We start from the raw sequence: 139,710 nt of genomic DNA, 5'->3' as shown, positions 1-139,710 counted from the left end.
TAAAAGCCATTACACTTAGGGGTCATTCACATAGTACTGCCATATGTGGCTATAGGCTCAGGGAACATTAATATATTTTGCAGTACCTGGTGATAACTGACATTCACATTAGCCATTAAGAAAATGTTAATAACATTTCCCTTAATTAACTTCAGGAAGGAGGCGAGGTTTAACCCAAAGCGGATTCAACATCTTGGTGCTCATACAGGATGGACCCACATAGCCAGTTCCCTTGTGCAGGTGGCTCATTCTTGGGGATTCCAGAGAGCCAGCACTCCTGCCGAGCAGCTTAGGTGAAAATACCCATATTCTCATGTAGCAGGTTGGTTCTCCTGTGCCCGTCCCTTGCGAGCCTGAGCCTTTGCTCACCTGGCTGATGGCGCCTCCTGCTCACCTGGGCTGATGGCGCTCCTGTTTCCCTGGGCTGGCCAGCAGGCAATAGCCGTTCCTGCCTGCCCTCTGCTCTTCACCTCCTCAGGCCTGCCACGGAGCACCTGGTGGAACCCAGGACAAACAGAAGCTTCTTTCTCCCTTCTGACCTTATGTTTTGATGGAAATAAAATACAAGTCAACTCTTTCAGACAGCCCTTCAAACCCCGGTGCCAGGGTAACAGGAGTGCAGAATAACATCCGCCCGAGGATGAGGATGTGGCTGGAGGAAGGCAGAAGAAAGTTCAGGGTTTAAAGTCACGCGCACACACATGCACGCACACAAGAAACAATGTGCCCCATTAATTCCAGTAGGAAGAAGTTTCATGTTCACAGATGATGGAAAACTTTGAGGTCAAAGAAGACAGTGAGTCAGAAGTTAGGCAATGAGATTCACATTACTTGATTCTGTCTGGATCATGTCATTGGGAGTATGCTGCCCGGAAGAGGGAAGGGAACTTGTCTCTACTAATGTGCCCTCATTAGCAGATGGCTCATCTATTCCAAAAGCCTATCTGACCTGCTCCCTGTATTAACTTAATTACTCCCCTCAACACCTGTCCTCCATATCAGCCCGCTGTCCAAGTTAGTGGCCTGTTCAGGCTCTTGCCTGAGTCAGAGTCATGAAGAAACCAGGGCAGACCCTCACACCAGCTGGGTGGGCAGTTGCAGTGGGGCTGTAGCCCGCAGGGACTGTGAGGATCAGCTGGGCCACAGAAGCATCAGGGCATCCCAGAGTGTTAAGCCCGGGGCAGCAAAGCCCCGAGCAACTGTCCTGTCTCCTCTGACTCCCAAGGCCCCTTGGTTCCTCTCTCTCTGTGCAGCCTTCCCCACGGCTGTGGCTCAGCGTATTCACGAGCTCTTTCCCTCCCTGGGCCCGGCCTCCCTGGGCATGTGCAGGCCCACCCAGTTTGCAGATTGGCAGGCTTCTGCTGCTGCGTGACCTGTGGGTGGTCGCCTATGGGTGCTGGTCTGTCTGCATTGCCTCCACCCTCTCCATTCCCAATGCAGAGTCCCAAGAAAAAATTCAGTTTGTGTTTTGCTGCCAATCTGGTGTCAAGGGTCCCTGGCTTGCCTAAGGATCACTGGTATCCTTATGCTCCTGGGCAGAGGGGGACTTGTAGGGTCTACTCGGTGGTCTCGAATTTCTGCAATGTGGCAAAGTTCTGTGAACCAGAGGCCAAATCATTTTTACCTCTTGTTTCCTCACTAACTAGCAGGGTGACAGTCACTTCTTTGTCCATAAAACAAGGGGTCTGAATAGATGATAATGCCACTTGCCACACACGGGACTCTGCTCTGGGACTATGCACAGACTCACAGTGGAATCCCCAGGAAGGAGGTACTAACATCATCTCCTTCTGAAGGTGGGAAACTGAGGCACAGAGTGGTAGGGAACTTGCTCCTAAGTGGCAGAGCTGGCTCCGAACGCTGCTGGTCTACTCAGAATCCTTGCTCTTGACCTTGCTTCCTTGGGGATTCCTTCAGCCCTTGAACTTTAGGGATCTAAGTTTTCAGCAGGGTCTTTGTAGCAATGACAAGCCCTAGTTAGATGGCAGCGGGGGGGCCCTTGGAGACACTCGGGAGCTCCCATGTTCCTTTCCATGCCCCTCGTGATGCACGCTGCCACTTTGCCTTCCCAGCATCCCTCAGACTCCTGGACAAGTGAGCCATGAGGTGAATGGGGGTGGGGGAAGGGACCACGCTCTGTTTGCCAGAGCACTGTGACCCTTTGTGTCTCGCCAGCGTGGCAAGGGCACTGCAGGAAGCCTGCCTGCCCTTTGCCTTTGCAGTCTCAGATGGGGCATGGGAAACGCTGGCCTGTCCGCAGGTGTGACTGCCAGCCTTCCTCCTTTCCCAGCCAAGTGCAGTGGGAGGATTGGGCAAGCCACCCATCCAGTTGATTGGTTTGGGTGTGTCCAAGCCTATTGCAGCTGCCAGAAGGGATCCATCCCTGAGAAATGCTCACCCTGCTGCAAGCGCCGGTGGCCCAAAGGCTGTGTGAGGCTAGCTCCTGAGCCAAGCCTCAGGGCCAGCTGCTGGTCTAAGGGGAGGTCAGTGCATCAGGCCTCTAGCTGGGGGCCTCCATTCTTTGCTCACATGTGGGGAGCCAGGTCACTTCCCCAGGAGCCTGTCTAAGGACAGTCATAGAAACCTGCAGTGGTGGCTCACGTCCATTCTGTGACAGCCAGGAAATACCAATTGGAATCGGGCCGCATGTTCAGGTCCCAGCCAGCCCCTTCAGAAGCCAGGAGAAAGGGCAGAGGAAGTGGCACGGCTTAGGAGAAGCCCCTGCTTCCTGCTGCTCAGTGCCATGGCCGTGGCCATCCTGGGGAGAGTTCCCTCCTCCACAATGGCCGCACTGTGTGCCCTTCCAGTGAATTTCCCAAGTCAGGACATTGAACAACCAAACATGGGCTGATTGGACATGGCAGTGCCTGGGGAGGGGATCAGGTGTGTGCACAAGGAACCTGGTCAGAAGGGCCTTTGTGGGGCGGGTGTTATTGTTTTCATGGGTGCAGCAAGGGGTGGATCAACCAGCTGCATGTGGTAAATTGTTATTTACAGCTTCTGAGCTTTAAAAGAAGAGCTTCCCCAGAATCTGTCCTGCTTCCAGACCTGCAGCGTCATGAGGGCTGTGGTGACTCTGGTGTCCCTGCTCCTCCTGGGTGCCCAGGCCCAACACGAGTGGTCCTATTCAGGTAAGCTGGCACCCCCGCGGGGTTTCCTAGGTTCGCCCCACACTGAGGAAGGGAGGATGGCAGCCACACCAGGCAATTCAGGGCTGGATGCAAGGGAGCCCACCCACCTCTGGGTGGTTCCTCTGGTGGGCTCCTCACTGTGGAGGAGATGCTGCCTTCTCCTGTCGCCCAGTGAATGGAGAACAAAGAGACCTTCAACTTCCTTGAAGACAAAGAGGAAATAACTTCCCCCGGCAGCAACCCCTGGCTCACTGTAGGCTCCGGGCTTTGAAACCTTTTCCACCCATGGACTTGGGGGGTCGGAGAGCCCACTCCCGTCTCTGATTGTGAAACCTTGTGCTTTATTGGTCTGTGTAAGTGGAAGAGGAAGCTCTCTGAAAGGGAACCCCCTGTCCTCACAGAGGGCGCTGCAGGTTACTGCGAGCTCCCACCTCTGGGAAATGTCCTGCCACGCATCGCAGTTCACTCAGAGCATCTTGACCGTAGGGGAAGGCCTCCAGGCTGCCAAACAAGATCAAAAATATGAAATTTAAAGTCTTGGATCTGGCATAGGTTCTGGCCCACGTGTGAGCCAAACAAAGGAAGCCCATGTCCTTGGGGTTGTGGACACTGGATCCCCTTCACGTGGCCTCCTGAGGCCTCCCGACTGCATCCCCGTTTTCTGTACTGAGCCAGGGAGTGGGGCCCGGGAGGCGGGCAGCTGCTGCTGGCACAAGAGGCGGAAGCGGCACGAGCCTGCTCTGCACAGGCCACCTGCCCCCGATGATGGGGTCAGACGGTCCAGGGATGTTGAGTCCTTTTGTTTGAGACAAGGACAACAGAATCAGGAACATTCTAGAGGAGCTCATAGAGTGGAGCTTCAGAGGGCCAGCTCCAACCCACCGCCCTGACCTCGAGAGGGGATCCCAAGTGCCTGCCTTGAGGACGCTGGGCTTCCTGATTCACCTGGTGGTGGCCCTAGGAATGGTTCAGAGGTGGAGGAAGAGGGAGGAGTCCATGATAGGGATCTGTCACCTCCACGCCCCCCCCAGCTCAGCCAGCTTCTGTGAGCATGGGAGTAGATTTTAAGGGCTGTGTAGGAATACTTGTGGCTGTCCCAGGACTGCCAGGAGCCCAGGGCCAAGCATTAGGATTCAAGAAGCCTGTGCTAGAGTTTTCTGCTTCCGTCTCAGCATCTTGCCTCTAGGAAAAAATTGTTTTGTGGGTGTTTTTTTTTTTTTTTTTTTTAATTTTATCTTTTCTTTTTTGGTGCTGGGGGTAGAACCCAGGGTTTCCTGCATGTGAGGCGAGTGCTTTACCACTGAGCTACATCCCAGCCCTAGGAAAGAATTGTTTAAAAATAGTTTTGAATTATTAAATAGTGAAGAACAGAGAAGTAAAGAACAGACTTTTCTATTGATTGCAAACCACGAAGACCCCAACACAAACAGCATTTTTAGAACAAGCTACACACAAAAAACCACACCACTCTTCCCTAAAGGGGGAAGGCGAGGTTGGATCCTCAATTGTAAATGAGTGAAACAAAGACCTTCTTCGGGGGCTAAATCATCTGAAATAACAACAGGTCTTCATTACTCTGGCCATGATGATGATGATGATTAGAGTGAGCCGGGGGGGTGCTCTAGCACTGAGCTATATCCCTATCCCTTTTTAGTTTTCATTTTCAGACAGGGTCTTGCTTAGTTGCAAACACGCAATCTTCCTGGCAGTCCCCCTGCCTCAGTCTCCCTCGTCTCTGGGATCACAGGTGTGCACCACTGCGCCTGGCTCCTCCCTGTGATTGTTAACCATCTCCAAAAAGACAACTTTCCTTACTGTGATTTTTTTTTTGTGTGTGTGTGAGGTTGTTGACCAGACTGGTCTCCTGGGCTCAGCCATTCTCCTGCCAAGCTCCTGAGTATCTGGGACAACAAGCACATGCCACCACACGGGGCTTTAGATGTTTTTAAGGGAGCCGTGCCAGGCCCTTGAACCAGATGCTTCCTTAGATGACCTGCATCCTTGGGTGTAGTCACTCAGGTGGTCCTGACCATCCTGGGGGCCCATAAAAGGATGTGGAACATGGAAAGTGGCAGAGTGGGGTTCTCATAGCGTGGGGAGAAGGGAGCTCCTGCCCGGGGCTTGGAAGGAACTGCGCCACCCAGAGGGAACCAGGAGACTCCCCTCCGGAAGTCAGGTAGTGATCCCAGCCGAGTTCCTCCAGTGCTTTTATCAGTTGCAAATAACACAAAGGAGCAGGAAAGTGGCTCTCGGAAAAGACTGTCAACGTTTTTAAAATACGTGTGTCCAGAGCTGGTGGTTGCAATAGGAGAGTTAGAGGTTAGCCTCAAAGTCCCCCCAAAACCAAGTCCTTGGAGGTGACAGACCCCTCCCCCTCGGGTCTCCTTGCGGAGGTCTGTTTCTGCTTTCTGGAAGGTGTTCCCTGTGGGGTCCCTCTCGGGAGGCCCAGGCAGCTGGCCTGGTAAGGTGCTGCTGGGGACTCCGTCCCTTGAACCCATTCTCTCCTGCCTCAGAGGGGGGACTGGAAGAGGACCTCTGGCCGCAGGAATACCCGGCCTGCGGGGGACACAGGCAGTCGCCCATTGACCTGCAGCAGAATAAGGTGCGCTTCAACCCGGCTCTGAAGGCGCTGAACCTGACAGGCTACCAGGAGGACCGTGGGGACGAGTTTACCATGATCAACAATGGCCACACAGGTAAGGGCGGGGAAGCCGCAGCCTGCTGCTGCCCTGGCAGGTGGAAGGCAGAAAGGGGCCTCCTGACACACCTGCCAGGAGTGACCCACGGAGGGACTGGGAAGGCAGCTCAGAGCTGGAGGTCTGGGACATGAGGTGGGGGTGCCAAGGGAAGTCGGAACCCGGTGACTCTTCTGGAACCCGGCAGCTACTGCCTTCAAGCCCGATTCCCTGATGGCCTCATCATTCCCCATTATTGTCACCAGAACACACTGTCACCCAACCAGAAGAGCCAGGGGGGGCCAACAGTGGTGCTGGAGTCACACTCCTGCCTGTGCTTCTGCCCCTCGGCCCTGCTCTCCCACATTTTCTATCTTGAGTCTGATGAGCACAAACCTCCGAGCCCCGTATCTCTCAGAGGTTTAGAAACAGACCTCTCATCTGGGTTCCTTGTTGGCAAGCGGGTGAAGAGCTGGGTCTCGGGGCGTCTGCTCCAGGGGTCCCTTCCAGGCAGCCGTCAGACCTCGCTGTGCTTGGCAGGGTGTCCTCCTGACTCTCCCGGGGCCCGTCTTCCCTGAGCCTCTTGGCATCCCCAGGAAGGGGCATATTTGGTGGGAAATCTGAGAAGCGGGAGGTCAGGTTCACTCACGGTCACAGTCTCTGAGGGCTGAGTGGCCCAGAGGCCCAGATGTCTGATTGCTGTCACGTCCTCCTCAGCATCCCCACCTGGGTTCGAGGTTGGGCCATTTCACCTACACACAGGTGTGTATTGCACAACTGAGAAAATAAAACCAGTTGTCCTTATGGGACTAGCAAGAGTAATAAATGGGGAATGAAGTCGTATCTGTACAGTGGCCTCAGGTACATGTGACTGGGGTTGCTGAGATCTATGGATGACTAATGGCAACTTTTGTGGGTGCGCTGGGGATTGAACCAAGGACCTTATGCACGCGAGGCAGGCGCTCTGCCACTGAGCTACAATTGCTTTCTTTCTTTTTTATTTTAAGAGACACTCTGACCTCACACTACTGGGCTCAAGACATCCTTCTGCCTTGGCCTCCTGAGTAGCTGGGACTACAGGGGGTACACAGCACACTTGGCACCCCTGTATTTTTGATGTGCAGTATTTTGAAGGTTTTTTAGAAATTTATCTTTTGAATCTATTTGGTTATATTCCAAATTACAATTGATCATAACTTTTCAGCAAGCTCCAGGCACATTCAGGAATTCTACTGAAGAAAAATCCTAACCTACAAATATCAAATCTAATGAACTTTTGATGAATGCTAAGTTTGGTGATATGTTAACATGATGAAACTGAACATTTGTTAGTTGTGACTTAAATTATCATTGTTTCACATTATTATCTATTTTTACTAAACTATTTTTTAGAATTGAGCAGAAAGTACAGAGAGTTCTTTCTTCTCTCTTTTTTTATTTTGGTATGGGGGATTGAACCCAGGGGTGCTCAGTAACGAGCTACACCCCCAGCCCTTTTTTATTTGAGACAGGGTTTCACTTAGTGGCTGAGGCTGGCCTTAGACTTGTCATCCTCCTGCCTCAGCTTTCCAGGTCACTGGGACTGCAGGCGTGCATCACCGCATCCAGCTCATCCCTCTTTCTCTTACTTAACCTCTGATCTTTTTACTGTCACATAGTTTTGCCTTTTGCAGAAGGTCGCATTGCAGTCGGAGTCATGTAGTATATGGCCTTGCAAATTGGCTTCTTGGACTTAGTTTCATGTATCGGGAGCTCATTTCCTTTAGCACCGAATAATATTCCCTTGTCTAGATGTACCATTTTTCCTGTATCCATTCACCTATCAGAGACATCTCACTTACTCCCAAGTCTAGTCAGTTATTAATAAAGCTGCTATAAAATCTAATGCTGGTTTCTGTGTGGGTGCAAGCTTCCAGCTCACATGGGCAAATACCAAGGCACATGGTTGTGGGATGACAAGGGCAGAGCTTGTTTAGCGTTGTCAGAAGCCCTCTCCGCCTCTGGTGGACATAATGGCATATCCTAGCTGGGCTCATTTACAGTTCCCCGAAGACAAGTGATCTTGAGCAGCTTTTTATGTGCACATTTACCATCTGCACCTCTTCTTTGATGAGGTGTCTGCTCAGGGATTTTGTCCATTATTAAATCAGGTTGTTCATTTTCTCCTCGTTGAGCTCTAGAAGTTCTGTGTACACATTTTGGATAATAACCCTTTACCAGATATGTTTGTAGAGACTTTCTCCTGGTCCGTGGCTTTTTGCTCTCTAGCCAGTGGCTTTTGCAGAGCAGAAGTTTTAAAATTTCATAGAATCTGGTTCATCAATAATTTATTTCATAGATGGTGCCTTTGGTAGTGTATTTAAAATGTCACCTCAGGTTTGGGGTACAGCTCAATGGTAGAGCACTTGCCTATCATGTGTGAGGCCCTGAGTTCCATCTCTAGCACTTAAAAATAAGTCATCACCATTCTCAATATCACCTGAATTTCTTCCTGAGCGTTTTGTAGTTTTGCATTTTACATTTAGGTGTATGGAACATTCTGAGTTGATTTTGGGGAAAGGTGTAAGGTCTGTGTGCAGTTTTCTTTTTTAAAGCAGATGTCTAGTTGCACAGTACAATTTGTTGAAAAGACTGTCTTTGCTGTGTTGTCTTGTAGTCCTTTTACTTCTTTGTTAAAGATAAATTGATTAAACTAAGTAGGATGTGCACAACTGCAGTTCCGGCTACCTGGGAGGCTGAGGTGGGAGAATGACTTGAGCCCAGGACAGAAAGGCTCCATTTCAAAAAAAAAAAAAAAAAAAAAAGAAAAAAGAAATCAGTTGTTGGGATTGTCTATTCTTCTAACAGGACACTGACCTTATTACTATAGCTTTCTAGTAAGTCCTAAAGTTAGATAGTCAATACTCCAATTGTTTTTCTCTTTTAATACTCTGTTGGCTCTCCTGGGTATTTTGCCTCACCATATAAACCTTAGAATCAGTTTTCCAATGTCCATAAAATAACTTTGCTAGGATTTTGATTTGCTTTGCTTTGAATCTATAGATCAAGTTGGGAAGAACTGAAACAATATTGATTCTTCCTGTCCATGAACATGGAATATCTATTGACTTCTTTGATTTCTTTCATCAGAGTTTTGTAGTTTTCCTCATATAGATCTTGATCCTATTTTGTTAGACTTTTTTTGTCTGATGAGATTTCAGTTAAATTTGTTCCCCATGAAGAGAGGGGAGTCTCCTCCTCTGGAAGCTGAGTCCTTCTGCAGAATCTAGAAGGGTTAGCAAGTTAGTTTTTGGGGATGGATATGTCTGCCCCGTCTTTTCATCGTCGCAGCCCCAAGCTGGCTCAGAATCACCGTTCCTCCCCGGGCCTGTGCAGGCCTGTCAGTGGAACTTCAGCCCTGAGGCAGTCTGTCTCCTGGGAACTGTGTTTTGGGGAAACATAATTTTCAGGATCTCTTATCATTTGTGTGGGGCCAACTGAGTGTCATCTAGAAGCTCGGCTCCCCGGACCCCTCTGCTCTCAACATTGCTGACTTCACTTCCTTTTAAAGATTTCCATTCTTCTCTTGTGAATATTGATTTTGAGTCTGGCTAAGTTTCGAGCTCTAAATATAAGGCACCTTGAGGTCAGTTCCTGTATCTCAGCGCATCGCACATGATGAATTTAACCAGTGCTCCCAGCTCCTTTAAATGAGAAGGAGCAAGGGGCATCTCATCCAGGCATCTCAAACCACTAATGTTTGCTTTTTAAGAAGATTTTCTCCTGGGCTTGAGTTGTGGCTCAGTGGTAGAGCGCTCGCCTAGCATGTGTGAGGGCCCTGGGTTCATTCCTCGGCACCACATATAAATAAATAAATAAAGGTATTGTGTCCAACTAAAAAATTAATATTAAAAAAAGGTGGGGGGGCTGTGGCTCAGAGGTAGAGTGCTCGCCTACCATGCGTGGGGCACTGGGTTTGATCCTCAGCACCACATAAAAATAAAATGAAGATACTGTGTCCATTTATAACTATAAAATTAAAAAAAAAAAAGACTCCTTTATAGCTACCTTCACTGATTTCAAATAGCAAGACCTGGCCGTCAGGATGGACGCCCCTGCCCCTTCCAAGTCCTGAATCACATCCTACCATATTTTCCTCAGTTTTCTCTCTGGCCTTTGCATTCCAAAAGATGAAATTTTCCCCAAGGTCCAAGCCCGTGAGATGAACCATTGTAGCTGTCGACGGGAGTGGCCTCCCCACAGGAAGTGTAGGAGGAGAGGCAAGAGGAAGCTGGAAGAACCATTTATTTTTTCCACTGGCCAGAGCCTAACATTTTAGTGCATCCATTGATAGTTACAGTCCAATTAAACCCCACAGGGACGCACAAGTTCCTGGCTTGCTGGGGAACTTGGTCTCCTATCTTCTGAAGACAAGCTGAGCCACATCTTGGCGACTGTGGCTGGGGATGGGGCTCTAGTTCTCCGCCCAGCTCTGCTCCTGCCTGTTGAACTGTGTGACCCTGAGCATGTTTCCCACTCCCTGGGCCAGCTTCCTTGTCCATGCAGCAGGGATGCCCCCTGACCCTGAGTCGAGCGGGCCCTTAGCTGGGCTAACTCGAGAAGGCTGTGTGAGGTGAGCATTTCAATATGTCATGAAGAAGAGCATCATCTCAACTTGGCCTTGCAAATAGCCCTCACCTGGTGGTAAAGTTACCCAAAACAGCCCTCAGAGGCCCCACTTCCTACTCCTACATCTGCAAATTTCAAAATTGTCTGGAGGCAGAGAATGGAATTCTGGTTTCCACACCCATCAGCCATATTTTTGGGGTGGCTTTCCCTTCTCCAGGACCAATGAGCTGGATCTGCCTCTGCCTGGTCCTGCCTGTGACCTGCTGGTTCTGGGTGGAAGGTGTCCTGGTCATCTGGACCTCACCCTCTGTCCTGTGTGCCACTGCCCCTCCTCTTTGGGGACCCCCTCTCCTAACAGTCTAAGCTGTGTGTGCCCCTGGCTGGTCCTGGGTGGGAAGAGCTGCTTAACCTGAAGGCTGAGCTGCCCACGCACACCTGCCCTGCTCCCTGCCCTGTGTTATGTCTTCCAGTGCAGATCAACCTGCCTCCTACCATGCGCATGATGGCCCCTGATGGCACCGAGTACATCGCCAAGCAGATGCACTACCACTGGGGTGGTGGGTCCTCAGAGGTCAGCGGCTCCGAGCACACCATTGACGGGATCAGACACGTGATCGAGGTGTGTGAAGACCCCGGGGTGGTCAGTCCTCTGGCCTTCAAGCTCCTTGGTCTTTTTTTTTTTTTTTTACTAAAATAGTCAAACAGACTGTGTGCAATGGTGACAGTAAGTCACTCTGTGGTCGAGTTTCTTTTGCATTCATTCAGCAACTCTTGATTGACTAGGGAGCTCCAGCAGGGTCCTTGCCCTCATTGTCTTGCAGCCTGGAGTTGGCGGCCCTCCCGGGGGGGGGGGGCAAGCTCTGTTTCAGCTGAATTTCCCCACATTAGGTACTCTCTTCTTGGCCTAGATTCATCCTCAGGATGATTGCAGTGGCCTCCTGGGGCAAGAGGGAGGGGTTAATTTGCCCCTTCTAACTTCTCCAGGGTCCTCACATGGTCCCTCTGGCTTGTGCCCACTTATTTCCCTGGAGGGAGGGGGCCAGGGAAATGCCCTCTGGCTGCCATCTTCCCAGAGCCCTCCTGTGCTTTTTCCGTTCCTGCGGAAATTTCTGGTCTTCCTAGACGGGGCTCATAGCCCAGATGGTAGGAGAGGAGGGCAGGCTCGTTTGTGCAGGACAGTGTGCGGTCTCAGACGGAGCATCTCTCTCTGTTCTCTTCCTGTGCTGGAAACCTGAAGTGTTTGAAGTCGGTATGAACTGCCCTTGACTGGCCTGTCTTACTCCCACAGATTCACGTTGTCCACTACAATGCGAAATACGACAGCTACGACATAGCCAAGGACGCGTCGGACGGTTTGGCCGTCCTGGCAGCCTTTGTGGAGGTAGGCAGGAGGACTGGGAAGATGGGTCTGTACGGCAGTCACCGGCCGTGGTCCAGGCAGGGGGGTGTCGGGTGAGGGGCGTCCTCACCACAGTCTTCATTCTCTCCTTCATCCTCTCTCTTCATTCTCTCAGTCCTGGAAGGACTGGCTCAATGCCAGATGGGCCGTTTTTCCAGCCCCCGCTTACTGCTTCTGTGTGTCAACCTCGGGGGCCTTAGAAAACTGGGACAAGACGCCTTAAAAGACCCAGAATCTACAGAAGGGTCGACTGGACACACACTGGTTGGAAGCCTCCAACTCAACCAGTCAGGGGCAGTACCTCTGTATTTCTAAGAAAGTCCAGAGGTGGGGTGTTAGGGCCAGGTGGCCAGAAGCGGTCAGGAATAGAATTCCCCCAAAGTAACTATTAAAATTGGACAAAGCTGTGAAAACCAAACCCAATGCTTTCCACAGCATCACAAAACAACAACAACAACAACAACAAACCCAGAAAACAAAAAAGTAGCAAGACACTCAGTCATCCCAGTCCTCTGGAAATGGGCCACGGACAGACAACAAATTAAGGCATCTATTCACGGAAATTGGTCGGCATTTTAAGGCAGGACAGTAAGGTCTGTGGGCTTCTCAGTGGGGGCTGTCCCATCCCCATGGCCAGCCAGGTGGCCTTATCAAGGCCGGTCAGGGAAACCAGCAGTTCCACTGCCTTGATTTGAGCAGAGAGTTGAAAGCCCACGCCCAGGAGCACCGTAGCAGTCCCAGGTGGAGCAGAACCAGACAGAAATGTGCAGGGGACACCTGTGAGTGAGAGAGACAGAGGCAACACAAGAACGCACCGGGGCCTGCTGGAAATTAGAAGCTGAAGCCCACGCAGGGGCTGACGAACTCTCTGTCGCCTCAGCCCGCTGTCGTGTAGCCAGTCAGGTGGAGTCTCAGGGCTCAGGGGCTGAGCATGACCTCTGCCTGGACCCTTTACTGGCCGTGAACGTCTGCTGCTCCTAGGTGGCTCCTAGAAATCCAGGCTGAGTGATAAAACTAATGTTTAAAAAATGAGCAGAGACACCAACTGCCATACACTGCTGGGGAGGCCATCCTGCAGATTCAGCTCAGGCAAGTTACTGAACACACACATAGACACACACACACATACACACACACACACACACACATACAGTCACACACACTCACACACATACACAGTCACACACACATACACACATTCACCCACATACTCACACACACACATTCACACACACACTCACACACACTCACACACATACACAGACACACACACATACACACATTCACCCCCCCACACACATTCACACACACTCACACACATACACAGTCACACACACACACACACACACACACACACGGAATAGCTTCAGGCAATTAACAACCACAAAACACCCATAATTCAGATAATTGCTGCCACATATTATCTAAAATGTTCAATTTTCAACAAAAACATTAAAGCTATACAAAGAAATAGGAAAATATAATGTTAGGAGAGAGGGGGAAAACAAAGTAATCAATAGAAATGGACTGAGTGGATTCAGAGTAGTTAGTACGTAGTACTGTAAAGTAAGTTTATTCAAATAATTAAAGAAAACCATGTTCAAAGAATTGAAGCGAGGGGAAGAGAGACAGCTATATTGGGGTGAACTTGCTGTTTCACTGGAATGAAGTTAGCAGTAGCCTGATGTGGACGGTCATCAATTTGTATACTTTGTCACTAAAGCAAGCAATGAGCAAATTACTAAAAATGGCAGAGTACCCTGGAAATGTTTAACAGCCACGTTGTCTGCCCCGACGCCACTGGGCAGGGCTGCCCCCACCTGCTCTCTCCTCTGCTGCCAGCTGGAGAACCAGACGGTTGGCTCTGAGATGGTGTGGTCCCCACCGTAGCTCATGGCTCTGTCCCTCCCCAGGTCAATGAGTATGCTGAGAATACTTACTACAGCACCTTTATCGCCCACTTGGCCGACATCAGGTACCCAGGTAAGGGACCCCAGGGGCAGCCTCTGGAGGGAAGAGGAAGGAGCGTGAGTGTGAGACAGGGGTGGGGAAGGGGAAGGGGACCCTCGGGGAGGCCCATGAGCCCAGCCAAGGAGCCCAGCCAAGGAGCCCAGCCAAGGAGCCCAGCCCCAGCCTCCGGAGCTCACTTGGCCCGTCTCTGCTCTTGTCTCTCAGTTGTCTCTGCTCTTGTCTCTCAGTTGTCTCTGCTCTTGGCTCAGGCAGGGAGCATCTCTGAGACACCTGTTCATAACCTCCACTTCCCATGGCTGGACGTTCTGGACGGCCGACTGGCCACATCCTAACTTCGGTGACTCTCACCTCCTGGCCCCATCTGGCAGGGACAATCTTGAACCCCAGCGGGAGATGCCCACCCTAGCCCCACGTTGAGATGAGTCTCCAGAGTGGAGCCCCGGCCTGGACACATAGGTCTTCCTACCCGCTACCTCCGGGAGGCAGCGCTCTTCTCAGTCACTGTCCCCTCTCAAGGCCAAACCCTGACCTTGAGCTACAACCAAGTCAGCTCTGAAGCCTTGACCTCATCTTCTCTGGCCACCCTCCCGGACTCCCAGCTCACTCTGCCTTCAGCCCTCACCCTCCAGCCATCCATCTGCCTGAGTCCTCCAGTCCGTGGGCCTCACGTTCACACAGCTAGTCCCCCCTCACGTCCTCTCTTCTCTCTGCCTAAGAGATTCCACGGCCATCCCACGCAGATGTCTTCCATAGCTCCCAACACTCCACGCAGACCCCTCCACTCCCACACCAACGCCTCCAGTGTCTGTGACCTCCATGCCATGGACACTCCCCTGGCAAGGCCCACTACACTCAGAACCTGCAGCTGCAGCTGGACGTGGCTCTGCAGAACCGCAGCCACCCACGTGGTAGCCACCGACATGAACCAGCCCTACCCAGACCCTGAAACGCAGCCCCCTGTCTCCTTCCTCGTCTCCAGAGTCACCCGGTGGCTTCCCCCCTTCTCCTCCGCTGCAGCCCCTGGGCTCCTCCAGCTCCTCCGCCAACTGGCGCCTTGGCTTCCTGTTTCCTAGAGAAGGTGGAGCCCTCCCCTCTTCTTAGCCCACCTGCCTCTGGACTGGGCTCCACGTCCCCTCTTCTGTCTCAGTGAATGAAAAGTGTCTGCTCTGGTCAAAGAGCCCCTCCCATGGGTGCCACCCGCCCCCCTCTCAGGGCCCTTTCTGCTGCTCTGTCTCCTGCACTGCTGACGTCTCACTCTCCTTCTGCCCAGCACACGAATCTGTAGGTACCTCCCACCTCGGAACTCAAACACAGTCAAGCATCTCTGTACGCCACCAGTCCCTCAGATTCCACCCCATTTTCAGCTCTCCTTGGAGCAGTGTCCAGTATGCACGTTCCCCTTCCCTACAACCACACCCTAAGATGGCTCCTCGCTCCACTGAGCCAGCTGAGGCCATCCCTGGCGTCTCAGCTACTGGCAATTTTCCTGCTCTTTTCTTACTGCCCCTGCTCCTTCCTCCTCCTCCTCCTCCTCCTCCTCCTCCTTCTCCCCCTCCTCCCCCTCCTCCTCCTCCCTTTCTCTTTTACTGGGAATTGAACGCAAAGGCACTATACCACTGAGCTGCATCCCAGGCCTTTGTTATTTATCTTGAGACACCATCTCTTCTATTGCCCAGGCTGACCTTGAACTTGTGATCCTCCTGCCTCAGCCTCCTGAGGGGCAGGGATTACAGGCATGTGCCACCGTGCCACTCTAGCTCTGCTTTCTTGTCCTTCCTCTGGCTCCTGCTCTTAACTACTGGAGACAGGCACAAGTCTGTCTTCTCTTGGTGACCTTGGTCCCAGGATTTCAGAGATCTCTGTCTTGTCCTCCATGCGGTGACAATATGGATGAATGCAAGAACATCCGGGCTAATTTCTTCCATGAACAATGCCAGCAGGAAAAAGCAGGAGCTTGTAGCAAGTCTGGCTTTCCCTTGAGGGTGCTGGCCTCAGATACTCTCCTTCTGCTATCCATGTGCATGTGTTTCCTCCTCCAGTTAAGGAATCCATTCTGATCAGTGTGCCCCACACGAGCTCTCTCTAACTCCAGAACACTTTCTTCAGCTGTCTGCTTGATGTTGCCAGGCAGACCTGACTTATGCTAGCCACAACTTAGCTTTGTATTCCCACCGCCTTCTGGGCCAGTCCCTGAACTGATTCTTTTTGCCGTTAAAAGGCATATAACTGCTCAGGGCGAGTGGGACAAGACCCCCCTCAAATTCCTGTTGCTTTGATGGTCTCATGCTGAGCTAAGGGGCTCCACATATTGCTTTGTTTTGGGGTGCTGAGGATGGAACCCAGGGCCTCGTGCATGCTAGGACTATGCTCAACTGCTGAGCTACATCTGCAGCCCCCAAAGTCCTTGACATAAACAGAACAGTGACTGTCTAGGTGCAGTGATGAGTATGGGCATTGTGGAGGCTTCAGACACCCTGGAGGAAGAGCTGGTCTCCTCACCGCACCCGTGGCTGAACCCAGATCCATGGGATGGGGCAGGAACAGTTCAGGACCAGATTCCAGCAGCCAGCACCCAGCCGGGCTCTGGCTCTGCTTTCCAGCCTCCACCCACTTTGGCACGACCCCATGCCAAGGGGTTTTGTTCTTTCCTTGAGGGCACTTACCCGGAAGACTCAGAGTGCTAATTCTTTTCTCTCATTTATTGTGACATGTATCCTCTAACAGTGATGACAAGGTGACAGCTACACCCTTGAGTGCTTCCCTGTGGGCTGGTCACTGCCAGCCACTTTGTAAAGACCATTATTTTCCACCCTCGCACAGTCCTCTTGTTATTCCCTGTTATTCTTTGTGGTGCTGGGGCTGGAGCCAGGCAAGTGCTCTATCACGGAGCTACACCCCCAGTCAAATCATGCCTTTTTACAGAGAGAAAACAACTCTTGAGTGAGCACCCAACGAAGGCCACCCAGCCAGGAGGAGGCGTCTGAGTGCACCTGTCCCCAAAGTCTGCTCTTAACCCCTTCCAAAAGCAGTCGCCTGGGAATGTGTCTCAATCACTGGGGCCCTTGCTTTTGTGCTCAAGTCACGACACTTGAACATGGCAGGGCCCGAGCCTGAGCTGTCCACCCAAGGTTCCTCATGTCCCTTTATTTCCTGTCTTAGGACAAAGAACAATTCTGAGAGGCCTTGACATTCAGGACATGCTGCCCGGGGACCTCTACCACTACTACACCTACGAGGGGTCGCTCACCACTCCCCCCTGCACGGAGAATGTCCACTGGTTTGTGCTGGCAGATTCCGTCAAGCTCTCCAGGTCTCAGGTAACTCCAGGCCTCCCGTGGCTAGTCCTCTGATGGTCTTGTTAACAAGAGTGCTCCCAGAACCTCAGCTCAGGCCCACTCCTGGGCTCCTATGACATTTGCCAGTACCAGACTGCTGTGTCACCTGTGTGACATGGGTGATTGCACAAGGGCTGTGGCAGAGACGGGGAAACAGAGGCATCAGGGAACCCAAGGAACTTATGGTTGATGTGGCGAAAGGACTGGCGCCTCTGATCCCAGTCCTGGGAGAGCTGCACATGGTGGCTGATGATTCTTGAGTGCCGCTGTCAGCCAGCACTGCCTGGGTCCCTCATGGAGCTTCCATGCTAACAGCAGGAATACCTTTACACAAGAAGGATTGCTCCAAATTTAGTTCTTCATCATGTTAAAATGGTTGCTTCATATTTAGACCTTGGAGAAGAATTGCCACCTCCTCAAGGACCACCCCCATCAAATGTCGCCAACCAGCCCGGAAGCTGCCCCCAGACACCCGATAAAAGCAAATGTGAACTATCTGTAAAAACTAAGTTTAAATCTAGATCTAAGAATTTCCACAATTCAGTAGAAATTAGCTCAATTAGAATAAATTACACTTGAGCTGGGAATGGAGCTCAGTGGTAGAGCCCTTACTTAGTGTGTGGAAGGGCTTAGGTTTGATCCCCAGCACTGAAAAAAAAAAAAAAGATCACAAAATACACAGAAAAAGACACTATCAGTGTAGGTCAGCAGAATCAGACCTACGAAGATACCAGTGAAATTATCAGATAATTTATGTTAACATATTTCACACATATGAAGAAATAAGAAGTTTACATGTGAAGAAGAGATAAAAAACATATAAAATGGCTTACCAGACTTAAAACAGTAGAAGTTGTGTTCTAAATAGAATGAAAAATAGTAACTGAAGTTAACAATCCAATGAATAAATTTAGCATCATGTTAGATATAGTTCAAGAAAGAGTTAGTAAATTGGAAGGCAAAGCTGAGAACATTATCTAGATTGCTACACAAAGGGAAAAAAGAGATGGGAACGTGAAAAAGAAGTTAAAAGACATGAAAATACAGTGGGAAAGTCTAACTGAAATTTCAGGAGAAGGGAGATAAAGTAGGAAGGGACAAAACACAACCCGAAGAAACACTGGCTGACAATTTTCCCAAAGAATTAGAGAGGCCAGCGGCAAGGCTCCGGGCCAGCCCCAGTCTTGGTCTGAAGGTGGCCGCAGCAGCGGTCTCAACCAAGACGAGGCTTCTGCTGCTTCTCCTGGTGGCGGCGTCCGTGGTAGTCTGGAGCAAGAACTTGGCCAGCCTGGACTGTGTGCCCAGCAAGAGGTTAAAGAGGCAGTACGCCACAGGGCCACTGCTCAAGCTGCAGATTTGTGTTTCCTGAGGCACAGGCAGGTGTTTGAGGGGTACATGCAGGTGATTAGTCAGGGGTACCCAGACATCGAATCGAAGTAGAGAATTACCTCCCTCAACCAATTTATAGACACATAGCATCTTTCCTGTCAGTCTTCAAACTAGTATTTTTAGGCTTATTAATTGCTGGCAAGGATCCTTTCGCTTTCTTTGGCATGCAAGTTCCTAACATCTGGCAGTGGGGCCAGGAGAACAAGGTCTATGCACGTAGGATGGTTTCCTTCCTGCATGATGAGAACCAGTGTATGTTAACAGGGGCATTTGACCATACGTGCTTATGGTCTAAGCTGGAATCTGGTCACCTTCCATCCATGCAACAACTTGTTCAAATTCTTGACAATGAAATGAAGCTCAGTGTGCGCGTGGATTCAATTCCACATTATCATCATAGCCTCACCTATCATTAAGGGATCTTTGTAAGAGCAGTGTGACAGACACTGTGGAGGCCTGTACTGAAGACAGCCAGCTGTTAGTACAGCCAGGTGCTTTTTTTGGCAGGCTTATTGTACCTTTTAGAAAACCTCAATACAAAACAGTTTCTCGGTGCTGGCATGTTCTGGAATTCTGCACATCTGTGGAGTGCAATAATACTGTATAGCTTTCCCCCAACCCAGATTCACCCAGTTAATAGTTTGTCTTTTTTTTAACTGTAGACATTACTACTTTGTTCTTAATCATATTTAAACAGTAGAAAATTGAGTTACAATTTGATTTTTTAAGGTATCTGTTAAATCTTGTGTTTTTATATGAGTCTTTTTTTTAATAATTAAAAAAAATCTTTTGGGGAATACAGCTGAAGTTCTCAAATATTTACGAGTTTATCAGTCATCTCCAATTTGGTCATGTCCAATTTATATCGTTTTCAAAAAACCCACAGATTGTGAACAGTGCATTATACAAGATTATGGGGGGGAATCTAATATCCAGAGTACTCTACCAATTTGTGTGAATGTGTGTGTGTGTGTGTAGTTACAAAAGTAACTGCTTTTTAAATTTAAATTTTTTTAAAAAACTAAGCAGATGTCAGTTAAAAAAAAAAGAACTAGAGAACACTGTTATACATTCAAGAATCAAGAGAAGTCAATTAAACACACACACACACACACACACACACACACACACCCCACATACACACACGTACAAGAAACCCTACACTGAACACATGGCAGTGAAACCATAGAACATCAAGGACAAATGAAGTATTTAAAATGCGGTGAGACAGGAAAAGCGGTCATCATAAACGGAGTCCCATTGGACCAAGGCTGGCTCAGCAGGCAGCGGGGAGGGCAGGAGGGGTGCCATCGCACTGCCCAACTTGGGAGGGGAATGAATAGTCTCACATGCACCAAAACGGCCTTCTGAGACGTGGACAAAGCTCATATTTTCAGAGAAACAAAGTTGGTCCTGCCACTCGATGTTTTTTCCAGTAGTTCCTTCCTTTCTAATATTTGCGGGAGACTCAGAGAAAGACTGAGAGCGTGTGCGGGGGTGACCGTGGGCGAGCGGGCGGTGGCCCTGGAGCCACGCCTGGCACCGAGCCGGGAAGCCAAGCCTTGGTCCAGGCGCTGACTGGGCCCCTCAGGATGGCGCAGGGCCGTCCCCCGTAACTCAGTGTCCCCCGCAGGTGTGGAAGCTGGAGAACTCCCTGCTGAACTTCCGGAACGAGACCCTGCACAACGACTACCGCAAGACCCAGCCCCTGCACCGCCGCGTGGTGGAGGCCAACTTCCAGTACTTCCCCAACCAGCGTGAGTGGGCGCTCCCTGCACGGGGGCCATTCCAAGATTCCGATGTCCTCACTCTGTTTCGGGTGGTGGTGGGTGACCCCTGGCAATCGTAAGGGAAGGAGGGTCATCTCCATGCGGGGGGCTGGGATGGGCCACCACGTACAGGGCTTAGGAAGAGGTAAGGCCGTGGGGCCATTGGAGAACAGAGGAGAAACAAGAGGGACACCTGCGCGACCTGTCACCTACCCGGTCTTGGCTGGAGAAGTGGTGGCCAGGAGCCCTGCACAAGCGCAGGCTCAAGTCCAGCTCATCAACCCGACTTGAAAGACCTGCAGGCCTCTCTCTTCATCTGTCTTACAAACCCACCCCGGCTCCCTCATCCCCCTCTCAAGGTCGTTAAGTGGACCATGGGCTTGGGACCAGGCACCAGGTCGCAGGGCACTGGAGCAGGCCTGAGCTGTCCCTGCTCTCCCCACGGCCCCTCCACCTCCCCTTCTTTGTCTCTTTCTCTGTAAAGCTGGGGGAAACTGCACACATTCTCTGATTGTGTTGTCTTTCTAATTTATTTCTATTAATCCTTCTGGATACCTTTATAATCTCTAATGTCTGTTACCTATCAATATTACTCCAGCTTTACAGGTAGCTTTAAAATTTCCACTCTTCTGCCCACATACTCACAAATTAAGTCCCATTAGTACTTTTCTTTCCGTTTTCCTTTCCTGATTTATTGCCTCTCCAATACAAGACTAACAGAGAGTGAAACGACAGCAGGTAATAATTATAATTTCTCCTGTATTATATCACATAAAACACTTTCTCTTCCCAAAGGACATCCTCTTCCATGGGTCAATCACTATCAGGCTGAGCAAAGGGAGTTTGGACCCACTGACCTCTCTCTTTGTTACAAATTTTGCCAGATCCCCTGCTTTTCCTGGTAAAATGTTCACTGTTCCTGCAATGGCACCCACAGACCATGTGGTGTCCCAGATGCCCCATCTCAGGTGCTCCTTCCACGGGGTCACCCATTCATCCCCACAAGGGGCCTCAGATGCCCTGCATGCCCATCCTAGATGCCCCCAAACTCCAGGTCCCATTTGCTGCATGGCCGCTGTGGTCCTCCCTTCTGAGGCTTGATGGTCAGGCTCATTGCTTCGATTCCCCACAGACAGTAGGTGGGCTTCTCCCCTTGCTGACAGCCATGGGGTCTGCATCATGGCTCCCTTCTGGTAATAGGACAGAGGACTGGGCACCTTCTTGCTCTGCCTTCCTTAGACTCAGGTTTTTCTGTAGCAGAGACTGGCTCCAGATATATGAGAGTTCTGTAGAATTCTGCCTCAGCAGGGCTAAGACGATCAACCCGTCCAGGAACTCTAGGAACTGGCCCCGGGAACTAGGCTCAGTTATAGAGGCGAAACAGCCATCTTGTCTGTCAGAAAACACCTGTGTGCCCTCAGGCAAGGGCTGCTGGGCATCACAGGAGAAACCAAGGTCCAAGGGTATGACCTGCTTCAACCTGTCACCCTTGGATTCTGGGGGTTTGCAAGCTTAACATCAGACACAGTAAAGATGCGTGAAGCCAGTAACGTGGGAATACGGAGAATGTTCTAGGCATCAAAAGTACTTCCCTTAAATACACAGTGGGTGGCCTGGGTGGAGCTCTGGTAGCATGTGGAGCATGCCAGAGGCCCTGGGTTTCATCCCTAGCACAGGGGAAGAGAGGGAGGGAGAGGGAGATAGAAACATGTGGGCAGTGGTGTCTGGATGCCCTGCATTCTGTTTTCTATGACAACTTTCCAAGTTTTGACCTTTCTAAACCAACTCTTCTTTTATTGAATATATTCTAGGCTCTGAGTTCAGGTTTTACCTAAACGAGATCAACGACAACCTCGAGTACTTGGTAAGAACTTTTGAACAGAGGGAAGCTAAGTCAAGAAACCGGCATTAACCAGCTGGAAGCAAGAGCTAGGGCAGGAATGGTGGACTTCCCCGTGGACTCACCCTGCCCTGTCTCTAAGAAACCCTGTGGGTCTGAAGCAAGTCTCTTGCTGAGGCACCCATTGAGTTCCTGATCTAAATGCCAGAAACCATCATCCATGAAAGGAAGTGAGTTGATTCAAGTGAACAAGGACATATTGGACTTAGAAAATTGTTCACTTTTATCTAAATTAGAAACTTCCTTTTAGCATTTATATATAATAAAATATAAAATTTGTAAATTTGTTATTTTATTTATTTTTAAAATTTTTTTTTTTGTTTTAGGTGGACACAATATCTTTATTTTACATTTAAGTGGTGCTGAGGATCAAACCCAGTGCCTCCTGAATGCTAGGCGAGCGCTCTACCACTGAGCCACAAATTTGTCATTTTAAAATGTCTCTCTTCTCTTTCTTTGTATCACTTCAAATATCCCTTATTTGTCCTATTCCAAGGGACACAGAGGAGGGGATAGAGATTAAAAGGTGAGAAAGATTGCCAGGACTAAGATTAGGGAAAAAATGAAATTTTTATATAATACTTTAGGCCAGAAACAAGAACCGATGGAAGACTATGGGAGCCATGTCAAAAGAGACTCCGGGGCTGGATGTGGGTGGTGCCTCTGATTCTAGGGACTCAGGAGGCTGGGGTAGCAGGATCGCAGGTTTGAGGCCAGCCTGAGCAATTTAGAGAGACCCTATCTCAAAATTACTAAAATAAATAAAGAGGGCTGGGGATATATCTTGATGGTAGAGTATCCTTGGGTGCAATCCCCAGTAAAATAATCAAACAAAAAAGCAAGGCACTGGGGCCACCTTGAAGGGACGGGGCTCCTGAGACAATGTATCCATGGAAAGCAACAATGTCAGAAAAAGAAACAGGACCGGAATGGGTGGATGAAAACACCAATGTATCAGTCTCACCAGGCACACATCAGAGCCCTCCAGTGTGGCCCTCAGGCACAAACAAGTGTTGAGATGGCAAAAGGTGCAACTTTCGCCGTCCAGGGGGAGAAATAAAGAATATCCACGTGTTTCTGCCCTAGTCAATGCTTTATTCACTCAAATCACTCAATATAATTTCACTCTATAGGTTCTTAATCAAGGAAATGACAATCCTTAATGCTAGTCACTGCAAGAGATAGTCAATTCACAGCAAATAATTCTAGATTAATTCTAAGCACTGCAAACACACTCATGACAGGCTCATGACAGACATTCCCTCCACATGCTCAGCTCAAGTGTCAGATCAAAAGTCTCAGCCTTAGGCTCCAAGTCCAGCAGATGCCCACTCACTCAGACCCCGGTGATCAGGTCAGGGACCAAGGCAGACTTCTCCTGGGGTGGAGCTGACGGCTGGTTGAGGGAGAGGGTCTTAGGGAGAAGTTGTGGCTCTCACCTGATAAACCCAGCCTAATTCCCTCTTAAGATCAGGAGCCATCTTGTCACAAGTTGTTTTCTGTAAACTATAGGATTTCTATATAGCCTGGCTGTATTTTGATGATTTAAACTTGCTTGGAATGCCTGCCCATGCCTTGAAGTCACCCATGCTTGGCTTTCCCTGACCAGATAACAACCCTCTCCAAAACTTTAGTGGTGCCTCATAAATTCTGACTTTCCCTGGCCAGATAATGACCCTCTCTGAGGCTCTAATGGCACCTCATAATTCTGATATTGGGGTCTAAATTTACTCCCTAAGTGCTGAACCAGATAGACCATTTAATCTGCTTTTGTATTATACTTGTCAAAATTCTGTTATCTGTAAGTTCTCAACACACCCCCCTTTTTGTAACTTTCTGTGCTATTAAGCTGTGCTCCTAGAGATCTGCAGGGCTGTCTTCTGTGTGGGAGACCAACCTTACACATGACTGAGTCACACTCCCCGGCTGGGTGCTGAGGCACTCAGACACAGAAATGTGGCAGAGCTTTCCCCACTCTTTTTGGGTGCGAGGGTTGGGGTCTCGTGCATGGGTGCTACAAACCCATGGGTGAAGCTACGCTCACCTGTTCCTTTGTAATATAACCCCTTGCCCTGTTTAGGATAGAATCTTCCATGGAAGGGCCTTGTGTGTGTCCCCTCCTCTTACTATGCCCTTGGGTGTGGCCTACCCAGGTGTCAGTCAACCTGCTGACAGTGGACATCATGAAGATAGACTCAGCCCCCTGAAATCTGACCCCTTGCCTCATTTGAACAGCTTCTCAATAAAAGGGGTCAGCGCGTGCTCTCGCTCTCTCTTCCTGCAGACCCTTAAGGTCAGAGGAGCCGTCACAGCGTCTCCAAAGGAAAAGTTATTTGTGTCTCTTATGTGGTTATTTTGCGCAGCCCAGTTAGCCCAGTTCAACTGGAGTGACCCCTGAGCCTTTTAGTCGCCAGAACAGAAACCCAGCACTTCTGTTCCCATGGTTTTCAGGAGAGACAGCCCCGGCCGGTCGGAATGACCAGCTTGCTTTAATTGGATTTCAGTTGGAGTCGGTGGTCTTTTCTTGGTCTAACACACCAGGGTTAAGATGTGGCTGTAGAGTTTGAGAGCGGGGAGGAAGACACAGAGGATCAGGCAACGATGAAAAGTGTTGGGGTGTCTGTCCAGGTCCTCATCAGGCTCTCAGCGTGGGGGCATCAGTGTCGGCTGGCTGTTCATTTCCTTTACTATTTATACCAAATTTGGGGGCTTTTGACCCCCACCCCCTTTCAATCTTTATCAGCTGCCACTGGGCCTCTCAGTGACATCATTTACCTGGGTTAAAACATCTGGTCTGGTGGTCCCCACCCTGATCTTTTCAGCTTTATCTCTTACCAGGTGAGCACGGCCTGCCTGAGACTTCACTCTGAGTTTATCAGGGTGGCGGGAAGTGACTTGTTTGTCTGAGGGCCACACTGGAGGGCTCCGTTAGGTTTCAAACTGGAGTTTTAAAATGGAGTTGCTTAGGCTCAGGCCTAAGGCCATCCTTACAAGTGGCAGCTGATGGGGGGTTGAAAGGGTGGTCAAAAGCCCCCAAATTTAGTATAAATAGTGAAGGAAATGAACAGACATTCAGCCAGCCGACACTGATGCCCACATGCCAGAGAGCCTGATGAGGACCTGGACTGACACCCCAACACTTTTCATCGTTGCCGGATCCTCTGCACCTTCCTCACTGCTCTCAAACTCTACAGCCACATCTTGACCCTGGTGAGAGCCGCAACTTCTCCCTAAGACCCTCTCTTCAACCAGCCGTCAGCTCCACCCCAGGAGAAGCCTGCCTTGGTTCCTGACCTGATCACCCGGGTCTGAGTGAGTGTGCGTCTGCTGGACTTAGAGCCTAAGGTTGAGACTTTTGATCTGACACTTGAGTTGAGCATGTGGAGGGAATGTCTGTCATGAGCCTGTCATGAGTAAGTGTGTTTGCAGTGCTGAGAATTAACCCAGAATTGTTTGCTATGAATTGATTCTATCTATTGCAGTGCTTAGCATTAAGGATTTTCATTTCCTTAAGAACCTATAGAGTGAAATTGTACTGAGTGATTTGGATAAATAAAGCATTGACTAGGGCAGAAGTGTGTGGACATTCTTTACCCCACCTCCCCACCAACTGCCTAAGTTGCACCTTTTGCCATTGTGACACCTTACCTTTTCAATCTGTATTTCCAAGCAGTTTCATAAGTGGCTGTATTAGTTTACTGTGTCTGCTGTAACAGAAAAACCACAAACTTAATTACATCTTCAAAGATCCTTTTTCAAAGAAGGCTGCATTCCCAGGTTCTGGGTGGCCCTACCAACTACTGTTGGTGAGTTAAGTTCTTCCTAGAGGAATTCCAGCTAGTCAATTCCAAAGATTTCATTTTGCAACTTCAGTGAAATAATGGTCCCAAGGCATGGCTGTTACTGGTTTCTAGCACCAACAGATGAAGACTGATGGGATAATAAGCTATATTACAATGAATGATCAAGCTGACATGCTAAAGAAATGTTGAACATTGTTAACATCATGGGTGACACCAGCTGATGTTATATGCTTCAAGGTTTAGAGGGAGGTGTAATTCACCATAAAGAAGTAAGCTGGAAGGAGAAAAGACATCTGACTTCTATTTTCACAGTGACTCTCAGTACCTAAGATGAATAAGCTGGCACTGAAGGTGCTCAATGGAAATGTGCTCTATGAATGGAACAGTGTCCAGATTACATAGAGGAATTTCAGCCTGGCACAGTGATGCACAACCTGAAATCCCAGTGGCTTGGGAGGCTGAGGCAAGAGGATCACAAGTTCAAGATCAGCTTTAGTAACTGAGCAAGACCCTAAGCAACTTGGTGAGACCCTGTCTCAAAATAAAAAAAAGGGCTGGGGCTCAGTGGTTAAGCACCCTGGTTCAATCCCTGATACAAAAAAAAAAAAAAAAAAAGGAATTCTAATAAGGACCAACCACCCACAACTTATTGGAGGAGAAACAGGAATGATCTGTAAGTTTATGAAAAGACTCCATCTCACCAGTAATCAAGGCAATGACAATTGCAACAAGATCCTATTGTACAACCCCAGGTGGGCAAAACAAAGTGTGAAGATACCACATGCTTTTGAGGCTCTGGGTCAACCCTCTCCCAGCACTAGCAAGGGTAGAAACAGGTCCAACCACCCAGGTCCAGCTGTTTGGTAATACCTTGTCAAGTCTAGCCGGTGTGGATCATAGGACCCAGACATTCCACTCCTCCGTATTTACCTGCAGGAGAAACTTGTATGTACACATAAGAAACAAAAATGTGCACAGCAGCAGCATTTACAGTTGAAAAATATAGGAATCAATGCTTGTCAACAGACGGGTATAAAATAGGGATGTCTTACACATCATATTAGGTGGTGGCCACGAACAAGCTAGAACTAGACATCTCAATAGGGTAGAAATTCACAAACGGGCCGATCAACCCAAACAAGGGGCAAGAAAAATATGTAGCCTGATATTACTTATAAAATGGTAAGCAACACAATGCGATACATATCATTTTAAGGTGGCAAAATGCACAGCCAAGGTACTAAGAAAAACACCCAGAGCAGAATAGTGGGTCCCAGGAGAGGGTGGATTTGTGGGTATTCATCATCCTTTATTACTATTTATTCCCTTTAGAAGACAATTCATGTCATTCCCTATTTAAAACCCTCCAGTGGTTTCCCATCACATGGAACAAATTGCAGAGCCCTACTGTGGCTACGTCATTTGACCCCTGGCTGTTTTCGGAGTATCAGCTCTTCCCTCTCCCCTCTTGCTCATTGACTTCTGGCTGCAGTGTTCCTCGGACATGCCACATATGTTCTCAGTAAATATACACATACGGAAACCCCACAAATACCAAATGTGTTCCTGCCCCAGGGCCTCGACCTGTGTGTGCTCTTCTCTGCACTGAGCGTAGGGCGTGTACCAGCTCCGCTCCTGGCTGCACCTCCCCCCCCACGTCACCACAAAGGCCACCAGACCATCTTCTGTTTTACCCCAGAGATGGAGATGACCCTGGCTTTCTCCAGGAGCAGTGTGGCCAGCAGCCCCTCTTATCACTGGAAGGAAGGGTCTGAGCCAGAGAGAGGGGTCTTTTTAGAGAGGTGGCTGGTAGCCACCCAGGCCACCATCCTGCCGCCCTGGGGGAGCAGGGCCTTGTGCCTGCCCTTGCCGTCCCTCTGGAGGCCCCTTGGGGTCAGTGGAATGAAACAAAGAGAGGCCCTCATCCCCATCACCCCTGGATACCAGGGGGCAGTCAGGAAGGAATGGATTGTCCAAACTACTACACTTGAGAGGAAAATTAGAATAAAACTGTTTTTATTAATTTTTTTGGTTGTCAATGGACCTTTATTTTTTTATTTTTATAATTTTTTTTTAAAGAGAGAGAGAGAGAATTTTAATATTTATTTTTTTAGTTTTCGGCGGACACAACATCTTTGTTTGTATGTGGTGCTGAGGATCGAACCCAGGCTGCATGCATGCCAGGCGAGTGCACCACCGCTTCAGCCACATCCCCAGCCCTATTTTATTTATTTTTATGTGGTACTAAGAATTGAACCCAGTGGCTCACATGTGCTAGGCAAGTGCTCTACTACTGAGCCACGACCCCAGACCCAAAATTCTGTTTCTAAAAATAAAATACAATAAAATAAAATCCAGTAAAATTTAATTTTAACCAATTAAACTTGCTCAGTTTTGATGTAGAAAAAGCTGGACATTGTCTAACCACAGGAAATTAGTTTGGAGATGAAGACAGGCATATGGTGTGTCTTCTAGACACACTTCTCTCTACGGACATCTAGAAGTTTCCACAGCAGGGGTTTAAATAGGGTGGGGCGGGTTGATCATGAAGCCCACCCTGATGATCTAGCATTAAATCCATAAAAACAACAAATATGACACAAATAATAACACGAAAGAAAAATATCTGGAAAATTTCAGGTTTAAAAGTTTTTGACATTTTTTTCATAGTAAGTTATATTAGTTCTTTTTTCATTTTATTGAAATGTTAAAGTGAAAAGTATCGAAAGGTGAAAACGAAACCTTCTAATGACAAGTTCACATTTTTGTAACTTCTTTTATGGAAACTGTAAATACCGTGGTTGAGCTGTGTTATTATTAGACTGTTAACTTATGATTTCAACTTTTCGCTCTTACCAAACAGCTCAGAGTAGGAATTTGGCTGAGTTTAGTTTCAAAACAAACAACCACCCCAGAAAAAATGAAGAGGCTTCCGTGACAATCGTCTGGAGGTCACGATCACATCTTAAACCAACTTGCTGAGGCCGACTTTGTTTTCCCAAAATGCCCCCCAGCGGCTGGTGAGCCTGTGCCAAGAACGTGCTTTCTAAGCAGCCAGGAGCCCAGCCTCACCCCTGACCACTGCCCCTCAAGGGCAAAGAGGGACTGTCCGGGGACAGCAGGACCTGCAGTTTCAACGGGAACTGGACGCCCCTTAGCACCCTGGCGGTGCTCTCGGGGGTGCTCCTGCGGGGCTTTCTGTGTTGCTGCGGTTTTATTAGCAGCTAGAACAAGGGTGGACAGGGTGGAGGGTGAGCAGAGCTGCCTGCCTCTGCGGGGAAGGTGCTGCCCCCCGGTGGCCACCGTGAGGACGGCAGGACCTTGAGGGCTCCTGGTCCAGGCCTGGGTCTATAGAAACCTAGAGGATATCAAGGAGCCAAGGGCGTGTCCTGGACTGTTCCAGGGGGATGCGGGTTGCCCAGGTTTTGTTCCCCGTTACCTCCAGGGGCTGCTTGACACGTGGATGACAGATGCCCAGTCTCTGCTCCCCCCAGGTGACAGGAGGAGAGACCAGCCACTGCTCAGACACACTCCCAGGCCTGAGTGGGGGACAGCTGAGTGCCACAGCTGCACAGGAGGCCTGGATGGGCACTTGGAGACCTCACACCTCACCCAAGTGAGGCTGGGGTGTGGAGGCCGAGCCCTGCAGGGAAGGCTGCTGTCCAGAGAGAGGGATGCAGGGGATGGAGAGGAGCAGAGGACCCCAGGGCCTCTGAGAGGGAGGTCAGTGAGGCTGAGGGTGCTGGCTGGTGACCACTGGACTGGGCTCAGCTTCTGCCTTCGACTTCCATGGGAACTCCCCGGGTCAGCAGGCACACTGAGGCCTGAGCAGGGGCCTCGAACCCACTGGGATGGTTTCTCCTGTCAACAGTCCCACCAGGAAAGTGCTAATATTACTGCTATTGCCCCATTTCTCCAGTTGGAGAATGAGGCCGAGAAGATAAGTAACTTGCTCCAAGCAGAACGAGCAGTGAGAGCCCGGCTGGCCGCCTCCCAGGCCTCTCGGAGGGGCTGTCTGGAGAGCTGATAACCCGCCCGTCCGTCCGTCCGTGGAGGCATTCAGGCAGAGGCTGGGTGGAGGCCCTGGGACTGTCGAATGAGGGATCCTGCGGAGACAGGGTAAGAGGGGGTGACGGGCTCATCCAATGTTGGCATCTATGGTCTCGTGAAGAGGTGGGGGAGGTATCTGAAAAACTGTTCCCACCAGGTAACAGGGGGCTCTAAGTCAGAAGACAGAGGTCCCCTAAGAGTACTGAGCGGGCTCTGAGGGCTCAGGGTGCGTCCCCTGGGCTGCACCAAAGATTCCGGCAGCAAGGTGACATAATGGACTGGTTTCTGAGTAGCCAGCAGTGGGTGCACCTGGCATTACACTCACCTCCAGGGGAGCCTATGTCCACCCTGGCTACCCCCAGAGCCCAAACCTCACTAACTGAGCAACCAGCCTGCCCAGAGGCCCCTGCCCCTCCCTTCCTGGCCACCAGGAGCCTGCTGGCCTCCGGGGACTCTGGGGGTCAGGACCCCACTCACAAGGCCAGCTCCACCCCACCTCCAGGCTCGGGCTCCTCATCTGCAAAATCTCCTCTGCAGAGGTGAGGTCCTCTCCAGTCTCCTCCACCGCCCAGGTGCCTCGGCTTGGGGGTCCAGACAAGGAAGTGGAGGGCAAGCCTGGGCTTCCAGAACAGTCCAGCCGCTCTTGGGGTAGCTGAGAACAGCCCAGTCTGAGTTGCAAGACCGCGTGGACTATGGCGCCCCTGGAATTCACTGAGTGCGCTCTTCACTGAAGGGCACAGGAAGGGCGAGTAATTGTTCATTGACTATTTGCAGGGGAGGCCCCTGGGTCCTGCCTTCAGAGACAGATATTTGCCAACCAACAATATTTTCTTTTATGTCTGAAACAGCACCGCCGTTCTCTCTTCTTTCTGGTTTTGTGTGTGTGTCGGTTTTCACTGGAGGTGTTCCTCCCCCTCCCCCACACCGCCTACTTGGCACATCAAGGCCAAGTGCAGCTGGGAGCTCCAAGGAGCAGGCCTGAGCACATGCAGTGCCTCCACCCCTCACCCCGACCCATGACCCGGCTCCTGCTCCTCCTTCCCGGGGACCTTGACCCGTGTGTCCCCTTATCTGTGCAGCGGGGTCTGTGTAGCACCTGGGCTTGGGCAGGCAGGGGAGTGAGTCTGAGCAAAGGGCAAAGACTGAGGCTCCATTTCCCAGTGAGAGTGAGACCCTGGCACGTGGGATGACCCAGCCTGACGCCAGGTGAAGGGACAGCACATGGCGAGGCCATGCAGGGAGAGCTGCGCCTCTTAGACCTGGGGCCACAGCACCCGAGTGCGGGGTGAGACCAGCCAAGTAGCACTTATCCGGCTCCTGCTGGAAGTGCTGACGAGGCCCAAGCTGAGTACCAAGGGGAACTTTGCTCTCAAAGGCGGCAGCGCCTCTGGGGCGAGTGACGGGGAAGGCTGTGCCCCTGCCAGGGCCTGGGGAAGAAATCCCAGAGAAGTCCAGGCACTGGCTGTGAGTCTGACGTCCATGGCAAAGGGGAGACGTGGTTTCTGACCTCTGGGTCTTCAGGGTCATATGGTGTCCCTCCCGTGCACAGTCACCAGGAGACAGTGGGGCCTGCTGACCTGGATTTAAAAAATATTTTTAGTTGGGCCAGGGGTGGAGCTTAGTGGTAGTGTCTTGCCTGTTGTTATCACCCCCAGCGCTGCAGGGGGACCGACAAAAAGCACATTAAAGTATTTTTTATTAATCATTTCTCATTCAAAATACACAACTTGACGTTTGGGCATACATATAGGTCCATGGAACTGTCACCGCACTCAACATAACGAGCGTTTCCATCACCCCAAAGGCTCCTCCGTTTCCTGACTCTGCAGATCAGTTTGCATTTTTTTTTTTTTTTGGAATTTCATATAATTGGAATAATATGATATGCAGGTTTTAAATTTTTTTGGTCTGACTTCTTGCACTCCACGTGATCACTGTGAGGTTCGTCCACACCGTAGCGTGAGCCACTGGTTCACGTCCGGTGAGGGCTGAGTGCAGTTCTGTGGTACATTTGTTGACCAGGCACCTTGGGGTGTTTTGCATTGTGTCCAGTGTTTTGGCTGTGACAGATGAGGCTGCCGGGGACACTGGTACAAGTCTCTGCATAGACACTGTTTTGTACCTATGTTCACGAGGGACGCGCATCTGTGGTTTTCTTACAACGTCTTTAGTCTGGTTTTGGTGTTGAGGAATGCTGGCTTCACAGAGCGACTGGGAAGTACTCCTTCCTCTGCGATTTTCTGGGGAAATTCGCATCCCATTTGTATCATTTTTTTTTTCCCTGAAAGTTTTGGTAGAATTCACCAGTGACATCATTTGGGCCTGCTGTTTTCTTTCACCTCATGGGAAGCTTATTTATAAACAATTCAATTTCTCTCATTGATTCAGGATGAGCCATTTTATCTACTTTTTATTGAGTTGATTCTGGCACCTTTTGCTTTTCAAAAAGGTTGTCCGTTTCATTTCATTTGTCAGATTTATTGGCATAAAATTGCTCCCAATGGGGCTGGGGGCGCGGCTCAGTGGGACAGCACTTACCTGTGCTGCCCCAGGCCCTGGTTCCAGTCCAGAACCCCACACAGTTGTCCATCACTCCCCCTAGTTATCCTGCCACGGTACTGATTCTACTTTGTACTGGATTCTCCTCCATCACATCCACCAGAGGCCACCAGACGTCTTCTGTATTTCTCCGGGGAGTGGCAAATTTATTTGGATGACCCTGGACTCACTCAGCCAGTAGTAGTGGTGTGTGGTTGTTTTGCTTCTGAACCATCCACAGGATCCAGTCCTAGGAGACTGGATTGCCCCTCTAGGGGAGGCCCCTCTACAGACCATGGGAGAGGCTGGTGGAGAAGACCTTGAGTGGGACATGGGATTTAGGAGGAGGAGTCCCCCTGGGGAAGGGCCACATGTGCTCCTGGAATCCCTGAATGAGATACTGGGGTATCTGGGGAATCTGAGATTTCCCCACTGCTCATTAGTAAAAGGCTTGGTCCCCAGCTGGACGCTACCGGGAAGTGGAGGAGCCTTTAAGAGGCGGGGCCTACTTGGAGGGAGTTAGGTCATTTGGGGTGTGCTCTTGAAGGACTTATGGAGACCCTGGCCCTCTTGTCTCTCTCTTTGATTTCTGGCCCCCGTGATGGCCCCCATGTGCTCCCCGTCACAATATGCTGCCTCCCACAGCCCCAAAGCAGCGAGCCAACTGACCATGGACGAAACCTTTGAAACCATGAGCCAAAACAAACCTTCCCTTCTCACAAGTTGTTTACCTCAGACATTTTGTCACAGCTGCGGGGGAAGCTGGTGGACACGCCAGAGCTACTTAGACCTTCTGTAGATTCAGTCCTGGGCCCCGCGCTGTGCGGATCCACAGGAGGAGAGGACCCAGGGAGGGCTCTGGAACGGGCAAGCACTGTAACAGGAATCATGAAAGCTCCCCCGATGTTGGCAGGAGCATTCGCACCTGGTATAGAGGACGCAGTTAGAGGCGTGGAAAATGGAGGTGAGGGAGGTGAGTGACTTACTGGCCACAGACTATGTCACGGTTTGAACCTTAAACACCCCAGAGGTTCACTGTGGAAGGCTTTGTCCCCCGCCCACGGTTCTCCTGGGAGATGGTGGGGCCTGGAGGAAGGAAGGTCATTGAGATGTGCCCTTGAAGGGGACATTGGGACCCTGGTCTCTTCTTTCTCTCCGTGCTTCCTGGTCACCAGGAGGTGAGCACATGTACCCTACAATGCTCCCCACAATGAGGGGCTGCCTTGCCACAGTCCCCAAAGCCCTGGAGCCAACACACTGTGGACCGAAGCTTCTGAAACCATGAGCCCAATAAACCTTCCTGACTTTTAAGTTGTTTGTCTTGGGTATTTAGTCACAGGGACAGAAAGTTGACTAACGCAGACTAGAATAGGTGAAAAAGTTGGGATCGAAAGAAAGATCTTCTGGCGGTTTTAAACTGTCAGGCGAATTCTTTGACACTTCTGTGTTCAAAGATGCAGCCTAATTCTCCCCCGTGCCAACGTGGGTGGGAGCTGGTGACCAGCTAGCTGGTGGAAATGATACTATGTGACTTTCAAAGACAGAGGTGTGGGGGTGGGGTGAGGGAGGTCTTTAGGTTACTGGGGGGTCTGGAAGGAGACTGTGGGACCCCAGACTCAGTCGTGTTCAGTCTCCTGGATCCTGTTGCTCTATTGCATGCTCCCACGGTGAGGTGCCATGTCACCCTTGTCAGAGGCCCAAAGTCATGGGAATGCTTCTCGGACTGGAACCTCCAGAGTTGTATGCCAAAATAAAGCTCCTCCCTCTCTTTTTGCAGGACTAGCAATTGAACCCAGGGTCTCCCGCATGCTCGGAAATCGCTCCATCATGGAGCTACACTCCAGCCCCAACCTATTCTCTTTACAAGCTAATTGCCTTGGGCATTCTGTTACAGTAGTATGAAGCTGACTACTACATTGAACTTGCAAAGTTTTACTTAAAAAATCCATTCTTATATCATTTATGCACCAATGTAGAACCAGAGAATTTAATCTTACCGATCAATCTTCACATTCCCGCCCATCGCCATACGTCCCTGCTCCCAGCATTAGCTTTGGAAGCTAACTATTTCTTAACTAAACGAAGACCGTGCTTTCCAAAGTCATCCAGTTGCACTGGGAGCACAAAGAGCCCCTCAGCCTCTCCAGGGGCCTGGGGCAGGGAGACCCCTTTCTCAGAGAAGGAAGCCTAGAATATGGGCACATGGGTGACATGCAGAGCCACTAAAGGGCGGTCTCCTTGGCAGGCACAGAGGGTATGTGAGGGCCAACCCCAGTCACTTCTTCTTTGATCTCTGGAATCTCCACTCCATTCCTCTTGGCAAAGATATGGTTTATCTCCACAAATGTTCTCCCCTTGGTCTCAGGAATAACCACATAGGTGTAAACCGCAGTGAGGAGGCAGAGGCCAGCAAAGACCAGGAAACTGTAGGCACCGATGGCCTCCTGGACCAAGAGACCAAGAAGACGGAGGGGGTGGAGCGGAAGCGGGGCAGGCCTGCTTAGGCCCTCTGAGTAAAAAGGCAGATTCCTCATGTTCATTTTGTTTGCTCTTAGAGGAGAGAAAGAGCTAGAAAACAGGGTCCCTCCCGACATCGGAGAGGAGCCCTTAGCCTGTGGACAACAGAGACTTCATGGTCTCTGGGCCCCTCCTGTGCTGGGATGTAGAGCTGGTGCACATCTTAGGAAGCAGAGGAAGGAGCCCACTGTCCATTGCCTCTGGACTTCACCCACCAGGGACCCTAAGCAATGGACCCTTCCCAGGCTGTGTATGGGTGCCCCCTCTGAAATCCTGGCTTGGGGACATGGGCATGTTTAGAGCCCGGCCACATGGGTGTCTCCCGTGAAGCTCTGAGAGCTGCCTCCGCCTTGTGGAATGGGCAGGTGTTCTTGGTAGAAGAGGAACCTCCGCCTACTCACTGGTGCCCCTGCTGACCCCTGGGGGGGACAGGGTGGCTTGGACATGGGGAGGAGGGGCCGCTCACCTGGACCGACGGAAATACCAAGCCCACGATGAAGTTGGTGAGCCAGTGCACAGCCCCGTCCACCGTGAGCGCAGCCGGCCGGGAGGACTGCAGGAAGATCTCCATCCTCACCACCGAGGGGACGGGGCCTGGAGGGGCGGGTGGGCGCAGGGGAGAAGGGCTCAGAGGCCCCGAGGGCCTGCGGGACATAGCCTGGCCTCGCCTCGACCTCAGGCCCCTGTGTGGGCAGCCCCTGCTGGGTTGGGGAGCAGAAAGGACCCCACCTTTGCCCAAAGACGAGAGCACAGAAGCCAACGGTGCCCAGCCAAGGCTGGCAACAGTGCAGTGGACAGAAAGCTTCTTGGGAGCAGAGACTGGTGAGTCCGTGCCTTCCCCTCCCAGGTGCCCCATTCTCTCAAACCCTTGCTCTGCATCGGGCTCCTCTGGACATCCCGGAGCAGGTGCGCTCCCGAGCGCCTGGGCTCCCTAGTGCTGCCCTCCTGTGGCGCGTATGGGAATGGCCGCGCCTGCTGGCCACCCTTTTCCTTGTCCAAGTCTTTTTCTCAGTCCTGCTCATCATAAAGCTTCCGGAGCTTTGTCCCGTATTTTCTCCTAATCGCCAAGTCCATGGAAAATTTAGTATCACAGACCTACTGCCTATCTGTTCATGTCCATATGGAAACCTGCGGCTCTGCACACACAGGGCGTAGGACTCTGTCCTCTTCCAACTAGTGTCCCGTTGGGGGAGCCGGGAGAAGGAATGGTCCCGCTGAAGATGCAGTCTCAGGGGACAGACCAGGAGAGAATTCAAAGCCCCAGAACAAAGCTGCTCTTGGGACTTAGGTACAGAACTCCTGCCAGGGGCCCTTCCTTGGGGCTCTGCTGCCCACCGTGGGTGCAGATGAGGGTGTTATCTGTCAGGACCTGGCTCAAATGTCCAGTCAGCCCTCAAGCTGGTCTCCCATGGCTGGCACCTATGGCTACCCGGGGGGGGGGCCACATCAGGCAGGGAGGGAACAGAAGGACCTGGAGCCAAGGTGGGCTACACACGCCAGCACCTCCCCCACTAGGCGCCAAGTCTCTACCTTTGAGGTGCACGGGGGTGGGGGGGTGGGGGCGGTTCCTGCCAAATGGCTCAATGACACACCCCCGTGTGGGCCGGCTGCTGTCTGCATCTCCAGGGCTCGGACAGCCTAGTTGGGGCCTTCCTGGATGTGTGTGTCCAGGTGATCCCTGGACACACAGCGCCCGCATTTTGGTTTATGGATGGTGCTTCCCAAATGAAGACCCCATGGGGCACGTCACTAGGGTCTTAGGAGGCAAATTTCCTCAGGCTCGATTCTCAGGAGGGCACACAGGGACGGAGCTTGGAGGCTCCATGGCTGCCCATGTGGGGGCCTGCAGCTCTTGCCCTGCAGATGTGGGGTTACAGCAGCTCAGTAGCTGGAGGTCAGCAGGGAGCAAAGAAAGGTGACTGTGGGTGGGCTCGGAGGCCAATGGCACATGGAGGGTTTGGACAAGTCAGGGTGCCCTGGGATCTGGCTGCTATGAGTCCCCTCTGCACGGGCTCCTCTCCTTGTTGGGTCTGGACCTGGGTCTGGGTACCTCCGGGAGCCGCATACTAGTGAGGCACTGGTCTGAGTGTGATACTCTTGACACTGGAAAATGTTTGCTGAATGAATAAACGTGAACTGGAATGGGGGTCTTTTGGAATGGGTGGACTGGACAGGAACGGAGGGGCGTGGTGGAGGGAACAGCAGAAACATTGTGAACCGAGGACGCTCTTCATTCAGCAAGTAATTAATGAGCACTGGCTCCATAGCCAGGCCGGGAGGGGGCGGGGGCGGAGGAGCTGCAGGTACTCACTGGGCCCGATGGAATGTCCCGCGATGTAGGCGAAGATGCAGATGACACTCAGGTAGGACAGCTCAGGGACTGTGCTCTGTGGGGAAAGGCGGGCCGCCTGGGCCTCAGGCCAAGAACCCTTGCTGCAAATGGGCACCTGCGTTCCCACCCTCCTGCCACAGGGAGTCATCCCGCCTGGAACCCTGGGCCCCACAGAGCCCTCAAGGGTTCTGAGGCAAGAACGAGGACAGGTGTGGGACATTCTGGCTCCAGAAGCTGCCCAAACCTCTCCTCGGTGATGGCACCGGAGGCACAACCTGCCTTTGATGAGCTTTTGTGCCGAGCACCACTCTTGGCACTTTACAAATATTTCTTCAAAACCCTAGAAGGAGGGCTGGGGTGGGGCTCAGTGGCAGCGGCTTGCCTGGCGGGTGTGAGGCCCTGGGTTCGATTCTCAGCACCACATATAAATAAATAAAATGAAGGTCCATTGACAACTAAACAATTTTTAAAAATAGATGGACATAATAACTTTATTTGTTTTTTATGTGGTGCTGAGGATCCAACCCAGAGCCTCACACGTGCTAGGTAAGTGCTGCACCATGAGCCCCTCCCCAGCCCACGTCACAAACATTAACACTCCTCTGAGTGAGGAAATTATTACAGAGAGGATGATGTGGAAAAGGAGGAAAAGAACAAAATCTTTGCCTCTGAATTACGGAATAATCTCCTTATTCCACACCTTCTCCTGGTCACAGAGGACAACAGTTCCAACTCTGTATTTTAATTTAAAAAGGGTTAGTGCAGTGGCAAGGTTACTGCAGAAACAACAGTGGCCAAGAGGCCAGTGAGATGTGACCATCTGATGGTTTTTAAATCATTTTGTATTGTGGTCATGCTATTTTTTTTTTTTTTTTTTTGGTACTGTGAATTGAACCCCGGGGTGCTTAACCACGGAGTTACATCCCCAGTCCTTTTTATTTTTTATGTTGAGACAGGATCTTGCTACGTTGCTTAGGGCCTCACTGAGGCTAACCTCCAATTGCAATCCTCCAGCCTCAGCCTCCTAAATTGCTGGGATTGCAGCGTGAGCCATCATACCAGCGATAACTGTTTTCTATGAGTTCTATAGAAAACAGATAAAAAATGTACTGAGAGAATCACAAACTGAAGGCTGTGTTTCACTCTTGCTGAGGTGTCATCCCCGAGTACTTTGGAGCCCTCCCTGTGACAGTTTCCTCTCAAGGATCAGCGAATCTGGTCCCCAGCTACTCTGAGCTCCAGAGAGGACACAGCGCTGGCAGGACTCCGGGACAGGCGCTCGGCCCTGGGTGCCCCGGGCGGCCTTCAGCGCAGGGAGCCTGGGACTGGCCCTCTGGTTTGTCCTGGATGCTGTCCCTGCTCTGGGGGTTCTTTTCTCTCCTGCCCGGTGTCCACGTGGAGCCCGCCCCGCGCTGCCCTCATCTCGCTTGCGTCCTGGTTGGCGGGTGTTTCCCGGGCCCTGCGCGGGCACTTGCTACAGAAACACACGCTGGACTCTAATTGTCCTCTGAGTGAGTCGGATGCGGGAGCCATAGTCCATGAACTTCATCTCAGGAGGGGGCTGTACACAGTCCTTGTCCCCGAGCAGTGGGAGCAGAGCAGTGGGAGGGGCCGAGCTGCCCGACCTCCCACCCGCGCCCTGGTCCCCCACCCGCCCGACACGGAAGGGGCCAGACCTGGAAGAGGAGCGCCAGGGTCAGCACCAGGCAGGCGGAGCCGCAGATGCCGTAGCCGGCCAGCAGGAGGGGCCGCCTCCCCAGCCGCTCCACGGTGACCGCCTGCAGGGGAAGCGGCAGTGAGGGACGCCCAGAGTCCCTGCGAGCTGGCCTCAGCCCCCACAGTGCAGCCCTCCTCTCCACCCCGCCGCCTGCGGGCGGAATGCTGGCTGACCCCTGTGTGTTCCCCTCCCGCCCTGGACCCCTCTGCAGACCCCGTGGAGTGGACCTCGGTTCCCTGCTTGATGCCTTGACCCCTGGGCCCTTGCTGCTCTGGAGGCGCTGCCCCTCCCACTTGGTTCCTGGAGGATCCCCCCCTCTCCTCTCCACCGAGAATTACAGGGGCAGGGGGAGGTGTGCCGACGGAAGCCCTTCCCTGTTCCCTCCCCTTTTCCTCTGGGGCAAGCTCTGTCCTGCATCCTCAAGATAAAGAGCCCTAACTAGGACCTTCTCCCCATCACCCTGCTGGAGAAACCCCAGCCAGAGAGCCCTGCGTGCCCCTGGAGGGCAGTGTTTGGGAACTAGGCACAGAATCTGAAGCTGACCTTTCTAACTTCTTCGGTTGGAGACTAGGACCGCCACTGTGCTCCTGTCTGGCCTCCCTGATTGGCAGTGGTGGCCCCTCTGCTGACCATGCAGGACCTGGCGCTGAACCAGGGCAGGGGACTGGGGGACTCGTCCTCCTGCCAGCCTCTCTTCCTGTGCTACCGAACTTCTCCCTCCTGCCAATCTACATCCCCCGAGATTGACTGGGACTTAAACTACCTGAGCGGAAAAACAGCTAGGTAATAACTAACTTTCTAAAAACAACTGAAGAAATAGGAATAAACCCATCAGGGACTGGTCTAGGTTAAGGACCGTCACCATCCTCTATTTGAGTGAGGGCACTTTGGTCCTTTCCCTTTTTGTTGTTTGTTTCGGGGCTGGAGAGCCAACCTAGGTCCTGTGTCTGTGGGCAAGCTCGCTACCATAGTGTAAAGGCAGCTGATCAGGCAGGAGGGATTCCGGTTTTCACTTACTCTCTGAAATGACAATGTTGCCGACAAATACCACATGACAATAGCAGGTGTGGCAACATTACAAAGAAGGACACCTGGGTTGCCTGGTCAAGGTCACACAGGTAGTTAATATGTGACTCGGGCCACCAGAACTTTTCTGGCCCTGGTGGGGCACCTGTCTGCTGGGGGGCACTGCTTGGACACCCTGTAGTGGGGAGGTCACTCCCCGTCACTCACCGAGATGATGGTCATCACCATATTGACAATGCCGGCGCCCACGGTTATGTACTGGGAGTGAGCAGGCTCCACGCCCGCAGATAAATAGATGGTGTCTGCGTAGTAGTTGATCTAAAACACAAACTCAGGGTTGAGGGGAGAGGCCTGGGACCCAGGCCCTGGGCTTCACCTTCTGGCCTCAAACAATAAACAGTCCTGAAAGCCTGGGTTGGGTCAGAAGGAGACAGCCGGTGGGGGTGAAGTTAGGACTCCTGGAATGGAGGCTGGCCGAACCCTTCTCTGAGCCCAGATTCTGCAACTATAAAATGGGAGTGGAACACAAGGACCTCTAAGCACTTCTCCCCATGTTCCTTTGCTATTCTATAAGCTCAGACCACCTACAGTGATTCATCTCTTATTTGGAGCCAAGCCAACTGTAAGTTCAGCTTGTCTGTGGCTGAGTGGGAGACACATGTCCATAAAGCCCCCAGGTTGTTGGCACAAAGGAAACTTCCAAAGACACTCATGTTGGTCCCCACTTGGTGGCTCCTGTTTGGGCTGTCTACTTCTCCCAAGATCACTTGCTGAACACCTCGAATCCCAAAACACCAGTGACGTTTCCCTTGAACATCAACTGGGTCTCCCACTCAACCTCTGACGGTGGTTCTAGAAGTGACCCTCTTCAGATCTCTGCCCTCTCCTCCTCCTCATCAATAAATACACCTACAGCAAAAGAAGCATGTCCCCATGATGCCACATGGTTACAGCCGAGTGGCTTCCAGGCTGCTCCTGAGCCAGACTGGATCCACCACCTACCCTCGGCTGGATGCTGAGAGTAGGGGCAGAGCTCTGGCTCTGTCTGGCTGATCTCTTCCACAGAAGGGAAAGAACTGGGCTGGGGTTGTGGCTCAGTGGTAGAGCGCTTGCCTAGCACACGTGAGGCTTTGGGTTCCGTCCCCAGCACCACATAAAAGTAAATAAAAGTATAAAAAATATTTTTAAAAAAGGAAGGGAAAGAATTACTGGTAGGAGAATTTTCTCTTAGGGACTGGGAAGCAAAGAAAAATGTTCTATAGAAAAGAGAAAAATAAAGTAGCAGCCCATGGGGAGAGGGCTCCAGGGCTGCTCCTGCGGCCCTGAGGCCTGGCTGGCCTTCTTTAGTGGCGCCACCTGCTGTGAATGAAGTCTGATTTTGCTTTATCTCTTTCCAGGGGGGTCTTGTTACTTGCAAAAGAAACAAGCCCTGGTGACCGAGTGTGGCTGTCCCTCCCAGTGCTGGACGTGTCTGCCCGGGTTTTGCTCGTTAAGTCCTCTGTCCATCCACCCGGGAGGCAGAGCTGAGTTTTGCACGTGGCAATAACAAAGCCACTCGTGCATGTGCCGTGACTCAAATGGCTTTCAAGGGCCGGAAGCCCCTAGAGCAGGCGGCAGACCCCTCCCCGCCGGACCGCCCCGCTTTCCACGTGCCCGCGCACCGCGTTGATCCCGGACAGCTGCTGGCCGGCCATGAGCACGAGGATGGTGATGAGCTGCCAGCGCAGGGCCCGGAAGGTGAACAGGTTGAGCACAGACAGGCGGCCCGCCGCGCGCTCCTCGCGCTCCTCCACTCGCATGTCCTCCATCTCGGCCTCCACGTCGGCGGCGCGACCTCTCAGCCTCCGCAGAGCTGCGGAGCAGAGCGGCCCCACCACGTGCGCGGCGCGCCAGGCTTCGGGAGCGCGGGAGGTCCCCACGCGGCCCACTCTGGGCTCGCCGCTTGGCACCCAATCAGGTCCCCAGCATGGTGGCCGCGCCCCAGTTGCCACCCTGCACGGGGCTCAAGCTCGGCACCTGTGATCCTGACTGTGACCCTGACGGTGTTCCCAGCCAGCCGTCGAGCTGAGCGCTTTGAGCTGACGGGGAGGGCATTTTGGGGGGCGTGGGGCAGGAAGGGAAAGGGGCGCGAGGGCTCGGGAGCAGCCTCTCGCCTCTGTACCTTGCCGCGCGGTCTCCTCGTCTCCTCTCTGCATCAGGGTGTAGCGGGGGCTCTCGGGGAAGAAGGGCAGGGAGAGGAGCTGGATCAGCGCGGGGACCCCCGTGAGAGCCAGGAGCACAGGCCAGCCTGAAAGGAAGTGACGCTCGGTCAGGCCACGGGGGCCACAGAGCCTCCAGCAGCCCCAGCCGGCCTCAGGCCACATCTGGACTCTGAGTGGCCTCTGCCCACTGAGAAGCAAGGACCGTGGGCAAGTCCTTGCCAAGAGGTGGCTGCCATGGGCCCACCCACAAAGGGGTTCCATATTAAGAACGGAGAAAACGATCGCAATTGAAAAAAAAAACATGAGTTTTATTCATTCCAACCATCCTAGACATCCTCTTAGTTCTAGAATATGATCTGAAAATGTGAGCCCTAGAGAAAATGGATCTGCATCATTTCCCTAACTTTAGGCTGGAAGCCGCATGATCTCTAGGTCCCTGGAGGCTGGGGCTGGGGAGTGGACAGACTCAGCGCTGTGCCTGCCCCTTGCCCAGGGTTTGGGTCCAGGCAGGGGTACTGAGATCTAAGATGTGGGTAGGGTCCCCGCTGCCTCCTGGGGGGCTGCCTCTGATGCGTGTGAGTTTTGTTTTCTTAACAGTAAGATAAAGATGGTGATAACACTACTGATAAAGTGAGGAGTGGTGAGGGGGTGAAAGAGCACCAGGGCCAGGACAAGTAGCCAGCATGGTGTCCATTTAAACCTGGGGATGAGGTTTAATTGATATTTTTCCCTGCAGTATTGGGGATTGAACCCAAGGGGCACTCCACCACTGGAGTTAAATCTCTAGCTCTTTTTAACATTAAAAAAAAAAAAAAAAAAAAGGGGGCTGGGATGTGGCTCAAGCTGTAGGGCGCGTGCCTTGCATGCGTGCAGCCCGGGTTCGATCCTCAGCACCACATACAAAGATGTTGTGTCCGCCGAAAACTAAAAAAATAAATATTTAAAAAAAAAAAAAAAGTTGCTAAGTTGCCCAGGCTGCCTTGAACTTGTGATCTTCCTGCCTCAGCCTCCAGAGCTGCTGAGATTGCAGGCCTGCGCCACCACTCTAATTAATGTTTAATTTTCAGCTGTGGGGCGGCGGTTTGGGAATCACTGCTAATGATCCTGTATGGGTCTCCCCGCTGACTTCTTAGTCGAATCCCTTCAAGAGATCATGGAAAATACAAAGCAGAGATTCATGGACTGAGGGTGCAGCTCAGTGGTAGAGCACTTGCTTAGCATGTGTGAGGCCCTGAGTTCAATCCCCAGTACTGGGGGAAAAAAAAGTGTGGCTCTTGTTTGATCTGGGTCATTCAAAAAGCTTTTAAAGAGACTCCACTGTGTTCTGGGGGCTGCTAACACTGGCTTGCCAAGTCTAACACTTCTAGCCAAGTTTATTGGTCTGTTCTCTGGTCTACCCTCCCCATGACTGTATCATAATTTATTCCTTCTCTCAGACTTTAGCCATGTTCCCCCAGGTCACACTCAGGCAATGACCTTGTTGAGAAAATAGAAGCCACCAGAAGAAAATATCTACAGGTGCCACCTTCATGCATGTCATGGTAATGGGGGCTGCACCCTGAGCACCCTGCACCCATGTCCCTCCCTGCTGCATTATTCCTATAGCAGCCAAATATGCTGATATTTTTCCCAGCTTGAAAACAAATCTCTTCTCTCCACCAAGCTTCCCCTCCCAGTTGCCTCTTAGGTTTTCTCCTTCCTTTAATAGCAAGACTCTGGCTGGTCTCTGCGTCTCTCCTCTCATTCCCAAGCACAGCCTGTCTCCATCGCCCACGGACACTGCCCAGGTGGTCATCTGGGTCCACTGGCTGTAATTGACCGACCCAAAGATCACCTCCCAGGCCTCCCCTGACTTGCTCCATTAGTCGGGCTCCGCATGCTTGAGGCCCCGGCTCTGACTTTTGCTGCGAATTACCTGTGGGGTTGCCCAGGACGGCCTGCAGGCTGAAGACCTGCGCCAGGAGGATTCCAGTGATGATGAACACCTCCGTCATCGTTCCCAGGGTGCCTCTCAGATTCTTGGGAGCCAGTTCTCCCAGATACATGGGAAGAGCGCTGTAGGAGATGCCTGGTTCAGGCAAAGTGAAAATCAAGGCAGGCCAAATCAGTGCCCACCCTCCAGAGACGCGGGAGCCCGAGACAGGTGGCAGCGCCTCTGTCTGGAAATAGGCCAGTTTTGGTGTTTCTCTCTCTCTCTCTCTCTCTCTCTCTCTCTCTCTCTCTCCTTTCTTCCCTCCCTCCCTCTCTTTTTTTCTCTCTAGCTGGGATTATAGGCCCGTACCACTGTGCCCAGGAAATAAGCCAACCTTGACTATTTGGTTTAGACTTATATCAAAATCCCCCCAGAATTCTTCACCCCTCTGGGGACATTGCTAGGATATAGCGGAATAGCTGCCCAGCTGGGCCTCCTGTTAGAGGGGAGAAGTCTAGGCCTCTGTGTGTTCCCAGGGCTACTAGGTAACTCTTACCTTTACCTAGGATTTATCTTCATGTGGAATTGAGATATAACTTTTGCTTTTATTTATTTTCTGATATTTCTAAAGCACAGATTACACACACACACACACACACACACACGTAACAGAATTACTGTAGTTAAGAAACTTTGTCATCTGGTGACTGAGATTCCACATTTTGCATTTATTTTGCTTGAAATCCCTGTCCTTGGTTTAAACTGTACATCTTCCTTGGGAGATGCCTTATAAACCCTTATTTGTATTTCACAGTAGATTGTGTTTCTAAAGATCCTCCCCTAGAGAAGATTTTGTTAAATAAACGAAAGGACCTAGAAAGCCTGATGTTTGCCCCAAAAGGGGAAAGAGGCAGATAGAGCCAGCAAGACCCAGACCCGCTGCACCCAGCCTTGGCCCATGGTGTGGTCTCAGAGCCCTTCCCCTGACAGGTGCACTGAACCCTGCTTGGGGCTGGGGCCACCATCCCAGGTACCTGCACAGACTCCCACCAGCACTCGAGAGAAGATGATCAGCTCAAAGGCCTGGGCCACTTTGCTGACTCCCATCAGGATGGCGGGGAGGATGGCGAAGATGTTGTTGATCAGCAGCGTTCCCTTTCTGCAAGACAGCAGGGCCCAGAGGGCAGGGACGGTCACGCCAGGAGCTCTGGACACCAGCTTCTACTTTCCGGACCATCACTACAGAGGCAGGGAATGCACCTGAGAACAGGCTGATGGGTGGGGGTCTCCAAATTCATGTTGCAGCCTTTCACTCCCAAAGTGGGGGTGATTAAGTCATGAGGGGAGCTCTGGCAATCGGTTTAGTGCCATCAGGGCTGGGAGAGTAGTGTATCTGGGGTCTGGGGGCCTGGTTCCATCTGTGGGGGTGGGGGAGGGGGCAAGAGACAGGCAGGCTCGCTCATTCCATTCTCTCTCCTCCCCCGCACCCTCCTGTGAGGACACAGAAGGAAGGCAGACTTGGGCCAGCCAGGAAGCAGGTTCTCAGCTGGCACCTTGAGCTTGGACTTCCAGCCTTTAGACCTTGGGAAATCAATGTCTGTTGTTTCAGTTTCCCTGTGTAATTTGTCACAACCGCTTCTACTAAGTTAGAGGGGAAGGAAAGTGAGGCAAGGACACCTGGGCCAAAGCCCCAGGAAAGAAGATGTGGGGTCAGTGGAGGTGGGGCGCACTCTAACCATCATAGCTCCTGGGAGGGAATAGGCTCCCCGAGGAGAGGGGAGCTTCCTGTCTCTGGTGGAATTCAAGTTGTTGCTGGTGGTTCCTAGACCAGAAGCAATGATTGACAGGAGTGTTGGATGGGAGAGTCCCACAGCAGGTGGGGTGCAGAGTAGGACTGGATGATCTCTAAAGCCCTTCTAAGGCTGAAAGCCACCAGCCTGTGACATGCAGGGAGACAGCATCTGAAAATGAGTGCTCAGCGGGATGTACCCTTGCAGGCCCCTGCCACCCATGCCATCTTCTTGACTCTGCTCCATGTCTCAGACAGACTTGCACCAAGGGCCTGGGGTCCTCTGTCCCTTGCCTGGGTTCGGGTTTTGCCAGTGCAAGGCAGTGACCAGAGGGAAGGACGCGCGCTCCCTGGTTGGCTGCTGGCCGGCTGGCCTGGCGCTGGGGGCTATCTTCCGTTTCCTTCTCTGTCTGCCTCCAGAGGTGTTAGCAGCTTCCTCCCCTCTCCTCTTTAGGGCTGGAGGGACTCTGCCTGGCCTTGGTCATTTCCCACACTCTGCTGCTGCCTTTTAGGGCCCTGATCTATACAGGCCCTTGAGTGAAGCAGCCAAGGGGGCGTGGCTCTGCCCTGGAGCAGGGCTGATGAGGTCCCTGCGACAGTCAACGCTGTCCATAGCAAAGGGGAGACGTGGACTCTTGGGGATCTGCAGTGTGCAGGCCGAATTCCTTAGCCACTTTTCACTCCTTAGGACTGTCCCAGCACCAAGAGAGCACCCCCTGGAGCTCCCAGAGGCTCAAGGAGAACCAATAGTCTACCCTGGCCCCACCTTCCTTCTACCCCCTCCCTTCCTGGCCACCAGGAGCCTGCTGGCCTCTGGGGACTCTGGGGGTCAGGACCCCACTCACAAGGCCAGCTCCACCCCACCTCCAGGCTCGGGCTCCTCATCTGCAAAATCTCCTCTGCAGAGGTGAGGTCCTCTCCAGTCTCCTCCACCGCCCAGGTGCCTCGGCTTGGGAGTCCAGACAAGGAAGTGGAGGGCAAGCCTGGGCTTCCAGAACAGTCCAGCTGTTCTTGGGGTAGCTGAGAACAGCTCAGTCTGAGTTGCAAGACCGCGTGGACTATGGTGCACCTGGAATTCACTGAGTGCGCTCTTCACTGAAGGGCACAGGAAGGGCAAGTAATTGTTCATTGACTATTTGCAGGGGAGGCCCCTGGGTCCTGCCTTCAGAGACAGATATTTGCCAACCAACAATATTTTCTTTTATGTCTGAAACAGCACCGCCGTTCTCTCTTCTTTCTGGTTTTGTGTGTGTGTCGGTTTTCACTGGAGGTGTTCCTCCCCCTCCCCCACACCGCCTACTTGGCACATCAAGGCCAAGTGCAGCTGGGAGCTCCAAGGAGCAGGCCTGAGCACATGCAGTGCCTCCACCCCTCCCATGACCCGACTCCTGCTCCTCCTTCCCGGGGACCTTGACCCGTGTGTCCCCTTATCTGTGCAGCGGGGTCTGTGCAGCACCTGGGCTTGGGCAGGCAGGGGAGTGAGTCTGAGCAAAGGGCAAAGACTGAGGCTCCATTTCCCAGTGAGAGTGAGACCCTGGCACGTGGGATGACCCAGCCTGACGCCAGGTGAAGGGACAGCACATGGCGAGGCCATGCAGAGAGCTGCGCCTGTTAGACCTGGGGCCACAGTCACCGAGTGCGGGGTGAGACCCAGCCAAGTAGCACTTATCCAGCTCCTGCTGGAAGTGCTGACGAGGCCCAAGCTGAGTACCAAGGGGAACTTTGCTCTCAAAGGCGGCAGCGCCTCTGGGGCGAGTGACGGGGAAGGCTGTGCCCCTGCCAGGGCCTGGGGAAGAAATCCCAGAGAAGTCCAGGCACTGGCTGTGAGTCTGACGTCCATGACAAAGGGGAGACGTGGTTTCTGACCTCTGGGTCTTCAGGGTCATATGGTGTCCCTCCCGTGCACAGTCACCAGGAGACAGTGGGGGCTGCTGACCTGGATTTCATGTAGGACAGCATACCCTCTATTTACCTGCCACACCTGTCAACCAGCAGGCCAACCACCAAAGACCCCAACAAGCCGCCCAGAGGAAACATGGACACAGTGCAGGACCACAGGAGCAGCAGGACCCTCTCATCCATGAATGTTCCATGTCGCTCAAAGTAGGTTTCATTATAAAACGACTTGAAGACCTGAAAAACACGACCCGCCCACAGCCCAATATGCAACTCAAGAGAAAGAACGCCCTGAGCATTCTCAGCTGCCCCTTGTCATCGCAAAGAGGGATGTGTCTGCCAAGTCTGCAGGACACTCAGTGATTCTCTGCTGGTGAGAAGAAAATGATCTTCTGTGCGATGGAGTGAAATGAGAAACCAGATTGCATGCAATATTGTTCAAATTCACTATAAACAACCCAGAGCCTTACTCTGCCCGAGACAACATAGAAAATATGCCAACTAATTATGTGGCTTTGGGCAAATGGGATAACCAGCTTAAGCCCTCATCTCTTCAGTGACAGGAAGAATTTGTGAGCATTAATTGCAATAAAGTGACTCAGAGAAAGGTGACCCAGGGCCAGAGGTGCAGTACTCGCTTAGCACGTGAAAGGCCCTGGGTTCAATCCGCAGGGCTGCAGAACAGAAAAAGAAAGGAAAAATGTTCCATCAATGGTAATATCCATAAATAAACCAATCTCTCTCTCTATATATGTAATATCTACATGTAAGTCATTCCTACACACACACACACACACACACACACACACACACATATATAGGTACCGCAGAACCACCTACAGAGCAGCAGCTATGTTTATGACCTTGATTTTTCAAAATTCATGCTGGGAATGGAACCCAGGGCCTCCCACGTGCTGGGTAAGCTCTCTACACTGAGCCTCACCCCCAGTCTGATTTTTTTTTTTTTTTTTCTTGTTGGTCCAGGGGATTGAACCCAGGGCTCTACCCTGGCCACAGCCCCCCCCCCCCCGTCACTTCTATGTTACTTTGAGACAGGGTCTTGCTAAGGTCCTCAGGTGGCCTCAAACTTGTGATCCTCCTACTTCAGACTCCCTAGGAGCTAAGACTACCAGTACACGCTGCTGTATCCAGCTTTTAATGACATCGATTAAAAAAAACAAAAAAAAACAAAAAAAACCCCCAAACCCTGTAGAACTCACGTACTGGGCGAACAGTAAGTCTACCTGCTCTCCCTCCTGAGGTGCTGGATTCTGTCCCCTCTACTCCTCCGGGGGTGTCTTTTCTGCAACAGTCCCCATCTGTCCTGCATGCCTGGTCTCCCCTCTCCACCATATGCCCCATCAGTATACAAATGTGACTCCTGCCCTGCAAAAACCCCGTTGTCACCTGCCACCCAGCTTCCTCTCTGCCTCTCCCTCCCGTCCAGCAAAACCCCGTCAAAAGTGCTGTTCTCTCCGCCTGCGCCTCACCCCATTGTTGCCTCCTGAGCCCACACCACCCAGGTTTTTGTGCCAGGCTCTCATCTCTGCGGCTCTCTGGCCACAGTGAATGCATCTGTGCCCTCCACAGGGTCCAAGTCCAGGGCCAGTTCTCGTCCTCATCAGAGCGACCCTCTGCCTTGCCCAGCTGTAGGGACACTGTGCCCTCAGGTTCTCGCCCACAGGACGAGGACCTTCTCTCCTTTTCTTTGCTTCTCCTGGCTCCAATCTCACTCTCTAAAGGCCGGAGTTCAGTTCTTGACTTTTGCCATCTACAGGTGGCCTCCCGGGGTGAGGGCAGTGGAGCTGAGACCCAAGGAGACTAGGGAGATAATCCAGGTCCCCCGGATCCTAGTGTGCCTAGAAGGATGACAGTCCTGGGAGGAACTGTCACACAGTCACAGATGGCCGCTGTCTTCCACCTCCCGCCCAGGGGCCTGCTCACCCCGCCACCCCCCTCCCGCCCGGTGCCCACCTGGTGCTCACCTGGTGGGGCGTGTTGACCACGGCGATGTTGTAGCCGTACTGGAAGGAGGAGCCGAAGGCTGCGCTCAGCGTGGCCAGCACCAGCGTGGGCTGCAGCCGCTGTGGGGGACGAGGCCCAAGGTCAGGGACTGTGGGTTGTTCCTTGGGACCACCAGGCCTCTGTGGGGTGGGCATGAGGAAGGTGTGGCCTCTACTTCCCTCCACCTCGGACCAGAGGTGGGGTTAGGGGATGCGGGCCACGCCCAGGAAGTGGGAGGAGGTGGCTGGTGGGGGAGGGGGTCCCAGCTGGGGCTCCTCAGAGATCTGAGGCCTCAACCCTTGCTCCTCCTGAAGACTCAGCTCAGCACCTCCTGGCTCGCCCCGGGCCAGCCCAGGGATGACGTATGGAGCCGGGTGTGCGGGGAGACCCTGCTCCAGGGACGCTCCCTTTCTAAGGAGGTGAGGAAAGAAGAACAGAAAAGAGAAGGTGACAATGCGTGAATTCCCAACAGTGACAGGCTGTGAGGATTACAGAGCAGGGGATGGGGTAGAGGCCATGGGCTGGGGCCCTGGTCAGCAGGTGGACAGGGACGACCTCTTTGAGAGGTGCCTGCTGAGCAGAGAGCTGGGTTGATCCTGGGGGTCAGCAGCAGGACTAGCCTTCCAGACAGAGGAGCAGAGGCGGGCTCAGTTTTGGCTCCAGAACAGGCCCTCAGGACATGGAGGCATCTCCCGGGCCTGTGGCACAGTTTCCAGGGCGGCTGTCACCTCCAGGGTAGCTGGGGGTGTGGGCGGGCGCATGGCCTGAGGGTCAAAGTCCAAGGAGTGGGCAGGGGAACTGAAGCCATGTCTGTGACTGTCTCTCAGAGCTCCAAGAAACCAGGGTCCTGGACCAACTGTCCACTCCACAGTGTGTGCACCTCCCGCTCTAGTGCCACCAGCTGCCTGACTGCCCACAGCCCCGAGTCCAGTACCAGGCAGAAGGAGAGGGGCCGGATCCGGGCATTCTTCAGAGGCCACCTCCCTGAGGGTGGGGAGCAGGACTTGCGTGTGAGGAGGGGGCATGTCCAGCACCGTCCAGTCTTCCTGAACCTCGGGAGCTGGACTGGTCCCACTGTGCTTGTGTCTGAGCAGGGGGCCTCGGGGTGGCCGCCTCCCTGCACTGTCTCCCCCTGCAACCCCTGACCCTCCCTGCTAGAAGTATTTCCAGGGTCTTCACCTCCCTCCAAGATCCCCACACTTTTTGGGAAAGGGACAAGGACAGTGCATGGACACTTACCCCCTCCCTGGGTGGGGTGGGCGGAGGGGTCCTCATCCCTGTCCCCGAGCTCTCCATGCTTGTTTAGGTTGGGGGACAGGTGTGCTGCCTCCCAGGTGACACCCAGCCCTGCTCTCCACTGGAGCCTGACAAGCTGCTGTGTCACCTGTCCTCTGGGTCGGCTGGCTTTATGACTCTTTTGTCCTCTGAACCCTGATGATTTTCCCCAGGAGACTTTTCTCCTTGGAGGGTTGATAAAATATGTGTTGATGTAGCCAGTGACACGCAGCAGCGGGAATTCAGTCTTTGCATCCGCTGAGCCCCAACCAGAAGCTCCCTAGTGGCCCAAAGGAGGACAATGTTATCTCTAGAAATGAGGAGTTTCAGAAACCAAGTCAGGCCGTGGCTGCTCCTCGGGGGCTCCTCCTGTGTGGTTTCTCTACAGAGGCTTCTTCCGATGCATTGGGGTGAATTCTGCGTTTTGTGTGTAAAACCAACCCCAAGGCAACTTTACCTGGGTGCAGAGTCACACACAGGAGGCTGAGCATGGAGGAGGATTCCAAGTTCAAGGCCAGTTTGGGCAACTTAGCAAGGACTTGTCTCAAAAAAAAGGGCAGGCCTACAATTCCACCTCCTAGAGAAGCTGAGCAGAATTGCAAATTTAAGGCTAATCTCAGAAATTTAGTAAGACACTGTCTCAAAAAAATGAAAGAAAGTTGGTGGGGGGCTAGGAGTGTAGCTTAGTGATAGAGTGCCCCGGAGTTCTATCTCTAGTACCAAAAAAAGGTGGGGAGTACAAGGGATGTAACTCAGTGGTAGAAAACACCGAGTTCAATCCCTAGAGCCACACACACACACACACACACATTATATTTGACTTATTTAATACTTGTGTTAGTTTTCCATTACTACAACAAAACACTTGAAATAATCATCTTTAAACAAGGAAAGGTTTATTTTGATTCGGAGCTTTGGAGATTTCAGTCCATGGTTGGTTGGCCCTGTTGCTTTTGAGCCTGTGTCAAGGCAGCACATCATGGTGGGATCTCATGATAGAGGAAGCCCATTCATCTTATACAGGAAACTTAAAAAAAGTAAGGTACCTTTGCAGTGTGGTGGCACATGCCTGTAATCCCAGCAACTTGGGAGGCTGAGGCAGGAGGACTGTGGGTTCAAAGCCAGCCTCAGCAACAGCAAGGTGCTAAGCAACTCTGTGAGACCCTGTCTCTGAATAAAATACAAAATAGGGTTGGGGGTGTGGCTCAGTGCCCCTGAGTTCAATCCCCAGCACCCCCCACCAAAAAAAGAAAAGAAATGTAAGATACCTGGGACCCACCATCCTTTGTGCCCCCAGCCACCCAAACCTCCTATGTGCAAAGAACAGGGCCGTCAGGCAGGTGTCTGGGTTTCCTGTTCAAGAACCCACTCAGCACACCTTGAAGCACCGCCGGCCTTCACGTACTGGCCGATGCATGGCCTTCGCATAGTGAGGCCGCATTTCTGGCCAGGCCGCGGGGGTCTCAGCTGACCCTGAAGAGCAGGACGCCTGGCTGGGTTTCCCTGGACGGTCTGGTTGAGCTTCGGGAGGCCGGTTGTGTTTATCTTGCTGGTCACGCTGTCAGTGACAGTGGGCATCCCTTGGTGTCCCAGGGCTGAGCAGAATGTGGGAGGACAGGCGCAGTCTCAACGGACGGCAGGGGGAGAAGAGGAGCTGTGTGTGGAGGAGAGAAACCACCTCCCGGCCTGTGCGCAGGAGGGAGCGGGACGTGCGTTTCACCGCCTCAATCCTGGGACAGACCTTGGTGCAGATGGCAGCGCAGCAGACGTGGAGACGGCTCCACTGTCTCACTAAAGCCGCATCCCACAGGCCCTTCCAGAACGGAAATAGCCACTGCCCACTGCTCCTGATGTCCCCTCCCTGCGGAAGCAGCACAGTGTACTCGGGCTGCACAAAGGAAAATCCGTCCAACGTAAAGGGCTGGCATTTAACCTGTGACTACATCCTTCCTAGGTAGCAAGATCCCTTTCTTTTAAAGTGTCCTTTTCTCATTTTGATTGTAGATGAGCCTTCAATCTTTTCTCTTTTTAGTGGCACTGGGAATTAAACCCAGGGGTGCACTACCCTTGAGATGTATGCCCAGTTCTTTTTATTTTTTTATTTTAAGACAGGGTCCCTCTGGCCTCCAACTGGCGATCCTCCTGCCTCAACCTCTGGAGTCCCTGGGGTTACAGGCATGCACCACTGCACCTACAACCTGGAACAGTGCCTGGCACACAGTAGGTGCTGACAAACGGCTGGGGAGTCCCCAGAATCGACTCTTGTGCTCCAGACCGCATGGCCAGCTTCCCTTTAGACACATTCTATGAGCTGTTTCTTCTCAGCATGTCCAAAAATTGTATCATCTTCTCCCAAAACCTGCCTCCACGACCCCAAACCATTCCCCATTGACCCCATTATAGACCTGTGGTGACACCAGATTCCTTGCTTCTGATGGCCAAGTGGTTCCCATATCTCACTGGTTGGCTCTCAAGTGCCCCTGCCTTCAGCCTGACCACGGCTGGCTCTGCTGGACCCCCACCTCTTCCCTGCCAGGCACCCTGGGATAATCTTGTGATTAAGTCCAGAGCCAGAGTGGCCCCGGGACTCATGGCTCGGCTGCCAGGCTCAGCTCCCCTCCACTGGAACACCCCGTCATGCGCTTCCTGCTTCGTCTTCCCCCACCGGTGACATCCTGTGTGTCCTTTCTGATTCCCCATCTCCCTTCTCTGCACCCAGATCTCTCTCCTGGTGCGTAATTCACTCACCCCTGCAGATACTCAGATCTCTAGATATTTCCATGCCTAGCTTCCTTGTCTACGTTGAGCTGCACAGGAGCTCACACCAAAGCCCCCAAGTCTGACCTGTTGCCGCGGGGATTGTTCCTGACTCCCTTGCATTCTTTTCTGCCCTCGCCCCCTCCAATGGTGAGACGGCTTCCAGTACCTGCCGCCTACCACGAAGCTGTTCCACTGAAGTAGGGGTGGATGGTGGTCACTCGTGGTATTTTACTAATGGGCTATTTGTCCTAAGATTCATCCTGCTGGGTGCAGTAGTGTGTGTGTTTATAATCCCAGCCACTCAGGAGGCTAAGACAGGAGGATCACGTTTGAGGCCAGCCTCAGCAACTTAGTGAGGCCCTGTCTCAAATAAAAACTGTGAAGGACTGGGGTGCCCAGTGGTAGAGCACTTGTCTAGCATGCTGCAGGGCCTGAGTTCAATCCCTAATATATTAAAAAAATATAATAATGCTCATTTCCAATTAGGTGCTTAAAAATACCTAAGAGTGATACACACCGTAGGTCTGAACACTGTGAACAGGTGGAGTCATTTAATTCTCACGACAGCCGCGTTGTGGAGGGAAACAGACCAGTCGAGAAGCAGCCCTCGGGGAAGTCTCCACTTTATTTACGCCGGTGGGCCCAGAGGAGAACAGACTCCAAATTCTGAGCCTGATCCACAGTTTCTCCCAACATTCGTAGGTTATCTGGCTTCATCTTAGGCCCATCCTATCTTTGGGGCTTTTTTCTTCTTTAAAAAAAAAAAAAAAAAAATCCGGGGCTGGGTTGTGACTCAGTGATAGGGCGCTTGCCTCGTGGGTGTGAGGCACTGGGTTTGATTCTCAGCACCACATATAAATAAGTGAATAAAATAAAGGTCCATCAACAACTAAAAACAAATATTTTAAAAAATCCTAAGCTAGTGGCTGAAGGCCTTGTGCAGGGTCTCCAACATAAAGCGTGCTTACAGAAGCAGATGAGGTGCCTCTTTTCACAGGCATCTGTTAAGTCTCTAGCCTTGGAAGCCTGGCCCAGGAGTGTTTACCCTTCAAGAGGGTCAGACTCCGAGGCCAGTAGTTTACAGTCTGAAAGGTAAGGGCCCGTGGTTAATCGGGGCTCCCGAAGAAAGGTTGACAGAGGGGAAGGCAACTGGCTCTTCCCAGGCATTGGTTTTCACCCTAATGTTTAGTGATTTCATTTTACAACCATCTGGTTTTGCCATCATAATGAGAGACATTGATCATCAGTTCGATTTTTAGCTGAGTACAGGATAGCTAAGTGACTGGCCTGCGTTGTTAGTAAGGGGCAGAGCCAAGGTCTGGGCCTGGGGAGTAGGTGTGCAGGATCAGGAACCTCCTGGGCTGCTCCAGGGTGAGTTCACAACAGTGCCACAGTCCCTCGAGCCCTGGCTTGGGCCCCACCACTCCTTGTGTGCAGGACCTCCATCTTTGCTGGTTCTGTGCTCTGCTGTGGAAGGCCAAGGATGGTTCAACCACGACTGAGTGCCTAGTACATCCCCTACGCCTCGCTGTGCTTCCCTGTTGGACTCATTGCTGGTGCAATCCCCATTCCACACCCACAAAAGTTTCTCTTGGCTCCCACTGTTGTCCCCGGCGGCCCTGGCCTCTGCCACCCTTATTCCAGGAGATGTCACATGGTGCCCTAGGCCATCCATGCCTTCCTTCCCACAAGGACAGTTTCCCTTTGTATTTTGTACCTACCCTCCTTACACACATGCACACACCAGCACACGCACTCGCACACGCCTCTTAAGAAAAGTCTCCAGTGCTGCCATGTTGGTGTGGGGGCACCTGCTTCTTCCTGGTTCCCCACTCCTGCAGCCCCGCCTTTAGGCCCCTTGGTATTCACCATGAACCTGGGGATCAGGTGCCTTTCCCAACCTTAAATTTAACATCTCATTTTGCTGTTCTTTCAGCAGAAGAGGTTTGCATGCCTTGTCCACTCCAGGCAGCCCCCCTTGAGGGCTGACACCCAGCACAGCCCAGGGAGCAGGGAGCAGCCCTCCGCCTCTGACCTGCTCACAGAGAATTGGGTGCATCTTGGTGAAAAGTCATCAGATCGGTTTTATTGACTATGCAGAAGCAATTCCATTTCCCCTAGCAATATAATTTAGGATCATCAATTTGAACTCAGGTAATAGGACCCTTCTCCAGCTTTCTCTAAGTCATTATTCTTGATACCACTCTTTGCAAGTCAGGAGAAGGGTGGGATCAGAGGATGAATTCGGCTTTCCACAGTGCTGGTGGCCCCAGGAGGTCCGTGGGGCCACAGAAGAGAGTTTCACTGACAAAATTGGATTCCTCCCATCTGTCCCTGTGGTACCTATTTTTGTTAGAAAAGCTGTATCACCAAGAGCCCCACAGCAGCTGGCCCAGCAGGTGAGGAATGACCGTGTGCTGACGCAGGGCTGGGCAGAGGTGACCCGCGGGGAGAACAGCATGGAGGCCCCTGGACTGTCCTGCTGGGCGGGGAGGTCAGCCTGAGACCTGCGTTCCACACCAGACTCGTTCCATTTCTGGATGTCACCGGCAAACAGAAGTCAGGGGAAAGTCCTGGGAGGAGGCTCCACGCAGACCTGCTCCACCGGCTCCTCTTCACTGCTGCCTTGAAGTGTCCGATGGAAAGGTTTTCAGCTCCTCCTTCTCTGGGTGGATTCCCGACACCTTGTTCAAATTGGCAAAGATCTGATTGATCTCGATGAAGGTCTTGGACTTGGTCTCGGGGATAATCAGGAAGGTGTAGACGGTGGTGAGGAGACAGATTATGGCAAAGATGATGAAGCTGTAAGCGCCAAGGCCCACCTGTGGGGAGAGGCAGATGAGGCTGTACCCAGTCCTCGCTCCACTGTTGGGGTGTGGGGGTGCTGGGGCCCCGGGTCCCACTCACTTGAATGAAGGGGAAGACCAAGCCCACGGTAAAGTTGGACAGCCAATGGACACTGCCCCCGACCATGAAGGCAGCTGGCCTGGAGGACTGCAGGAAGATCTCAGTGATGATCAGCGCAGGGATGGGACCTGGGGGGGGGAAGCAAGGGGAGTTGTCTCCCCCGAAGGCAGAGCAGCCACAAAGGGCCCTTGAGTCCTTGGATGTGCTGGTGACCTGGGCCCTGGCTCCAGGGACAATGGGGTATCTCCAGGACATGGGGGCTTCTGAAGTGGCAGTATGAGGAGGCAAATGGGAATTCACAAGGATGTCTGGCACAATGGGTGACATCCTGCGAGAGCAGCCAGCCAGTGGCCCATCTCAGGATCACGGGTTGGCCACCTGTATCACAGCCTTGATGTTTTTACTCAAATTGTGCCCCACCCAAGCCCTGCGCAAGAGGAAGAGGACAGGAGCTCTCCCTGGGCCTCCAGGGGAAGCACAAGCCAGAAGCTCAAGTCGGCAGGCGCGGACAGGGCACTGAAACCATGAGATCAGCTCTGGGGCACATACTGGGCCCGAGGGCATGTCCTATGACATAGATGATGATGCAGGCAATGCTGATATAGGGCATCCAGGAGACGGTGTCCTGTGGGGACAAAACAGAGCAGGTTAGCACCTGGCAAAGCAAAGACCAGTTGGGACAGGGACCTGGGGGACTTTAGCCACTCTGCCCAGGCGCAGGGATGGCACTTGTTCCAGAAGGCCACTTCAATGAGCTTTGAAGAGTGAGCATAGAGGGGGCTGTCGGTCGCTGGCGGGGGACATGAGGTCCCCAGATGTCTGATGGGCCAACAAATTCACTCTTGTGCCTTGTCCTTACCACCTGTCCTCTCAATATGAATCAGGGCCAGTACAGCTCAGTCCCCTTCCTTACCTGCAGTGCCAGAGCCACGGTCAGCACAGCGCAGGCCATGAAGCAGGTGGAGAAGCCCAGGAGCAACAGACGCCTCCTGCCCCAGAGCTCCACCACGAACACCTGGAGGGGGGTTGGAGGAGGGAGGAAGTGGGCTCTGGAGGGGCCACCAGGTGCCTTCCTGGCCTGGCCGCACCCCTGCTTGGAGCTGCCACTGTGGGAAAGCCTTGCCATCCGCATACCCTCTTCTGAGAGGCTGGGAGGGATGGATGCCCACCCACGTGCACACTTGATAATCACGTGCCCTTGTGTGGCCAGCGGGAGGTCTGCCTGTGTCCTTGGGCCCTGGCTGTCCGTCCTCTAAGGAGACATTACTTCAAGGGCCTCTTAACCCTGCAGCCCTAGCCTTTAGGACCCCCCCAACCACTGGGTGCCAGGAACCTCGATGCAATCAAGAGATTCTGCCTGCACAGAGGCCTGGCCCCCACCCAGAGATGGTGGAGAGCAGTGAGCTATGGACTTTTGCAGGGCCAACATGATGCCCAGTCAGGGGCTCTCTCTGTTCTTGCCATGTTGTGGCCCGGTACAGCTCCAAGTCCCCACTGTAAGACTTGGAGCAGAGCCACCCGACACACTGGGAGCTTCTGGAGTGGTGGGGTTTGGGCCTCCATCTTTGGGGGTCTCCAGTGGAGCTGGAGACCTCAGAGGCTGGGTGCAAGGACCCAAGGGGTGGGGTGGCCCCTCAGGTCCCGGCTCCCTCCTCCGTTGGGAGGGGTGCTCTCCAGATGTCCCTGGATCCTCGGTGGTCAGTGGGGCCTCAGCTCCCGGAGACACTCACAGTGCATAAGGTCATGAACACGTTGACGGCCCCGGTGCCGACCGTCACGTACTGGACGTCGTTGGCCTCCACGCCGGCGCTCAGGTAGATCTCGTCCGCGTAGTAGTAGATCTGGAAGGGGACAGCGGGCGGGCCTCAGGGACCTGTGGGCAGGGGGCTTGTGCCCGGCCCCTGCCGCCCGGGCCGGCCCGGGGGCACCCACCGCGTTCACGCCGGACAGCTGCTGGCCGGCCATGAGGGTGATGATGGAGATGAGCTGCCAGCGCAGGGACTTGAGGCGGAACAGCTTCCGCACCGAGATGAAGCCCGCCGCCCGCTCCGCCTCGTCCTCTCGCCGGATCTCCTCCACCTCCTCGTCCACGTCGTCCCAGCCGCGCACCCGCCGCAGGGCTGCGGGAGGGACAGCAGAGGCGTCGGGCCACCCAGGGCAGCGAGCGCGGGCCGTGGGCGCGGCCGCCACCTCCGCCGCCAGCCAGCGCGCCTTACCGTTCCGGGCCGCTTCTTCGTTTTTCTTCTGAATCAGCAGGTACCGGGGGCTCTCGGGGAAGAAGGGGAGCAGCAGGACCTGCAGCACGGCGGGGACCGCGGTCAGCGCCAGGAGGACGGGCCAGCCTAGGGGCGAGCGGCTTGTCAGAGGCCTGCACTGCCCCCGCCAGGCACCCTTGCGGGGACACAGGCCTTCCCAAGGCAGACTCTCAGCAGACGCTCAGGGAATACTTACAGAATGGCCAAGTGACGGTGGCCGCCGCACACCTACCAGATGGGCTAAAGGGAAAGGCCTGACCGTACCAAGCGCCCGGCAGAACACAGGGGAATGGGTGTTCTCCTGTGTCACCGTGCCCACAGGTGGCGTCCTTCAGAAGACACTTGTCAGGAGCCCGGGAAGCCGGGCACACTCGACTGACCTCGCCAGCCCTCGCCAGCCCAACCCAGGCATGTGCATGGAGAAGCTTGTGCCCAGGTCACAGGGACTGACCCCTGGAATGGGCAGAGCAGCATTGGTTATGGAAACGAAACCAGGAAACCCTGCAAGATCTGTCACAGGCCACCTCGCGGAGTGGATGCGGAGCCGTGGTGGGAATTTGATACCTCGACAAAACAAAGCCAGCCACAACGTGAACAGACACCAGGCCCAGCGACATCTCCGCCAAGGTAATGCCCTGACGTCAAGTTCAGAATCAGGTAAGGTTAACCCCATCGTTAGCAAAGGTGGGGAAACAGGAGGCGAGGACCAGGATATGACTATGGGGTGGGGAGACATGAGTGAGGGGCACAGCAGGCCTGGGGGGCTCCTGCCCTTCTCATGCAGGGGATTGGTTTCCATTTGATATTTGATTTGATTTCTATTTTCATTCATTTCTCCTTGATTTTTGTTTTTCCTCCTTATTGTTCATGCTGTTGCACAATAAAAATGTTCACATAAGGAACTGAGCAGCTCGAGGTCTTTCTCCAAGTGAGGTAAGCCCTGCTTTTCCCCTGGGCTCCAACAGGTGACCATATGGGCATTTATGTGTCAGGTGCTAGCCTAACTTCCTGTCCCGGGTTAACTCACTGCTTCTCTCAGTGTCCTTACCGGGGAGGTTCCAGGACCAGCCCCACTGTACCCATGGCAACACTGAGGCCTGCAGAGTGTGGGCCCCTCGCCCAGGTCACACGGTTATTTGAGAGTTAAGTTGGAGCAGGCTGATCTTAACCACGTGGCTGACAGATTTTTCATTCAATTTAAGGCTATAACCAGCTGACAATCAGTGGTTTACCACTGGTCTCTTACAGTAGAGTCTAGCAACTCCCACACTGAGACATGACCTTTCTCAAGTCACATTTCAACCTCAGAACCTTCTCTTTAGCCTATAACCCCGGGGTTCCTGGCCAGCAACCTGACCTCCTACTTTGTCCAGAAAACAAGTGCCATAAAATGTAGTTCAAGTTCTGCCCTGACCACCTCGCTCCCCCAGGCTGGACCATCATTCAGAATCCAGGGGCCTGGCTAGTCCTGGATGCTTTGACCATCCCCCACTGTCAGGTTTGTGGCAAAGGCTGACTTCTTACCTCCCAGGCAGGCCACTGCTACCTGGCCTCTGAGCCCCTCCCCGGGCTGGGCAAACTCCTAAGTTGCTGAAGCTCCCCCAAGTACAGATTCAGATTCTGTTTGTCTATCTTGCCCTCCCTTGACTTCTTCGCAGCCTTGGACACTGGGCCTGCCCTCTTCCTGTGCATCTTCTAGCGTCTTCTCTGACTCAATTATTGTCTCTTGGCCTTCCCTGTTTTTTGAGTACCTGTTATGTGCCAGGAACCATGCTGGAAATTCTAAGATGGGCAAGGCCAAGCACTGCCCTCTGTACACCCAGGCTGCAGGAAAGTTAAAGTAAGAACTGGGAGCACAACGTGCCCCTCAGTATTTGCAGTTCACCAAAGACACAAGAATTTTGTGCTCCTGTCTCTTCTGCCCAGGTCTGGAACACTGTCCTACTGACCCCTAGTCCAGGCTGTCTGAAGCCCCTCTTTCTGGGCAGAAGCAATCCCTCCTTCCTGCGCAGGACAGAGCTCTGCACATTGCTCCAAGTCCCGCTGGTTGGGAGCTCCTGGGGACAGGAACCTGGTGCATTCAAGTTGGGTCCCAGTTCCTAAGGAAGGTGTGGCACCTCAACACAGATGCCCTGACTGTAGGATGATGGAAAGGCAGGAGGGTGTGGCGGTTAACACAGACTCCTGGCTCTATATCCCCAGAGGCCTTGGGCAAGTTTTCCAGTCTCTCTGAGCCTCGGGTTCTACATCTGTAAGATGGGTATAACCACAGCACATGCTTGCATGGGGCTGTCTGGAGGAAGGTACGGGGTACTCTGGAAGACTTGGCTCCTGGCCCCCAGCACTCTGTTTTGACTGGTGTGATGATTAAAGCTGGTTTTCCTTTCAGAAGTTCAGACCCAAGACAAAGAAAGCGGGGTGATGTGAAAGCAATACCAACTATGGGCACACTGCTGGCTGCCACTGTGGGGCCACTGGCCACCATATGGATAGCCTCTGAGCAGGCCAAGAGCAGTTGGCCTTCCTGTTCCATCTTGCCCATCTCCTAAGGGGAAGCTGTCACCAGCACTTGTTCAGGGGCTGCAGAGGGACAAACAGCACACCAGCAATGTGGACTCAGGGTAGCGGAGGGTCGCAGGGACAGCCAGCCCACCAGAGAGAAAAGGCCAGCCTGCAGATGCTTCCGGGCCTGAGCAGGCACCTGCGGCAGGGGAGGCGTTGGGGAAGGGGCAGGGTTCTGCTCACCTTCTTCGTTGGCGAGGACATTCCGAAGACCAAGCAGCTGGGCTACAAGGATGCCGATGGTGATGAAGAGCTGGGGCACCACCCCGAGGGCCCCCCGCAGGTTTTTAGAGGCCAGCTCCCCTAAGTACATAGGGACCACGTTGGAAGACACACCTGGGAGGAGGGGTGGAGCAAAAACGCAGTCAGGAGCAGTTGTCCAGCCGGGTGGGCGGAGTCTGCAGAGCTGCTGTTACTCAGCTCAGATGCGCTGGGCCGGACCTTCCTCGGAATGGCCACAGAGAAAGCAAACACCTCTTTTCATGCTTAGCCTCTTACACTCTAAATCAGGCCAGAGAAGCTCCTGCCCAGGAGCACTTGCCGCTCAACAGGGGTCACCTAGGGGCACAGGTTGTCCAGACCTAGGGTCTCCCCTCCCAGCTGCCCTGGGTAGACCCCTGTCCTGGAGGGACCCCTGCTCTCCAGCTTCACTTCAGGGGAGAGTATAGATCACAGCAAAAGCCAGTGGTCAGCACAGGAGAGCACCAGTCACATTTACCAGCAAACACCAAAAATGTCAGTCTATTTGGGGAACATCTGCATTTCTGGGATTTCTGCAAGGCCTGGACTACTTCCGAATCCCCACTAGAGTCTTCCGTCATCCTGGAGCGTGACCTCCTTAAGAAAGGTCGAGGGGCTGGGGCTGGGGCTCAGCGGCAGAGCACTTGCCTAGCTGTAGGTTTGATCCTCAGCACCTCATAAAAAATAAATAAATAAAATAAAGGCATTCTGTCCATCTACAACTACCAAAAACAAACAAACAAAAAAAAAACAAAAACCACAGGTAGGTAGGACTGAATTCTGTGGAGTCTGAAGTACCCCACATACAGCATCTCATTGAATCCCCCAGAAGCACATCGAGAGCTGGGGGCCTCAGGAAGCCCAGAGGGGCTGTTACAAGTCCAGGTCCTGGGCCAAGCTGAGGCTCAGGATCATCCTGGGGTTACAGGGAGACTCTGTCACACAGGCAGACCCTGAGGGAACAGTTTGGGGTGAGGGGAGGGGAGAACTTCTGGTGACAGGAGTTTATTTGGTAAAACACTGAATAGGAAGGTACCAAAGTCGTCTTCCTTTGAAATTCTGCCCAAGGACATCTCTGCTTTATGTTTCAAAAGAGACAGTTCATGAAAACGCTTTCCTGTCATCAGAGCAAAGAGGGGCATCTTTAAAGCAGCCCTCAGCATGCCGTGGGTGGGGGCAGCACCCCCAGGCTCGGTGCCCACAGGCCTGCAAGGGAAGGCCCCAGATGCCAGCTCAGTTCTTGCCACTCAGCACCCAGTGGGCCCTCGAGGCTGCCTTTTAATGGCAAGCACTTCTCAGCTTCATTAAGATATAAAAATCCAAGAGCACACCTGTAATCCCAGTAATTTGGGAGGCCAAGGCAGGAGGATGGCAAGTTCAGGGTCGCCTCAGCAAACTGGCGAGGCCCTAAGTGACTCAGTGAGACACTGTCTCAAATAAATTTTTAAATAAATGGGGGGAGTGGGTGGGCTGGGGATGTGGCTTAGTGGGAAAGAAGCCCTGGGTTCAATCCCCAGTACAAGAAAGAAAGAAAGGAAGGACAGCCCAACCCCAGGAGACCTGTGAAGGGACGGTACTGGGCTCGCCCGGCCAGCAGCACCGATGGCTTTCAGAAGCCTTGTGGCTTTCTAGGAGTAAACCCCTCGCAGCCAGCCTTGGGCTCTCTTGCCAAGATGGGGACGAACAGCAACCAGTGAGCCCCTGCAGTCCCATCCTGGTGCCTTGGCGCCTCCTTGGACGGGACTGGGCACTTCATCTCTCAGTGGCTTCATTTTCCCGTCAGGGGGGTGTGGACGTGGCATGCAGCTGGACGGGCGTCTCACGGACTTTCCGGAGCCTGGTGAAAGGCCTCTTGCACCTGCTGGTGTCCTCCAAGTTGGACCGAGGACGGGGTTCCTGAGACCTCCGTGGGAGGCTGTGAGACTGGCTTCCCCTTTCACGCCCATTCCCCTGGGAGCATAGCGTGGAGTTTCCCAGAAGCTACCAACTCGACACAGGCAGGCTTGGAACCCAGGGGTCTTCTTAGTAAGCCACACATTAAGAGATTTGCAAAAATGTCCCACAAGCCACTTATTTTTGGTATTAAAACATAAAATTGTTTCTAACTAAAATATGTGAAGGGCCCATTATTTTTAAAAATGAATGATTACACTTCTTGGTTGCAGTCTGGGTGGGGGACGTGCTGGGGTTTGAACCTGGGACCTGAGGCATGATAGATAATTGAGTGCTTACATCCCCAACCCCTTTTCTTTCTTTCTTTCTTTTTTTTAAAGAGAGAGAGAGAGAGAGAGAGAGAGAGAGAGAGGAGAGAGGAGAGAGAGAGAGAATTTTTAAATATTTATTTATTTATTTATTTATTAGTTCTCGGTGGACGCAACATCTTTGTTTGTATGTGGTGCTGAGGATCAAACCCGGGCTGCACGCATGCCAGGCAAGCGTGCTACCGCTTGAGCCACATCCCCAGCCCCCCAACCCCTTTTCTTGAAAAAGAAAAAAATTATTCTAAGACAGGGTCTCCCAGGCTGACCTTGAATTTGTGATCCAACCGCCTTGGTCTCCCAGGTAGCTAGAGTTACAGACATGCACCACCACGTGGCTTGGTTGTGATGTTTAATGTGGAGTCCTTTATAATTTTAAGATGCAAAGAAATCCTGAGACCAATAGTTTGTGAAGTATTGACCTGAAGTAATACTTCAGAGTAAAGGTCGGGGGTTTTAACTGTGATTTACTTTCTATTGGAGCCTGTTGTGTATTTCTCTCAGAATTAATTCTGAATTGTCTGGGTTAGAGGAGTAGAAACTGGACCTGCTCACTCCTGACAACGTTTAGGAATCCTCTATTTTATTTTTTTAGTTATAGATGGACACAATATCTTTATTTTATTTTTATATGGTGCTGAGGATCGAACCCGGGGCCTCGCACGTGCTAGGTGAGCGCTCTACCGCTGAGCCTCAACCCCAGGAATCCTCTATTTTTTGAAAGCTGCACCCGGCAGGTAAAACCGCTGAGCCAGCGCGGCTCCATGGCAGGGAGCTCTCCCCGAAACGACTTCTCCATTCAGGAAACCTGTCCCCGTCCTCTTCTCCCCTGCCTGTGATTCTTGTCATTTCCCCCAACACCGGTCTTCGTGACGTCTCTGCTCTGTCACTGGGCTCCATCTGACAACCAGCCAAACCATTACTCTGTCCCTAATTCCACATGTGAAAGAAGAAAAGCCCAGTTCACTGGCCATGCTGGGACTATGACCAGAAGGAAGCGCTGAGATGCCCCAGGACAGATTTCAGGAGATGCCATCTGCACCTGTAGGAGTTTGTGCCCTGGGCCCTCCCCTGGTCTGGCCCTGGGAATCGCCGCCTATTGACAGTGCTGACCTGGGGAGGCCTCTTGGCGGCAGCCTCAGTGGACAGGTAGGAGGTGGGCTTTGCCAAGCAGCTCCACAGTTGTTAGGGGAGAGGCCTCGGGTCACTCAGCGGGTGCACGTGTGGGAAAAGGTGAGAGAGCACCCAGAAAAGGCCTCTGGCCGCTGCAGACTGCCCCATGAGAGTTGCAAGGCTCTTCTCCTTACCGTGTTTCTGGTAGAGGGATTTAGGCATCAGATGGCTTCTCAGGCTTCAAGAGTAACTCACAGCCAAACCAAACCACACCAAACCCCCAGAAATACACTGTACCCTGCAACCCCTTCTCCCATTAATATGCAAGTAAATAAGAGAAACAAACATTTCAAGAGATGATTGTATTCTCACCACATATGACAAAATCTGATAAAAAAAAAAATAAAAACCAACACCAAAAACCAAGGCTGCCCACTAAACAGATGTCACCACCCGCTAACTGGCCCCGACCTGCCCCCAGGAAATGCTGAGACACTGAGATAAAGGATCAATTGGAAGGACCTTCTAGAGATTCTGTATTTCAGGCTTGCAGAGCACAGCTTCCCGGGTGGGAGAGTGCCAGCCTAGCAGGTGTGAGGCCCTGGGTTCAAACCCCAGCACGGCCGAACAAAACCAGAGACGGCTTCCATCGCAGAGGTCCGCCCAGTGTCCACCCCGAGGGCAGTACAGAGGCTGCTCCAGGTCTGTTTCACAGAGCCCGTGCAGGGTCACTTGGTTCTATGTGCTCCAGAGACCCTGGGCTTGTTCAGGTCCCTGGGGACGGGTCCCTCCCTGCAGGACCCCTGCCGCCCCCATCCCTGACTGATGACCCTGAGTAACAGAAATGGCCGGTCAGTGTGGCATCCTTACCTGCACATATTCCCACTAAAAATCTGGCAATAATGATAAGCTCAAAGGCCTTGGCGATTCTACTGCAACCCATGAAGATGGCCGGCACAATGGAAAAGATGTTGTTGAACAGCAAGGTTCCTTTCCTGCAGAGGGTAAAACAGCAGCTAGGGCAGACCAGGCTTCGAATTTGTTCACAAGAGCTCCTGGTGTTTGCCCTCCGGGGGGCTCCGCCAGGTGCAGCAGTGAGCCTCCCTGCTGGGCGTCAGGCTCCTGGGACCTGAGACTGACAGAGGTCAAGTGCACAGCCTGATGTGGGAGCAAAGGGCAGAGGGCGTCAGTAGCGAGAATGGGGGGGGGGAAGGGGCCCCAAAATTAAAATACAGGACATGACTTTTGAAATCATAAGCTAATTTGTGGTTTTAATGTAACCTCCCAAACCAAACTGGGTAAGGACATTAGAAACAAATAAAAGCATAGGCCAACTTCACTTAAGTCCACGTATGTGCAAAAATCCTAAATGAAATATTCGCAGGTTCAACGGCATGGATAAAATCCTTCAATATATCCACCATATTAAAGATGGTACTGGGGAAAATGTAGGGTTATCTCCTAGAAGTGTCAAAAGAAATCAATAAAACGAAATGCCATTATGATTTTTCTAAAAATTCTGGTACTGGGGATGAACATGAGGATATCACCAGTAAGCTACACCCCCCAATACTTTTTTAAGAATTTGAAGCAAAGTTTCCCTAAATTGCTGAGCCTGACCTTGAACCTGTGATCCTCTTGCGTCCCACAGAGCCCACATAGCCCTTTATGATGAAAAACAAAGAACAGAAAACAAAACAACAACAGTGCAAAAAATAAACAAAAAAAGCCCAACAACCAAAAACCAAAAACAAAGACCAATCCAGCCTTAAGTAACTACAGAGAAACTTCTTTAGGCTGATAAAGGGCGTCAACAAAAACCCATAACAAGCATCACACTTAATAAAACCTCGAAAGCATGCCCATGTGAGCGAGGAAGAGGCTGAACCGCCGGTGGACTTGGGCCCTGAGGTCCTGCTGAAGCAAAGGCCCCTGTGGAGGGGCCTCGGGATGGCGCCAGGAGACAGGGACCTGTCCCTCAGGGGGCTGCCTGGTGGTCCCCGCCTCCTCCTTCCCTCCCTCCCTCACGCACACACTTCCCCATCCCCAGCCCTTAACAGATAATTGAAAAAAAGAAAAAGAAAGAAAGGCAAAAAGTCGCGTGTGGCAGACAGCGCAGGTCCAGACGACAGATTTCCCAGGGACGATAAACCACGTTAAATGACGGGGGTCACAACATGAGGAATCAAACCAGCCCTTCAGTGGAGGACACTCGCCAACCTCAGTCTCGGGTGGGTAGAGGGAGACTTCTAGAACGCCACTGAACAGCTGGACCTCTACAGGCAGCGTCAGCCCAGACGTGGATACACCCTCAGTGACATTAACCTGAAGTGGATCGAGGACCTGCCCTAGACCTCAGGGTTCCACGCAAAACCAGAACGTTCCTAGAAGAGGGTGTGTGTTGGGGGGGCACCTAGATGACCCTGGGTTTGGCAATGACTGTTTAGCACAGGTGCACCCAACACCAAAGGCACAGCCCAGGAAAGGAAGAACCGGTAACTTAACATGGAAAAATAAAGAGTTTGAAAATGCAAGGTTAGGAAAGTGATCAAAAGACCAATAGAGACAAAAAGGGAGAGCTGACAAAATATAATTTGATGTAAAAATATAAAGCACAAAGAGACTTGTAAGGTCGTAAAAGACAGAATGGCAGCTGGGCGCAGTGGTGCACGCTGTGATCCCGGCAGGAGGATCCCAAGTGGAGGCCAGCCTCAGCAACTTAGTGAGGCCCTCAGCGACGCAGCAAGACCCTGCCTCAAAATAAAAAAATAAAAGGGCTGGAGATGCCTCTCAGTGGTTAAGCACCCCTGGGTTCAATCGTTAGTGCCAACAACAAAAACAAAAAACCCAAAGAATGGCAAAGCTAGAACCAGCACATCTACAGAACCCTCCACGTAGCCTCAAGATACACGTGGCCCTGCACTGGGCTGCAGCTGGGTGGCACGTGCCTGCCTACCATGCCTGAGGCCCCTAGTCCTATCCCCAGCACTACAATAAACATTTATGGTTAGTATAGTCTACTCTGTGTATTTATATATATACAGCATCAACTGAAGTGACCTTAACTTCAGGGACAAATAGATAAGCCAACAAGTTCAATTTGAACATTTTTTTTTTTTTAAACACTTTTTTGTATTTTATTTTGAGACAGAGTGCTTCTGAGTCCTCCTGCCTCAGCCTCCCAAGCCACTGGGATTATAGGCATGTGCCACCAGGCCAACTCGGTGTTTTTAATACAACCTTTCAGAATAAGGGGAACATGCTGAAGACCTGAACCAGTGGCACATCAAGGAGGGAGACAGGCTGGGCAGGTGGCACACACCTGCAGTCCCAGCAATGGGAGGCCGAGGCAAGAAGATTGCTTGAGCCTTGGAGGTAGAGGCCAGCCTTGTCAACTTGCAAGATTGACACTCAAAAAAAAAAAAAAAAAAAGAGGGAATCGGGCCTTGCAATCAATAAGGGCGCAGGCTCCAGAGCGGGTGGTTTTTGGTAGCTGTAGATGGACAGTATGCCTGTTTACTTTTATGTGGTGCTGAGGAGTTTTATAACAACAATAAACCATAATAAAAGTCAGTTTTATTGAAAGAACTGATAAGATGGCATTCGTTAAAATCAAAAATTTCTGCTCTGCGAAAGACACGTCATAACAATGAAAAGACAAGTCACAGACCGGGAGAAAGTGTTTGCAAAAGACCTATTTGATAAAGGACTATTATGTAAAATATATGAAGAACCCTTAGAGCTCCAGCAGAGCGCCGGCCTCACATGCCCAACTGCACCGAAAACCAAACAGGAACAGCTCAACGAAGGAAAACCCCATTAGTAGGAGGAATTTCCTGGGTTGGAGTCCTGAGCACCTGCCCCCTGTATCATGGTGGGTAAGTCACAGCATCTCTCTGGGCCTCATTTTTCCCACCTGCAAAGTGGGGGCGTAAGAGTACAGCTGTGTGTCGCTCAGCTAACAGTACAGCTGTGTGTCAGTCCTCAGGTGACCCACCCTTCACAGCCCTGTAGGTGTGGTCAGTCCCTCCACGCCTCGGGCAGGAGGCCATGCTGTTTTACAGCTTTACAGCACATCTTTTCTTTGTAAGTAGAATACACTCCAAAATGATAATAATAAATGCAAACACTTAAGAAAACTTCAAACAACTGAGCAGCTTTGGTCACATTCCCAAGTAGACAGCTCCATCAGCAACTTCCAAGGCCACCCAAGGGCAAAGCCTTCACTTGAGAAGCGTCCTGCAGACCTGGCTCTGACCTGGAGGGCGCTGTGTCCCATGGGGATCCACAGGGAAAACTGGGGTCAGTACCATCCTTCCAGGAAGATCTTAGGATCTCAGATCCCAAAACAGAGCTTGGGTACTTTTATTCTCAGACCCTTTTGAAAACTGGAGAAGGAACCTTGGTCTGTGCTCTGGTCTTGACCTTTTTTGTCTTTTGTGATGCCAAAGATCAAGACCAGGGCCTCAGGCATGCTAGACAAGGGCTCCACCACTGAGCTGCCCCTCCAGCGCTGGTCTTGACTCTTGAGCTAACTAGATCTGCGACCTCCCCAGCCTCCCTGTGCTCCTTATCTGGGATGTGGCAGGTGAGACGTCTCCCTGTCAAGTTCTGTTTATAAACGGGTCACTCCCTAACATGCATGGATTTGAGGTGAGCGAGTGGATGTTTCTAAAGACTTTTTTTTTTTTTACAATGAAATATACAATTTTTTTTTAATATTTCTGGAAATAGGGCCAAGGATCCACCCTGACCCTGGTGGTCACTATGCTGTGTCACAGTGGGAGAGATGACCTCAGGCTGCGCTGTCCCACATTGAGGCTCCTGGCATGGATCTGAGCTATGCCAGAGATGCGCGGGGGTCAGTGTGGGCTGGACTTGGCACACTGCCTTGTCCCAAGGCAAAAGCAGCAGACAGGAAAGGCCTTGGTGTTAGTTTATGACCAGAGTTCAAGAACACTAGGTCAGGACCTCGCTGTGACCGACACCTTGGCCGCGCTATTTCTGGATCTTCTGTTGGCAAAAATGCCAAGAAGAGAATTAGTTTTGGTTTTTGGTGAGAAAATACCTCCAAGGCAAAAGAGCGGCAAGAGCCGAGTGAGTCCCGGACCTGTGAGGGCACGCGCTGCTCTTTCCATGTGCCCGGGAGTCCCCGCCACTGTGACCTTGCCGAGACCCCAAACACTTTGTCAATGTCTGGTCTTCTCCTTATGAGCAGATTAGAAAATGAAAATTATCATAGTGGTTATGCCCTCATCTCATGATAAAGGTTTTACTTTTAGGCCCATGTTTAAAAACTGATGATGGGTAGCTGGGTGGTGGCACACGCCTGTAATCCCAGTGATGCAGGAGGCTGAGGCAGGAGGATCACAAGTTTGAGGCCAGCCTTAGCAACTTAGCAAGATCCTATCTCAAAATAAAATAAAAAGGGCTGGGGATGTGGCTCTGTGGTAATGCGCCCCTGGGTGCACTTTCCAGTACCAAACAACAACAAAACCCTAATGGAGGGGTTTATGAATTTTGGGGAATTAAAAATCCTCCTTCTCTTACCTGCCCAAATTATTCACCAGGGGGCCAACCAGGAGGGACCCGATAAAGCCTCCGAAGGGGAACATGGACACGGTCACAGACCACAGCAAGGTTAAAGCAAAGGTGTCAATGAGCTCTCCAGTTCTGTCACTGTAGGTGTCGTTGTAAAACTGCTTCATGAACTGGAAACAAGAGCACAGAACAGCAGTGGTAACCCCGGCTGACTCCCCCCCTCCCCCCACGGGACCCCCGGGCAGCAGACTGCAGCATCACCAGGTGGGGCCAGGGGGCTGGGACAAAGCCCCAGGAGCAGCCAGGTCCCCTGGGGCCCTCCCGGGGAAAGCCTCCAGTGCGTGAACTGCCCAGGGCGGCTCCAGGCTTTCCCTGGGGGCAGCTGCTGCCCACGCCAGGCCCCTCCACTCACTGCCAGGCCACCCAAGATCAGAGCCCAGCGGGGCCCAGCCCACCGTGTCCCACAGCAAGCTGAGGTCTGGACACTGGTCAGCTCCCCGACCCGTGCCAGCCTGCTCCCCAAGGGCCCTCCCCTCTCCCTTCCTCAAGGACCCCCCTGTGTGTTCCCAGGAGGCCACAGGAGCTTCCAGAGCCCCTGCCTGTTCACTCAGACGTGGGTCTCCCTCGCCCCTGTGCCCTCACCTCTGATGGGGAGTTGACCACGGCCACGTTGTACCCATATTGGAAGGAGGAGCCGAAGGAGGCGATCAGGGTGGCCAGGGCAAGCAGGAGCGTGAGCCTCTGCGAGAGAGATGGGGGGTCAGGGAGCAGCAGGGGCCGCGGGACCTCCTGCCTCGCCCGGCCTCCAGAGACGTGCCGGGTGGCCTCTGGGCTACTCCATACCCTCAAACCTGCTCCCTGCGCTGCTGGCCGAGGGTGAGGACTGGCTTTCTCGATGGTGGCAACTGGGACCTGCAGGGTCCGATGGCTCTTTGTTACAGGGGACTGTCCTGGGCACCGTGGACGTCTCTAGCATCCCTGTTTTCTGCTCCTCAGATGCCAATTGCACCCCTTCTCTAGGTGTGAGGGCCCAGATGTCTGTAGGTTCTCTGCAGGCCCCTGGGCTGGGGGAGCGCCCCCTGAGAGCCCCCAGGTCGGAGAGAAACAAACCAGCACTCACCGACCCCTGGGATTGCTCCTGTGACACTCCTGACAGTGAACACGCTCAAGCCCTAAGGCGCAGGCTCCCGACCAGAGAGATAAACGTGAGCATTTTATCTGTACTGACCCCTGAGTCCCTGGGCTTCCGCTCTTAACAAGGGGGTGCCACAGTGAGACGCTGCTTATACATTTATGGGGACTCTTCAACACAGTGCTCTGTGAAAATAGCCCCCTTTGACCCAGGAAGAAACTCAAAGCTCCTTTCAGACCATCCAGAACGACAGGAGGGGACACTTTTTTTCTCACCGGGTGGCCATGGAACCCTGGGCCTCACGCATGCCAGGCCCCCTGAGGTGCATCCCGGCCTGGGAACACATTTCTAGAGGAATGAAACAGGGAGACAGACAGATGTGGGAAGAGCTTTGCTCTGGGAACCTACAGGAGTCATTTTCTAGCTTAATCCGCACGCTCCTCCTGTCTCCACTCTACAGCAAGGACCATGACGCTCCCCCATGGTGTCTCTGCCAAGGCTAAGAGCGGATCCTGTGGCTCGGTGAGCCCGGGCTGTCTGTCTGAATCTCCCGTAGATGTCCCCCGTCACAGGGGACTGTGTTCATGCTTGACCTCTGCAACTGCCCCTCTCCCGGGGCCAGCCCAGGTCTTTGCTGGGCAGTCCCCTGCTGTACCTGAAGGGGAGAGGGAAGTGGGGAGGCCGACACGAGAGAAGAGAGCCTGCATGGTGGTGCTCAGAGAGGAAGGGGTTAACCTGGGCTGCAAGGGCCCCTGGTCAAGAGCAAAACCACTCCGTGCCCACACGGGGAGCTGCGTGGAGGCCACGGACAGGCCATCAGCTGGCAGCAGTGATCGTACAGAATGCACCCGTGTGTCAAAACATCAGGCTGACCCCGCACACACTGACTATGCCAACGAAACCTCAAGAGAGCTGTTAAACAGAAGAGCCGCGAACTTAACCCTTCTCAGGTGGCCAACACACGCTTCTCCTTCCACCAAGTGAATTAACACATGGCCGATTGATTAACTATTCATTAACCCATCGATGAATTAGCAAATGGCTAACCCCAGGACGCTTCTGGTAAGGAAGATAAGAATTTCCCAAGAGGCAGCTGTCAAAGTGCACCCAGAGGCGGAGGGCAGGGGACAGGGCCCAGGCTTCAGGGCTCCCCACCGTCCACACATGCAGGGCTCGCAGACCGGCTCACTCCCAGCTGGCTGCTTCTGGGCTCGCTCCTTCTTCATTCACTCAACATGTTGAGCCGGGCATGTCCTAATGCTGGGATACCGTGGTGAAGAAGACAAACAAAGACTCCTGCCCACAGCTCTTCTATGTTGTTTGAAAGGGATGAGGGAGAAAAGGAAGAAAACATTGGCTTAACAGTTCTCTTCCCTCTTCCCAGTAAGAGGATTAACTATAAAAGCACCAGAGTCATTCGCACAGGCAGGTGGCACTCTCCACCGGAGGGCCTGAGGTTTGAAGTCTTCTGGGTCATGGATGGCAGTGTGGTTGGTACCGTGATGACCAAGCCCAGCTCAGCTGGGAGCCGGGGGCTCCCACCCCAGAATGGGGGATTCTGCCAGGCGCCATAGATGGCCAGCTCCCGGCTGCTTTGAAGGGATCCCAGCAAAGAAGACCAGAGACCTTAGGCTACAGCCTTTATGCGCAGAGCACATAAAGTCTTTGGCTTCCTCCTTGAGTTCAAGCCACAGGCACATTATACAGACCCTGCAGGAGTGGAGACTCACCCCGTGGAATGCCAGGCACTCTGGGAGTCTCACTGTGCTGGCCCAACCACCTTTCTTTGCCCTGGAAAGCAAAACAGTTGCCCTCAAGATTGCTGTTCACGCCTGGCTAGTGATACACGCCTGTAATCCCAGGGACCTGGGAGGCTGAGGCAGGAGGATTGCGAGTTCAGGCCAGCCTCAGCAACTTAGTAAGGCCCTAAGCAACTTAGAGAGATCCTATCAAAATAAAAAATAAAAAGGGCCAGGGATGTGGCTCAGCGGTAAAGTACCCTGGGTTCAATCTCCAATACCATCGCCCCACCTCCTCCCCCAAATTGTTCAATGGGAAAGACACACATCAAAACAAAACAAAACAAAACAAAACAAAAAAACCCAAAACAAAAACCCACAATGGTGTAATAATTAAACTATAAATGCAATAAGTATCAAGAGGAAAAATCACATAGTGATTAAAAAGAGGGGTCTAGAGAAGGGGAGCTTGGGGGCTGGGGATACAGCTCAGTGGATAGAGTGCTTGCCTCGCACGCACAGGGCCCTGGGTTCAATCCCCAGCACCACAAAAAAAGGAGAGCTGGGACCTTGCACCTGGAATAGGGCTCTTGAGCCTGGGGATGGGATGGGTGGGGGCCAGGGCCATGGCTTAGGCCTTCACTGCTCTGCACAGGAGGGGCACAAAGACACGGACTTCTAGCGGACACTTCAGCTGCTGGTGCAGAGCAGAAGTGGGAGGCAGACAGAGGGCTACCGCTGGAGACGTGCAGCTCGCTGCAGCTCTGAGGGCCGTGGGGAGTCAGATCAAAAGCCTGGGGATGCCATCAGGAAAAGGCAAAGGTGAGCGGGTCCTCCCACATTCAGTGACCACGTGACCCAGCAATTGCCCTCCTAGGAGTCAACTCAAGAGAAGCCACAGGGTCCACACCAACATTCCATAGCAGCACTGCCACTGCCCAGTGGAAACGAGCCAAGGGCCAGTGACGGATGGATGGACCAACATGGTGTGCACACTCCCCGGGATGTGACTCAGCCCTGCAGAAAGGAAGTACTGACGCTCGTACAAGGAGGGACGAGGAGCCAGTCACAACCATCACCTGATTCTGATTCTAAATCTGAGAGACAGAAAGTAGAAGAGTGGCTGCTGGGGGCCCAGCAAGCTGGGGGCCCCAGGGATCTCTCAGGGGTGATGGGAGTGTCCGAGAATCGATTGTGGCGACCGTCGCATAACTCTGAGTATACACTGAGTTCATATTGTATTCTTTTCCAGCTTTACTGAGCAAAGAATAACAAATAAAGGTGGTATATACAGACAGTCCTTGACCCGCAGCGTCAGCTTCAAGGGAAAACTACAGAAATTCACTAGGGACTTAGGATATTTTCAACTTATCAGCACATGAGCTCCTCTGGGGCCGAGTGGCATCTCCCACAAGCTGCGCTGCGTGGCGATCCGACACAGTGCACGTGGAGGGACTGCCACAATCAGGCTCCACACATGGCCTCACGTGGCCGTCTCCGGTATGTGCAAGGTGAGGACCGTCAAGGTCCACTCTTTTACCGAATCTCAAGTTTACAGGGAAGCATTATCAGCTCCAGCACCGCCCCCCCCCCCCCCCCCCCGCCCACCACATCCCTGGAGAACTCAATCTCTGTACCCGTGACAACTTCACCAGCTCCTGGCAACCACCCTTCTATTCTGCTTCTGTGAGTTTGGCTTTTTCACATGGGTGACACCACAGGGGACATGTTTTTCAGCACCAGGCTTATTTCATTTAGCAAAGTGTTCCTTGGCTCCAGGCCGGTGGCAAAAACACAGGATTCTTTCTTTCTTTCTGTTTTTGTACTGAGGATTGAACCCAGGAGCTTTTACCACTGAGCTACACCCTCAGTCCTTCTGAGACAAGGTCTTGCTGAGTTGCTTAGGGCCTCAATAAGTTGCTGAGGCTGGCCTTGAACTTGCAATCCTTCTGCCTCAGACTTCGCTGGGATTACAGTTGCATGCCACTGTGCCCCACTAGGATTCCCCCTTTTTAAAGGGTGAAAGATGTACACTTTAAATGGCTGAAATTATACGGCATGTGAGTTAGTCTCAATGAAGGTAGTGTATTTTAAAAGTACATAAAAGAGGGCGTAAGCACTCTTTTGCTTGAGCTCTCCCTCTCTTTCTCTTTCTCTCTCTCTCACTTTTTCCTTTCTTTCCTGGAGTGTGCAGGGGGAGGGGGAGATCTGGTGCTGAGCTGCATTAGGACATGAGGAAGATGACGAGTCAGAGATGACATTGGCCCCAGTGCCCTCCAGACACAGGAAGGGGGCTCTTCTTGCCACACTTTTGGGGAGGAATCTTGCCCTGGTTTCCATGATGAGGAGACCATCTTCAGATTTCAGTGAAACAACCAGCTTCAGGGCTGACCTCTGCCAGGTGTGACTTTCAGGACACTGGGCAGGGTGCCCTGGCCAAACAGCCTCCCATCCACACCCGGTCTGCCTAAGTGGGTGGGCTAATTAATTAATTAATGGATCAATGCAAATAAACAACGAGAACCCCTAGCATACAGAGGGGAAGTTACTTGCTCAGGATACTGCACTAGTTGGTGGTGGGGACACTCCATGAAATAAATACTTTCATAGTCCCGAAGTACTTTTGTGGGGGGATTTCATTCAACAATTCTTGATCAGTTGTAAAATGCTTTGCTGTCTTTTTTCTAAACCATTCCATTATTTTCTTTCAGGTTGTTCCTTTCCTGGAAGAAAGTTTCCTGCACACTGGACAGATACTGGTCTTTTTCCTTTATGTATGGGGAAAGCAAAGGCCAGCGAGGTTATGGCCACGCAGCCACAGAGAGTCACAGAGGGCCACAGAGGGTCACAGAAAGCCACAGAGGGCCACAGAGAGTCACAGAGAGCCACAGAGAGTCACAGAGGGCCACAGAGGGTCACAGAGGGCCACAGAGAGCCACAGAGGGTCACAGAGGGTCACAGAGGGCCACAGAGCCGGGTCTGAGGCACTGCCTGGCACTTTCTGCTCAGACCACAGAGCCTCCCACTGCTCCTAAGTCCCCTCTTGACCCCGTGCCTGGCCCAAAGGAGTCTTCTCCCCCAGAGGAGGAGAGGCCATGACTGGTCATGCCCTTTGCTTGTGGTTATTGGAATCATTTCCTTTGACAAAGTGTTGCTCCTTTTCAGGGTGCACCATGGTGAGGTGCGGTTCCATCCCTTGCATTTCTCTTTGACTGGTGGACAGCAAACCAGGCCCTCCTCTGGCCATGCCCTCTTTACCTCTGTTCCTGTTCCAGCCAATAGAGGCCACGACACTCGATTTGCCCAACACTTTCTAAGCTGTGAAATCCAAACAAGAAAACCCCCGTGCAGGCAAGTGGGCATGCGGGCTTGAAGTATGATCGGCAGCTGGGGGGCAGGGATTGCTTCTGCCCCTAGAGGACATTTGCTTGTCCCCCCTGGGAGAAGGTGCTACTGGCATCTGGTGAGTCAGGGAGAGGGATGCTTCTAAACACCCTGCAATTCTGTGTCAGCAACACAGAATTACCAAATGTCAACAGAGCTGAGATTAACACACTCTAAAGGATCACGGAAGTAAAAACCTTATAGGAGAATTCACTGTGCCAGGGGCTTGACGTGCATTATTCCATTTAATTACTCCAGGACCCATGACATGGAGTGCTTCTTATTCCTGTTCATTTATTTAGGCACTAGGGATCGAACCCCGGGGTGCTTTACCACTGAGCCACATCCCCAGTCCTTTTCAATTTTTTTTTTTTTTTTTTGAGGCAGAGTCTCTCCAAGTTGCGGAGGCTGGCCTTGCACTTGAGATCCACCTGCTCTGAGTGGCTGAGGTTACAGGTGTACACCACTGTCCAGGAATGATTGCCGTTTTATAGATGAGAAAACTAAGACAGAGAAGAGTTAACTAACTTGCCAAGTCCTGTGGGGGTAACAGGATGGAGTAGGAAAGAGTAACAGGTGCTTCCATCTCCCAGAACCACTCTGACTCCACATGCTCCAACCGGCCTGTGACGAGCATGTCTCCACCCATGCCAGAACAACGCCGTTCTGCACAAATGCACACTACCCTTCCCCTCTCCACCACAAGTAAATGCCATTGGGATCAATAAGACGCAGATTCCTGGAAAGTGTCTGAAGTCGTGTTACCTTTCCTTCATCATGCACTGCCTCAATCAAGGGAATCTGCAAGGGGAGTGGCTGTAATATGATTAGTGGAGGGCCACAAAGACTCCACCTCTAAAAACAAAAAAAAAAATCAAGCAATACCTTTTTGGTGTTTATCTTCTTTACATGCAGGTTAGCTATGTTACTTGCTGAAAAGACTAAAATTCTCGGAAACCAAACTCAAAACAAAATTTTGACCAAAGCTCACCAGCGGCAACTAAGGATTTTGTAACGGACACATTTGATTTTGAAGTCTCTTCATCTCACATTCTTACCATGAAGAAGAAATGCGCAAATGAACCCTTTCAGACTCTTCAGTTTGGAATGTAGTTTGGATACTTTTTAAACAGCTGTTCCAGTAGAATGCTCAGCAGAAAGAGTATTTGTAAACCTCACCTCTACTCCCTGTAAATTCCAGCAGCTGGGTGGGCGGAGGGGCAAGTACCCCCACAGTGTCTCAGAGTTGGCTCCAGGATACTAGGGACCCCCATGACTGCCCAGGGCCGCTGGGCAGGCCCTGCAGCAGGCCTTGGCCCCGGCCCCCTCCAACACACTTACCCCTTCCTTCCTCTCTTCATTGGAACTCTCCATCTCTGCGCTGCAGGGACAATGTGCTGCTTGCCTCCTCCAAGTGACAAACACACTGGATGGAGAGAGAGGACACTCCGGATGCACTTTGGCCGTGGCAACTACCAGCCACTTGCATTTTTACAGCTAGTCTAAGTCAGAATAACCCTTTCGGGAACCCAGAGGCCTGCCTGCCTTTCACTTCCGCTTTTCAGTTAAATGTCTGGGGTTTGGCTGAGCCAGTGGGTGCCCTGGGGTTGCAGGCTCAGTGCTGTCCTGATGGGGACAGTCTGTGGCGCTTCCCCACAGCGGAGGTCTCCACCAGTCAGGCTGGAGGTGAGTGACTGGAAGGGTTATTTTTGTCAGGAACATAAGGAAAGCAACATTGTCACACTTATGTAATTGGGACACCAGGCAATAAATAGGGGGGCCACAGATGGGGTCTCTGGAGGCTTCTAGAAGCAGTTCCAGCAGGGAGTCTGCAACCAAGTCCTACTAGTCAGTAGCCAGTTTTTGCTCAAATAATCATACAACTTTTTTTTTTTTTTTTTTTTTTTTTTTTTTTTTTTTTATGCTGAGATGGATGCTGGGGCTTCATGTTTGCTAAGCCTGTGCTCTACCACGCAGCCACACCCCCAGCGTCATGTTACTCTTTTGGGGGACAGTTCCTTATTCTCCTTTGTAAGACCCTATGAATGGCCTAGAGATGTTCTTTTCTGTGCATTCATCGGGGTTGGGAAGGCAATAAAGAACTGCACCTTTATACCGGCCTCTGATCTGGGAAAGTAAGTCACACTGCTGGGCTGGGTCCATTTGCTGTCCACTCACAGCCAGGCCACTGCTGGCCCCTGTGCTTAGCACGTGTTCAGCTGCCAAGGGGCATGCTAGACCCAGTGGCCAAAATCCAGAGCAAAGTCCCCACCAAGCCCGCGGGTTTTCTTCTGTGCAGGACTCGTTCTTGGTTTTATTTGCTGTGGCATAAATCCAATTAATCTGGTCATTCTCCTCCTTCACCTTTCAACTAGTGACTGGAGCCCACTGCGAGTTGGCCACCCGACCTTGGCACCTGCTGCAATCTCTGCGGTTGTGACCAGGGTTGCTCAGTGTGGAGACTGAGGAGGATGACGATGTCCTATGTGTGTGTTAGGGGTGTCCCTACGTCCCTGTTCACAGGAAAAGCACTTCCCTGGTGAAGGCGACCCCCCACTCACTGTCTTGACAGGGTCACAGTGAGAATAAGTGCTGGCCAAGCCGCTCTCCCACTGTCTTGACAGGGTCACAGTGAGGATGAATGCTGGCAAAGCCACGCTGGTTGGTGGATAACCGAAACCATGAGACCCTTTTTTATGTAATTGGGACTTTGCATTTTCATGCTTATGTTCCTGACAGGAGGCATGAGCATGTTAAATGCCAAACAAATTAAATTTCAGATGGCTAGAACACAACAGGTAGTTCATGCCTTGGAGGCTGTTCTACTACCCCTCAGCACATCAAGGACAAAGTAGAAGGCTGTTCTTCTATCTCAGCACATTGAGGACAAATCTGATAATGGACAACAATCATCCTCTGAAAGGTCATGAGAATTTTAGGAACCACATTGATTACATCAACTAGAACCCAAGCTCATATTTCCGGCCTCTTAGAAAACCTAATCATTATGCTTATTTTACAAAGCCCACCATATGTAGTTTCATTTTTTGATTGAGGAAAGTTATATTATACACTTAGGAAAGTTAAAACATATAAAGATATATTCTTCTCTTTTTATAAACCCTTTTTTACTTTACATAGGGATATATGATGATCATAGTTAATATTGGTGGAAAGTGGACTGATGTTTAGAACTTACTTTCTATTGATAAAGATTATAAAGATATGAGAACTAGTGCACCTTGACTGAGAAACAAAGAAACTCTTTGAGAAAGCAGCTCAACCAGTTTTATGAGAATAAATTTAGTAATTAATTAAAGTAGCTTTATAAGATGTATTTTTAGAATAATGTTAGAAATATTATCCTATTTAGTTTTTGGTTTAGAAATTCTTAAGTTCTTAGTTGTATGGGTTTCTGATATGTCTTATGAATGATTTATAAACTTTAGGATATTTTAAGTATAAGATTTAAGGGAACTTTTTTAGCTGGGAATTTTAGATTACAAATAAAGTAAAGGTGTACTTTAAACTTAAAGGTTAATGATAGGTTAGAAGACTTAGAGTCTGGTTATGTAGTTTGGCATTAGTTAATAAGAAAATAGCATATCTTGGGGAAAATAGTAAATCTTGGGAAAATCTGAAAAATGTAAATTAGTGATGCATTTTATTAATGATTCTGTCCTTTTAATAATTAAATAACTAAAGGTCATATCCTGCAAAAATGTAAATCAATGTTACATTTTTTTGTACCCCCAATCATGGTTAAGGAAATGTCATGTCTTGGCAAAGTTTTAAATTGTATAATCAATGATGTATTCTGAATTTCTAATGATGAGAAAAATTGCAATAAAAGATGACCCAGACAAAGCTGCATTAGAGCCTCTCTCTCTGGAGATGGCTCCAACGGAACGATCCTGTCCCATCTTTTCGCCACTCACCCTCCAGGACTCCCCGGACCCCGCTAGGGCAGGACCCGGCACTTCCCTTACTATTTTTCTTGGGTCCCAGCCCTGACACAACGGTTTCCCACTAGTGCACGGCAAGACCCGAGGTGGCAGATTCTTTCAAAGTGTGAGAAACTCTCCAAAGGAAATGCACTTTAATGGGGTGGGAGGTCGGCTACTGGCGAGTGAGGGGAAGGGGACCAGGTTGCGCAATGGAACGGAAAGCAGTGGCGACCTTTGCAGCCCCCAGCCATGTCACGCCCGGAGGCGGCCAGGGGCCAGCGTCCTGACCCACACCTTCCGCTTCTCCCGGGGCGTCCTCCGGCCAGTGCCCAGGGAGGGAGTCCACGGGGGCCCAGAGGGGACCAGTCAACCTGTACCTGGCTCCTGCCTTTCCGTGGGGCCGCAGGCTCAGCTCGGGGTCACCAACGCTCGCCCTGGCCGGCCGGACCTGGCGCGCGGCTGGGCGCGGGCGGGCGGCGCTGCCCCACTGGGGCCCACCGGCTCCGGCAGCGCCTTCCCGGCCCTGGTCCTCCGCGGCCTTGACCCGAGGCCTCCTTCTGGCCCATCACCTTGATTCGTTTTGTGGGGAGCAGTTGCCAGGCCGCTTGCCCAGCCGCCCTGAGGGTGCTCCTGGAGGCCAAACGGCCGCTGGACCCGAGGGCAGAGGATGCCCCTGCCCCGGTCCTCTGTAAGCCCTGCGGGGGTCCTCGTTGCCCCTTGGACCTCGGGCTCCTCTTCTCAGGCCGCCGTTAGGCCAGAAAAGGCCTTCAGACTCCAAGGGCTCAAAAGCGGGCAGTGGCCCCTCGGAGGGCACAGTGCTTTGGTCCTAAAGGTTGGCCTGGGCTCGCCCACTGCGGGTGGACCTTGTTGGTTTTCAGAATTTCCGTTACCGCAGGAGTAGGTGGCAACCCCGGATTTCCGCGTGCAGAGCCCGGACCCCTGCCCCTGTCGCCGCTGGGCCTGGACCGAGAAGGGAACTACTCATTGAAGCCTATCTGCGCTTTGGAGTTTGAAACGCAGTAATAAAAAACCCCACGACCCACGGACCTCTTGACCAACTGCAGAGAGCAGAGGATTTCCAAGAAGCCGACTCGTGTTTTGAAGGCTCCTCTGATAGAACTGGTCAAGCAGCTGCAGGTGTCCCTGGTAGCTGGGCCCGGAGGGCACCTCTAACTTTCTCCTCCCTGGGAACCTTAGGACAGAGGTTAGAGAAGACTCAAAGCGAGTCAGCGGTTCTCTAGCTCAGAGCCTCGCCTCGGGCCCTCTCTGACTTCTCACATTAGGTTGCTTTTCTTTTCTTTTTGGTGCTGGGGATGGAACCCGGGCCTGGGGCATGCTGGGGTCTTTTGAACAGGGACAGTATTTACCAAGAGATCTGGTAAGTCTCATTTCCGAAGTCATTACAAACACAAAATGTGAACACTGATGTTTCTACACCCTTCTAGGAAATTTAGCACCTGAAAACTGATTATTATGGAATGTCAGATTTTGGAGATTTCGTCTTAGCGTATATTTATGTTTTTATTTTCTGAGCCTATTGCTGTACTAGAGGGGAAAACTAATAGGGTGCAAAATAGTCTTGGTCTCTTGGGGCTCAGATCACAGGGGGGGAAATGGCTCAAATAAGAACATTGATCAACTTATAGCTAGGAACGGCCCCTAAGGTGTGTGTGTGTGTGCAGCTGGGCTGGGAGCCTTCCTTGACATGTGGGCTGGAGCTGGGATGGAAGAGCTTACAGAGAAAGCCTTCCAGGCAGGGAACAGCACGTACCAAGGCCCTGTAGGACAAAGATCAGTGCCACCAAGAAATCACAAGCTCATGCTGGGAGCCATGGCATGGGAGGCTGAGGCAGGAGGATTGCAAGTACAAAGCCAGCCTCAACAACTTAGTTAATCCCCAAGCAACCTAGAGAGATGGGAATATGGCTCAGTGGTTAAGCACCCCTGGGTTCAATGCCTGGAACCAAAAATTAAAAAAAAAAAAAAAAAAAAAATCGAAAAAGAAATCACAAGGTCAGGGCGGCCAAAGACACAATGCAGGGCAGAAGAGTGGTGGAGAGGGGGCTGGGAAATGGTGGAAGAGGGGGTAGGTCAGACTATCATTAGCACTTACAGCCTTGTTAAGGAGCTTGCTTTTGGTCCTAGGAGCTGAGGGAAGGCCTTCAAAATTTGGGAGAAGCCAGATGTGGTGGCTACATGCCTGGAATCTCAGCAGCTGGGGAGGCTGATGCAGGAAGATTGCAAATTAGAGGACAACCTCAGCAACCCAACAAGATCCTATCTATAAATAAATAAATAAATAAATAAATAAAGGACTGGGGGTATAGCTCAGTGGTAGAGTGCTCCTGGGTTTAATTCCTAATATTTCATAAATAAAAGTTTGGGAGAGGATGGGGGGTATAGCTCAGTGGAAGAGGTAGGTAACATGTATGAAGCCCTCAATTTGATCCCCAAATCTGTAAAATTAAAAACAAGCTGCCAAGTGCAGTAGCACACACCTGTGATCCCAGTGGCTCCGGAGGCTGAGGCAGGAGGCTGAGAGTTCAAAGCCAGCCTCAGCAATGGTGAGGTGCTAAGCAACTCAGACCCTGTCTCTAAATAAAACACAAAGAGGGCTGGGGATGTGGCTCAGTGGTTGAGTGCCCCTGAGTTCAATCCCCAGTAACTCCTGTTCCGCTCCCCAACAAAAAAAAAAAGAAAAAAAGAAAAGAAAAAAACAAGCTGGGCGAGTGGCACACACCTGTAATCCCAGTGACTTGGAGACTGAGGCAGGAGGATTGCAATTCAGCGAGGCCCTAAGCGACTTAATACCTCACCATTAAAAGTAAAAAGGGCTAGGGACATAGCTCAGTGGTAAAGTACCCCTAGTTCAGTCCTTAATCTCTCTCTCTCTCTCTCTCTCTCTCTCTCTCTCACACACACACACACACACACACACACACACACAGGAATTTTTGTTTGTTTTTTGTTTTTTGGTACCTGGTATTGAACCCAGAGGAGCTTATCTACTGAGCTACTTCCCCAGCCCTTTTTATTTTTTATTTTGAGATAGGATCTTGCTAAGTTGCTGAGGTTAGCCTCCAACTTGTGATTCTCTGGCTTCAGCCTCCCAAGTAGCTAGCATTACAGGTGTGTACCACTGAACTTGGCACCCAGGTGACTTTACAGATCACTCTGGCTGCCAGAGGAGAATATTTTAGGGACAAAAGCCATTGGGTTTGGGGACGGGGAGAGGGGGCAGTGAGGCTGTGGCAGTAGGAATAAGAGAAGTAGATCCATTGGAGAGAGATTTTATCACATAGAATTGACAAAACGTGGCGATGGCAGGGTGGGAGGGGGAATAGCATTTCTCTATTACTACTGTAATAGGAAAACAAAAAGAATATCATCTTTCATAAGAAAAATTCAACCAGGGTGTAAAATGTCAGTTTAGCAGCACAGGGTAGACTGGCAAGTCCCTGGGCTGCTCCAAAGCTGGACAACAGTATCAGGACTTCAGGTCCTGCTGGGCTCACCTCTCTAGGAATGTTCTGGAATTTTAAAGTTTTGCCTGGGCTTCGATTGCACAGACTGCTAATGGCTCTCTTCCCCACCCCCAAATCCATTTGATTGGTTCTTCTTCTAGAGTTCCCTCGTGAATATTCCATCACGGACCTGTGGCTGCCCAAAATACAGACATCTTCTCCCAGTGCCTTTGCAGTTGGTGTAGGTCTGTGATTGCCACATATGCAAAGATGACACTTCCGATAACCTTACCTTCTTCTTCGTCTCTTTCTCCGTCCCACTGCCTAGAGCGTGGACACCACCGGTGTGGGCCAAGAGACTGAGGCCACACAGGACAAACAGCAAGACAGGAGTGCTGGGCACCGTGGCCCATACCTGTAATCCCAGTGATAGTGGAGGCTGAGGCAGGAGGATCGAAAATTTGAGGACTGCCTCAGCCATTTAGCAAGGTCCTCTGCAACTTAGTGAGGCCTGTCTCAAAAAAAAAAAAAAAAAAAAAAAAAAGGAGGAGCTGGGATCCCTTACTGCGAGGAGGCCCATGCCAACCCCAGACGGCCTGCCTAGACTTAGTAAGTAGTAAAGAAACATCCTCTTTCACTTAGCTGTCTGTCCCGTGAAGCTGAACCTGATGTTCACTGATAACAACCCTCATTAGCTCCTGCCTGAAGGTCTCCTGGGATTGAAAACACAAGATTTGATACCAAAGTCCTGGTTGTGCCAATGGTGCTGCCTGCTGTGCTCGGTGCACACTGTGCAGTTGGTCAACAGGCAGCCGTCCACCCGTGGAGAGGGTGTGTGGTCTGTGTGCCTGCCAGTGGCCGCCCCTAGCTGAGCCAGGTGGCCAGCGACAGCCATCCTCTCGGTGAAAGAGCAGGCCTTAGTGGCAGATGGAGATGTAGGAGGAGCGCTGAAAACTGGGGAGGCCCCGGGGCTGTTCAGACATTGTAGGAGGTGCTTTCCACGACATTAAATTAATGGAGGGAGACAGGAAGAGAGCTGAAGGCCTCTTCACACACATGGCTGTTTTGACACACATGTTTGGGAGTCGGGGAAGCTAGGGATTGAGCCCAGGGCCTCGTGCGTATTCCATCACTGAGCTGTGTCTGCAGCACCCCTTCTTTTTGCAGTGCTAGGATGGAACCCAGGGCCTGTGCAGGCCAGGCAAGCGCCCTCCTGTTGAGCTCTGCGCCCAGCTCGCACCTTCAGGTTTAAATCTGACGAAACAGCTCTCTACTGGAAGAGAATGTTCTGAGGACCTTCATCTTAAAAGACCGACCCCCATGCTGCTGGAGCAGATGCCAGCGGAGGTTTAGCTGGGCTGCTGTCTTCATCCAAACTGCAACTCTTTTGTCTGTGTTCAGATTAAAAAGCTGCACAAGACCCCATCAGTCTGACGGCGATTTTCCCCTAAGCGTTGCTTCTGTGTGCCACGAGGCAGGTGTCAGGTTCTTGAGGAACGCATTCTTCACATCACAGTAGAGATGCCCAGCGTGTGTCTGGCGGGCACACAATGAACTTGTTACCAAGGCAGGGCAACCTGCGGCAGGCTTGATTGCAGGGAGGGGCAGGAAGGGAGAAATCGCTCTCAGCCATTTCCATTCCAGGTGAGATAAGGAAGGAGTGTTACCAGGGATCAGGCAGACCCAGCCAGCCACCCGTACCCCTGCGGTGCCCCAGCAGCTCCTTGTGTCGACACAAAACCTCAGAAGCCTAATGCCCACACAGGGTGTCTCCCTCCCCGTGTCCTGTGACCATCCGCACCCCACCAGTGCGTGCCATCTGGTCATCGGAACCCAACTCTGCAAGGTGGGTAGGGAGGAGGGGGAGACGCCCTTCCAAGTCAAGGCTCTTGCTCCAGGAGCCAGGACGGACTCTGTCATCAGTTAAGTTCGGGACCAAGCTTCTGACAAATGTCCCCTGGGCAGGGGAGTGGCTGATCATGTTCTGACACACCTCAATATGACCAGGTTGTTACATTTTTTCCTACCAAGAACAGAGTTTGACCTTGCCTATCAGAGAACACAAGTGTACAAGGAGGGTGTGTGTGTACCTGGGAATCACGGACAGAAAGCATGGCAGCCTGGGTGTCACCAAGCTTTGCAGAGACCAGAGCTCCTGTTGACCACGTGTCACCCAGGGTGGACGCTTCTTTGTGTTCAAACTTCACTACTTTTATATTGTGGTTAAAAACCACATACCATAAGGCTTACATCATCTTAGCCAAATTAAAGAGTCTGTTCAGGGCTGGGGGTGTAGCTCAGTGGTATAGCACTTTCTTAGCATGCATGTGGCCCTGGATTTGATCCCCTGGGCTGCAAAAAGCAACAACAACAACAATAAACATAATGTTAGGTGAACAAAGCCAGACAGAAAAAAGTCACATATTGTGCAATTCCATTTAAATGAAGTTCCAGAATAGATCACTCCTTACAGACAGAATGCAGATTGGTGGTTGCAGAGGAATGAACAGTGACTGTGGAGGGACACAGGTTTTCCTTTGGGATGATGAACTAGATATAGTTGGCAATTGTAAAACATCAGGAATATATTAAATGCCCTTGAACTGTTCATTTAAATTGTTTAATTGTGTTATGTGGATTTCATCTGAATAAAAATATGTGGCAATATTCTATAACAGGTGCTAACTGTACAACTCTATCTCCATGCTTTAGTGACCTCACCTTAATGTTAAAGGATAATTTTCCCCAAAAGATAAAAACCATGAGCCTTGGGGGGTGGGCGGAGAGTAATGTGGCTCAGTGATGGTGCACATGTGTAGCACTCAAAAGCCCCTGGGTTTGCTGGGTGTGGTGCAGGCTTGTAACCCCAGGAACTCAGGAGGCAGAGGCAGAGGATCACAATTTTTTTTTTTTTAAGAGAGAGAGAAAGAGAGAATTTTAAAAAAATATTTGTTAGTTCTCAGCGGACACAACATCTTTATTTTTATGTGGTGCTGAGGATGGAACCCAGCGCCCCGCGCATGCCAGGCGAGTGCCACATCCCCAGCCCCAGAGGATCACAAGTTCAAGGCCAGCCTCAGCAAATTATAGAGGCCCTAAGCAATTCAGTGAGACCCTGTCTCAAAATAAAAAGACTGGATGTGACTGAGTGGTTAAGTGCTCCTGGATTCAGTTCCCTCTACAAAAAGGAAGGAAGGAAGGAAAGGAAGAAGGGAGGGAGGGAGGGGTCAGGGGAAGAAAGGAAGGGGAGAAAGAAGGAAAAGGGGAAGGGGAGAAAGGGGAGGATGGAAAGAAGGGAGGGAGGAAGGGAGGAAGGGAGGGAGGGAGGAAGCCCACCTCTAGGCTCAATCCTGGTCAAAACAAAACAGAGCAACAACAAAACCCCAGGACTCCCCTACGGATTGAAAATAAACATGTGCTAAAGGTTTTACAAAGCTCATTATTTATGAGAGATCTGGCAGACGGTATAACTGGTTCAAAAGAGAAAGCAGAGCTGAGGCACGTTGATTATCGGTCAGGAACACTGAACTGCATTTGCAAAGGGTCACACACTGCCTTCTGGAGGGGACTCCAGGGAAAATCCATGGACAAAATCTGCATGTCTACAGATAAGAATTATTTTGCAATGCCGGGTGTGGTGGCCTCTGCTTGTCATCTCAGTGACTTGGAGGATGAGGCAGGAGAACAGCAAGTTCAAGGCCAGCTTGGGCAACTTAGCAAGATCCTATCTCAAAATAAAACTGAAAAGGACGGTGATGTAGCAGTAGCCGAGCACCTGGACTCAATCCTCCGTAATGGGAAAAAAATAAAACCAGAAAGAATGATTTCACAAGGACATTCTTATCTACGATGCTCGGGATGAAGGCTGGAAGGCAGCATGGGGCGGAGCCCTAGAAGCAGAGCAGGACCCTCCAGGACACTCTGCTCCTCTGGGCACACATTTCCTCTATAGCAGCTTGAAATCCTGAAACGGGCCATGGTGAGAGCACCCCACAAATCAGCAAACCTAACAAGTCAGCTCCCCAGCCCCTGGGCCCCAGCACACTTCAGGAGCTGGGGCTGTCACTGGATGAGGAGTCCCCAGAAGGGAGAAGGGCACCTAAATGCAGCCCTGGCAGGTTTTTTTGTTTTGGGTACTGTGAATTCATCCTGGGGCACTTTACTCTGAGCCACATCCCTAGCCCTTTTTTTATTTTTTATTTTGATACAGGGTCTTACTAAACTGCTCAGGGCTTCACTAAGTTGCCGAGACTGGCTTCAAACTTGGTGAGCCTCTTATTTCAGCCTCTAAGACACTGGGATTCTGGGCATGTGCTACCATGCCTGGTCCTGGCTGGTTCTTACACCACAGAAAGGAATTTCAGGGTGCGTCCAAAGAGGCTCAAGTGGAGACTTATTTAGGAAGGCAGATGTGTTTGGTAAGCCACATGGATGCCCTTGAGAGGAGAGGGAGGGCAGGCTGGAGGGTGGGGAACCGTTGGTCTCCAGGGTTTCTTTTTGAGGAAACTTTGTAAATGGAGTCTGTGAGAAGCCTAAGGAGTGGCATCAGCCCGAGGATCTTTGATCGTGGAGCCAGAGGAGGTCATGGTGGTCTGGTTTTTTCCAGAATCATGTTACCTGGTTGATAATGTGTAGAGTTTGGACTGGACCATGTTAGGGTGTCTCACAAGCTCTGTCTCTGGATTTCTTTACGTCAGTCTAAAAACGCCTTCTGTAAACTCACAAAGCCCACAGGTACTAATTAACTGGATTTACGGTCCTCTCAAATTTATTGGACCCTTGAAGATTTCAGGCCAGGAGTGAAGGTGAGGAGGGCGTTGGTGGGGTTTAGATGTAAAGTTCCAGTTGTCTTTCCCTCCCTGTCACCTCCTCCTACCTATCCGTATTTCTTCCCAATAACACATCTTCCATTTCCCACCTGGGATCTTGTTGTGGAAGCCCGCAGCCCCCATCCCCGCCCTCCCGCAGTTGAACCACCTGAGCATCCGCCCACATCCTGAGGCCCCTCGCTGGTCTGTGCAGGGCAGCACCACCTCACCCGGAGGAATGCCGGGTTCTGACAGCTGCCCGGGTTCCATCCCCGGCTCTGCCGAAAAAGAAGCAGACTCTCTGGCTCCACCTCAAACCTGTGGACGCTAAAGTCATAGAAGCACTGCTCCCTGCCTTCCCTGAATGTGGCCCCTCAGTGACCCCTCCCGGGACACCTGCTCCGAGGACTCCCAGGTCTGGGCCCAGCCAGGGCAGACTTACCCCCAGGAGTCTCCGGCACTGCTCCTCTCTGGTGGCCAACTTCAGGCTGCACTTGGAGCAGACCCTCTGACCCTCCTAGGATGGTGGCTGATAAGGTGACAGAGGGGTGGGAAGGGGCAGGCGATGGCTCTCCCTGATACACCTTTATCTGCATTAAACCCAGACCCGAGTAAGAAAACACAGTGCCCTCCACCCCCACCCTATGATCTCATGATCTATTCGTGGAGGCTTGGTGCATGGCTGGAGGCGTGTGGCTGGACTCCCGGGTGCTCAGAGTCACTTCAGCTCCGGAGTTTAAGACCATCCTGGGAAAGGTCGCAAGATCCCATCTCTTAAAAGACTGAAAGCCTAGGGGTACAGCTCAGTGGTAGGGTGCTTGCCTGGCATGTTTGAGGCCCGGGGTTCCATCCCCAGTCCTGAAAAACAAACTTAGCAAAAGGGGACTAAAGAATGTAACCACACCTGGATGTACCCTAAAGACGACCTTTTTAGGGACTGGGTTTGTGGCTCAGTGGTAGAGCACTTGCCTAGTACCTGTGAGGCACTGGGTTTGATCCTCAGCACCACATAAAAATAAATTAAAAAAAAAAAAAAATAAAGGTATTGTGTCCATCTACCAAAAATAATAATAATAATAATCTTTTTACAAGATAATTTCTGTCTCCAAACAGAAATTCTTCCCTTTCCTATAGAAAAAAAAGGGTATATAAGCTTAGAGTTATGACACCCTTCTTCAGTGTAATAACTTGTTAAATCTCCAGTTAATTTTTTTGCTGTTTTTTTCCCAGCAAACCCTGGAATTTCCCTTCGCCTCTGCACCCTGATGCAACGGGCCCAGGCAAGACCAGGGCTCGGCCGTCGGCCGGGGAGAGGAGCTATGGAAGGGATCCGAGGAAGAGAGGGGCTGCTTCCGCCTCTGGCATCATGGTTTTGAGGAATGGCCGGAAATCCTTGTGTAAATGGAGGTACCCATCAAATAAGTCCCCCTCCCAAGGCCCCTGGGGGCCACTGGGGGCCACTGAGGCCTTGCTGAGGCCCAGAAGCAGGCGAGTTCGAGGTGGTGATATCCTGGGTCAGGGAGCTCTTTGCCCAGTCATCGGGCGAAGCAGGGGCCTCAGGTCAGCCTCCCTCTCACCCCCAGGTGAGGTGAAACCCAGGCTGAGGGGCCACATCATCTGCCCAGAGTGATCCAGTCGTAAGTGGCGGAGCTGTGGTTGGAACTCAGGCTTCCTTCCCAGAGCCCCGTGGCTCACAGACCTGGTAGTGGGGACTCATCTGCTTCTCTTTCCCTCAGGGAATTGAAACCACCCACTTGGCTTTGTACCGAAATGTGGCTGCCCGTGGCCCCTCACCTCACCACTCCCAGGAGAGCTGCCCAGGGACAGGGACGCTGCAAGTCACTTTCTGGTTCCCTCTGGAATGTCCTGGAAGGGTGCCTCAAAGCATCCAATGACAGTTTGCACCCCAAACCCTCTCGGGGCTTCCCTCCAGTCCTCAGTGGGCCGAGAGAGAGGAATTTGGAGATTCAGAGAAAAAAGTTACGCAAGTCTTAAAAGAGAAGCGCCCATGATTTGTGGGAATACCCAAGAAACAGCCCATGAGGGTGCAGGCTAGGTCCTGAAGACGGGAGTGAAATTGTGTCACCCCACCCCAACGCCACCTCTAGCCCCTGGCTGCTGCCCCATAAATATTAGGACCAAGGCCTTTCTCTTCTCACTGTTGGGACAGCCCACCTTCCTCCCCAAACACAGAATCCTTCCCTCCTAAGCAAACCTCTGCTTGCTGCCCCTTTCTGATGTATCCTTAAATATTCCCTCCTGTGACATTTTTCAAGAATCCCACTGGTCCTGAGTTGAGGTCCCCCTTTCAGGGACCTCTCGGACCCTCCTTGGGTGACGACTGTGCCCAGCATTTGAAACAGTTCTGTCATGATCCTTGCCCCATCCCACACTCTGCAAGGCCCACCTTCTTCTTGAGAGTGCCTTGGGCACACCTAGGCCACCACTCTACACCAAGATTCACCCCCAGCCCCCAAACCACCCATTTTGACATTCAAAACCATGGCTAGGGCTAGGAATGCAGCTGAGTGGTAGGGCTCATGCTTAGAGTGCATGGGGCCCTGGTTTCATCCCCAGCACCAAAAGAGAAAAGGACTGACATTCCATTCTTGTCCCATCCCACTCTGAGAGCCTGCAAAGGATGCTGGCCAGAGGACAGGGGCTGCAGCCAGCTAGAACATGAATTTGTCAAACATGTCAGCTAAACACGCTGGCCATCCATGGCTGGCACGGTGACTATCTTAACAACATTGTTTATCCTACAGGGTTTGGAATGCATGCCAAGGTCACCTGGTGGGTGAGTTGGCACTCACGACCAAGATGGTTGTAGTCATGCCAAGGTGGATCCCTAGAGATAGGTTGGGAGTGGCTTCTTCCATTTTTCTCCCAGGTAAGCGCATGGCATGCACTTTAGAGATACAAAAGCCAGACAGAATCGCTAAAAGACTGCAAAGGGTTACCCCAAAGAAGAAACTGCAATTTAGTATTCCTTAAATTTGCACGCTGCACCTAAATAACAAAATTAGTGTTAAAAGGTATCACTTCCAGGGGCTAATGTTGTTTTGACTTCACAAAATCCAGAAAGAAGAATTGAGAGATTTAGGAGGGCAGTGTTTCAAGATGGCTTAATTAATATGTGCCTAAACCAGGTGCAGTGGCACATGCCTGTAATCCCATTGGCTTGGGAGGCTGAGGCAGGAGGATCACAAGTTCAAAGCCAGCCTCAGCATCTCAGCAAGAGCCTGTCTCAAAAATAAATAAATAAATAAATAAATATTTTAAAAAGCCTAAAGCAGGCCACTTGGGTTGTGCAAGCCTGCACCCCCAAGCAAAGCCCCTGGCTCCTCTCCCTGGTTTTGAAATGCCTTCAGAGCACAGCCTTTCAGAGAAGAGCTCCCAGCGTCCCACACATCCCTATCAGGAAGCCTGCAAGGCAGATGCAGTGATTTACCTGGTACCATCAAAAAATGAGACGTGATGGGCAACTGGGCCTGCAGCTCAGTCCTGGAGTGTCTCCCTCCTGCAAGCTTAGGCCAAGTCATGGGTGCCAAGTACCTGACCTGCTGACCCTCATTGTGGATAGGGCCCAGGAATCTGTATTTGAATACGCCCCACTTTCTTCCTCCATGGTGAAGACCAAGTAAACTCAGAAACTGGCTATCCCTATGGGGTGGCACCTTATGGGACATTTGCCAACACAGAAGGGCAGAGATGTCTCTCCAGGTTTCAGCAGAGTCGGAGGCTGCCCGAAGTAGGCCAGTCTGAGCCTCCAGGCCCACCCCTCCCACATCAGTGGTCAGTCCGTTTACCCAACTGCAGAAGAAAAATAATTTATTTATTTAATTTAAAATAGCAAGACTGTGGCTTTCACAGTCAGTCAGGGGTTTACGTTACAATGTTGCATGGGCAAAAACTCACACTCTCTTATGCCACAACAGGAAGTCTGTAAAAACAGGTTTTCTCACGGTAGACATGTGAAGAGTTCTGTTCGTACCCTCAGCCTGGGCTAAAGAATAATCTTTATTAAAAAACAAAACTGAACAAACCAACCAACTTAAAAACAAACAAACAAACAACAACAAAAAACCAACCAAAAAATCCAACTCTCAGAAGCACAGAGGCAGGAAGTGGCTGGTCAACCTGATTACAAGACCAAGATTCAGACGTGCGAAAGGACGGGGGGCAGGGGATACAGTCAGGGGCTGCAGCGACCTTAAGCTGAGGCAGATAAACACTAACGACTGTAATGGAAGAGAACGGAACCCACTGGGGTCCAGCAAAGTGTCAAAGGGGCAAAGCCAGCCTGGTCAGGCTCTGATCAGAAGCAACGGCCTCTCCTGCTGTGAGGTTGCGAACTCCCTCCTCTTCCTCTTTGGTTCTGAACTCTGCCCACCCAGCTGGACTGACTGTCCCTGGCTCTAAGCAAGAGGCAAGGTGTTCTGTGAGGTGGGAGGGCCAGAGGCCAAGGCTAAGGCACCTAAGGCGTGTGGACAAGCCCCTCCCCTGCCCACTGGGCCACTGGCACTCCTGGTAACCGTTCATCTGCAGCACCAAGGTGGGCAGCAGAGGAAGCGGAATTGGAAATAACGCAAGGTGTAAATGTTTGGAGGTTTTCTTTTTTACAAAAACAGACAATCCAGACACCAAAATGGCACCAAAAAAGAATGGAATGAGAACTTGAATGAGTCCTAGCACCTAAAGCAGGTGTTCTTGGAGTCCCCAACTCTCTCTATAGGCCTTTTCTGAGCACAGCCAAGCTGGGGAGACCCAGGTCCTCGCCTCTGGGCACGTCTGGAGCTCCCTGCTGGGCAGAGTTTATCCTAATGTCTTTGCTCAGGGGCCAGGACTCTTACCAACTGTGGATCATTTTCTTGTTTGCAGCAAACAAATCCCTGAATTTCTGTCCCATTCTAGATGCTAAAAGGTCTTCACCAGCTGTGTGCACAGAGTTTGCTGTGACCTCTTTAGGGGAGGCTGTTTCTGTCAGGAGATGGCCTACTGGTAGGGAATCTTCCATACGGTAGCCCAGAGCGTTCCTTGAATCCTAAGGGGATTCCCCACTCTTGCTAACTTTCATAAAGAACTGTTTTCAAAGGAAACCAAAATGAGCATTTTAGACTCAATCCTCAAAATGACTACTCCTTTCCTGATACAGATTTTGCTTTTGAAAGTCAAACAAACAGATAGCACAGCATGGTTTTGGTTTTAATCCAGAGCCATTTTACTGGGTCCGGAAATCATTTCAGTTTTGCAGAATTCTGGCAGGACCCAAGGGAAGTCACTTATGGGTAAAGCCAGGGGTGTCCTTGCCGGCCTCTAAGGTCACATGTGTTACTTCCTGAGGTTCTCAGTTGCGGTGACTTATGGAGACTGCTTCCTGGAATGCGAGGAAGTATTGGTGGAGGAGCTATGGGCTACAGAGCTATAGATGCTTCTTAGAATCCTTTTTCTTTTAAATGTAAATGATTCCCCAGGCCTCAGGCTGCCACTTCCCCCCAACCAATCACCAAAAAGCCTCAATCCTTTTTTTTTTTTTTGGTGCCAGGGACCAAATGGCCATCCTTGTCCACGCCCAGCACACACTCCACCTCTGAGCTCTGCCCCTAGCTGAGGCTGAATCTGAAAAGCCTTCACCTTCAAGGAGGAAACAGCATGTGGGTCATCTACTCTCTGAGCATCTTTCCTCCAAAAACGCAGGCTAGGATGTGAGCAAACCAGGCCCTCTCCCTACCCATCCTCACTTCTAGCCACCCTATGACCGAGGGCATTAGGTGAAAATACCGGGGAAGAGTGTGTGGTCCTCAGAGTTCCCCTGGTCGCCTCTGCCTTGGCACTGGAGGAGGGGACATGTAGTTTATGTGACTGACCAGCAGGGGGAGGACTCCGGATCTGGCCTGTGCTAAAACTTAAAACACAATCCACATGAAGGGTGGACAGTCCACAGAGAGGAAACCCAGGGCCCATGTGGTGGCTCTGGCCTGTACTCCCAGTTATTTAGAGGCTGAGGCAGGAGGATCACAAGTTTGCAGCCAGCCTGGGTAACTTAGGGAGTCTCTGTCTCAAAATAAAAAGGCCCGGGAGGTAGCTCAGTGTAGAGCGCTTATGGAGCATGTTCAAGGCCCTAGGTTCAAGCCCAGTATTGCAAAACAAGAGAGAATCCAGGAAGCACCCAGGGGACTGTCCCTGAGTGGCTGTGCTGGGCTGTGCTCATTTGTGGCAGTCACAGGTAACCTCAGGGGACGTGCAACCTGGTTAAAGGGAACTGCCCCTCTGCTGACCAGCAGTGTTATCCAAGAAAAGCTGGGCTCTTCAGGGGATCCCAACACCTGACAAGCCAGGAATCTGCCCTGTGATGTCAGGGCAGGGGGCACACCTCGGGGTCCCTCAAACTGTAAACAGTGCTATATGGCTTCAGAACACCGAGAGCCCCCCCCCCCCACCCCGCTCCGAGGCACCTGACAGGGTCCTGCCTCACTGGCTCCGAGTTTCCTGCTGGGCTCACACAGATGAATCCCAGGTGCACCGGGACACAGGCCCGGGAAGGTGCTGCCTGAGGCTCAGGAGGTAGAAAGGCCGAGCGGGTGGCTGCTCGCTCACCAGGTCAAGAGCTTCACCCACAGGGGCTTCAGGTGCAGCAGAAATGCACCCTGTCCCTGCAGTGGGATGCACAAAGCTGCCTGTCCCCGGATAGGGACACAGTGCGAGGACAAGCTAACGCTCAGGTGCTGGGAGGCTCCTCTGGGGTCTGTCGGGGTTCCTGAGCGTCTCTGGTCTTGGAGGGCACAGAAGCCCCCGGAGGGCCGACTGGGCTCTGGGTGGAGGGCTGGGAGCAGCAGCAGCAGCAAAGGGAGACGAGCCGCGTGCGGACGGCACGGGTGCAGAGCACAAACATGATGCAGTTGGCTCCCCCCTGGAAGGTGTTGCCGATTCCCTGTTGGGAGGAAAGAAGGGGCCTGAGCACAGTCTGCAGGCAGTCGCAGGACCACCACGTGGGAACTGCCTGGACCCAGGACCTTTCCTGCCCTTCCTGCCCTGGGAGGCTGCCCTGGGTCTCAGCCACATTCCGGGCGGGCTGAACTGGTCAGCCTGGCATAGACCGTGTTCAGGCCTGCTGGGTTGGGAAGAAGCAGGATTGTCAACTCTGCGGGGGCTTCTCTAGGTTGCTGAGAGCACCCAGAAGCCCCAAGCTCCCACTTCCCTGTCCTAGGCCGCTGCCCACCTGGGGCAGGGAAGGAGACAGAGGGGAGTCTGCTCCCTGCAGCCCCTCCTTGGCTGCAGCCCTAAAACTGGGACACAGGGACTCTTCTGTGGGACGGGGGATCTGGCCATGCCACGGAGGGGCAGCAGGGTGGAGAGGGCAGACCTACATGCAGAACGACCAGCACTGGTATCCGCACGGCCGGGGAGCCACAGAGGGTCAGGACGAAACGCACAGTGCTCCAGACGCGGAGGCAGATGAAGATGAGGGGGATGAGGACCAGCTTCTTGTCAGCCACGGAGGAGGAGGAGCGGCGCTGCAGCTGGTGTGTGTCGCACAGGATGGGCCGGTACTCCGAGAGCGCCTCCCGCTGCACAGGGGACAAGAGCAGACCTGACCAAACGGCTCTCTGGCCACTTCCGCCCACAGCTGTCCTGTCTTCCTGGGCACCTACGCTAACTAGCCAGGAAGGCAGGAGCGGGGCCTCTGGGGCCTCCTGGGCCTGATGCTCCGGAGCCTCTGACCTGTTCCAACCTGGACCCTTTTCCAAACCCTCGACTTGCAGATCACTGCCCAGGCCCCATCTGCACAGGGGTGTCCCAAAGACGCTGAACTCCTCAGGCCTCAGAGGGACGCCTGGCCTTGGCCCTCGTGGGCTTGCCCATCTACCAGGGGAAGCTCCATCTTCCTCGATTCCTGGGCCAGACACGTGGGCATCTTCCTCTACTCTTCTCTCCCCCACAGTTTCCGTCCAACCCACAGGTAGGCCCTGCAGACCCTCCTGCCCACCACCACGCACGCCCCGGCCCCTGCACCATCGCCACTTCTCCAGGTCCCCCCTCTCCTCGCGGCCACCTCCCCACCTGCGGTCCATTCTCAGCACAGAAGCAGAGGGCTCCCTGAAAGCCGAGGTGGGTGGGTGAGTGCTCGTTCCCGCCCCTATCCCCTAGTTCCCGCCACCCCAGCCACAGGGTCCTCCACTGTTCTCCCAGCAGGCCTCCAGCCTGGGCTCGGTGCTGGCCGCTGGCCGTTGCCTGTGTCTGGAATGCTTTTCCCTCTTGGTTTGTGTGGTCACTCCCTCGCTGCCGCCTCCTCCTCTCCTTCCTTCTTCTAATCTGGGGATTGGATCCAGGGGTGCTCAACCACTGAGCCACACCCAGCCCTTTTTATTTTTTCTTTTGAGACATGTTTTGCCTGGAACTTGTGATCCTCCTGCCTCAGCCTCCTGGGTCGCTCCCCCACCCTCTCCAAGCCTCTGCTCCCAGGTCACCTGCTGGATTAGGCTGATACACTGCACAGCTGTTTCCCAGCTGCCCCCTCCCTACAATCCGGCCCTTGGCTGCTGTCTGTTCTAGCTCCTGTCATCTCCATCCTCTGACATCAGCCACCCTTGTTTTCAACTTGTTCCCACTACTGCACCCCACTTCTAGAACACAAGACCCCCCAGCACAGGACTATCGTGTCCCTACCCACCCACCACAGGAAGGGCAGCTGGAACCCGCCTTGGCTTCCCGACTCCTGGGAACGTCTTTCACGAGAGGGAAGAGGCTCTGTTCCAGATCAAAACCCAATTTGTAAAAATAAGTGAGCCAACACAGAACAAAGACGTGCACTGAGCCTCAGCCGAGCCTGTCTGGGACCCCAAAGGCCTAGGTGCGGGGAGCAATGCACACCTGGGCCTCCCTGAGCACCCAGGTATCTGGGCTCACCTGTGCAGAGCACCTTGCCCCTTGCAGCCTTGGGGGCAGCCCAGAGAGCTTCCAGCCCTACCCTTTGGAGCTGCAGGTTTTGGGGAACTTCCTATGGGAGGACAGAGGGGTCATGGGCTGGAGAGCTGGGTCCAGACCAGGCTGTGGGTTGGCTCCTCTTCAGAACACAGCTGCTCCCTGCTCACTTATTTTTAGCTGTCCTGCTAGCTCCATGGAGGGAACAACGTGTGCAGTCTCACCTCCTTGCCCACTGTATTCCTTTTTATTTGAAAAGACTTGCCAAGTTGTAAAGAGAGAACCCATTGTCACACGCAGGAGTCAGCCTGGCAGGCACGGGGTCCCCAGGCTTCCTGCTCTGCTGTAGCCGGACACACACAAAAGGGCTTCTCCAGAAGGCAGAGCCTGGGGACCTCTACTGGGAGCCCTGGGCTTCCCAGGAGAGTGGGAGAGAGAAGGTGGGGATGGAGAGGACCCAGTCACAGGCCTGCGGGAGAACAAAAGCAACTTCAGAGCCACTGCTAGATCTTGCCCCTCCAGCAAGGACTCCAGCAGAGCCAGAGAGGGCTGCACAGCTGGGCTGGCCAGCTACATTTCTGTGTAAAGAGCCAAAAGAGAACCAGATGTCTTGAGAAGACAGATGGGGACTACAGGGGAAGAATTAGGTGGCCCAAGGTCACAGACAGCTGCAAGAAGCATCCCAACTGCTTAGTCAACAGGGTGACCTGGGTGTGTGTGACTCAGTGACCTAAGTGTGAGGCTCTGGGTTCAATTCCATACAGGGCCCAGACTTACACAAAAAGAAACCAAACAAACAATCCCAGAATGACTTAAAAGTCGGGACACTCCCTCCTACAGCTAGGCCAGAAGGACGCGGACTCTCACCAGCACCCTGGCAGCAGGAGGCCTGAATTGGGAGGATTTCTTGAAACCTACCTTGCTGCTCTGGCCACGCGTCATATTTGCCTTTTACCTTAATTACTGAAGCTTTTTCCTCTCTGGAGGGAGGCAGGATCCATGTTTTTATCCTCATTATAAACCACCTTTCTAGCCAGCCCTCCCCACTGATTTATAAATTCCTGCAAAGCCGACCACTTATGACACTGTTCTGATCTCTGATGGGGGGGGGGCGGGTTATTTTCATCACTGATCACGCAATCCGCCGTCCTCCCTTCCCGGGGCCTGTTCCACTGGGACACATCCTCAACTTGTGTCTAAATTCCTAAGTGCAAGCAACCTCGGACGGCTGTCCACACGGGGGCAGTGGAGGGCTGTGGTGAGGACGGGGCTCCAGGCTCCTTCTGCTGATTTCAGCTCAATCTTTGGGAGCCCCAGACTTTCCGGAAGGCCCCTTAACTCTGCTTCCCACCTAATGAAGGAGGAACAATGGGACAGGCTCCTGACAGGGCCCAGACGCACACACCACCTGTTACCTCCTGTGACAAAGTGCATGGCCCTGGGCTGGATACGTGGCCAGCATGTTGTCCCTCCGGCCTCAAACTAGTTCTGTGTCACAGTGGGCACCTACCGCTCTGTTGATGTGCTTCCTGACCAGGAGGTACAGCAGGGGCAGCAGGATGTACGCCAGCATCTCCCACAGCTTCCCGGTCAAGAGCATCCACAGCACGCGGTCCTCGGCCTCCAGGTCAATCCAGCACCAGCCCACAGACACGTCGGAGGCATCATAGCCGATCTTCTTTAGGGAGACAGCTGCCACTGTGATGGTCAGCGGGACACCCCAGCTGAGGAATAACAAGGAAGAGGAGGCCCGGAGGTTAGGCCAGGCGCCCAGCAACGTCAGCATGGGCAGAGATGCTCGGGGAGGCTCTTTTGGGGAGGAGAGCGCTCCCCCAGGTCTAGAGCAGACAGTGTCCTGGGAAATAAGAAGGGGCAAGTGTTGCTCAGGGAGCCTGGCTCCAACCTAGCATTCCAGGCCTCCTAAGAGATTAATACTAGGACATGGCGGGCAAGAGCTGGCTCCCACATGCATGGCTTCTTCTAGAGGGGCCTAGGCACCGTGGTGCCAATCCAGCCTGTGTGTCCGGGCTGTGCCTGCATGCCATCAGCAGGCAGCCCCCAGCCAGCCCTTGGGCATACAGAGGGTGCATACATGGGTGCGGTGGGGTGCTGGGCAGGCCTATTTCAGGGCCTAGAAGGGGGATGTGAGCATATCCCCTCTAAAGCATAAAGTGCAGACAGCCCCCATCCCCAAGGTCAATGCCCCGCTCAACCTTCTGGAGCACGTCCCCACAGCAACACAGCTGGGATCAGGCCCAAGTCCCTTCCCCAAGTTCTCTGCCCAGCTCCTTACAAAGCAGCTTAAATAGATCAGGGAGACAACCAAAAGCCGCATGTGGCTTCCGGTGGCATTGAGATGGCAGAGAGGGCCATTAAGAGCTTGGACTTTGATGCACTGGGATGGGTCCAAGTCATGACTCTGCTTCTGCTGCGGAAGTTATTTAGCTTCCACATGCCAGTGTTCTCCTCACAGAGTGGGGACGATGACAGAGGGGACTGTATGGGAACAACCAGATGAGCATGTGTCTGCTACTGCAAGACTATTGTTCCAGGACCCGGCCTGTGGTGTAGACACTGGTGCTGCACATGGTTTCTGACCCCAGGAACAGACACAAGTACCCTCGTGCGTACCCTCGTGCGGGGCCAGTGGCTCAGAGAACAGAACAGTCTGCGGAAGCAATCCCATCAGTGACGCCAGCAACAGGGTTAGTTCAGAAACTGGCCATGTGTCGAGAACTCAGTGTCTGGAATGTGGGCCCTTCTGACAGGAAGCTGGAGACCAGCGACGGACGAGGTTAAGTTCCACCTGAGTCTGTTGCCCAAACTCCCCTAGATGCTGTGCCTGGGCGAGGCTTTCCCACACACTGCCAGGCCAGCAGAGGGGCAGCATGGGGGCTGGAGGGGGGACGTCCACTCCCTTGGCCTGGCTGGGTGCAGGACACTCAGAACAGAGGTGACCCAGACAAACATCCACTCTGTCCTTGTTGCTGCCCTTTGTGGGGAGACCAGGAACAGCTGCCAGGGGCAGTTACCGTCACCCTCAGCAGGGGGCAGCAGCGAGTGTCATCTTATTTTGGTGGTACTGGAGCAGGAACACTTGACCACTGAGCACCAGCCCCAGCCTGTTCTTTTATTTATTTATTTATTTATTGGTATTAGGGGGTTTTGAACCCAAGGACGCTTAACCACTGAGCCGGATCCCCAGCCCTTTTTATTTTAGACAGGTTCTAGTTAAGTTGCTCAGGGCCTCACCAAGCTCCCGAGACTGGCTTTGAACTTGCAATCCTCCTGCCTCAGCCTCCCGAGCCACTGTGTGTGCCACCGCTTCCAGTTCAGGCTCAGTGATAGAGTGATCCTGGGTTCAATTCCCAGAAATGAAAAAAGCAAAAAGAAGTGTTAAAACTCCAATCTTAAGGCCAGAATGTGTTTTTCACTGCATTATGGTTTTCAAGACTCCTTGCAGGAATTCTGGGAATGGGAATAAATAATACTAGTGCTACATGTGGGGACAGTTGCCCTGAAGGAGACCGGACTTCAGCCAAGTCTCAGGCAGGGGCGGCCTCCCATCGGCTGGGCAGAAGGAGGCTGGCTCCCAGGTCCAGGCTCCTGGGAGAGGACAGGGGAGTATTCCCTTTCCCTTCTGCATCCGGATGGGCCTCACAGGAAACCTGGGGACCACACAGTGACAGACCTGCACACGGAGTTTAGATCTGTAGTTCTAAAGGTATGAAGTGACATATTTCTTCTGTACTATGGGGTGTGCTTGGGCTAAGAGGGAATAATGAAACAGCTAGAGAGAAGACCACAAGCGGGAGGGTTGGGAAAGGGCTAAGGAAGGGAGCTTGAGCAACAGGCAGTGGTTGAAGGACCTTGAGCTCACATCTCGGCAGCCAGGTTGGGGCCAGAAGCTGCTAGGGAGGTACTTAAGTGGGTGGTGGGAAAAGGTGGTATCAGGGATCTGGTGGGGACAGAGGAGGAGGAATGTCCTAATAGTCCCGCAGAGCAGGCTGGACCAGAGTCGCAGACTTATGGATCAGACCATGACACGCTTCATGTTTCACAACCGGCTCATCAGAAAAATGCAGATGTGTGATGTGTGATGTGTGTGTGTGTGTGTGTGTGATGTGTGTGTGTGTGTATTCATGCATATACAAATTATCATAAGTTGCGCTGATATCAAGATGCAAAGCACATAATCTAAAAATAAAAACACAAATCACAAAACTCCTTATTGTCAATTCCCTACGACGGATTCTCACAGAATGACTTTGCTGATTTTTTTTCCTGAACCCTGGTATCCACAGCCCACCTATGGATGTGGTCAGCAAATGAGAGCAGTCCCATCCCATGAAGTTGGTTTATGCTTTCATTTTCCTGAACATGTAAAAGACGAACGTGAAATACAGAAAACAGAAAATAAGACAAGCTGGAGCTTCACTGGTCAGTGACTGAGCGGCCTCTCTGCTCACCAGGCACTAGTTCTCCCACACTGGAGGAGAGTTTCCTCATTTACTGGTGTCCCATGACACCACCTCTTCTCCCCACCTTCTGCCTAAAAGATTGGCTTCCTCCTGCCCCAACATGGCGGCCAACTCTGCTTAAGTTCAGTGGTCACACTTTTAGGTTCAAAATGTGCTAGTAACTACCTCCGTCACTTTCTAAAGTCTAGATCAAGGCCTGGCCAACTGCAGCACTCGGGACAAATCTGGTTATTTTTTAGTTATAGGTGGACACAATGTCTTTATTTTCTATTTATGTGGTGCTGAGGATCGAACCCAGTGCCTTAAGCATGCTAGGCGAGGGCTCTACCTCTGAGCCACAATCCCAGCCCCCTGTTTTTTTTGTTTTTTTTTAAATAAAGTTTTATTGCAACACAGCCACACCCATTCATTTACATATTCCCTAAGACTGTTTTGCAGCAGGGTTGGGCAGTTTCAATGAGACCACAAAGCCTGGAAAGCTGAAAATACCCTCAGGTCCCTCATGGGAAAAGTTTGCCAACCTCAGCTTCACAGAATCGACAAAGCAATGGACCACGCCTTTGTTTGTACTGTTTGCCGAGTCTGTAGTGTAAATAGTCCCACCATGGCCAGTGTCAGGCCACCAGCATCTGTAGATAGGAACAGAGGCCGCAGCACAAGCACACGGTCTACAGTATTTCTGTGACATACATGTGATAGAGGTGAGCAACCTCCAACAACCAGCGTGGAGCATTAATGTAATTCATGAGGCTTAACGCAGAATGGAAGTTAATTTTTAGTAATGGTGGTATCTAACCATCAGCTCACAAAATTCCCTAACAAGTGGGTCTTCCCAGCTGATTCCAGGATACCACTGGGCAGAAGAGAGAAAGAGGAGCCACAGGGTGAGGAGAATGTTGCTGTTTCTGGGTCCTCTGAGAAGCTCAGCTGCTCTGGCAGAGTGGCCACACGGAGCTACAGTGGTTTACTACAATTCTGACATGACAGTTTTCCCCCTCTGAAAATGCAGCCGACAGTCAAAAACTAAAGTGAGAACTAGTTCAGAGATGGCCTGCTCCTGGAGGAGACCAAGGGACTGACTTGATTACGACCCACGTGGTCCCGGGGTGGCCCCACAGTCCCAGGAAGTTCTGCTAATCCTCAGCCCCCGCACAGAGATGGCCAAAGGGGGAAGCTAAACTAGGAGCAGGGAGGGAAGAGTGAGGTTAGAGCAGGTGACTGATAAGGCTGGGGGTGTCTGGGCTGGGCCTGCCTAGCCGGAGAAGCCTAGACCGCTACACCCTGAGCAGATCCTTGCTCGGAGGGAGAACCCAGGCTTCTCCCAGAATCTCCTGGGCCCTTGGTTCGTGTTTGCCTGGCCAGACTGCACGGCTTCCTCCCCTATCAGAGACTTACTGGTTGAACTGCATATCCCTGAAATTCATCTGTTGAAGTCCTAACCCTCAGGACCTGGGAACGTGACTGTGTTTGGAGATAAAATTTTTCAAGAGTCAATTAAGTTAAAATGAGGTCACCAGAGTGGGTCCTAATCCAATAGGGTTGGGTCTTCAGAGGAAGAAATCAGGACAGACACGTACACATGACAACTAGGTGAGGATACTTGGAGAAGATGCCATCCACAAGCCAAGGAGAGAGGCCTCAGGAGGAGCCAGCCCTGCCCACACTTGTCCTGAACTTTCGTCCCCCAGAGCTGTAAAAGAGGAAATTGTTGCTGCTTGAGCCACCCAGTCACCGCAGCCTGAGCTGATTAGCACAAGCGGCTTCCAGAAAACCACGGGGGACAGAGCTGTGGGCTCCTAGTCCCCGGGACCCCCAACCCAAAGGGAAGGGATGAATGGGAAGCTCCCCACCATGCCCAGACTGGTGGTGCTGGTCAGGGACCCAGGTGACCTGGGGAGGGGACCTTCTGGGAACTCAGTATCCTTTCTGTCATAAGTGTCCTGCAGGGAAGTGGAACTGGACTTGCCACGCAGGATTAGCTTCGAGGTGAGCAAACGGCCTCCTACCCTTGAAGTTCCTGACATTTGTCGTCTGAGGACAGGTAGCCGTTGCCTCCGGAAGAGCCAGCTCCGGGCTCCTGACAACCTCCATCCAGAGCCTGGTCCCTCCAAACCCCAGTTCTGCCCGTGAGAGCGTCATGTGGCCCATGACCTCTCCCACCAGTCAGGGTTGGGGGACACCCCCTCACTTCATGCAAAGATCGGAGCTGCCCAACGCTTTCCAAAGATTGCTTCAATCCCTGCCCCCCTGCTTCAGGTCCCATAAAGGGCTGAGGCTGTGAGGGCTGGAGACCCTGCGCCTCTCCCTCACCTCAAACCCCACCCCTCCTTCAAATTTTGGAGGTGGGCACCTGCTGGAGAGAAAACAAAGGGGGTCTTCTTTCTCCTCTGTGGGCCAAATAGCCGCTCCTGGTGTGAGTACTGTGGCAACAGAGAGCCTTAAATGCTAACATAACTCAAAAAAATGCTTTGGGAACAAAACCACACACCCTGCAACAATGTGCCAATTTAGAAAACTCCTGAGAGCTCAAGGCCGGGGGCGCCCAGCTGCGGGGAGTGAGGCTGGTGAGAGGCCGGTGGCCGGGTACAATGGACACTTGTCCAGCTCATGGGGCAGAGCGCTAGGCCGTGGGGGAGGTTAAGTGAGTCAGCTACTGGGCCAGGCTGCCATGGGTCATTGCAGCTTTGGTGCCACCATCCACAGCCCTCAGCTCAGAGGTGCTTCCTACCCACTGGGTTCCTGGCCACTAGGCCCGGGAAGGGCCAGGGGGCGGGCAGCCTCTGAGCTCCTGGCCCCTGGTGCTGGTCCTCAGTACCTGTCCTGGGCTTCCCGTTGCACACACCAACTTGGTGCTGTGACCTCGCCATCTCATGGTAACCCAGAAAGCCTTTTTTTGGGAACAAACAAAAGCCAGTTCAACTTTTGTCCCTTTGGAGAGTGGTGACAAGGGGTGCCATTCCCGAAGCTACCTTGTGCATCCCTCACTCAGGGTTCTCTGTGTAGGGAGTGTCTTAGTTCACGTTCTGCTGCTGTAATGGAGCGCTTCAGGCTGGGCAAGTCACAAACAACAGAAGCTTCTTTGGCTCAAGGTCTAGACGTCGGGGAGTGCAAGAGCCGCGTCCCAGCATCTGGTAAGGGTCACCCCATGGAGGAAGGTTGAGGGGCATCTGGAGACAGAGAAAGAGTGGGGACCAAACTACCCTCTCTTGCAGTAGCAGCACAACTCTGCAAACCCAGAGCCCCAGCACACCAGCTCTCAAAGGTCCCCTTCTTAATTCTGCTACAGAGGCGATGAAATGTCAACACGAGTTGTGGAGGGGACAGCCGTGCAGATAACAGCAGGGACGACCTGAGACTCAGCTCTGCCCAAGGCCGCCACTTCTGCTGCACCGCGAGCTCCTTTCCAGTTACAGAACTCAGGGCCTCCCTCTCAGGGCCCTGTTTCCCCTTTTTGCTGTGTTGGGACTTCCCACTCCCCCCAGAGCAGGGTTTTTAGGGTTGGTTGGGGTGCCAGACTCCTTCTCCTGCAGTGACTCCAAGAAAGCTCCAGAGGATGGGTGCGGAGCACTGGCCGGTCCTGCTCGCCCACTCTCACCTCAGCAGAGCCTGAAGAAACTCAGACTCCTGGAGACGCTCTGGCCCGGCCCGGCCCGGCCCTCTACCCTGTTCCTGTGAGATGAACCACCCCAACCCAGCCACCCCCAAGCAGATAGGACGAGGGCTGTCACCTGGCTCCACTGACCTGACCCCACTTGGCGTCACTGAAGGAGCCTCGACCTTGGGGAAGTAGGAGCTGCAGAGGGCTGCAGGCGGGGACAGTTGAAGGTTTACCTCACTGGTCTTACAGAAGGAGGGCAAATGTTCCCTTCTCTGCAGCCCCAGCCCCTCCCTCAGGTGACACACAATCACGAAAGCAAAACCGTAACTACGAAAGGAAAGCAGTAACTCTGCAGCCGGGGAGGCTGCAGATGCCACCTCGGCCGAGCCATCAGAGCCACATCACCACCAAGGGAACCCTTCAGAGTCACCCCGGGGTGGGGGGATGGGCTTCTGGGACCCAGGTGCAGACCTGAAAGCAATCAGGAGGAAGCTTCAGACAAACCCAGGAACATTCTACGAAGTACGGCAGAACATTTATGAAAAATGCTGGTGAAACTGGTATCTCCCTGCACTCTTCAAAATGTCAGTGTTATAACAGATGGAAGAACTGAAGAGGAATAAAGAGGCATGGAAAGTCAAGGCCCGAGGGATTTTCTTTTGCTCTCAGGGATGCTGTTAGGCAATGGACAAATATCTCAATAAAGCCCACCAATCAGGTAACAGTGTTCCGCCTGCTAATTTCCTGCTTTTTTTTTTTTTTTTTTTTTTTGTATCAGCGATGGAACCCAGGGATGTTTAACCACTGAGTCACATTCCTAGCCCTTTATATTTTTTATTTTGAGACAGGGTCTCACTAAATTGCTGAAGCTGGCTTTGAACTTGCAATCCCCCTGCCTCAGCCTCCCAGGTTGCTGGAATTATAGGTGTGAGCCACCGCACCAGGCAAATTCGTGGTTTGGGTAAGTGCACGTTTCTGTAAGAGACTTCTGCCTTCTGGCAGTACACACTGAGGTATTTTGGGTTGAGGGGGTATCATGGTTGTGACTCTTAAGTGGTTCTGGAAAAAGTAACTAGAGAGGAAAAAGCTAACATGATAAAATATTGATATGTGGGAAATAAGAATAAATAATTGTTGAAATTATTATTTGTGTGCACACCTACGTGCATGGGCTGGGGATGGAACCCAGGTCCACGTGTATACTAGGCAAGCAAGTGCTCTACTGCTGGGCTACACCCCCAGCCCTACGGTTGAAATTCTATCTCAGTTTTCAAAAACTAGAAGTCAAGACACAATCACAAGAGCATGGACCATGGAGTGGGTCATAACCAGGGTCTACTCCCAAGTGCATGGTCTTGGGCCATCTTGTCTGCTATGAATGGAGAGTGCTCACCCTGTCCATCTGGCTGGGTTACCTGTGCTCTGTGAGCTAATGAATGGGACAGCACATTACCAAGCATCAGGAACCACATGCAGCTCATGATGAGAGACTCTTTCCCTGAGGATGAAGTCTAAGCTATTCTCCTTTTCTAAGGAGGAGAAAAAAAGTCTGTAAATGGAACCATGTTAGGTGTCATTATGGCTCACCAGGGGCCACACAGGTGCTTTCCTGGGAGCTTGTGAGTGTGTGGGATTCTCTGTGACCCTCTGTGTTTCCACGGCTATAATCAGCTTTAGAGATGGCTTTTGTTTTCACTTCTCTTTTTATCATCCATTTAAAAGATACAACCTGGAGAGTTTGCAACCAGTACTCATCAGTGACATGGCATTTCGAAAGGGGAGGATAGTCTATCACTTATTGTTCCCCTATTATTGGGCACTGAGTTAGCTTCTAAATTCTTACTATGACAACAATACCTCACAAGCTCCCTTGAACCTTCAGCTTAGTATGTATTTTGGATGGTCTTCTCAGACTAGGTCCTGGAAATAGGATTACTGGATCAGGGGTATGAACCAAATACTTTCTACAAGGATTACTTCAATTTACAGTGCCAGTACTAATGTAGGAAAATACCAGTTTCACTGTCATTTTCTACCTTATTATTTTTTCATCTAATTTAATTGATGAATGGTACCTCATTGTTGTTTTGGCTATTAATAAGATTAAATTTCTTTTCCATATACATTTATCAGATGCTTTTACTATTTTGCCTGAATGTATCCTTTGTTCCTTTTTCAAGACATTGGTGGGTTTTTAAAAAAATCAATTCTTAGCTGGATTTGGTGACATACACCTATAAATCCCAGTGACTTGGGAGGCTGAGGCAGGAGGATTGCAAGTTCAAGGACAGCCTGGGCAACTTAGGGAGACTCTGTCTCAAAATAAAAAATAAAAAAGGGCTGGGGATATAGCGCAGTGGTAGAGCACCCTGGATCCAAGCCCCACTAGCACAAATAAAACAACAACAACAACAACAACAAATATATATATATATATATATGTATAAAATCTAAAATTCTTTAGATATTCACCTTCCATATTGTCATATTTTAAAACAGTTTCTACTGAAATGGTCAAAAGTGGATGATCAGGTAATCTGTGCCTAAAGATGAGCTTTATCACATCACTAGGTTCTTCAGCAACAAAAAATTAATTCTCCAAAGAAAAATATGGGATAGTCCTGAGCAAGCTCAATAAGTCTGGGAGGATCTGGGTCAATAAATAACCTGTTGGACAGGTTATAACAATTCCCTTAAACACAGCTTTCCCTAGAAGGAAGGCTTCCCTAGCATCACAAAAAAACCCTGCCATAGGGTCCCTGATGAGAAATGTAGGGAAAGAACTCCCACCTCAGATCTGTTAGGAAATCCATCTTCTATAGGAGCTGCACCAGGTTCTGGGTATCACTTTACTTATTCATTTATTGGAACTAGGAATTGAACCCAGAGGTACCTTACCACCGAGTTCCCCCTGCCCCCAGCTTTCTTATTTTATGTTGAGACAGGCTCTTGCTAAGTTGCCCAGACTGGCCTTGAACTTGTAATCCTCTGAACAGCTGCGATTACAAGCATGCACCACCACACCTAGCCTGATTATCACTTTTTAAAAAAAAGTAACGTATTAAATATTTTGAAAAAGAAGCTGGGAGGAGAAGAGATTCTTGCAAAGAAAGGTCCAGTCTTAGATACTTCTTTAGTACCTGGGAACTACAGTGTTCACACTGCCCACCTCAACCCAAGCTGCCACCAAGGATGGCTGGTATCTGACAGTCAGCTTCAGGTGACACACTGCAAGGGGTAGGAGAAATGGTTGCCCCCCTCTCTGGGTCCCTGCATCTGAGCCACTTTTTGAGTGACACAGTGTGAAGGTTTTGATTTGAACAGCTGAGAAGCAGGACCCTTAGTTTCTCAGGGACCAACTGGCCTTCATCCAGCAGCTACTAGAGCTAGAGGTCAAGTGACTCTTCCCAGCTGGCTGCCTCAGCGTGTGACACCCAGGTGACCTGTCTCTACCAAAGTGCTGACTATCCTCTTAGTCCTTGGAAAACACTCAAGTTTTTAATAGAAAGGATCTATAATTAGGACAGTCTTTGGTGCTCTGATCTGGGGGAAGGAGAAGAGAAAACCAGCCCTAGGATTCCTGCCTTTGCTTCAGCACAGGACACCACGGGAAATTCTAACCCTGAAACTACACCAGGAAGGACGGACCTTCTTTGGGTAGGGCTTTCTTGCTGAGATGCTTGAAGGCTAGGGCATCACAGGGCAAGGCCTTGGGTTTCCTTGTTCTCAGAGACTGCCGGCAGCTGTCAGCTTTCTTACACTCAATGGGCTGTTACTGACCTGTCTTAGAGCTCCTGAATTCTGGAAAGTCAAGATCACCTAGAATGGCGACTGGGCCCTGAAGTTCAGAAATGACCAAAGACAAAACTAAAAAGATGAAAAGATGGTAGGTCCCTCTGCAAGTTTTACAGCCCGGACACTGTGGCCTGGGAGAGGCTGAATGCACCACACCCACTATAGCATGGAGGTGGCAGCTGCCTGGCTCCCAGCACCACAGCCCCCTAACTCATCTCCCATCCTGGGGATGGGGAGCATTTCCCCATGGGCAGCAAGAATGGCCAGAACACAGTGAAGCAGGAGCCAAGCGCTCAGTGTTGCCCCAGAGCCTATTAAGTGATCAGAGCTGGGCCCTGAGGGTGAGATCTGTTCCCCAACGTGCTAAGAGGCTCCAGCTGGGGCAGGCACAAAGGGACGCCCTCCGCAGGGAAGCTCAGCTTGATGTACAGCTCCTGCAACCTGGGCACCCTCCTGTGGGCCCAGGGATGCTGGGCACAACTGCCCACTGGGCGCCTGACCAAGCCGCGGCCTGCGGGAGGGGGCTCGAAGGAAAGCTGGCAGGACCGGGCGGAAGGTGGGACTGAGTGGGGGGCCCCCGGGAAGCAGCAATGCCACACGCACCTGACAGCGTGGAAGGCCCAGAGTAGGCGGTCGGCCCGCGGCCCCCGCGCGGCGCGGACGATGCTGAGGTATAGGTAGAGGGCGATGGCCACGGTCCAGAAGAAGGAGCTAGTGTTGGCGAAGGTGGAGACCGCTCCTTGCAGCACGCAGTCCCACGAGGGGCCCGAGAAGTCCTGCAGCACCCCGTAGAAGTAGGAGGCGGCCGAGAGCAAGTCGGCCAGCGACAGAAAGAGCAGCAGACGCCGCGCCCGGCTGCGCAGGTCGGGCCAGAGGGCGTGCGTGGCCACCAACAGGCCCGAGCCCAGCGCCGATAGCGCGCACGACAGCAGCACCACGGCGCGCTCCGACGGCAGGAGTTCGGTGGGCGGTGCGGGCGGCGGCATGGCCGGCTAGGGCTCCGGGGCAGGCGGCCAAGGGGCCGCGGGCGCAGGGACGCCGCGAGGTCCAGGCTGGGCGGCGCGTGCGGCGGCCGCCGCCGTCTAGACACCAAAGTGCCCGCGGCTCGCGTCCGGGCGCCCGCCCCGCCCGGCCCATCGGTCCGCAGTCCCGCGTCCCGCCCCGACCACGCCCCCGCGCCCCCGCAGCTCCACCTGTAGCCCCGCCCCGTGCATGGCCCCGCCCCGATGCCCCGCCCACCGCCTCGCCCACGCCCCCACGGTCTGTCCCGGCGCCCCGCCCCCACACCCCTCGCCCCGCCCTAGGCCACGCCCACAGCCACTTCTCACCCTGCCCAATCGTAGGCCACGCCCCTGCACCCCTACACCTCTCCCCCGTGGGCCCCACCCCCCGGACCCCCCGCCGCCCCGCTCCGCCTAGGGTTACCCCTGCTCTTGCCAGATGGCTGGAACGTCCCGTCCCCTGGGGGAGGAGTGGCATTTTTAGGGCTAATATTACTTTCTCCCTTTCAGCCAGCGAATGTGTGTGGTGGGGAGGGGGTGATGGAGACATTCTTTCCACTGGTGACAAACACAGCTCCGGAGTGTGAGCCACATTCCTGAAGCCGTGGTGGTTTCCCAGCGCTCACAGGTGGTGGGGCCTCCGGGGATCGAGTGTCTTTAACCAATATAGGTCATTCGGTGTGCTTGTTTAAAAATGAAACGTTAATTCCCAATGTATAGGTTTTTTAAAACTTGTTCGAAATTTTTATATTTTTAATTGTGATATAATTCACATACTGTAAAACTGGCCCTCTAACACTACATTTTATTGTTTGGGGTATATTCACAAGTGTGCATCATCAGTATGATCTAATTTGCAAAATGTATGGATTTGCCTATTCTGAACATTTCATACAAATGGAATCATGTAATATGTGGCCTTTAGTGTCTGGCTTCTCCCTCTTAGTGTTGTTTAGGTTCATCCAAGTTATAGCATATATCAGTATTTCATTTCTTCTTATGGATGAATAATATTCCATGGTACAGATATATCACATTTTACTTATCTGCTCAGCAGCTATGAACATCTGAGTTGCTAACACTTTTTGACTATTATGAATAATGTAATACAGGCACAAATTTTTGTTGGACCTCTGTTTTCAAGTCTCTTGGGCACTTACCCAGAAGTGGGAGTTTCTAGGTCTTAAAGTAACTCTTTATTAAGCCTACGAGAGCTGCTAGATTATTTTCCTAAGTGTCCATGCCATTTTACATTCCACTAGCAATATTTGAGGTTTCCAATTTCTTACAACACTTTTTGTTTGGTGCCTTGGGCTGTCCTAATGGGTGTGAAGTGGTATCTCATTGTGTGTGTTTGTTCCAGGTGCTAAGGATTTAACTTAGGGAACTTCTACCTCAGAGCTACACTCCTGTCCTTTTATATTTATATTTTTATTATTATTTTTTTAAATTGTTGATGGACTTTTATTTTTTTCACTTATTTGTATGTGGTGCTGAGAATCGAACCCGGTGCCTCACGCATGCTAGGCAAGCGCACTACCGCTGAGCCACAATCCCAACCGTATATTTTTATTTTTGAGAGAGGTCTCACTAAGTTGCCCAGACTAGCCTTGAATTTTGGATCCTCTTGCCTCAGCCTCCCAGGTTGCTGGGATGACAGAAGAGTACCACTTTACCCAATTCAATTGTGATTTTGATTTGCATTCCTCTAATGAACAATGAAGTTGAGCATCTTTTTGCATTCTTGTTGGACATTTGTGTATCAGCTTTGAAGAAATGTCTATTCAGGTATCTTGCTTATTTTTAAATTTGTTTGCCTTTTTGTTGTTGGATTTTCAGAGTTCTTTGTATATCTGGGGTATTAGACCCTTGTCAGATATTTGAATGCAACTATTTTCTCCCATACTGTGCACTTTTTTTTTTTTTTTTTCACTTTCTTGATAATGTGGCTAAAAGAACAAAGGTAGGACTAGGGTTGAAGGTCTGAGAAAGAGAACTTGCTTAGCCTCCAAGCTGTCCTGGTTATGATTCCCCGCACCCCACCACCCCAACACACACACCAACAGGAGTGGCTTTTCTTTGGTTGCTTGTTCTTTTCCTGTCACACCTAAGAAACCATTGTCGATTTCAAGCTCATAAGGATTTGCACCTATCTTTGTACCCTATCATAAAAGTTACTGTAGCTCTTTTTCTTCCCCCTCCCTCTATATTCTTTCTTCTTGTTTTGCGGTGCTGGGCATCAAACCCAGGGCCTCACACATGGGAGGCAAGTGCTCAACCACTGAGCTACATTCCCAGCCCCATTGTAGCTTTGTAGTAAGTTTTTGAAGTTGGGAAGAGAATTGGAAAGAAAATATTTTTTTTTTCAGTATTGTTTTGGCTATGTGAAGTAATGTGCAATTCCATACCTATTTGCAGATTTTTCTTCTTCTTCTTCTTCTTCTTATTATTATTATTAGAAAAAAACCTGCCTGGGCTGGTCACAGTGGTGCACACCTGTAATCCTAGCAGTCTGAAAAGCTGAGGCAGGAGGATGGTGAGTTCAAGGCCAGGCTCAGCAATTTGGAGAGATCCTGTTTCAAAATAAAATAAAAAGGGCTGGAGATGTAGCTTAGAGGTAAAGCACCCCTGGGTTCCGTCCCTATTACTGGGAAGAAAGAAGAAAATGGAGAACTGGCATTAAGGAACTCAGTGAGACCCTGTCTCTAAGTAAAATACAAAACAGGGCTGGGGATGTGGCTCAGGGGTCCAGTGCCCCTGAGTTCCATCCCTGTACAATGAAGTTGACCATCTTTTCGCATGCCCCCCACCCCCAAAAAAGAAGAAATGCATGAAAAGTGCCTAAAATATAAATATGCAGTTTAATAATCAAATATCCATCCAGAGGAAGATCCATCATGACCAGCTCAGCAGAGCTTGTCGCAAGTCCCTTGCTTCCACCTTAGCCATTTCCTTACCTTTTTTATTACCCACCACGTGTGCATCCCTGAACAAAACAGTGTGAAGTTTGCCTGTCATTGAGCTTTATTCAAGTGGATCATACTCTGTACTTTTGTGTCTTTTGAGTGTGTGTGTGTGTGTGGGGGGGGGTGCACACGTGCTGCTGGGGATGGAACCCAGGGCCTCATGCATGCTAGGCAAGTGCTCTACCCCTGAGTCATACCTCAGCCATGTCTTCTCTTTTTGTGTTCCACACTATTATTCTGAGAGTCACCCATTTTTTTTTTTTCTTAAATATTTTGTTTTAGTTGTAGTTGGTCACAATACCTTTATTTTATTTTTATGTGGTGCTGAGGATGGAGCCCAGCGCCCGGCATGTGCTAGGTGAACACTCTGCCGCTGAGCCCCAGCCCTAGCCCCCCCATGTTTTCACTCTTAGCTATAGTTCATTTGTTTTCATTGCTGTGTAGTATTGCATTGTATACATAATATACTTATCCGTTCTGTTGTTTTTGGATATTTGGGCTGTTTTCAGGTTTGGGCTATTATAAGCAATGCTTATGAGCATGTACTCTTTTTTTTTTTTTAATCATTAAAAAAAGTTACTAAAAGCAGTTCTCAGCAAACATATTTATGGAATTTGCTCTGCAGAGAGGCAAGAGCAGCTGTTTTCTGTTTAAGTCACTTCTGATTGTTTGGAAGTCCCTGGCCGCCTGCTGAGGAGACCCTGGCCCACAGTTAGAACCTGGCTGAGAGTTCTGTCGTTGAAGCCTCTCAGATTTTCACTGGTATGTATAGTTTTGAACTTGGATTTTGCAAACAACTCTGGGCTTCAGCATGTTGCCCGGCAAGGGCCTGGAAAGGGCTTCCTGCATAGACCGTGGTCATTTAATCCTTCAGGTGTTTGGGGAGGGGAGGGGAGGACAGCAAAGGGACAGGAAAGGTCTTCGGGCAGCCTGGGCAGCCTGCTTGTGTTCCGTTTGAGCTTGACTGCCCAGTTCCTGCTGTTCTGAAGCCGAAGCTCTCTGCCTGCCTCCCTGGGTGAGCTGTTGGCTATTTTCAGGCAGTTTGGATCAGGAGTTTGCTTGTTTTCTTTATGCTGGAAAACAGCATGCCAAGAACTTTCACACCTCTCATTACTAGGGGAAAAAATGGGAGAGACGCCACAATACAGCCTCCGACTGTTGGGATTGAAGCAAGTTTCCCACCATCTGAGCTCACTGATATCCCAGTCAGGAGGCGAGGATCTCCCTGCCCACGTTGCTGAGTGATCTTGAGCCTCCTGGGTGGGGGGAGGGGCTCCACCAAGGGGAGCCAGGCATCCTCCACTCTGGGAGTCTCTGCAGAGATGCTGGGGCTCCAGTTCTCCCACCCCAGGGGCTGCTGGTCCTCTTGTGACCCTGCCTTGTTTCTCCGGTGGCTGTGCCAAGCCACCTGGCAGTTGTCTGTGGCTCCATGTCCAGCATCCAGAGGGCCCACGTCCAGTGTCCTGCCACATGGCGACCATCTCCCTTGCACCCCGACTGTGTGAGAACTGGAGGCCCAGACCCAGAAAAGCCCCATAACTGTAGCAGGCAGTTCCAGGAGAAGGTTCTCTCCTTCCTCTCACCCCAAGAGAGGGCTCAAGAGTCTCCTCCTTTGACAACTGTGAAGGGGGTGAAGACTTGGGGGGTCTCTAAAACGGAGGACCCCTAAATAATTTTCTGAGGTCAACTCTGACGTAGATCACAGGCCATGAGTGTGTGTTTTAAAACTAGAACAGAAGAGGGACTTTCCTCTTTGGGGAGAAACGTGGGCCACCTTTCCCACTTCCCTGTTTGAAGGTGAGTGGGATGTAAGCTGCACCCAGTCGCTGCCCTAATTGCAACTCGAGGGAGCTGCCTTTCCTCTCCCTCCCCAGGTACTCTGACCACAGAGAGCATCCAGCCCGTGAGGGCCCCTTCCCCCTTCTCCCACCTCCAGCGTCCCCAGAGGAGATTGCACAACCTCTTGGCCCACACAGGTGAACAAGCGGGATGAGGCCGGCCAATCACATTTCTGAAGTCAGGGGCCCTGGACCTCAAGGTGCACCGTCTGGTGGCTCTGACTTCCTACGGAAGCCCCAGGACTTGATGGGGTGTGTTTAAACTCTCCCCATCCCTGACGCCTCCCCTCTTCCCACCTCAAACTCAAGGCGGTTGCTCCCAGCTTTCTGAGCACCTGGCCTGCCTGCCCGCCCATGCACACCTGAAGACCCTGGTCCTGGCAGCCCTGTTCATTGCTAGCTGCTAGGGCGGCCACTGCCCACCGTTCCTTGCTGCCTGGGTTTGTAGGGCTGGTGGCTAAGACACTGGAGGGAAGGTCTGTTTTCCTCTCTGCATCCACCTGGGCCTAGTTTTGCAGGTAGGACTGGCTAGTCCAGAGGAGAGATTTTATGGTGTAATGAAAAAGTTGAAGCCTGATTCTGCACCTCTGTCCTGGTCATGTTTGACGGGCAGGACTCTAGATATGCCCCCACCCCTGCCAAGCCAAGATCCCTGTTCCCTGATTTTCAATCATATGCTGAACCAGGTCCTAATGTGAGGGGATTTTGAAGAGATAACTCAAGTCCCTGGGTAATCCCCCTGGTGGCCTGGCCTGAACACGGGAACCCTTTGTAGAGCTTTCTCTGGCTGGAAGCAGAAGGGGGGACTCCATGAGATTTGTTGAGTTGAGGGAGGGGGCTCTGCATGAAGGGGGTAAAAGAGGTGGTGACAGGGGAGATCACCTGGGGCCTAGAGTCAGTGAGAGGACCTTAGTGATGACATGCAGGTGGCCTGGGAGCCACTAGAGGGCTGAACTGAGGCCTGGAGAGAGCAGATTTAAAAGAGGGGACAAGGAATGCAGACCAGCAGGGAGGGTGTGGTGTCATCCGATGGGGGACAATGGCAGGGGAGGTGCCTGCAGAGCTGGGAATTTACATAGGGATCAAGGAAGATTCTGGGCTTCTGGGCTAAAGGCCAGACTTGCTTTTCACTGCAGGGAGCAAGTTTAGGGGAGGCCTTGGGCACCAGCCAGCCATTACACCAACCCTGGGGGTCCTGGAGCTGGGGCGGTGTCCGCTGAGCGAGGAAGGAGGCCATGGTCAGCATCAAGATGGTGTTTAAGAGCCGGGCCCAGTGGCCCTGCCTGGAATCCCAGGGACTCCTGAGGCTGAAGCAGGAGGATGGCAAGTTTAAGGGCACTCTGGGAAACTTAGCTGGATCCTGTCTCAAGAAAAGAAAAGGAAAAAAAAAAAAAGAAAAAGAAAGAGGGCTGGGGATCTAGCTTGTGCCTTGTGTGCATGCAGCCCTGGGTTCCATCCCGGTTTCCACAAAAGGAAAGATGGTGTTGAAGAAGGCAGGAGGCTGGAGAGAGGTCCTAGCGACTGTGTGGAGAGGGAGAGGCTCAGGCACCCCAGTGACCTGGAGGGACATCAGTGTTGCCAGAAAGAAACCTTCAAACATGACTTTTATTATTACTGTAATTATCATAAAACATATGTGACCTTGACATTATCATTTCAACCTCTTTCTTTCCTTTTTTTGAGTGTTTGTGCTTGAGATGGATCCCAGGCCTTGCACAGGCTAGCACGCTCTGTCTCTGAGCTACCCTGCCAGCCACTTCGGTCTTAGGTACACAATTCAGTAGTGTTAACAGCATTCACACTGTTGAGCAACCGTCACCACTGTCTGTTTCCAAAACCTTTTCATCACTCCCAACAGAAATTCTGCACCCCTTAAGCAATAACCTCGATGGTCCCCTCCCCTGGCTCCGATCTGCTGTCCGTCTCTCTGAATTTGCTGATCCTGGACATTTCATGTCAGTGGAAACAACAATATTTGTCCTTTATCTAACCTTGCATGATGTCTTCAGGATTTGTCCCTGCTGCCAGGCCCAGTGGTGCACATCTGTAATCCCAGCAGCTTGGGAGGCTGACGCAGGAGGGCCATGAGTTCAAAGTCAGCCTCAGCAACTTAGTGAGGCCCAAAGCAACTCAGAGAAACCCTCTCCCAATAAAATATTTTTTAAAAGGACTTACTTATTATATATTTTTTAAAAAAATATTTTTAAAAAGGGATGTGGATCAGTGTTTGAGCAACCCTGGGTTCAATCCCCAGCAGCCCCTCCCACACACAAACTGTCCCTTCTATTGCATGAGTCTTTTTTTTTTTTTTTTTGCGTGTGTCTTTTTATGGCCAAATTAACATTCCATCAGAGGACTAGATCTCATTGCCGTCGTTGTTGTTATTTTGAGATGGGGTTTTACTGTGCCATCCAGGTTGACCTAGAACTCCTGGGCTCAGCCTCCCAAGTGGCACAGTACCAGCTAAATCACGTTTTGTTTATCATGTGTGGATGACACCCAGTTTGTTTCCACCTCTTTATGATGGTAAACAATGTTGCTATGACTAAACTGACTCTTTTTCTTTCTGGGAACCAACCCACGGCCTCCAACATGCCAAGCAGGTGCTCTACACTGAGCTACACACCCTCTTTAATTTTTATTTTACTTTGAGACAGGGTCTTGCTAACTTGCCTGGGCTAGCCTTGAACTTGTGATCCTCCTGACTCAGTCTCCTGAGTAACTGGGATTATGGGCATGCGTCCCCACACTCAGATAAGCTGTGACTTTTAGCATGGGCTGGGAAAGGAGGTAAGAGCTGGGAGCACTCCTCTTCCCGTGAAGCCTTTCAGAACCTTCCAGACAATGTAAAAGATCTTTTGAATTATAAAAGTGGATCAAATGTGGGTCAAACTAGGCAGAAAATCCTGGCTTTAAGGCAAATGGGATTAAAAGAAAACTTTCAATAAATAGAATTGTATGTCACTCATGCACACAACACACTATATGGGTGGGAACTATATGATGGGAACTGCTTACCTAAGTGTTGAGTTGGCAGACTGTCTTTTGTGTGCTGCTGCTTACTATCTGTCCCTGCAGAATGTATGCTTGATAAGGGTGGGGACTCGCCAGTTTACATTGTGCAGTGTCTGCCGCACATATGGTAGGACCTCCATCAGTATTTGTGGAATGAATGATGGGACTATGGGGCAGCCAGCTTATGAAGATAGGCAGGTCAGCTACCCTGGAGGGTGACCCGGCACATTCTTGTTCTCACTGGCTTCTCCCAGGATTCGACCATTTCCTTATTTATGAATGTAGGCGACACCTCTCAGGAGAGTGTTTCTTGGGATTCACAATAGACATTAGGCATGGTGGTGACTGTAGTTCCAGCTACTTGGGAGGCTGAGGCAAGAGGATCGCATGAGCCCAGGAGTTTAGGTTCAGCCTGGGCAACAGTGAGCCCTCACTTCAAAAAATAAATAAGTAAATAAATTAATAAAGATGAAAGAAAGAAAGAAACATCATAGATGTTTTCATATCATATTGCAGTTGTTGCAGACTCTCAAAATACCATTAGTTCTCAGCACTATTTTTAAATCACAGTTGTTATTAGACCGGCACCTGCGAGGCCCTATACCAGTTTTGGTTTTATTTTGTAGTTCAAGAATTGTATTTGGCTGTAATTGATTAGCTTTGTAATCCCACTCTACTTTATGTCTTTATCTCAAGGGTCCACAGGCTTTGGTGGACTGGCAGGGAGTCTGTGGTATACCAAGGTTAAGAGCCTGCTGGGAGGGCTGGCCTCCCTGCCCCTCTAAGGTCAGGCCTGGGACAGGGTGATTCACACCCAGAGAGCCGGTCACCTTTGTGCCAGTAGTGCCACCTGACCACCACAAGGAGGCACTGCACACCCCATGAGACTCCCCCTCCAGCTACACCTCCTCCCTGTAGCCAAGACAGGTTTGGGGACCCAGATGGGCATCAGAATCTCTTAAGAGCATTTCTTCTTTCTTCCTTCTCCTCTCCCTCCCTTTCCTTCTCCTTCTCCTGTCTTTCTGTTATGGACAATTTCAAACACGTACAAAAGTCTATGAATCTCTAGGGAGCCACGAGCCGGCTTCAACAGCAATCGCCTCACTACCACCCTCACTTTTTCTTCTACACCTGCCCGGGGAGCCCCACTGAGGGTCCGGGCACCCAGGACAGGGAATCAGAGCCAGCCTTCACCAGGCTCTCAGGCCGACGGCAGCCTGTGTCTTAGGCCTGGCTCCTGCCCCTGCCTGCTCCGGAGTCTGACCCCAGTCCTCCTGCTCACCCTCATCTCCTCCCGCTCTGCCCCCAGGAACTGGGAACAGCTGACTCGCGCTCTGCCCAGGCTCTTCCGGTGGTATCTGAAAGCCAGCGAAGTAACTGCCCTCAGCCTCATGCCCTTGGGTGACCTCCAGGGCCATCCTGCGGGCAGCGAGTCCCAGTGTGTGGGCTCTTCCCTGAGGCTGGCAGTTCATCTCAGAGGGCACCATTGAACTGTTCAGGCGTGATTGTGGAGTGTCCAGGAAGATCCCTGCTGTGACCCCCCCCCATTTATATGTTGGGGTCCCAACCCCCAGGACCTCAGAATGTGACTGTGGTTTAGAGGCAGGGTCTTTCAAGAGGTGATTAGGTAAAAATTGGTCATTAGGATGACCCTTGTCCAATATGGCCCTAGTCCAAGTGTCCTTACAACAAGAGGCCACTTGGGTAGGGACACATGGGGAGGAGTGTAGGAGGACAGAGGGAGAAGTCACCTGCAAGCCAAGCGGAGACACCTTGGAAGGAGCCCACCAGACACAACTCGTCTCAGATCTCCATCCTCCAGAACTGTAGAGAATGGATTTCTATAGTTTGAACTGCCCAGTCTGTGGGGCTCTGTCATGGCAGCCCCCAGAAAACTCGTCCACTTCCCAGATGGCTATGACTCACGGAACCAGGAAAATCCTTTCCTAATTCTGATGAACCCTCCGTGCAGTTCTGACGGGTGCCAGAGGCAGCCCCGTGCCTAGAGGGGGGTTCTCTAGTTCCTGTCTGCTGGCAGCCCTGGCCTTGGTGGGACAGAGACTTCCCACCCCACGCAGCCCTGCTGGCTGTGACCCTGTTGGGAAGTGGGCACCAAGTCCTGCTCCCACCCGGGGTGCGAGTTCTGATGTGGACAGTGGAGTTCTTGTGGCCTCAGCCTGGCGCCCTAGGGAAGCCTGTGGCCCAGCACCGTCACCCAGCCATGGGGCCCGGGGAGCCAGCTCTGCTGTGAGCAGATAGCAAAGAGGAACAGGACACAGTGACGTCACCAGGAGCCACCGCGTCACCATGTGCCCTCTTGGTCCACTTTGTGCCCCTATGACAAGACACCACACACTGGCTAGTTTATAAAGACAAATTTATTTCTTATAGTTCTAGAAGTTGAGAAGGCGAGATCAAGAGGCCAGGGTATCTGGCGAGGAGCCTCTTGCTGTGTCATCCCACAGCAGAAGGCCAGGTGGCAGGGGTTGGGGGAAGATCCGGTGAGGAAGGAGAGACGGACACAGCTCAGCTCCCCGCTTCCATGGTGACCACGTCCCTGTGTTCACCCCCCCCTTCACGGCCGAATCCTCAGGCCCCAGCTCCCCACACTGATGCCTTGGGGATTAAATTTCCCACCCAGGCTTTGTGGGGGACACTTGGAACCCCAGCAGTTTCTAACAACCACCCGGCCCCTCTGGGCTGAGCCGAGCCGAAGCTTCCCGGCCACGGCATGGGAGGCTGTGTGGGGCTCCTACGCTGCCATCTCCCTATCTCTTCTCTGCTCTTCTCTCTGGATCCCAGGTGCAGGGGTTAAGTGGTTTCAGACAGGCAAGGCAGCCCCGAGCCGGGAACTGAAGGGCTCGGGTGTGGCTGAGGAGGCCCCTAGCAAGGGCCCAGCAGGAGGGAGGCCCGGGGTTCAATCCCCCCACTCCACAGCCTGAAGTTACTTACTGAGAGGCAGATGGGGTCACCTGAGGCTTCTACTTTGGTTATGGAAATGGCATCATGACAGGATGCTTGTGTTGCTGTGACAGCATCAGGGAACCCGAAGAGTCCCCCCCCCCCCCGCAGCCTGAAGAGCCGCCATGGGAAAGCTTGGGGTGCACAAAAAGCCTCTTGGCTGAAGGCTACCAGGACCCTCGTATTTACCAATTTATTTTGAGCTTTCTGGTTCTGGCCTAGGAGGAGGAAGGGGCTTGTCTAAAGTGACTCTAGGTGACCTGGCCTTGGGGGACGATGGACACAGCGAGGTCTCCGAGGATAAAGGATGAGAGTCCATTTCTTCCCCTCCTCTTTCCACAGCAGGTGGGTCAGGGGGCTCTGGGGAACCCAAGCAAAAAGATTGGGTTCCAACTGGAAAGAAAAGGCAGCTTGAGAACAGAGGGAGACCAAGGCCAGTCCAGGGGCCGGGGCTAGAGGACCAGGGAGTGGGGCTGGAGGACCAGGGGCATCTTAGTGGGAGTCCTGGGCCTGCATCTGCTTCCCCCAAACACCAGGCAGTGCTGCGTGGAGAGGAGCAGACACTGGGCAGCAAGCCACCAGGTGCTCTGGGGCCCCTGGACATGCCTGGCCAAGCACCAGGGAGGAGAGGTGCAAAATCAGTACTTCCATTTTGACAGAATCCCCCACCCCACACACCAGTTTTGGCCCCTGATCCTGAAGACAGCCCAGAAAACAGTGGCAAAGTTCATTTCTTTTTATGTTGCCACAGCCACGGTCTCTAGATTACTCTGCGAATTTGCAAACATATGCTTGGAAAACAAAAGATGATTTGGTTTTAAATATTCTGGAAAATCACAATCTGCTTACTTTAATATCATCTGTGCCTCAGTTTCTGCTCTGGGAAACGGACTGCATTTTGACACTGCATTATTATGACCTAGAGCGGGGAGAGCTCAATGCTCCCACTGCGTTTTAAGAACACTGCGGGGTTCCCTCTGACCATCTGCCAGATCAGGGGGCAACACCACCCTGCAGCTCACTTGTCAAGGGGCCCCACCCAGAGCACTGTGGGTGCTCACCTAGAGGAAATGTGTCTTCAAAGTTCCCCGTGCCTGGCTGTGTTCCAGTGTAAATGTGTGTGTGCACACATGGATACACTCTGTTTTTAATTAGCATTTATTCTGGAATAATTCTAGATTTACAGAAAACCCACAAAGGATAGCAGAGTTTCCTCGTACCCTTCACCCTGTTCCCTCTGATGTTGGCGTCTTACATCACCACTGCACCTTTGTCAAAACTCTGAAATGGACCGTGAGGGGCTGGGCGTGTAGCTCAGTGGTGGGGTGAGCGCAGGGAGCAAGCCAGGCCCTGGGCTCCAGCCCCAGCACCACAAGGAAGAGAAGGAAACTGACATCAGTGCAGCACTTTTAACTGAAGACTTTTCTGGATTTCACTAGTTTTCTACTATGTGTCTCTCTCTCTCTCTTTTTTTTTTTTTTTTTTTTGTTCCAGAATCTGATCCAGGATAACAGCACATTCGTCAAAAGTAAATATGTTTTGTTTATTGTTTTTGAGACAGGGTCTCACTAAGTTGCCCAGGCTGGTCTTGAAGTTGCAATCCCCCTGCCTTAGCCTCCAGAGTAGCTGGTATTACAGGCATGTACCAGCCCAGCTCTTAAATATGTATGTTTTAACTTAATTTTTTTTGGAGGGGGGGCAGTTTGGGGATTGAACTCAGGGCTTTGTGCATGAAGCATACACTCTACCACTGAGCTATATCCCCATCTTTAACATTTTATTTCAAAAAGACTCATAGATTGATAAGCAATTGCAAATTAAAAATGTAGAGATCCTGTGTACCCTTCACCCAGTTTCCTCCAACGGTAATATCCTGTGCATAAGATAACAAAACTGTGAAGTTGATATTGGTATAAACCACAGAGTACATTAAGTACATATGCATATAAATACTTAAATATACATGTGTGCATGTATATTTGTTTTGCTTTGTTGTGGTATTGCAGATTGAACTTGGCAGGGTGTGGGGCACTCTACCATTGAGCTACATTCCTAGCATTTTTAATTTTTTAAAAAATTTTGAGACCCAGAGTGTTGCTAGGTTACCCAGGCTGGCCTCAAACTTGTGATCCTCCAATCTCAGCCTCCTGAGTAGCTGGGGTTACAGGCACGTACTACTGCACCCAGAGAGTTTAAACCAAATATTCTTTTAAACCTCACTCTGCCTTGAAGCCAAGATCAAACCCCCACCCCCACCCCAAACCTAAGATTTGCATCTGAACTCTGCAGCCTCCATCCTTAAGTTCAACCATGGAATTCTTTTTCTGGTGGTGGTGGGGGATCAAACCTGAGGACTTAGTGTAGGCTAAACTCCCATTTACCCACCCAACCCACAACCATAAAATTCTTGATCTCTTTCCAACTTTCCAATGACCGACTTTCAAGAATCTCCTCATACATTCCCCAAAGGAAGTGTGTGTGTGTGTGTGTGTGTGTGTGTGTGTGTATGAGAGAGAGAGAGAGAGGGAGAAACAGCCCTCTGTCCCAATCCATTCGCCTTCTGTCTTCTAGAATCTTTTAGAAAGATAAAGAGCTAAATCTATACCCAAGTACACCTCTTCTTCAGCTGTCAGTACAAACACAGCAGAACCTCTCCTGGCTGCGCTGAGTCACCCTACAGACAAGTTCTGTTTGAAGCAGAGACTGTCTTCCCGATTCCTTACTTACTCTCCAGGCTCTGCTAAGCTGAATTCTCCGAGGACAGCTTTTCTTGGTTTTATACTGGAATAAGTGAAAGCCCAGCTACATAGGAAAGAGGTCTCCCGCAAACGAGTTCACTCCAACTCAAATTAATCGGAATCACGCACCAAGAGTGTGGTCCCTTTACGTTAAAGATGCAGGGCCCTGTGTCCGCCGCGGGTCGGGGAAGGCCCACATTCTTTACTTCTGCCGAAAACTGGGAAAAATGTAAAGACTTTGGCTTGAAGCAGTTCTCTGTGCTGCCTCAGTCAAAACTCCCCGGAGGAATCTGAGTGTGGTCTGTCCCAGCGGCCAGCATTCCAGGACTTCATCAGCCCCACTGCAGCCCACGCCCGGCCCCCCCCCCAGGGCTGGGGCCCGAGGGAGTTTGTGGCCGAGTGGGCACAGGGCAATCTGATGTGCTGTTACAAAGGGACCCTCTGTGCTCCAGTCTATTTAAGGAAAAAGAGAGCGGATCCCTCGGGGGCTGGGGTGCTGAGGAGTGGGACCAGCACCGAGGGAAAGGGAGGAGGGGAGACCCTGGCACCTCCCTGACCGGCCTCTGAGTCTCGCCCAGGGGTCAGAATGGAAACAGGCTCCTCTCCCGGCCAGCACGAGGAAGCAGGGTGACAGGCAAGAGAACAGAGATGGGGTTCCGCAGGTGCCCCGGACGGAGGAGCCCCGGGCAGAGGTTGGAAGGGGACCGGGGCAGGGACATACTGAGGCTGGGGTCACAGGTGCTGTCCCTGGCCTGCATCAGTGGTCTGGGAGGCTCCCCACCTTTGGTGCCACATGGGCCTTGAAGTACTGTCTTGGTCATTGGGGTCCAAGGAGTAAGCCGCCGACTTCGGCTTCACCTCTTGGGCTTGGGTGAATTTCTTTTTTTTCTGGTATGGGGGATTGAACCCCGAGCGCATAACCACTGAGCCATATCCCAGGCTTTTTAAATTTTATTTGGAGATGGGGGGTCTCACTGAGTTACTTAGGGCCTCACTAAATTGCTGAGGCTGGCTTTGAACTCCCGATCCTCCTGCCTCAGCCTCTGGAGCCGCTGGATTACGGGCATGTGCCACCAAGCCCGGCTCATTCAGATGCGTTTCTGTAAGCACAGACTTGAGATCGATGGGACAGAGAAGCGGAGCACTCGGGGTTCAGGGTCAGAGCCCAGGGGAAAGGGCACGGGACCCCCTCGGGGGTCATCACAACTTCTGGAGGCCACGACCGTGCCTTGTCTGAGACCTGAGAAGCCACCGGTGTCTTCCCTCCGGGTCCTCTGCAGGCTGGGTCCAGCTCCTGATGCCGTGGCAAACAGGTGGCTACAGTACACTGGCCCAAAGTCGGCGTCTGGGGGAGGAGCCAGTGGGTTGCCAGCTGGGGTTCCTTGGGGAGCCTTTATCATTAGCCACCAGAAAATGCCACCAATGTCACTGCTGCCAACAGCCTCGGCCTGGAATTAGCTGAAAAGGAAAATTCTCCGAGCAGTCACATCTCCCAAAGCCCCAAGCGGTGCGCCCTGGGGTTGCCAAGGGAGCCCAACTCCTGGGGGAGGGTGTGTCCACTCTCAGTCACGCTGCAGAGCAGCCTGCGGGCGGGCCATCCCTGAGGACGCTGGCCAGAGGTCAGGAAGGAATTCCCTAGCCGGAGGTCTGGGGGCTAAGCCTGGCGCCCCTCCCGTCCCCGGCACCCTCCGCCACCCCTCCTCCTGGGGCTTCCGCTTCCTCCTCTGAAGGTGGATCCCACCTCTCCTGCTCAGGACCTAACACGTGGAGCGCCCGGCGCAGGCTGGGTCACTGAGGAGTGTGGCATCCCTGGGTGCAGACTCCTCCCAGCCAGCAGTGGCCCACGCCCCAGCCGGCTCCTGCTCCCCTCAACAGCCCTAACCAGGCCGCTCCAGGGGTCCTAGGGCCCCCGGTCCCCAGCAGCCCTCCCCCCGAGGCATGACAGAGCAGAGCTCAGGGTCCTGGCGTCCCATGTCCAGGCGTCTCCGGCTTTTCTTCCCTCTGGCCCAACAACGTGCAGCACTTCTAGGGCAGTATACTTGCTGATTGCTTCCTTCACTATTACTCACAACAACCAGCTAAGACACTGCCAAAGAAACACTCACAGCTGGCCTGTCTGTGCCTCCGGAGTGGCTGGGGGCAGGCCTGGGCTGCCCCCCCAGGACCTGTGGAGAGGAAGGAAAGTGGGGGAGCAGAGGGAGGCTGGAGGAGAAAGCTGAGGGCCACAGACCCCAAGGGCTGGCCCACCACAAGCTGACCAGGAGGGGAAAAGACAGAATGTCCCTGGAAGAGAAAAAGTCGGGAGGAAAAACTCATTTTACAGTTAGTATGGCTGGGTGTGGTGACGCAGCACGCCTGTAATCCAGCAACTCAGGAGGCTGAGGCAGGAGGATCACAAGTTCAAGGCCAGCCTCAGCAACTTAGTAAGACCCTAGGCAACTTAGTAAGACCCTGTCTCATAAAGTAAAAAGGGCTGGGGATGGTGCTCAGTGGTTAAGCACCCCTGGGTTCAATCCCCAGTGCCAAAAAACATAAAAATAAAAATAGAAAAGTTAGCACTGTGAAGGGAGAGCCCTGGAGTTCTGCTACAGAGCCTGACGCAGAAGTGGCAGATGAAGAGATACATTGCAAGGAACTGGCCCAGATGACTGGGGGAGGTCAGGCAAGTCTGAAGTGCACAGGGCAGGCTGGGGCTGGAGACTGGCCATCGCTGCCACAGTTCACAGGTGGCATTCTTTTCTTCCTTGGGAAATATTAGTGGTGCTCGAAACGCCTTTCAACTGATTGGACGAGGCCCACCAACATGGTAGAGGACAACCTCCTTCGCTCCTAGACAGTGATTGTAGAAGTCACTGCATCCTCAAAATACCTCTGCAGCTGCAGCTCGGTTGGTGTTTGACTGAATCACAAGGTTTTACAGCTTGGCCAAGTTGGCACAGAAAATGGACCATTACACATGGACTGTTTTAAGATCCATCCGTGGCTGAGCTGAGGTGTAGCTCAGTGGTTGAACACTTGCCTGGCCTATCAGGCCCTGGGTTCCATCCCCTGCACTGCAAGGAAAAAAAGAAGTCATTTGGCTAATTGCCCTGGCTGCAGACCACTGATGGGACGGTTGCTCTCTGCGTGACGTGGGCGTGGTGGGGTGTTCTTAGGAAGTCCAAGGTGACCCCTGTCAGCGTGGGACGTCCCACCCTGAATTTCCACAAGGTGGTGCAGCTAAAAGCAGGCTCGAGAAAGCCCCTTGGAGACTCCTGCACATGTTCAGAAGGACACAGGACGTAAGTGTGGGTCGCGTGGGAGTTGGCTCTTCCTTTCATTTTCCTCCCCAAACGGGTGAAGCCAGAAGATTCGGGTTGAAAAGCCAGCCAGGCTGGACCCAATCATGACCTCAGCATGGGGGGAAACGCCCCCCTAGGTCAAATTCTATCCCAGAGGCAAATTCTCACAGAATGTGTTTGGTCACTGCCCAGAAGCCTCAGAAATGCAGCCCTAGCCCCACACCCAGAGGGTCTGATTCGGCCCATTCCCCAGTCACCTGCCCCCAGTAAACATGGACCAGCGGGAACCCAGTCAAAGTTCTCCCTCTCTGGACTCCCAGGTGCAGGACCCTGAATGTTGAAGACAGAGGCCACATGGAAGCCATGGACTGGGGACCAGGGGGACCTGTGGACGCAGGATGTTGGCCCACCCAGAGCTGCCACCTCTCCGCCTCCAGCTCTGGGTGGGCCAGCATCCTGCCTCTCACCACACCAGGCCCAGCCCTGCAGGGGGAGCCGGGGCGGTGGGGATGGTGGCAGGGCCCATGTGTCTCAGGGATAGGCGCCTCCTAACCCCCGGCAAGGTCTCGAGCAGACACCAACCACCAAGGGCCAGGCCAAGTCCTCCACCCACCCTCAGCTCAGAATCAGTCTCAAGGGAAAGCCTGGTCCAGAAAAGCCAAAGGCACCTGGGGAGGCCCCAGACGATCCCAGGCTCAGCAGGGCCCCCACCCGGTTCCCAAACAGAACCCACTTCTGCCTCAAGGCGCTGACCCCGGAAGGTGTCTGACCACCATGTCTGCTGCCCCAGGCACCAGGGGGTCAGGAGGGCGCTCCTTCCTCCTGCCCCTGAGTCCAGGGCCCTGCGACGCAGAGGATCGTTCGGAGTCAGAGAGAGGAGGCCAGGAATCAAGGCAAAGGTGGGTCCCACCCTCAAGTCTGAAAGGCCACGTCAGCCGACGTCTTTGACCTAGTGGAACTTTCTGGAATCCACAGCCAGGGTCCCAGTGAACACACTCAGATGAAAACACAGGCTCCTTCCCCTGGAGCGCTCCGGCCTGGCCACCAGGCGGCTTCCGCGCCTCGACATGGACACTGGAAAGGCCTGGAGCTCAGCGGGAGCCCCGGGTTGTCTTCTCCTCCTCCTCCTAACAGGGCCGCCACCGTCACCAGGGCAGTGTCCTCTCCTTCACGCTACAGAAAAGTCGACTGCGGACACGGTGCTCTTGGACGCTGGGGTTCCCGGGAACGAAGCAGTCCCTGCCTTGCCCCCGGCTCTTGGACACTCAGGTTCAACAGGAAGACAGCCGACGCCCTGGGCCTCGGGGAGCCAGCTGTCCACAGACCAGGGACTAGAAAGTGGCCGTGCAAAGGCCTGCAGTGGGGAGGGGTCCCCAGGGTGATGGGCGGGTCACAGGCCTTGGGGGAAAGTGGGGCTGGCAGAGGGACCAGGACACGGGGCTGACAGCGTGAGGGGCTCAACCTGCTGAGGACAATAGGTGGCAAAGCGACCAAGGAGGAGGGGACAGAGTGAGGCTGGAGGGAGGGCCTGTGGCCCCAGGAGGACCTGCTCTATTTCGGGAGCGGGGGAGCCCTGGGGGGGTGGACGGATCTGCCAGAGCTGTCCTCTGAGTCCCACCAGCTGTCGCACGGGGCACTGAGACACCTGGGAGCTGCACCCTGCTCACGCACTCCTTGAGCTGCCCCCAACTGTCCCCCGTGCCATAACCCTCGCTTCTGCTCAAACCCTGGGCATCAGATTGAGGGCACGTGGGGTCACCTCCTCGCCCTCTACTCGCATGTCTTCCAGCAGCACCTAATGCAACAAGGACGCAGAACAGATGACGAACACGCGATTATGTCCCCAGAAGCTCCTGTGCTGAGTGGCCTCCCATGGAGGTCACCCAGGCCCAAAGGCACAGCCCAGTGGCACAATCTGCATGAGAAAACCAAACTCAGGTGTCCCTCTGATCCCAGCACAGGGGCCCATGTGAGCACAGAGATGGCTGCAGTGCCCTCTAAGGAGAGGTTCAAGGGCAGCGCGGCACAGCCAAAGGCCACAGCAGGTGGCTCTGGAGGAAAGGCCACATTGTGGAAGACACCCGGCAAGGCAGGGCTGGGACCTCTCCTTAAAAGCACCTCCAATAGCAAAGCCCTCCCACACTCTGCAGGGCAGGTCACCCTGGGAACCAGCTGGTCAAGTCAAGTCAGGTCCTGGACAAAGGACGTGCTGAGGATGGCCCTGGCTTTGACCCCAAGCTCCCAGCAGGCTCTGAGAGGGGCCTGGGAGGCTCAGCTCAGCTGAGATCTTCTTGTTCTTCACAGGGACATTCGAAGGAATTTTGTAGCCCCTGCATAGAGCTCATCTGGAAAACCTGTCCCCGGGCAGGAAGGTGACTGCGGCCGCAGGGAGCCTCTGAGACCCTGTCACAGCCTCGCTTACTTCTGTCCAGGTCAGGAAGCCTGCCTCCTTGAGTGTGGCACCTCCTTGGGTTTTTTTTTCTGTGTGTGTGTGTGTGTGTGTGTGTGTGTGTGTGTGTGCTGGGTCTGAACCCAGAGCCTTGTGCATGCAAGGCAAGCACTCCACCAACTGAGCTATGTCCCCAGCCTGTGGGTTGTTTTTTATTTTTATTTTACAGTACTAGGGATTGAACCCAGGGGTGCTCTCCCAGGGAACTACATCCCAAGCTCTTTTAATTTTTTTATTTTTAGAAACTGACCTATTAAGTTGCCCACACTGGCCTTGAACTTGCTGTCCTCTTGCCCCAGCCTCCTGAGCCGCTGGGATTACAGGCACTGGCCACTGTGCCCAGCTTTGACTTGAAAGTTCTGAGCCTCTGAAGTGCCCACCGGGCCTGGGTCTCCTAGCACCGGCTTTCCCAGTGGGGGCCGCCACCCTTATTACCCCTCACCCCTGAGTTTCAGGAGCCAGCTGGGCTGCCCGGGAGAAGAGCGCGCTGCAGGGAGCAGGTGATGTGGGCCACGGTCCCCGCAGCCTCCCTGGGTGAGTGGCCGACAGGCTTGCTGGCGCTTTGGGGCTGCGGGCCAGAAGCCCATGGCCTCTGCCTTCTGCAGAGCTCGGAGACTCACTCTAACACCTCTTAGTATTTAGGACTCTATTGAGGTTCAGAAAAAAGAAATAAAAGAGAAGAAAAGACCAAAAAAATAAAAAAAAATTAAAAAAACTCAACTACTTGAAAATCAGCAGCCCAGGTGCCCCTGGGAAGAAGGATCTTCCTGGGAAACAAAAGTCTAAAACTTTGCATTAATATTTCATAAAAAGGAGGGCGGTGTGTGTGTGTGTGTGTGTGTGTGTGTCTGGGGAGGGAGAGTTACCATACTGCCCACAGTTAGAACTTTAAATAAATCTAATTTTCCCAAGTAGAGATGCTCTGGGTGCTGGCCCCTGACCCACGCCCTGTCTTCTCCCTGCTCACAGATGGATTTGCTCCAGGATCTCGTCTTTCTCCCCCGTGCCTCCAGAAGCCGTCGCTAACCCATCGCTAACCCGTTCCCCTGCCACTCTTGGGTCTGGAGCTGGGCAGGAGACCTGATGCTGGCCAATGAGGTATGCGGGGAAAGCCTTTGGCCTAGGGGAAAGTTGTCCCCCCACTTCTAACAAGAGACCCCAGGAGGAGCCTGAGGGGAGGGAGCTGGCAGGAGGTGAAGCCAGCAGGCCGAGCCTGGCAGAACAGAAGCTGAGAGGCCCAATCCTGATGTTCCTGGGCCTCGGGGTGTAACCCATTATGAAGCTACCTACTTCCGGACTTCTTGTTTTATAAAATTAATGTTCAGGGGCTGGGGACGTCGTCGCTCCGTGGTGAAATGCATGCCTACATTTGCAAGGACCAGAGTTCCATCCCCAGCACTGAAAAAAGAACGTTCTGATGAATTAAGTCATTTTGAGTGAGATTTTCTTTTACTTGTGACTGAAGGAAACCTTATTGGTCTATCCCATAATCTAAGTCGTTTGAGCCTCATAAATTGCCCTGGAATTAAAAAATACAAAGGCAAATCTCTTAACCAATAACGTCTCGTCACAGAGGGCTCACTTAGCAGCCAACCCAGCTTCCCTGTCCTCTCCCTGCAGCGTACACCGCGCGAGGGGCGTTTCAGGAAAGCCTCTGAGCACTGTGGGTCATGGGGGCCTGAGCCTCTGGGCTCAACAAGATTGGGTGATGTTCCATGACCGTGGCAGAAAGGAGAGGGCACAGCCGGTTCAATGCAAGATGGTGAATACGCTTCCAATGACACCAAGTAGGAAAAGAGTCCTCATCTTGGGAGGGACACCCTGAGCTTATGCTCCACTGGAACAGACCAGAAAACCCCCGAAGACTGTCTAGGGGAACAGACGTGGTGGGGCGAGAATGCCGGACCCTGGGCCCTCAGTCCAGCCTCCACGGGAGAGGCTGCAAAACTTTAAAGTGGGGAGCAGACCCAGCGAGTCTCAGAGGGAGCCCAGCACTCCTGCGTTTCCCTGAGTAGAAGCTGAGAGAAGCACCCCAGAAAAGCCACGTGGGGAGGCTGAGCCGGGGCTCGCTCACCCCAATCCCTCTCTGGAAGGAGAAGCCCACATCGCAGCCATAAAGCCCTCCCGGGCTCTCAGCCGCACTCACAAAACCCCTCCTGGTTTCTGGACCTCAATGTGCCCTTAAGCATAAGAAATTTGCCTTTCAGAACCAAGGAACTGAGAATCAGAAATGCTCCCGGGACACCAAGGAACACCAAGGCCACATTTCTGCACACGAACACGACACATTCCTCTCCAACCAAATTCCTGAACGCCCGTTCCAAAGGCGTTTTTCTCACGCTGGGAGTGTTCCCCGAAGGTGCCAGTGAACGAAAGCAGCAGAAGAAAGAAAAGGGCAGGTCACTTGCTTTGTGGGTGAAGGAGGGCCCACAGGGGCTGGGGACGGGCAGCCGGGCAGGCTGGCTCCACCTGTCTGACCTGCTCGGCTGGCTGCCTCCTCACAGCCTGGCACAGCTGCAGGGGGCTGGGCTGGCTGCCAGCACCTGTCCCCTCCTCCTGCTCCCACCCTGTGACCTGCCCCTCAGCGAAGCAGGCTCTGGAACATCTCTCTTCTGAGTCATCTGGGTTTAAACCCAAAGCTCATAGAGAGAAAGAACAAAGGTGGAGGGAGAGGGGAGGGGAGAGAGGAAAAATCCAGCCCCATGCCTGACGGCAGTGCCTTGGGGCTGATGGTGGAGGTGAGCCCGGGTGGGGCCCGGAGCCGCTGAGGCTGGGCAGTGACTGTCAGGGCCAGGGCTGCTCTTTCCCTCCGGGTGACTATTTTGGGAAAGCAGCTTCACTCTGGCAGGCAACAAGACGGGCTACCCGACAGAGGAATCTGGCAGACTCTGAGCTCTCCAAGGCCATGGGCAGGTAAAGGCAGGAAGAGCAGCCCTGGAGAGCAAAGCCCAAGTTCCCGCTGAGTCTGGTGCACCCCGAGCTCTGGCTCCTAAAAGGAGGACCCGGCCTGGCGCATTAACCAGGGGCCGGGGGCACAGGGCCTAGCAACGCCACCAGGATCGTCCTGCCATCCCTGACGGGCAGATTTTACTTCTCTTCCCCTTTACCCTCTGGCCCAAGTTGATGGGAGCATCTGAACACACAGCCCTGTCTGGGAGGAAGGTCACAGACACTGTGCCTGAGGTGGGGCCAGCCTGGCATCTGACTTCCAGTCCCAATGGCTGCTCAAGTTCAATTGCGTGCTTCTGAGCTAGCCCAAGAAGCCACTCCTCTGGGTGCCACAGCAGAATAGGGACAGTGAGGGCCCATGAAGAGAACTGTGGGCACCCTGACATCTCTCAATAATTAAGATTTTCCAGTGCAGGGTGGGAGCTCCGCTCAAAGCCCAACGAGGAAACCTATTTTCCTAAGGATGCAGAGAGGCAGAGAGAGGAGCCGCCATGGAATTCAGATGAACTGACCTCCTTCCTCCCTGGGGACAGGAAGCTACTTGCTGCCGGCTGTGACCAGGCAGGTCTTCAACTGAACCTCGGGGTGTGTCCAGCTTCAGAGCAACGCTGGGTTTTGCGAAGCCCCAGCTCAAAGCCAGAACTTGGGCTGTTGTCCCAAGAGGATGGGCGAACACACAAGCCCTTGCCCTAGGGACCCAGTGCTCAGCAGTGGGCTGGGACCCTAGGCAGTGGCTGGGACCAGACTCCTCCTTGCCATCAGTAGGCAGAACTTTGCTTTCTTCTGCTAGTTACAGGTCAGAGGCCTTAAGAAAGTCCCTCAACCACTAGCCAACCTCAGCCTGCCCTGGCTCTCAGATCAGCCACTGGTCACGGAACAAAGGCCCAAATTCGCAAGAGAGAAACGTCTGGTGATGTCAGAAGACAGCACCGCAAAGGTGTTCCTGAAAGCAGGCGCAAAAAGGCGCGCCCTTAGCTAAAAAGGAAGTAGAGGATTTCTGTCTCCAATTTAGTTAAAAAAAAAAAAAAAATAGAATCTTCTGGATTTGCATACCAAGTCCCATGGTAAGTCATCTGGGATCCCCCAACATCGCAAGGCTGCTTGTGGTTAGCGCTGGTGAGTCAGCAAAACACAGGACCAAGCCCGATGAGGTCAGCCTTTTGAGAAAGGAACAAAGGGAACTGCTCTGAGCGGCTGCTCAGGATGCTGGAGCCCATCCACAGAAGGCCACTGCTGGAGCCTCAGACCCGCTACTCAATGAGGATGATTTTGGCCTCCAGGGGCCTTTGGCAGCACCTGGAGATGTGTCTGGTTGTCACCTGGGTTGTGCACCACTGCACCTGCTGGGTGGAGGCCAGGGGTGCTGCTCGCATCCTGCAGTGCACAGGTCCTGCTGGTGGCCAAGGGTCAGCAGCTCTGCCGTTGAGAGGCAGCTCCAGTGCCTGAAAACCCTTCTCTCCTCTTTGGTGGTCCTAGGCAAATGGTCACCTGTAGCTGATACGACCCTCAGCCAAGAGGGCCTCTGGTAGTGACGTCCCCTGCCTATGATAAGGCCAGGCTTCAGGGGGTCAGCATTTCTGGAGGGGCCTCTGGGAATGGCCCCAGCCTGGAGTAGGTGTCCAGCCAGGCTGATCCCGACTGGCTCAGCCCTGCAGAGGGTTCCCGAGCCTCACAACCTCCCCCTGCCACTGTAGCCCTCAAGGTCCCACAGTGAGGCCTCAGAAAAAGAGAGATGACAGGAGAGGAGAGTTTGCGACCTCACCCCTGGCAGGTGCTTTACAGGTGACATGGGACTTTCACATTCTTTGTCTCGCCTGATTAAGTACAAGCCTCACCCACTACAGCAATCTTCCTGCCTCCTGCCCTGCCAGACCAGAGGGACACGCTGTCATGGGTGTGGAGCTGTGTCCACCTTCACGTCAGACACAGGCATGGCCCTGAGGAAAGGCTGAGGCCTGAACTTGGACTCCTCCCAGGACCCAGGGGCAAGCCCCAGGGGCAGGGGGTCAGTGAGGCACAGGATTCTCGGAGTCACCGCAGCCTCGTAAGCCCCCGAGCACAGATCTGGGCAGAGATGCTGCATCGTGTCTGGGGACCTGGGGCAAGCCAAGCTCCCAGCTGCCCCACAGCAGGCCCCTGACACAGGAACCTGGGTACTCAAGTGCTGCTGAGACCCAGGCTCCACAAATATAGGACCACGTCACACCCGTGTCCTGGGCTGCCACAGAGCTCAGCCAATAGTCAACAGAACACTACCCCCACGAGGTGGTGGGAGGATCGGAGGTGACAGTGGCCGAGACTGGGGATGGGAGACAGAAATGGGCCCAGCCCATCAACTTCATCTGTCTGTGGACTGTCCTCACCCGCATATTACTTATTTTACAATTCTAAAAGGACATCAGAAAAAGTAGAAACGAGGGGAGCATATCGTACACCCACCCCACGTCCTGGGAATAGGCCTCATCTGTTGTCACCGCAGCGCCCTCAGGCCAAGGCCTTCCCGGGAGTGTGTGTGTTGGGGTGTGTGTGGGGGGAGTGTGTGTGTTGGGGGGTGTGTTGTTGGGGTGTGTGTGTGGGGAGTGGGTGTGTGTGGGGAGTGTGTGTGTTGGGGTGTGTGTGTGGGGAGTGTGTGGGGGGAGTGTGTGTGTGTGGGGAGTGTGTGTGTTGGGGTGTGTGTGGGGGGAGTGTGTGTTGGGGTGTGTGTGTGTGTGTGGGGAGTGTGTGTGTGTTGGGGTGTGTGGGGGGGAGTGTGTGCGTTGGGGTGTGTGTGTGTGTGTTGGGGTGTGTGTGTGGGGAGTGTGTGTGTTGGGGTGTGTGTGGGGAGTGTGTGTGTGGGGTGTGTGTGGGGAGTGTGTGTGTTGGGGTGTGTGTGTTGGGGTGTGTGTGTGGGGAATGTGTGTGTTGGGGTGTGTGTATGTGTGGGGAGTGTGTGTGTTGGGGTGTGTGTGTTGGGGTGTGTGTGGGGAGTGTGTGTGTTGGGGTGTGTGTATGTGTGGGGAGTGTGTGTGTTGGGGTGTGTGTGTGTTGGGTGTGTGTGTTGGGGTGTGTGTGTGGGGAATGTGTGTGTTGGGGTGTGTGGGGAGTGTGTGTGTTGGGGTGTGTGTGTGGGGGGAGTGTGTGTGTGGGGAGTGTGTGTGTTGGGGTGTGTGTGTGTTGGGGTGTGTGTGTTGGGGTGTATGTGTGGGGAGTGTGTGTGTTGGGGTGTGTGTGGGGAGTGTGTGTGTTGGGGTGTGTGTGGGGGGGGAGTGTGTGTGTGGGGAGTGTGTGTGTTGGGGTGTGTGTGGGGAGTGTGTGTTGGGGTGTGTGTGTTGGAGTGTGTGTGGGGGGAGTGTATGTGTTGGGGTGTGTGTGTTAGGGAGTGTGTGTGTTTGGGTGTGTGTGTTGAGATGTGTGTGTTGGGGTGTGTGTGTTGGAGTGTGTGTGGGGAGTGTGTGTGTTGGGGTGTGTGTGTTGGAGTGTGTGTGGGGGGAGTGTATGTGTTGGGGTGTGTGGGGGGGAGTGTATGTGTTGGGGTGTGTGCGTGTTGGGGTGTGTGTGGGGTACTCCAGCTCTCCACCAAGCCAATGCTGCCTTTTGTAGTGGGGACAATGCGGGAGGCTGAGGACCACGGGAAGGCAGAGCCAGTGCTGCAGGATGGAAACAGAACCTGCTCCCCAGGGGCTTGGAAGCCGTGCGCTGGCACGCACATGGCTGCTCGGATCAAGACACATCCATCTGGACCACTGCTCGCCTCTGCAGTGGGGGATGGGAACGGGAAGGAGAGCCACCTCCACAAAGCGCCCTGCCCACTGGCCTGCACTCACTCTGCTCCTGGACAGCCTCCCTGAGCTGCCTGGGCTGACCTGCACCACACCCACGGTGACAATGGGACCCACCGTCCACTTTTCCATTCACCTTGTTGGCATGGATTCTGTTGCCCCACCCTCTCGCCTCTCTGCACCAGGGGGTTCTGGCCTCTCTCCCCAGGCTCTTTTATCTGCAGCCAGCGTGGACAACCCACTCAGGTGTCCCACCACCGTCCTCTTTTCCAGGCTCCCCAGTCCCAGAGACAGGGCCAGCACCAGGTGGACAGGGGCTGATCTGTGCAACAGCCCACACTCTGGCCGTTCTTTAGGGCGTCTACTGCCCTGCCAACCTCAACAGGAGAATATGAAATGCGACCTCTGGGCACACAACGTCACCGTGACGACAAAGCGTACATTGTCTATATGACGTAGAGGAAGGCGGATGAGATGGTGCTGAGGCTAAATCTGAAGTGTGCCCGTGTGTCTTTAGCTTAAGAACCCACAGGAGCAGGCAGGGTGGAGAGCGGTGCTAGGGTGTGGGAGGTCCTGGCACCAAAAAATAAAGGAGATCCAGGCACAAAGGCAAAGGAAAGCAACCTCCCCCCGGGGGTTGGATGGGGAAGGTTCCGTCACCCAGCAGGTGCCACACCACAGGAGGGTCACCAGGGGAAGAGGAGATCCCATAGCCCAGGCTGGGCCTTGGAGCTCGGTGAGGGCTGCCAGCTCTGGAGTTCCTGGTGACCCAGGAAGGGGGAGAGTGGAAGACCCAGGGGCCACGCAGATGAGAACCCACCACGGAGGGTGGCAGCTAAGGAAGAAACCACCTCCTACATCCAAGCAGATGGGCTCCAGCTGCTGATGTTATAGGGGGTGTCAGGATCCCATGTCCAAGTGGGAACGGCCCCAGGGAACTCGTGAAGGGGAGGCACGGTCAACCACCAAGCCCTGTCCCCCTGTTCCTGTCCCCACAAGCTGACTCGCTTTCCACCTCCACCTCCAAGTGTTCGGTGTCCTCCACCTTGAAGGGCCCCAGGTTCACTCAGCAAACTCTGCCTCCAGGTACCGTGGGGGAGCAGGATTCTCGCCCTCTTCAGGGACTTGGCATTTCCGACCTTCTTCTCTGTCGTACTGGGGGTTGAGTCCAGGCACTCTCTACCACTGAGCCAGCCCCCAGCCCTTTTGAGTTTTCCTTTTGAGACAGGGTCTCACTAACTTGCCCAGGCCGACGGCAAACTTGCCCCATCCTCCTGCCTCTCAGTCTCCCAGGTTGTGCCGCCACGTCTGGCCAGAATATGTTTTCTGTTTAAACTGCCAGAATGAAGCTCTAGTTTTTTAATCTCAGCCACAAACCAGCTCACTTGCGGAGACTGGGGTTGGGCAGTGGAAGAGGCCACAGGCCTGGGCTCCCTGCTCCCTCGGATTCTGGCCCTCCCGCTCCTGGGTGTCCCCAGGGCCTGACTCCCTGCCTCGGAGCAGCCTCCAGAGGAAGCAGAGCCCTGCTGGATTCTGGACTTCTGGTCTCCAGAACTGTGAGAGAATAGATGTCTGTCGTTTTAAGATACCCACTTTGTGGTCATTTGTTACAGCGGCCACAGGAAATGAACACATTGCCCGAGTCATGAGCAAAGTCATTAGATACTGTAACTAGAGCAGGCCCAGGGTGGGTGAGAGAACGAGGCTTCCTGGCAGCCCGATCCCTGTTCCCGCCCTTCCTCAGAATGGGCTGTTACCCCCACACTGGGGTCTGTCAGCATCTTCCTATTCTTTTAAAAGATCCTCTCCTTGGATAAACACACTGCCTGCTCCCAACCTCAGTCAGCTGAAATTCAACATCAAATAACACCACACCTGACATTAAACAAAAGGCATCAAAGCAGGGCTTTGTCTCCCAGTGACCCATCTCTTACTCTGGAACCCGGGCAGGGGCAAGCCAGCCTCTGAGGTCCATGGAAACGGCTGGCACCTCATCACGACGCCAACCCTAACTGGGGGTGGGGGCCTTGGGCCCTGCGTAATTCAGAAGCACAAATCAGAAGGAAGAAGAGATTTGCGGAAATTAGATTCACTGACAAGGTCAAGGGGAGACAAATGAGAGGTCGACAGCAGAGGACGTGGTCCCTCACCCTGTGTCTGAGGCTGGGGCCTTCGCTGGTCTCACACTGTAGCACAGAGGCGCCTGTTCCAATGAACAGCACTAACAGGTGAAATTGGGTTTAGTTTTATTTTTTATTTTTGCAGCTCTAGGGATTGAATCCAGAGGCCCTTAGCCACTGAGCCACATCCCAGCCCTTTTTATTTTGTATTTTAAGACAGGGTCTCACTAAGTTGCTGAGGCTGGCCTCAAACTTGTGATCCTCCTGCCTCAGCCTTCTGAGCCGCTGGGATTACAAGCATGCACCACCACACCTGGCCCTTTTTACTTTCTACTTTGAGACAGGTTAGCCTTGAACTTGTAATCCTCTGTGATGCCACTTGAGTGGCTGGGATGACAAGCACAGTCACAGCACTTGGCTATTTAGTCTGTTCTAAGAAGCAAGGGAAGCACCTAATATATTTTAGAAAGATTCCCAAGTCCAAGCGACAC

At 52.4% G+C, this 139,710-nt stretch overlaps 4 protein-coding genes and 1 pseudogene across 6 annotated transcripts; 2 read left to right on the top strand and 3 right to left on the bottom strand.

Annotated features, from left to right (window-relative positions):
* The first annotated feature begins 3,022 nt into the window (after positions 1-3,022).
* Positions 3,023-22,189, top strand: Ca6 (carbonic anhydrase 6). Its single transcript, XM_076862667.1, has 8 exons — positions 3,023-3,131; positions 5,645-5,827; positions 10,885-11,033; positions 11,703-11,795; positions 13,727-13,796; positions 16,944-17,101; positions 20,142-20,265; positions 22,089-22,189. Exons 1-8 carry the CDS (start codon positions 3,059-3,061, stop codon positions 22,187-22,189), a joined length of 951 nt encoding a protein of 316 aa, XP_076718782.1. The 5' UTR covers positions 3,023-3,058.
* Positions 18,038-18,924, top strand: LOC143403464 (thioredoxin reductase-like selenoprotein T pseudogene; annotated as a pseudogene).
* Positions 22,190-34,790: 12,601 nt separating the features above from the next.
* On the bottom strand, positions 34,791-51,258 carry Slc2a7 (solute carrier family 2 member 7). Its single transcript, XM_076863393.1, has 12 exons — positions 51,202-51,258; positions 49,944-50,042; positions 48,035-48,195; positions 45,308-45,432; positions 44,277-44,429; positions 42,322-42,447; positions 41,822-42,012; positions 40,368-40,478; positions 39,094-39,195; positions 37,397-37,472; positions 35,552-35,679; positions 34,791-35,012 (listed from the first exon to the last, which is right to left on the bottom strand). Exons 1-12 carry the CDS (start codon positions 51,256-51,258, stop codon positions 34,791-34,793), a joined length of 1,551 nt encoding a protein of 516 aa, XP_076719508.1.
* A 4,870-nt stretch (positions 51,259-56,128) lies between these two features.
* Positions 56,129-89,942, bottom strand: Slc2a5 (solute carrier family 2 member 5). Of its 3 annotated transcripts, none has more exons than XM_076863390.1 (12): positions 89,790-89,942; positions 71,516-71,614; positions 70,883-71,043; positions 66,203-66,327; positions 61,905-62,057; positions 59,121-59,246; positions 58,837-59,024; positions 58,635-58,745; positions 57,818-57,919; positions 57,454-57,529; positions 56,905-57,032; positions 56,129-56,819 (listed from the first exon to the last, which is right to left on the bottom strand). In XM_076863390.1, the coding sequence occupies exons 3-12, from the start codon at positions 71,038-71,040 to the stop codon at positions 56,613-56,615; spliced, it is 1,374 nt and encodes a 457-aa protein (XP_076719505.1). In that variant the 5' UTR covers positions 71,041-71,043; positions 71,516-71,614; positions 89,790-89,942; the 3' UTR covers positions 56,129-56,612. The 3 variants fall into 3 exon arrangements, with proteins under 3 accessions (XP_076719505.1, XP_076719503.1, XP_076719507.1); XM_076863388.1 differs by lacking the exon at positions 89,790-89,942 and adding an exon at positions 78,470-78,529; XM_076863392.1 differs by lacking the exons at positions 66,203-66,327; positions 71,516-71,614; positions 89,790-89,942 and having other exon boundaries at positions 70,883-70,963.
* Positions 89,943-93,229: 3,287 nt separating this feature from the next.
* On the bottom strand, positions 93,230-111,266 carry Gpr157 (G protein-coupled receptor 157). Its single transcript, XM_076863387.2, has 4 exons — positions 110,747-111,266; positions 99,780-99,993; positions 96,715-96,915; positions 93,230-96,278 (listed from the first exon to the last, which is right to left on the bottom strand). Exons 1-4 carry the CDS (start codon positions 111,127-111,129, stop codon positions 96,066-96,068), a joined length of 1,011 nt encoding a protein of 336 aa, XP_076719502.2. The 5' UTR covers positions 111,130-111,266; the 3' UTR covers positions 93,230-96,065.
* Between the last annotated feature and the right edge of the window lie 28,444 nt (positions 111,267-139,710).

Source organism: Callospermophilus lateralis, chromosome 7, assembly GCF_048772815.1.
Source record: "Callospermophilus lateralis isolate mCalLat2 chromosome 7, mCalLat2.hap1, whole genome shotgun sequence".
In the NCBI taxonomy this organism is placed as follows: Eukaryota; Metazoa; Chordata; class Mammalia; order Rodentia; family Sciuridae; genus Callospermophilus; species Callospermophilus lateralis.
This window is presented reverse-complemented; position numbering and strand designations above follow the sequence as displayed.

Bases quoted from the DNA above. Each gene is read 5' to 3' on its own strand.
- Ca6 (XM_076862667.1), top strand. From the start codon at position 3,059: ATGAGGGCTGTGGTGACTCTGGTGTCCCTGCTCCTCCTGGGTGCCCAG. The intron at 3,132-5,644 runs GTAAGCTGGCAC...CTCCTGCCTCAG, and splicing joins ACACGAGTGGTCCTATTCAG to AGGGGGGACTGGAAGAGGAC. The intron at 17,102-20,141 runs GTAACTCCAGGC...TGTCCCCCGCAG, and splicing joins TCAAGCTCTCCAGGTCTCAG to GTGTGGAAGCTGGAGAACTC.
- Slc2a7 (XM_076863393.1), bottom strand. From the start codon at position 51,258: ATGGAGAGCTCGGGGACAGGGATGAGGACCCCTCCGCCCACCCCACCC. The intron at 42,448-44,276 runs GTAATTCGCAGC...ACTTCCTTTCAG, and splicing joins CGTCCTGGGCAACCCCACAG to GCTGGCCTGTGCTCCTGGCT. The intron at 37,473-39,093 runs GTCTGGCCCCTT...CTTTCCCCACAG, and splicing joins CCCTGGCGCTCCTCTTCCAG to AGCACAGTCCCTGAGCTGTC.
- Slc2a5 (XM_076863388.1), bottom strand. From the start codon at position 78,502: ATGGAGAGTTCCAATGAAGAGAGGAAGGAAGGG. The intron at 71,615-78,469 runs GTAAGTGTGTTG...TCTCTCTCGCAG, and splicing joins ATGAAGAGAGGAAGGAAGGG to AGGCTCACGCTCCTGCTTGC. The intron at 59,247-61,904 runs GTGAGCAGAACC...GCTCGCCCCTAG, and splicing joins TGTCCTCGCCAACGAAGAAG to GCTGGCCCGTCCTCCTGGCG.
- Gpr157 (XM_076863387.2), bottom strand. From the start codon at position 111,129: ATGCCGCCGCCCGCACCGCCCACCGAACTCCTGCCGTCGGAGCGCGCC. The intron at 99,994-110,746 runs GTGCGTGTGGCA...GTTATTCCTCAG, and splicing joins TGGGCCTTCCACGCTGTCAG to CTGGGGTGTCCCGCTGACCA. The intron at 96,279-96,714 runs GTAGGTCTGCCC...TCCTCCCAACAG, and splicing joins CAGTGCTGGTCGTTCTGCAT to GGAATCGGCAACACCTTCCA.